Here is a 126661-nt window from a genome sequence, read left to right as displayed (position 1 = left end):
TAATGAAAATTTCCTCTGTGGCCTGAACGTGTAGAGGAGAAGCTGGATGCTCAACTGACCTTCAGCATTAAGTCCCAGCTGCTTTCCTTTCTGGAGGATTAAATTGTACAAGGGGAGATGCATATCAAATCTCTTCACAGTAGTGTTGTGCCATGAGAGGAACTGAGTTTTCAATCAGCCTCCCTTCTGCCTTGGACTTTCCTCTGCTCCTTTCTAGGAATTGCCTCCAGCAGGAAGTGGTGACCCTCTATTTCCATTCTGCTGTTGAGATTATTGATTATGGAAGTCAAATATGACAGTATTAGACAGTTTGGGCTTGAATATCAGCCCCTGGGGAATTCCTCCTGTAACTAACTGGTTTGCTTCCACCTGTTCATTGCCACCCTCTGAGCCTGAAAATCCAGCCAAGATCCTGTTCACCTTGCAGTCTTCCCAGTTTACAACTCCCCAAATTGGTTATGAGGATGTCAGAAATCATATTGAAAGTTTTTCTAAAGACATCTGCTATACAGAGAAAGTTTTACAGCAGCAAAATATATGAAAAATAGACACTTCTGGTAAAAGTGAGAATTACTGGGGTCATCTTTATGGGGTTCTATGGGTCTAGGGATCTGAGTATTTTTGTACTGGAATCAGCATAGCTTTTATTGAACCAGTCCTGCATCACAGTGGGAATGGGTTGGTGCTTCTCATATCTTAACTCTCATTAAAGGAGCTTTCTTAGGGAGCCATCTCCTTCTCTACCATTAGCTGTTCAGTTCCTCAGCTCTGCATGGCGATTGTCCCAGAGTTCTTGATGCTGTGTGAAGAAGGTTGCGGACTTCATGGTAACAGCAGTGGATTCAGTTATTCAGGCCTGCCTTCTGCAGGACTGCTTTCAGGTGCTGGAGAGGTGCAAGCCAGGGAGCCCGCCAGCCACCCCTCTGCATGCACAGCTAACACGTTGCAGTTTGACTCTGCTTTCTCTGGGTAGCTGGTTCAAGCTGTATGGAATGGCTTCTACATCTCCTCAGGGACAAGGCACACAGAAAGGTTGCTTAGCAGCAGTGGGAAGTCTTACAGACAAGTTGTCTTTAGGGAAATGTCTTTCTTACCATGAATCCTTTTTGGTTTGGATTTTTTTCCTCTTGGGTTTTGAATGTTGGGGATTTAGAGTAAAGTTGGTGTTTCTTTTTGGGCTGTGTTCATGCAGATGTGGAAATAATCTCTTGGGAAGAACTTTGTAAATAAGTATTGCTTAAACAAAAGGTGTGTCCATCTGCTAGTGACTGATGGAAGCCATGTGGATGCATGGATAGCACACTTTATCTTCAGTTGCAGATAATTCCAAGTTATGAGTGAGCTTTACCCTATGAGAGTGTCATTTGTTGGTTTGGAGAACTGGCAATGAATGATGGAAGGGCATCACTGTAAGCCTGGGATAAGTACATAAGGTTGCCTGCTTGGCTGCTGGGGCTGCAGAGAGGGCACACGCCACAGGCAGCTCTGGAGCTTGGAGGCATGGCCAGGAGAAGCTGGAACCTCCCTACCTTTCCTTGCTGCCAGCCAGCAGTGCCCATGGAGTCTGGGGATTCTGCTGTTGTGGAAGTTTGAACTGTTGGGTCAGGAACAGGGAAGAACTTGGGGATCCCAGCCTTGGCTGAGGCTCTCAATCTGTCAGTGCTTTCCCTCAGATTTGGTTCTTGAAACTTATCCACCAGGAAACTCGTAGAGGCCTGACTAAAAGTCCCACAGAGCTGTGTTTTTCAGACAGTTAAGCAGCTTTTTCCAGTAGTGGGAAGAAGGGATTTCATTATCCATTTTATTCCAAGGCTAAAGGTCGGGAGAAATAGTGATTCCTGGTTCTGTTCTGGGAGAATAAACTCTAATGGCTATTTCAGATGTGACTTCTATGCAACAGAATTGAGCTAGTTTTGTTGATAATACTATTTGTCACCTTATAGTAGTCAGTGTGTATTGGTTAAATGTGTTACAGGCTGATAGAGGAATATAAGCTGCAGTAAAATAGTTCAGATTTTTACAAAGCAGAGTGCTGTATTACCATATGTTGGGCATACCTTTTACCCTTCTGCTCATGTCAGGAGCATGCTGCCCCTTTTCCAGTCCCCCTTATCACCAGCTGGCCCTGAGAAGTAGCTGAGTATTTATGATGTATTTATTTATGAAAGCTCAGTACTAAAACATCCTCTCACTTCAGCTTGAGACCCTATAGAAGGGCATGGTGATTTCATCTTACTGAAGTTCACTGTAGGCATCACCAAGGGGGGGTGGGTGTGGGTGTGGGTGTGGGTGTGGGTGTGTGTCTGTCTGTCTCTCCAAGCAGTCTGGCCAGGACTAGGTGCTACAGAAGACAGGCTTTTGGAAATCTCTTTTTTATTCTTTGGGATTCAGCAGGACCTGTGGGACTGTGTTTTGCCTCAGTATCCTGCTTCACCCATCCTAAATCTTAAGTAAGGCTGCCTGTTGTCTTTTCCTGTTTTGGGTGCCTTGGCTGGTACATGAAGAGGAATGGCACACACCACACATTCTCCCTCTTGTTGCCAAAGCATAGGTCTGCTGCTGAGAAGGCGACTGTACCACGGCCATTTGGAGATCAGGCTTCCTGGGCTGGGTGGAAACAGCACATTTCTCAGCATCTTCCCACTTTATTGCTGTCAGTCACATCCCTTGTTATCCATACATGCTGTTCTTTAAAGGCTTGCTCAGTTACTTCTGCTGTTTCATACATGTGCATACATGTGTGTTTCTATCCATACTTCATTCATGGCAGATTTAATATTTCTTCTACAAATCTTTGTTCCACAGATAAAAACTACTTTGCATATTTTTATCTTGAGTCTTTTGCATATTTGTCTCTTCCCTCCCCCACCCCCCGCTCTTCTGCCACCTTTCCCCTTTCCTGGCATACAAACATTAAATGCCCAAATCTTACATCTTTGATGGAGAGATTTGTCAAACACTCCTCTCTTGGAGGAAAAAAGAAAAGGGAGAGTATGAGGAGTTTCGCAGTGCGCCAGGTGTAGGAGCTACGAAATGGCAAGTACTGATCTTCGTCTCCATGACAGCAATGATTAAATGTTACTTTTTCATCAGTTTGTGAATATATATTTTCACAGTCTCTTTTCAGACAGCGTGAGCTCGGAGGTGGTAAGTTTTCTAGCTTGTCCTTTGCGTGGGATCCTGGAAGGAAAGCCAGACTGGGTAGAGAGCCCTGGGCAGGGTGGGACAGCTGAGCTCAGGTTAGGGATGGTGTCAGTGCAGACCACTGCAGAATATTTCAGTGACTTATAAAACCAAAGTGTTGATTTGAAATCAACCACGTATTTGAGGAACAACGTGTGAAACGTATTTCTGTACTTGCAGTACTCTTAAGTGTGGAGGATGGTAAAGTGTGTTAATGAATAGGAGAGAAGATTACATAAAAATAACGAGGGCGAGGAGATCAGCAGTGTGTTCACTGATGTAATTCACTGGTGTCCTCTAACTACAGATGCCTGCATTAGGAAGGTGCTGTTTGTTTCCCATAAAGACAGCTCCAAGAAGCCTGTGATTTCTTGTCAGTGATTGTATCAGAGTCTTGGAATGAAGGTGCAATTTAGCACTAAATACACTAGAAGAAGAAAAATCTGCAGTAATTGCTAAGGATCTACTTAATGCTGTTGAACTAGTCAGGCATCTCATCTGTGTATAATAATTCCTTCCAGGTCAGGTTTTGGTAATTCAAAGTGCTCTAATAGCTGAAAGCTTGGAGCATGGCATGAACTCTGAAACAAAGATCTTTGTGGAGTTTTTTTCTGTATACTACTTTGTAATGCATGCTTTAAGCTCCACTCTGTCAGCTTGAACAGGATGGAGCTGAAAACAAGGAATTTTGAGGGTTTTTTTCCTAATGGAGTGGTAAATGCTCTACACTAGCAACTTGTGTCACTTGGAGCATGCAGAAGCACAGAGTGTTCAGGTGGGAGGCTGGGGGTAACTGCTTCTACTGCAAACAACATGTGTGAGACAAACATTTCTGTGTGGGCAGTATTTCAAATTGTTGGGCAGATGTGGAAGAGCAGCTATTCAGGCATTGAAACGTGTCACATTCATTTAGGACAGTAAACCCCAGACCAAACATGGTTGCTTCATTGCCCTGGAGCACAGTGAGTGCTCAGGATGGGATGCGCTGCTCCAGGCTTGGCTTCTGAGGTGCACGTACTTTCCAGGGCTGCAGCAGCAGTGGTTGTGATGAGACGAGGATGGAGTTGAATCCTCCTCTCTGAGATTTGGGATCCACCTGTAAGCCTTCACCAGTGACAGCGAGCTGGCTGTGAAGTATTTGAGGAGAGCAGCACTCCTGGTTGAGTGCCACCTTGCAAAGAGGGAGGGGACAGAAAGTTGTTTTCTCCCACTGGAATCAGGGATATGTTGTGGTAGTAATTATTTGAAATCTAGACATACCACTGCAAGTTTTTCCCTGAATAAAATGCTTCCTGAAATGCATTTGATCCATTTTTAATATTACCTAATCTCAAAAATAATCTAAAATACTCTAAAATAATAATAATAAAAGAACTTAGAGAAATGGAGAATAAATTTGAATTTTAAGTTCTAATTACATTTAACATTCTGGGGTGAAAACAAGAAATGCTTTCAGAATTTGCTTAAAATATACCAGCGACATTATAGAATCAATTTTACTTACACTCTTGATTAATTTATGTAATTAATGAAAGATTTATTCATACAAAGTTGTGAATTCACCTTGTCCTTGTTGGTATGTCCCCCCATGTTTTTTCCATTTTAAACCTTAGCCTTTTATTTGTGCTGGAGAAAACATGTGTGCAAATGGGAAAACTCACACCCATCTTTAAAAGTATTTATCTAAGGCAGAGCTGTGCCACCCTCTGGACAGGTTATTTGGGCGGCTGGGAAGGCAGGAGGTGATTTGTAAGAGGAAAACTTTGTGTTTGGGGACTGTGTGTGTCCTCAAACTGATGAACACAGCCAGAGTTACCTTCCAGCTTGGGTATCCTGACATTGCTGCCTGGCTGTGGAGCGAAGGCTATGTGCATCTCCAGCTGGGAGGGACAGCATTTCTTTGGTGCTGGTGTTAAATTCTGTATCATCACAGACTTCAAAGGGACTTCTGTGAGGTATTTTTTCAAGAACTAAACATTTTCACCCTATTATCAAGGGAGTCAATCTGGGGAATTGTGTGCCTGAGATTTAGTGCTTTGTTCTCCTCCTTTCATCACCCTCCAGCTGCAGTTGTGCCTTTCCAAGGTCCACATGCCTAAGTCTCCTCATTTCTGCTTTTGCTTGACCCTGTTTTTCCCGGGGATGTGGTGCTTGGTTGCCTGGTGCAGGGGGTGTGCATCAGTCTGGTGGCAGGCTGCAGACCTGCCCTTTGGTCCTTGTTTCACTGTGATTCCTGCACCACCCTTTGCTCTGGAGAACTTTGAGAACAAACTGTGGAAATGTACTTCCTCGTGATTTATGGACTACCCTCTTAGAAACCATCAGGCAAGAGTAGTTGTTTGTGTGTGCTTTGTGGGGAGCTGGGGGGATAGGAGGTGAGAGTCCTGCTCAGCCTTCCCTCTGTGGAGCCCTCCCAAATGTTAGAGAGGAACTACAAAAAGGGGTGTCCCCCAGGGCAGCATGCTGCAGAGACTGTGATGAAAAGTCTACAAAGCTGAGCTCCAGGCCAGGGTTTCCTCCAGCTTTCCCACCTCACAAACCTGCACTGGATCCACATTCAGAAATACCTATGGAATGACATGGGAACAGCAAATGCAGGTGCTTTGAGAGAGACGTTTTACTAGTCCACTGTTTCAGTCAGTCACTGAGCACTATAGGTCTGATATAAATCAGAAAATGTTCCACATTGGCATGACTAAAGATTTGAGATAGCTGCATTGCTGTTGCCAGAAATAAATTTGCCTAAGCCTGTGTCTTCCCCACAGGGGGCTGTTATCACATGGTTCCATTCTATTTTTCTGGCCTTATCTCTTAATTAACTAATCTCTAATAATGCTCTTTTTTTTTTTTTTTTTATAAGCATTTGTGATCCGTCCCCATTTTCCATTGATTACGCTAAGAACAGCATTGGCTTCTTGCATGAAACAAGCAAGTTGGGTGTAAATCAGTAACTGTTTTGCTGGGATCTTTTTTTCTTTATATCAGCCTTGAAAATCTTCTCAGCCCATCAGCTAGGAGGTCCGTGGTGCCTGTGAGCCCAATATAGCATTCCCATGCTCTTTGCTAAGCTGCACACTTGTATTTGTGTGGTATTACCAAATGCCCAAGCTCATGTAATGCATGGAGGCTAATCTTATAAATTGTATTAAGGCTACTTAGGAACTAATAGCTTTAAGGAAGCTGTTTATATTTCCTCCTTTAAAGCACTTTAGTCAATGTTCTGTGTCCCTTCAAATAAATGTCATCAGTAAAATAACGCACTTTTTGTCATTCTTTTAAAAGTGGTATTTCTTAAGAGTTGACACTTCGAGGCCTTGGGCTGACTCTGAGATCTGGGTACTTGGATTTAAGCTGCTAATCCATATGGAGGTACCTAAAAAGAAGTGGCCTGGTTTGCATGAATTAAGTTCACATCCTTCTGAAGTTTATTAGTTTGAAAATGAGGGCACGCTCTGGAAGTCGTCGGATTGCTGCAGGGAGATTTGACTTTGTGAGCTTTAGACTTAAATTTAAAATAAGAACAATGTGTTCTTTTGAATGTCCATTGCAAGTTAGATTTAAACAGAGGGAGAAAAAGAGGTTATAAACCCAGCTGATTGTCAAAGACCTTGAGGATGTCAGTGGTTTCACATGGTTCAGCATGATCAGAACATCATGTTCATGGCTGTGAAGATATTTTAATTCCTATGTACTACAAGAGGCTGCTATTAAAATAGAACAGCAAATTCCGTTTCTAGTAAGAGGCAGGTGATTTAGGGGTCTGCTTGCACATCCTGAGTTTAGCTGGGCACATGGAAAGAGAAAGATTTGATTTCTCTCAGAGCATTATATAGAAGTGGGAAAACCTTCCCACGTATAGGAACACATGAAACAGATCCAAAAAAATGAATTCAGAAGGAAAAAGTCAGCAGTAATGCAAATTAAAGAAATCTGTATTAAATTGTATATATTTAAACATTTTTTTTAAAGAGATCTTTACTTGCAATAACATTTTAATACCTAAATTTACATTTACAGTCAGCAGAAATATCTTTATCTAGAACAGCATTTGCGGTTTCACAAGTAAGTATGTGTAAGATTGGACACATGATATATTACATGTAATATTGTACAAAGCAGTTGTATTACAATCTTGTGGTAATCATAAGATGTCACAAAGATCTTCATCAGCCAGGAGGCTTTATTTTAGACAGCATTAGCCCATATTCTTTGTTCCCTGGTTCCAGTACTGTGCTTCATAAACCTGTCTCAGACGGTCTACCTGCCTGATACCATTGCTCTGGGAACTGGCTTCTCCAGTGTGTCATTGGAAGAATGGTTTGAAAATTTGTTCTGTTGCTTTAGCAATAATCTGATAAAAAAATAGAGACCACGAATTGGAGAGTCCTGTCTAAATTAATGGCCTAAGCCAGATTTCTAGGGCAGCAATAAACCTAGATCTCTTTGAAAAGTCAGTCTAGTCAATAACTGGTAGAGATCACAGCTCGCTGAAGCCTCTCAAGGAAAGACTGTAATTAATCCTTGTAACGCAGCTCCTATCCACATGTGACTCCTCTGAAAAGCTCTTCTCTGGTACATGTGGCCGCATCGTGTGCCATCCACAATCCTGTTCTTCTCTGAGAGGGGCAGCTGGCCCCAGTGACTTCCTCCTGAGCAGGGAGGAGCTGCTCTGGCTCGTACAGTTTTGTCCCTCAGCAGAGCAAGAGACGATAGGCTGTGGTGAGTAGCAAGTTGGCCTTTTGTCAGTGTCCTTGTCCTAGTCTTACGCACAGGAGAGTGACTTTTTAATTCATTATTGTAACTAAATTCATGATCATAACTAAAGTTGAAAGTTTTGACCAGCTTTGAGAAAGTGAAAGGACACCACAGACACCTGTCAAAATCAAACCTTATGTGTAGGTGGCCTGAAACAGCCTGGGCACTGAGATGGAAACTACAGCTTGATGTACAGACACATCCTGCTTGTCCTGCCTTGAACTGATCTGTCCATCCTAGAAAGAATTTGGACAGAGCTGAGTGCTGCTGGGGCAAGTGCACAAGTGATTAAGAACGAAAACCAGTGGGCTGTGCAATGGTGATGCAGCTGCAAACGCTGCTCCCTTTGAGGGCCAGCCACTAGCCAGGGAGAAGGGACCCACTGAGAAACCTCTCCCAGGTACGCCCCCGAGAAGCAGAGGGTAAAAATAAGTGTGGTGCCTGGCTTGCAGAGAGGGACTGAGGTGTGTGCAATCTCAGCGCAGGGGGCTGGGGCTTGCTCTCTCGGGTTTCTTTCCCTTTAGCTGAAATTATCTGGCAGCTGAAAATAAACTCAAGATAATGCTCTGTTCCCTTATTAGAGGCTGCACACCACAACAAACTCTTTCCATATTTTATTCCAACTTGAGAACAGGATCATCCAGCTATGACCCTAGCTTTGGAGAGATGCAGCATATGCAAAATGTGCCTTTCTTTTGATTTAAAAGATACGATGAGGAGTACCGCCTCACTGATACAGTAAAATTTGCACATTGGGGATTGATTTAAACTTAGTTTTCTCTGGCCTGAAAGGGTGAGGCTTGATGTACTTGTGAGCAAAGAGTATCCATTTTCTAGGCCCCTGGAAAATGTTTAAAGTGTGAATTCTAAGTGGCCTGTCTGGATTTGGGTTTGTCTTTTTCTTGTCTTAAAAATAGTTGGGCTTGAATATTCTGGAGCAAGTTATGAGATTACATACTCTGTAAAATGTCCAGAGTAACCATAACTGGCACATGCTCATAGCCTGGATTCCACCCACTAAAAGATGAATCTTCTAAGCTTCTGTGAAGAATTTAAATACAAGGTGAAGCATAAGTCTACAACACATGCATTCAAGATATATAGTCTGCAAAAAAATCCTGAGAAACAAACCCCCTGAATCTTACCTGAATGTTGTTTTTACGATGCTTGGCTGCTTCATTAAATTACAATTTTTGCTTAGTACATAAATTCTCAGCATAAGTTTGCATTTTGTTCTATGTACATCTTAAGAATACAGCAGAAAATACCATTGCTTAGCACATTAACAAAAATCACATATGAGAGGTTTGTCAAAATACCTGTATACTAAGTTATATACAATTCTGGAAATCCTTCTTTCTTTGAATTCTATCATGTTACTCTCCAGAAATTCAATCTGTTTGTCCTTAAAAGCTGAAGTACAGAAAGTATGCTGATGAAACAGCTTAAACAAAAAAATATTAACTTTTCAAATTCCACTTTCAATTTCAAAATAAGATGGACTGGATCACCATGTGATGCCAGCAATCTTTTTTTTTTTATTTTTTTATTTTTTCTTAAACTAACTGTCTCTGATAAGGGTACACGTGAATATTACAAGTCCTAGTTGGGGTCGTATTCCCAAAAGGATATGGATATAGTGTAGTCACATTGTGGATAAGTGTTTTATCCCAAGGTGCACTATGTTGTATGCTCCCATGTACAAAAGTGAACATGCGTAGAAATGTGTATTCTGGTGGTTGATACATAGCTTTTAAAATGTAGATATATTCACAATTCTCAGTTTGTGTTATTTTTCTCTGAGAAAAAGTCCACCTCAATGAGCAGCTCAACTGACTGTTGTGATGGCTGGCGTCTTCCCACCTTCCTCTCCTTCGGCCCCTTCGGCTCCTGCTTCCACCTGGTTGAACTTACCCAGCTTTTTCAAATTCTCCAGCGCAGATTTGAAAGTGTCCTTCAGGCTGTTCTCCAGGACCCACCCTTCACTTTCACATTCGGGGTCTTCAGGATTGGCAATACTTTCCAGGGAGGTGTGCAGGAGGCGCAAGCCAACCATCACCGACATCTGTGCCAGGCAACAGGAAAGGCAGAGAGCGTCAGCCAGGCCTGGACACTCCCGTCCTGTCACCCTCACTGTCCCCTGCTGTGGGCAGCCTGGGCTGCTGGTGTGAGCAGCAGCTCTGAGGGGCCCAAGGGGCCTCTTCATGTGCCCCGTCAGTGTCGGTGCCTTCCCGGGAGGTTTTAATGCATCCCCGGCTGCTGTGCACTGGGTGTCTACAAGGCAGTCTGGATGTGCAACACCGTCCTTGGCCACCACCCACTTTGTTTTAACTAAATATTTAGACTCTGCAATGACTTGAATATGTTTGGTGAGTATATTAAGCTGATCAATGGCTGATCAATGAGATATTAATGAATCAGCATCTCTGCAGAACAGAGCAGTGTTAGGATTTGAGCCATTAGTTTGTCTGCTTCAGATTTCTGATTTTGTTTTAACATTGGTATGTGCAAATAAGGAAACCAAGGCAGCAGGTGATCTCTCCCTGGTTTCATTTAAAACAAATTCGTATTTCTGATTAAATATTACCTAGTCCTAGCAGCCCTGAGACTTTTTCTGCTGTACTAACACCACTGACACTGACAACTGCCTCCAGAGAGAAAGTGGGTTTTTAGCCAGCCTCCTGCCTTCTAAGACCATTCACAACAATCTGACCTCACCCTTGTGGTGCTTATGAAGAAAAGTGATTGATGAGTGAAGAAGGACAGAAGAGCAGCTCCCAGAAGAGCCAGCCTGGTGATGTGGTAGGGCTAATGTTTGGGATGGGGCAGTAAGATTGGTTTGGTCCTTCACATGCTGGGTAAAGCTCAGCTGGAGAACACCTACTGCTGTCAGTGACCTCATAGGATTTGCTCTCTAAGGGAAGTATGATGCCTCCATCACCCTATCTAATTGCCCAAGGAACTGACTATCTTTGGTCTTCCTCCACCCTGATGGCTAAAGACACTGGCAGATTTGAGGTTGGGATTCAGCCACATGGCAAAGCCAATGACAGAATTCACCTCTGGCTTTTGGACATGTGCTTCCATGGACCATTCATCAGCCTGTCTACTGTGTCACCCTACTTGTGTTTGATCAATGTCTCCAAACTCTTGGAAGACTAAAGCTACACTTGGCTGCTCTCAAAATTTGCAGATGTTCATATTTCTCTGCCTTCACTCAAGATCAGAAAGGGAAAAACATTGGTCAAACAAACAAGTTTCATCAAATACTTCCATATCCAAAGGCAAATGTTCACGCTGCTTAACACAGGAATGTATGACTCACCATACTTTGGTCACTAAGGAAGTTTCTAGTGGCTCTGAATCTGGAAATAGTCTCATCTAGCCAATAATATGATGACTTAAATCAGTTAAAGCACTATTCTATAAAAGTCACAAGTGACAAATCCCATCACATTAGTCTTGGGATTTAAGGCCTTTGACATCTTCCCTCTGAGTTCCACTGCTGCTCTCACTCATGGGGCTGATATCTTTGAAATCAATGGCTGTTGCGATGCAGATTAACAGGTCTGGGTGCAGGAAATGGCCTCCACGTTGCTCTCTACTTGTGCTACCTTGCTGCACGTCAGCGAGGAGGAGCTTTGTTTTGTGATTGACTTGCCAAGTGCCATTCTCTGACAGCCAAAGCAGGGGGACTGGCTTCCTGGATGGCTCTAAGTCACTCAATATTATCATGCTTTTAAAAAGGAAGGTGCTTGTGCAGCATTGAGCATCTGACCTGTCCTTGGATGAGATTTTGTGACATTTTCTTTCAGTTTAAGACTTTGTTTTCTTAAAAACCTTTCTAAGCAGGATTTTGAATCCCTGAAGGTGAGATTCCTTAAAAGCAATGCAAAATGTCTGGGCTCTTGTCAGCTCCACTGACCTGAGCCTGCCTTCTCTGCCAGATGAGAATAGAGCCCAGGAAGTTTGAGACAAGTAACTGCTAAATTAATCTATCTCCTACATGATCACTGAGAGTCTAGGACCACCAGTTTAGCTGAAGTCTTGCACCAGGGAAGGCATAACCCCATGCACCACTATGTGCTGGGGGTGACTGCCTGGCAGCAGCTTGGCAGCAAAGAGCCTTGGTGCTCTGGATGACACCAAACTGTCCCTGAGTCAACAATGTGCCCTTGTGACAAAGTGGGAAAATGGTAACCTTGCCTGCATTAGATGAATAATTGCCACCAGGCTGAGGAATGTGATCCTTCTTCCCCTCTGCTGAGCCCTGGTGAGGCCACAGCTAAACCTCCAACCTTAACCAGTCTGTGAGTTGTAGATTTGAGCTTAACCACAATCCAGAACAGAAGGCTGGGGTGTCAGAGCCCCAGAGTGAGGCCAGTCTTGCTGAGGGATGATTTCCCTGTCATGGCTGTCATGGAAACTCTTGTCATTTAACAGCAGCTTTAAATTGCCGGGAAGAACACAGCCACAGTGTTTCTCCAGGGCTAGGGCTATGCAGGCTGGGCTGGTGGATGCCCTGCCCCACAACATGCTCAGCCTCTCCAGCTGGGCCAACACAGCAAACTGTGTCCATCTGGAGGGTCCTTGCTTCCTCTGGGTTCGTTTTGGAGACCACCAGAAATTCACTCCTACTGTTAAAGCATCAGAGAGTTTAGTCCAACACAGGACATGCAACATGCCTCCTGTTAATGTCTCAGTGCTCTCCTGGAGCTCAGCCCCCCTCCAGTCTGTGGCACATGTGAGGTGAATCCCAGGGTCTTGGCTGTTGTGGCAGCTGTGACCTATTGAGATCCACATGTCTGCACAAGTGGAGGACCTGGAGCATCTCAGGAACCAGCCTCAGCCCTCTATTCCTTTTGAAATGCTTTATTCAGGGCACCCTTGGACCCCTCTTTTCCTCTTTGCTGCCTGAGGCAGGTCAAGAAGACATCCAGGCTTGCTCTTCTTGACCTTCTGCAGCGAAGCCCATCTGTTGGCCAGGGTTTAGCCTGAGGCGGCTTAGCCAGAGCAGGGTGTGATCTTTTTTTGTCATCCTCATGACTGGTTGTCACACATGGGAAGCCTACAGCTTTTGTTAGGAAAAGCAGCTTCTAGATATTAGCATTCTTTTCAAATAGAAGTTTTGATGTTTCAAAATAGGTTTGTTCTTCCTTGTGCCTAGTATAAAAAGGAATGGCCTTCTCTGAGGTCCCTGCACCTGTTTGGCATGTTACCTTTTTCTTTCGCAGCTCAGAATAACAGCTGTGATTAGTATTTCCCTCCATGTTCCCTCCCCCTTCCCACACTTCAATTCCAGCAACCCAGCTGGAAGAGTTGTCCACAGCCCCCAGAAGGGCTTTGCTGGAGAAGTACCTGGTTTGAGTCCACAGTGGCTGCAGGTGTAAAGCAACCCAGGATTTTGCTTTGGCACCTTTCTGTGACTTCCCAGTCAAAGTGGAAAATGCCAAGCACAGAGCCAGCACAACCACTGCCCCTGGGCTCACCCTGCTCAGACCCATACTTACCTTGGCCAAGAGTTGGAATCTCTGCTGCCCTCCTACTCAGAATAAAATTGTTTCCTATCTTGACTGGAATATAAAGGAAGTGGTTATATTTCAAGGGAGACAAAATTAATGTCTGTTTCCTGCTTTGCATGCTCCCTTCAAAGTCTGACTTAAAAGCAAAGGGAATTTCAGACCTAAATCTGGGCCCTTTATGGTAGAATATCAGGCAAGAGATAAATATTCAGGAGGGCAAGTTATTGTAACCCAGAATAATGTTGTTTCTTTCAAGTTTTGCCCTGAAAGTCCTCTGATTGCCTGAAAAAAAGTCTCATCTACTATTTTGAAACAGGCAAAGGAAAGAAGAGAAGCTCTTATTTCTCATTATGCCACAGGTTGAAAAAAATACCCAGGTGTACTTTGAAGAGTTAGACATAAAATACTGCATTTTTATCACTGCTATTAATGTTAACATATCACAGTCATTAATCTCTTGCAAGTTAGTGGAGGTATCTTACTGGTTCCTAGTCATGATTTTTTGCAGCTGGCATTGGTATTTTTGTGCATTTTTCCCCTGAGTTTTTGAATTTCTTTGACTTTCAAATACAATTGAATTTCCCCTCTCTTTAAGAGCTCTGCACTTGAATCTGGGCTAAAATAAAGACCTTCTCTTTCTTTTCTTACCAGAATAACAGTGCAAAGAGTTAACACATTTCTCTGCAGTTCAGAGCAGTTATTTTTAAAACAATGCAACATGGAGTAACTTAATGATACTTTTTTTTTCAGTTCACAGATTTAGGTAGGTGTTTATTTTCTAAAAAGCATCTTCATTCCTGGAAGGCTGTAGGCCAGTGCTTGTATCAAAATGTAACTCATGGGTTTTTTTAATTTGCATGCATCTAAATTTTTTAAAAGGCAGCTGAATCATTTAAAATAGGCAATGCCATATGCAGCAACCATTCCAAGGATAGGAAAGGATCTGCTGCACCCCAGGGAGCTGCACCCTCCGTTTTACCAGGAGGTGCTGCCTGATCTCCACATTCAGCACCTCACGTTCCAGCCCTCGTGCCACTGCCAGCCCACACTCCCCAGGCATTAGTGTTGATTAAACACCCTGGCCAGAAAACTGGCCATCTCCCAGAGGCAGGAGGTTCATCGCATTGCATGGACACTATTTTATCAGACAAGCTGCACTTTGGGTTATGGTGCCCACACACACCTGCCCTGGGCATTGTTGGCATCTGTTTGCATTAGCGTCATGGTTTTGGGAAGCACAATAAAATAAATTTAATCCACCTGCTCCACCTAAACCACTTTTTCTGACAAATAACTTGGTGGAGCTGATGAAGGTTCACACATTGCCTTGAAATCGTTCCACTGTGTGCGGCTTAAAGCCTTATTTTGTTCTGCGTGTAAACCCTTTAACTGCGCTTTCTGTCCCACTAATTACTGTCGTATCTTTTTGATGTGCTGCTTTTTTGTATTTCTCATTCTCCACAAATGGTGACACATGTAAAATTAATGCATCTGGACAGCAGAGCCCTTGTGCTCTCTTCCCTGCTCAGCACCTTGCCTTTGACAGAAAATCACACCCTTTTTCCCCTCTTGTTCTGGAATACTGGAGGCTCTGGCCCCTGCTATGAGGAGTCTGTGATCCCACACCCTCTCCACCTCTGTTTCCAGCCTGGGACCTTTCAGCCCTTACTCAGCTATTAGATATTTTCTCGGCCAAACAATGGGAAAATTTATTTTAAATTGATTTGATTTTCACTCAGAAGCCCACGTTGAAAAGTGCCCCGCTCCCGCAGAGCTGGCACTTCAAAGTGTGAAGTGTGTCTGAGGGGAGAGGGTTACCTCAAAGAGCCAGACGAGGAGGATGACGGCGCCCATGGAGCTCATCATGCCGCTGTAGTAGTTCAGGAGCGCTTCCCGGCAGCCGCGGCGCCACAGGTTGAGCTCCTCGGTTTGGTAGTCATAGCTGTAGTGGGCAGAGTTGTTGGTGACCTGGTACTGGATGCAGGGCCTGGGGGAGCTGGGGTTGCAGCAGCTGAAGGGGACACCGTCCACCAGGTACCTCCCGTCCACGTTGCTTTTGATCCGGCTACGGGCAAGGGCAGAAGAGAGCGTGAATACACACACACAGACAGACACACAGACACACACAGAAATATCCAGGAGCAAATCTGCACGAGGAAGGAAAGCAAAGGCAAGGAGGATTTTTCACCAGCCTTTTCTCCGTGTCCCCTTGTTCACACAGTGGTGTTTATCCAGGGTGTCCTTTCTCTCCAAAATCTGTTTCTATGTCAAGGCTACACTGAATCTGTAATTAACTCCTGGTGGAAATGCACGCTCTTGGGTCACTTCTTCAAAGAAATTAATTTTTAACAAAAGCAAATGGCTGAGAGAATTCAGAAGGGGCAGTAATAAAAGGGTGATCACAGCATAGTTAGGATGGAAGGGAGGTGCTGGAGCTGACTTGAACTTGGAAAAGAACCCAGAACAACCTTGGAACCCACTATATCCAGCTAGAGCATTGATCCAGCAAACCAAATAGCTTCTTGTTGATGATAATAGCTCCAGGGAGGGGTTGTGCATTTATTCTTGGCTTGGGAAGGTAGCCAGTATTGAAAACATGAAATGTGCTTCAGCAACAGGATGTTGCAAAATTTCCAAAGTCCTTACAGGAGCTCCCCAGCTATTGTTCATCTGACACTGTGGTTGTTCTCTGTAAACAGTCATTTAGTCTGGTGTCTTAGGAGATATTTAGATGTAAGAAAATGTAGAAGGCAAATAGTTCCACTGACTCTGCAAAAAGACTATAATAAAAGGACTGCTGTTTTAAAACAGGCCATTTTGCTTAGAAAATCATAGAATGGAGGGTCCCAGTGGTGTAGAGAGGTGAAAAAAATCTGAGTGTCACTTGTAACTTTCTATATGGATATTTTAAAATTGTCATAGGGAGAGAGGTGATTCCAACAGCCTGGTGAAGGGAAATTCCGCTTTACAGTCATGACCTAAATATATCTAAACAGCAAACGCAGTTGAGGTTTTCTCTCTAAATGTAAAGTGTGCTCTGGATTTGGTCTAATTCCCATTCATGTGTAAGTGCTCCACCAGTTTCAGAGAGATTGGATATTGGATCAGGCCTTTGGTCTACAAATAATATAAAAATCCCATTGTGGGGAACAGACTCCCACCTGCCTTGGAACTAAGGAGAACTTTACTATTGGCTTCAAAGGGCCAGACTATCCCACCAGGACAGGAGCAGAGATTGTGCACCACCATACAGTACAAACCTTGAATTCACTAAAACCCATTTGTAGATTTTTAATGCCCTATTTCCTGCCTCAGTAGTACAAAGAAATTACCTTGAGTCTCACTCCCAAACAAGGCATCAGTTATTAAGGACAGTATAACCTTGTTTTCCCTCTGTGCATTGCCCTTCTACTGCTGCTGGATTAAGTTACAGCTCTCAAATCTCCATATAATGCTGGCAAGGTTTTTTCAAGTAGTTATTTATACCCACGGGCATACCTTTGCAATGGGAACACCTCCTTACTCAATAGTGAATGCATTTGTTAGAACACCCCACAGTGCAACCGATTAAATCTGTAACAGTTTTCACTAAAAAGTCCTCATTCAGAACTGCAAAAACAACCAGACCACCCAACATGTCAAAAGAACATGCAGAGAGACACACACGAGTGAAATACCATTTACACCATCAGGCAGGGATCCCACGAGATCCCAAGAGATACACAAAGCTTATTTTCCAAATTATTCAGACATTTTTAATATAGGCAGTATATTTAAAAGGCAGATTGCTTCCAGTTTACAGGACCCATTATGCAACCACAGAGCAAAAACGATAATGAATGATGTTCCCAAAGAACCCAGAATAACCATCTCTTTCCTTGGTGCTTAATTTTTAAAAAGGTTTTGGGTATTTATGCCTAATGGTATTTTTTTAATTTCAAAGGTTCATTTTGTTCTCATGTTTATTTTCTGCTTGAGCTTACTGCACCTAACCTGATTTTGGGATTACTGCCTCTTTGAGCACTGACATCAAAGCCATTAAGGTGTTTCTGGTCAACAACCTGGTCTGGCTTGTATAGAAACAATAAACTAGTGCTGTTTTCATGTGAGATTTTAAAAAAATTAGGCACAGGACAGAACTTAAATACATATGGCTACAGGGGCCACTGTATAAAGCTCGGAACATCAGTTGATGCTCAGTATTATCACAGCACAGAAACAATCCATTGAGTGAATATAAAAATAAAACTCTAAATCTCAAGGATCTAAAACACATGAGTTATTGGCAAAGAGTTACTGCCTCTATTTATTTCCATGCGGCTGATTAGCTGCCAATATCTAAGTGGAGTTTTAAAAGTGGTATCAACAGTATATCTCCTCCAGGGAATTCTTTTTTTAGGAAATTAATAAATCACATTGACATCTGCTTAAGGATTAGTAAAGTTCTGATACTTTCCTGTTGATTTTGGGAGTGTGGCTCAAGGTAATGGGTTTAATAAAGCAGTAAAAGACAGTAAAAACTATTAAGTCTGTTTACATCACACCAAGTAAGAGTGGGAACTGTAGTTTGGTGCTTATTATTTTATTTTATGCTATGGATGACTTTGGAAGAATTTGTCAGGGGAGGAAGCACTCTAGCTGGTCATTTGGGATGCTTTATTACACAGGACCCCGTTTTACACAAACCCCTTTCCAGTCAGTGCCTGTTGGCACTTGAGGAAAATATCGATCAAAGATCGATACGTGATACAAACCCCACCAAGTCACTTACTCTTTCACTTCTTTGGAGCTGAAGTCCAGATATCTGTTGCTGATCCACTGGATTTCAAACCAGTCTTTGTAGCCGTTGTTGCCACAGCACTTGAACTCAATCTGGAGCATGTCGATGGTCTTCTTCATGAAGCATCTTCCAGGGGTGTCCGTGTCCCGGTAGAACTTCATGCCATTCTTGAGCCCCTGGGCCAGGGTGCTGTCCAGGGAGCCCCGCATGAGAAAGCAAATCAGAGCAACGAAGAAAATGAGCATGTTAAAGACACAGCACAGTGCCAGGTAAGGTTTTAGCAAAGGCTTCCACTTGGCAAATTTAGCGGGATCCAGAGAATCGTAACAAATTTTTCCAGCAAAACCATTGAAGGCGCAGGATAATATACCCATCAATATCAAAGAATTGGGCACAAAGTGGCTTTCAGAATTGTCCATCACTTCGCTTCGCTTCCGGAGCTCAATTTTGAGGAACAATCCCATGCTAAAAACAAGGATTCCAGCAAACACCGAAAACCAGTTCATGAGCCATAGTCCCTGCGCTAGTTTTACCCGTTTCTTCTGATTGAATTTGACTTTCAGCAGTGCCATCTTTGTAGTGGGAGATGTTGGAAGATTTCACAGCCTGGACCCCTCTTCTCAGTGTAAGCAACTTGAGGAAGAACCATTCAGGCGTTGGAAGAGATCCCGAACGGCACATCGGGAAGTGAGCCACTGCACGGTCCTTCCATCTTGAAGTTCCCTGGTTAGGATTCAAACAAGTAAAATATTCGAAGGTCCCAGTTAACAATTTCACATTAGTGAGAATAATGGGCAATTAGCACCTACAACTATTTCTGGTGGTTTCTTCCAAGCAAAGGAGAAACACTCTCAAGGTTTCAAATGATTTGATCTGGATCTGCAAGACGTCATTCTAATACCTTTAATCATTTGATCCAATTTGGAGAAATGTCTGTCAACAGATGAGTGGAAGTAATCCCTCATTTTACTATTTAGTAGATTTGTGCTCTCCTATGATAGGCTGCTGGGTGGAATATGAAACCCCAGAGATATAAAAAGATCTTTGTTGCCAGAAGAATACAGAAACTTTGAGGAAAAGGAAGAGGGCTCTGGATTAAAAAAGGCTGCTTGTATATAAACATACACTTCCCCACTGTGATCCCGATATATTCAGATCTACAGCCAAACCCACGTTCTAGTCCTTATCCTTCTGTGTTGACTGGAGATGACATCCTGTGGCTTATGTATTCTGAAAGCAGATAAGCGTGTAGTTTACAGTGACCTAAAAAAAAGCTAAGCTTGGCATTTTCTATTTACTTCCAGGGCTTGCACCATATCTCTGAGTCTTGGCAGGAGAGCAGGAGAAAGGAAGAGTGCAGAGAAACTCAATAAATAAACCCTGGGCTGAAATCTAGAGATGCTTTAATAAAAAGCGAGCTGGCATGAGCAGCTTACTGGATAATCACCAGACCAGAGAGGCGAGCAGGGCTGCCCAAGGAGACCCACCAGGGAGTTTACACCAGGGAGGAATATTCAACTCAGCAGCTGGAGAGGGACCCTGGGGATGTTGTATTTGAGTGCAAGGGAGGCATCCCGGGAGTCCTCAGGCTCTGGTGAAGGACCTGCAGTCGGCTCTGCTTTCACACTGGAGCGGGCAGAAAGGAGGGTATGACCCCCTCCTGCAGCTGCAGCCTCCTCCTTGCAGCACCCAGCTGTGTCAGACAAGCAGAGGTGCCAGGCTTTCACTCACTCCTCTGCTCGAGGAGTTTTGCTTGCTTTGAAATATCATCTCCCAGTCGCCTCACAGGGGTTTGGAGATACTGGGAAATTCCTGCGCTGCCTCACCGCCTGTCACCACAAGTGAAATTAACCTCAGGCAACGTCCAGCAATGGAAAATATTCCTGCAGGTGTGTGAGGCTATGGGCACTAATGCTGCAGGGGAGAAAGGAGCAGCTCTAGAAGAGGAACTGGGAGGATTCTCTTTTGCCTTTCAACCAGACCTGCTGCTGCCACCACCCAAGTCCCTGGGGGCATCCTCTAGTGGCTGCCAACAGCATGGCCACTAGCCCTCCGGGACAGAGAGGGAAAGGGATCTGCTAGGAAGAGGGCAAGTGTGAAAAATAATAACGACAATAATTTAAAAGCCCAAGCACTGAAAAATAGCATTTTGTTCGTCTGCAGCTCTGTGGAACCTTGGATGCTTCTCCGTTACCATTTGAGATCCTGGAATGCTGAAGGTTCCTTCAGGAAGGACAAAGGCAACTAACTTCCTGTCCTAATAGAAGGTTTTTGTGGTGGACCTTTCCCAGCCCATCCTGCTATTGCAGTGAGCTGGAGAGCAGCCGGTAACTGGGATTTTTCTAAAGCAAGCCTGGTTGTTGCACTACTGCTGCATTTGCTGGTGAAGAGTGAGTGTATAAGACGAGAGAGGGAAGGTGATTACCCATCAGGGGCTATTCTTCCCTCCTGCCATTAAGTGGATGAGAAGTGCTGCTTCTTGAGAGAGCCTATTCATGTTTTTGTGCAATAAGTCGTGGTGCTGAAATAGTATCTCTCCTGGCAAAATATCCCACAACCAATGCAGCACATGTTTCACTGTCTCTTTCAAGGCTCAGCGTATTTATCCGACAGCCTGGAGTTAATTCTAGATAAATGAACTTGAAATAATTTCCTTTCTTGTCAGTGATGACAGTGAAACTGTAATTAAAGTGGAAAAGAATTCTGTATTAGGTCTGCAGGTCATGAGGATATACAGGGAAATACTTCCTGCCCACAGCTGATGTAAGCCTGGTACTATTCTGGACAAGGGTAATTTCGTATTCAAGAGCACAGATGAATAGATGAATCTGAATAATTGTCAGCTTAATAATTTAACATTTAGATACCCATGGTAATTCTGATGCAGCAAAATCATGTAAGTATATACACTACGGCGTTTCCTCTAATTCAGGAATCAAAGTATCGAAGTAGAACATGCAGGATGTGGTTCAGGGCTCTCTGATCCCTCCAGATTTACTCTTCTGCCTTATATAAACAAAGGAAACGGGAGAGGTGCACATTAATCACTGCTAAATAGCTAGTGTTAGCTGGGAAATGATCAGTAAAAATCCTGAAGTTCAGAAAGGGACACTCACCTACTAATTAGACCTTTGAGACTTAGGGTAGGACCTGTAAAATCATCAGTGAGAGCAATCAGCACTACCAAAACAACCTGGATTAGGAAAAGTGCTGTTTATTTAAGTAGTTCTCAATAGCTCAATACTATAGAGGGGGACATAAAGTGGAAAAAAACTACTCAACCCATCAACTTGATTCTTCATGCTTAGGAGTTTTAAAAGGGAAAAGTGGGAATGGGTGTTTCCCCATTAGCCCAGACATGGAGGTGACAAACCCTGGGAAAGCATCAGCAGGAAGATGACAGGGGATCATCGAGAAGTGTTTTGGGATGTGGACAGTTTAAAAAAGAAAACTCTTTTTGCCTGGCATCTGCTTTTCTTAAAAAACTTTTTCTTGGCTGCGATTTGTCTTTAGTTTGGCACTTACTACCGCTTTCTACTTCAAATAGAAAATGCTGAAATTGACCCATAGCAGATAAAAGCTAATTGCTGCAAGAATGTTTGAGTTAATGGTCTCCTCAGAGGTTGTCTATTAAATTCAAATGTATAATTCATATGCCAATATTGCAGAAAAAATGGTAGAATAAAATATTCAAATTATTATTGATCTCATCGTGAATCTGCTTAAATTCAAAATCTAGTTAAATATTATAATGTGTAGTATATACAATATTGATAGCTTTCCAAAAAGCTATGCTTGCTAACCTACATGTAAGCTACAAGTTCATCAGTGAAGAGAGAGGAATGTAAACAATTTAATCTGGTATTTGTTAAACAGTCTGCTGCTCAGCCCTGGACCAATCTTAATCTTTCCATCTTCAGGGATACAAGACATGAAATACATATATGCCTAAACCATGGAAGTACCCTCAGTTGGTAAAAAGAATAATTTCCTGGCCCAATCTTTCTTTGACACTGTTCTGTGATATGAGATGTGTGCCTTTCCGAGGCTTTTTTTTTTCTTTCCTTTCCCTAGGAGTGGTTGCATTTCACTGCAAGAATAATGATGTCTGGTTCTACCTTTGATGGGAAGCTATTGTGTAGAGAGGTTTGCTCATGTAGCCTCACTTACAGTTTTGCTTTCAATTGTAACTCTGTGGTGTGAAGAGGGACACTCCTGAGGAACAATGTGATAAAAATGCTGTACCTCACTGTACGATTATCAGGTGGAGAAAAGTCTGATTTATGACTTTTTTTTTTTTACCTCCTAACACTTGGTAGGCTCCTGTTTTGTGGCATGTGAGGTGATTCCAGGTTCTGAGGCTGCAAACAGAGGCGAGTTCTAAATTCACTGCTGGGATTGTTGTAAATCCTGGGAAGGGTGATTTGACCTGCTGGACTCTGTGCTTCCTGCACTTTGCTGGGGCACACTGTGGGGGTTTTGGTGTGGTTTTGCTCTGCGTAATTCCCAAAATTTCAGCCATCATTCATGTGGTGGTGTGTAACATGTTCAGAAAACACGGCTTTTTTTTTTTTTACCTCCAAGATGGTCATCATGAGTATTTGTTTGTGTTATTGTGATGCCTGGGGCATAGCATTCACTGCTGAAAAAAAAGGTAGAAATAAAAATTTATATTTGCTGAAACAGGAAAGAAATGTGTTGGAAATGAAAAGAAGCTTACGAAAAGCTCATGCTTGTCATTAATGCTGGAAAACATCTCAGCACAGTCAGTCAGATAAATCAGATCAGGATGTGAATGGAAATACTGAAATTTCCCCAAGTTGCATAGATTCTTTTTCTTGCTATTCCTTCCTTTTCTTGCTTTCCTTGTATGTGGTGAAATTGGCTGTTTAGTAAAACCTGAAGAAATTCCAGGTAAAACCACTGAGATTTGAACCTTGTCTACATGCAGCTATTGTTTAAATAAGAGACTTAGAAAAAAAAATTACAAGCTTTCAAAAATATAATGCATAAAAGTGTGTAGGAAATTGTCTTACACATGTATTTTGTACCTGTGTTTTTTCACAAAACAATTCTACTACAGCTCACATCAGAATCTATTTAAAGGAAAGAGGGCTGGATAAAGAGCGAATGCAAATAACTCCATTTTCTGTTGCTGTTACTCAGAGAAGCAGGGGCAGACAGAGGGAAATGCCTGGATGACAATGGGAACTGAGGGGGTTTATCCCTCTCAGGGTGAGGGGATGGCCCCATGGGAAGCAGCAGCAAAGCTCCTGGCTGCTTCTCTGGAGGCAAGTTTTGGTCTGTGCCATCCCTCAGTGCCTCAACAAATGGCAATGCTCAAAGCTCAAAGATGCAGAGCTCAAAGCTCTGTGTGGCCTGGAAAATGGCCTCAGTTTTCTCCCATGGACTTAGTGTTGTGTATCTTTGCATATAACTGTTTTATCTCCTCCACAGACACACACAGAAGCTTTAAAACACTGAGTAACATCGCTGTGCTGGACTAAGGAAGCTCCACTGGCTTCAAAGATTTTGGTGAGCCCACTGGCTGGAGGAGGGCTGTCCAATGAGGCTTTCAAAAATGTTTGAAGCAGGACTCCTTTCCTGACTCCCTGTGGAAAATGGTTCTGCAGCTCAGTGCCCCCCACTATTTTTATAAACTTTTTGCCTGTTAGCTTCTCTTCGGGGCAAATTTGCACAAGGCTCGTGTTGCTGATATTCTGTTATCCCATGCCTCCAGCAGACATTTGTTTTTCAGCCCCTTAATTTCTTTAATGTACATGATTTTTAAAGAAGTTCCTGGTGGAACTGGTGGCACTGTAAATGCAAACCAGAGCTAGAGCTCTTGAAGAGACTTCGTTCACTCCAGTTGCACATTATGCAGGGTGATTGCTAGCTGATTAGAAATACTTAGGGGTTTGGCTTCTCTTCCTTAGAGACCCAAAAATGTTGCAATTTCTACACTGAATAGCCCAAGAACATGCTAGCAAACCTTTACTAGTGCTTAAGTTCTCATACAACACTAACAAACTTCTGTTTCAAAATAGTCTTGAATTTCTGTTATGATTCTATATCAGGAAAGTATAATTTTAAAAAGGTGTACGGAAACATGTACAACTGTGTGTGTATATATGTATATAAAACTCTACATTTAGAACTATAAATCACATTTAGGTATTTGCCTGAACAAATTTTTCTGGATTTGCTGTTCTCGAATTTGTTTCATGCCATGCCTGAGACCAAGTGCCAGTTCTGTGTTTTGTAGTACAAAGGTAATACAAAGGTAACGCTTTAGGGCAATTGTCTGGCACCACATTCCTGAAGAGTACTACCTGCTAACTGTGGTTTGACCAAAGTTAAGTATTTGGAGGAAAGAAAACATTGGGAGCTGGGATGTCAACAACTGATTTGTGAAAAACATCCCCAAGGAAGCAATTTCAGGGAGAAGTTGAAGTTCAAACTTCCATGTTTAGACTCCTGTTCTGTTTATTCAGGCAGTACTGCATCCCATGGGCCAAGAGCTGGAACAGGATGTGGCACTTCCATGTGAAGTGTGCTGGGAAGCCTCAGTGTACCCCTGGTACCTGCCACAGCCTGGGGTCTCTCTCCCTGTCTGGATCTGCTGGGATCCAATGCCACAGGAAGGAGGTGTAAATGTTTATAGAGCTTTGGGCAAGTAGAACAAAGGCATTACTGTAGTTCTTACAGACTGGACATTTTGCAATCTCAAGGCTAGAGGATGCTAACAGGATTGATCTGTCAGTACCCGGATCTGTGGAGAACAATGAAACTACAGCAAGAACTATGAAATCAGGTTCTGTACAAAGAAGGATGTGTTAAAATTAAAATACTTGAGAGCCTCAACTGATCACATCCCTCTAACAAAGGATGTAAATTATGTACATTAAAGTAAGACTGAGGGTGTATTCTTTAAATAATTTTATGATGCTGTCAGTGCAAAGAACACAGTAGTAAGAAGTAAAGGAACAACTGAAATAATTCAAATCAAATGTATTTGAAATGCAAAATCCAATTCAGTCAAAAAATATACATTAAAAGAAGTAAACAAAACTGAAAGTTGTCAGGAATATAAAAAAAAAATTCCCTTTTGCCCCCCACCTTTAAATTAAATATGCTGAAAACAACTTACAGAAAAACATTTTCTGCTCAAAACCAGTCAAGCACCTAAGTGAAGTTTCAGGTACTTCTGGCAGTGGTGCAGTTTTTGATGGTTCATCTAGGATTTGGTGTCTGTTAGAGGCACATAGATGATGGCTGCACAATTAGAAGTTTTAAAATAAAGCTTTATGCTAAGGCAAGATAAACATTTATTGAAAAATGTCACAAGTTAAGGAGTGCTTTTGGAAACCTAAAACTGCTATGTATACCTTATATATGGACAGTGGTCATTTCAGCACCACTGTAGGGCACTGTAAAGATGCTTCATTCCACAGTGCTGCTACTTTTTTTTATTATTTAGCAGGAGTGAAGAGACTTAAATTATTCTGCACTTTATGCAAGATAACATGCAAATTTGGAATTGGAATATAGTACCTCATCTTTCAGTTTTATTGACTCTCTCCATCAACACTGCACTTAAGCAGCAGCAGAGTGCTGCAAATTAGGATCACAGCACACAAAGCCCGTTGTCTGGAAAACTAGTGGGACATCCCTGAACACCTCTCCCCTGAAGCTTCAGCTTGCAGAGGAACAGATAACCCAGTTTCATCAACCAGTGTTCATCAGCACTTGCTGGATGCCCCCGAGATTCTTACAGAAGCAGCATCCTTTCACATAGCACTTACAGACTGTGAGGCTTTAGTATTTATACAGACTCCAGAGGTCTCTTAATTTCAAGTAATCAGTATATTAGGAGAGCATGAGATGTTTATTAGAACACCTTTTTCCTTCAGCCTTATCTCACTTGAAATAAAAACCTAAAGCCAACTTACAGATTTAACCAGAATCAACAGAAACTGGCTCATCATGGTATCATAGCCTAGGATGCATCTCAGTCTGCTGCACTGTGAAGTTACAAACTCTTCCTTTAAATTAACTTTTTTCTGCCCTACTTCCTTACAGCAGTACTGCTCTGCACTCCCCCTAAGATGCACTGTGCTGCTGTCAGCAACGTAAGAGCCACAAATACATGGAAAATTTGGTATTTGATCTTTTCATTCCAGTGCAGTTTGCACTACTTGCAGCTAATTCAGTGTCTGTCCGGGTGAGTGAAAACAGCTCTAACAGAGGCCATTACACTATTGTTTGTGTATCAGTGGCCTTTGCCCCACCTTCGTAAGTTAAAACTCACAATGAGGTACTTCAGAAATTGGCAAATCCCACAGTGAGACAGATTATAGCAGCAACTTGTGCAAGAACAGTAAACTCTGTTTGACTAGTATTCTCCATTTAAGAAATCTAGCCACATATAATTCAAAATCTGAATACCGAATGGAATCATTTAATGGCATATCGGGGATTAAGTCCCACAGTTTACAATTTATCAGTGCGTTTACACGTGCATCTCTCGCACAGCAGAGCTGCCTCCGCAGTCAGTCCCAGCAAGTGATTCTTTCCTGCTCGGGGATCAGGCTCCAGTTGGGTGAAGGTCTGTCAGTCGCCAACCAGTCAAAGTCATCCACCAGGTTCCAGTTGTTACTGTTTTTGTCCAGCCCAGACGTCTCGAAATCTCGCTCGATACCAGGGTAGCTCCAGGAGTAGGGGGCGAAGGAGACCTCAGAGCAGGCCTCGATGACGGCCCGGCTGGTGACTTGCAGGTAGACCCGGCAGTCGCGGGTGCGGTGGGTGCGGAGCTGCTGGCAGGCCAGCGCCAGCAGGCAGTCGCTGCAGCCGTCCACCAGCACGGAGGTGGACACAGGCCCGCAGAGCACGGTGCAGCCGCGGCAGTCGCGCACCCGCAGCGTGTTGGGGTTGCCGCGGAGCCGCACCCGGCAGCCGCGCAGCTCCGACAGCAGCACGTCCCGCTGCAGCAGCTCCGCGGGGCCGAGCTCCAGCTCCTCGTCCTGGGCGCCGCTGAACCCACACAGCGGCGGCCCGCCCGATTCACCCTCGGCGAGACCGGGGCCGGGCGCGGCGGGGCCCGGCGGGGCGGGCTCGGCGGGGCGCGGGGCGCTGCCCGGAGCCGTTTCTTTCTTGAGGGCGCGGAAGGCGAATTTCTTCTTGGGCTGCAGCTGCTGCCGCCGCGCCGCCAGGTCCCCCTGCAGCCGCGCCACGGTCTCCTGCCCCTGCCGCACCTCGTAGGGCGCCAGGAACCGCACGCTGTCCGTCAGCAGCTTCTGCAGCGCCTGCAGGCGGGCGGCCGCCTCCTCCAGCGTCCCCGCCGCCAGCAAAGCCTCCACGGCCTCCCGCTCCCTGGCGAAGGCGGCCAGGAAGAACTCGCTCTGCTCCTCCTTCACTACCTGCGCCTCCTTCTTCTGCCGCTGCCGCTCCACACCCTGTTGCCGCTCCGCTTCCCGCCGCTGCAGCCGCCCCGGCAGCGCCACAGCGGAGGCGGCCGAGCCCACGGCCACCTCGGGCTGTGAGGGAGCCGCCATGGCCGCGGCCGCTGCCGCTGCCTCTCCCGGTGCGGCCATCTTGCTGCTCGCCTCCCCTGCGGTCACTAAGCGGCGCGCGGATTGGCTGCCCGCAGCCCTGGCTGCGTCGCTGCCGCCGATTGGCGGTCCGTGAGGCGCGCGGCGGGGGAGGGCGGGAGGAGTGGAGGGAGGGGTCTCCCGCGCTCTTAAAGGGGCCGCCGCCTCTCCGCGGGATGGGGTGAGTGCTGGCGGCAGGTGCCGTGCGGGGCGGGTTATCCCGCTTCCCAAATTAGTGCCCGGGATATAAATAAGCCCCCGCCCCGCTCCCCCGCTGTGTCCGCGTGGAGCTGTCCGCTTCTTCCTGCTGCTGTGCTTGCACCCACACCCCAGCCCACGCCGCTCTCGGGCCGCGCCCGTCGCCGCTGGCCCTGGGCGCGGGGGCTCCGCGGGCGGCGGGGCCCGGGCGGGCGAGGGAAGGGGCGGCTCGGTGCGGGGTTCGGGCGGGAGGCGGAGGGGCCGCAGCCCGGAGCTCCACTTGCCCTCCTGAGCTGATTCGGGGTCGTGCCGACCGCCCCCGTGCTCCGGAGGCGCCGGGCCGTCCCGGCCCCCTGCCCGGGTGGGGTCCCCTGCCAGCCTCGCACGGCCGGCGGCTCCGTAGGCGCCGTGTTCTAATAAACCTTCCCTGCTGTCTCCCTCTCCCGCAGTGAAGTGGCTTAGGAAAAGGCTGCTGAGCCTTGCAGGTAACTGCAAAGGTGCTGCCAGATGGATCGATTTTTTCCTCGCTGCTTATTTGGTTTCTGCAGTGTTTTGTTTCAGAAGAGAGTTCGGTTCTTGAGGGAAAAGTGGGAGCAGTGCCAGTGCATTACTGTACCCCAGAGGGAGGACTGTATGAGCAATCCACAGAGGCCTATATTGAAACATGGGAAGGAAGGCTCTTACAATTAGGAGATGTGTTTTAAGTAAATTTGCAGCAGGAACCAGAAATTAAGTACACTGTCTACAAAGTAAAAAGGTGACTATTGTTTTGCTATATTCACTTAAGAACTGTTGTTCTATTATTTGTGTTTTAATTTCTGCAAAGAAAGTTAACACTAAGCACTCTTTTAGAAATATGAAAACAAATTTAACTCCTGTCCATTTCTACAGATTCCATCTCCTTTCCCTTGTCATTCTGAAGTTACTTGTAACAACACAGAACCTAAAGCTATCCATTGAAACGTAAAGATGGCAAACCCAAAGTAGATAATCTGATTTGTCTGTCTTCTGTTTGGTAGTACCACGAATTTTTTTGTGTAATGTTCCTGTTTGGCAGTTTAGGTTGTTCTGTCCCTTAAGGTTAGCATTTAAAAGTAGCTGATATTTTCCGTTTCCTGAGAAATGTGGTTTAATTTCTGTGTTAGAAATGATACAATGTTAGATATGTATGTTAGAGTGTGTGGACTACTTGAACCTTATATGAGATAATGTCAGTCCAGTTCAGGTGACAGAGGAAAGGCAGTGGAATGCTTTTAATCCTTGCAATGTACAGAGGACTTGCACTCAAATAGAGAATATTCTTTCGTTAACAGTGTTAACATATAAACTAAGGAGATTGCAAGGCATTGTTACCGTACTTTGGAGCAGGAGCAGGTTGAATGGGCAGTGGGATGGGTGAAGTGTTTGATCCATCACAGCTCTTTATGTAGCATTATATCTGTTGCAATACTGCAGTGTTCAGAATTTTGATTCTGAAGAATTAGATTGAGTCTTAAAAATTAAAACCGCTTCCTCTGTAGAAGGAGAGTGTGTTCAGTCATGAAAAAGGAAGGATATTGAAATATTCTCACTTGATATTTTTTCCTAGCAATGTGTTTAAATGATACATTTAGTAATAAGTATTAGGTATTTTTTTCTAATAAATAGTCAAATCCATTCTTGTAGCTAGTGCACCAATGTTCTGTTAGGCAATAATATGATGCAATTAATTCTTCATAAGAAAAAAAATCCTTATTTCCATGTTGTTGAAAGATGTGGAAGTTTCATTTTAGCTAGCAAGCTCTTTTTGTCTTATGCTCACATGAGTCTAGCTAATAGAGGTGGTAACTGTGATGGAAGTGCTTGTCCCATACATGAGGATATTAACAGAAAAAGGTTTTTACTGTTTTTCATATGCACAAATATTCTTGGAGTATGGTTTTGGTATTGTTACACAGATGTGAGCCAGTAGATAAACTGCACTGGGTAAAAGACCTTCATATGTGGAACGATTGCAAGCAAACATTAGTGTGTACAGCACAGAATAAATGTTAAGTATTTTATGCTGTAGTATAATTGCTACTTATTATATCTCGGCACTTAGAATGCTAGGTATTCGGAGTTGCTTTTTCTATATGTGATTGAAGGTCTAAATTAATGAGGACCAAATACCCTTGTGAATAGGAGCTTTGAGGAGAGACTGGAATCTTTTTGCCTCGCTAATGTGCACTTTTTTTTTTTTTTTTTTTTTTGTTAAAAGCAAAAAAATACCCAGACACAAGAAGGTGAAATGTATGACAATAATGAAAAATTAAAAAGGGAGCTGTAAAATTCTTCCAACTGTTTCATCCTGATGTTCCAAAATTACTTTCCACACGTACAATTTGTGGGTTTTGTATAATTGATATTGGCATGTGCATATGCACTTTTTTTTTGTGGTCATACAAAGACTGACAATTTTCTTCCTGACTTTGCTGGCAGCAACTTATATGTTTTGAGGCCGCTTAATGTGCCAAACAGTAACCACCTGAATAAAATGTAAGCCTTCTAGATCAAGCTTGGAGTCATTTGGCTAAGCTGTAACAAGTAGGTTGGCTGTTTGAGGGTATGAGAAAAAACCAAGATACATAATCCTCCGTGTTACATTTTTTTTCCTATTTTTTTTTCCTCTTGGATGTTCTTTCCTTCCCCTCTGGTTTGAAAGTAGATAGCAGTAATTTCAGTAAGACCTTCTGCCATTGTTTGGACTGTACAGTGTCCTTTGTTTGATGTGAAGTTGCAGGTTGCACTTGTTTACTTTGACCTAGTGCTGTGAAACTTCAAAACATGAGCTTTGTGCATGCTTCCAGATTTAAATCTGTGTCCCGTGGTTATCAGTCATCAATGCTATCTACCTGAAATATTTCATACTGATTTGCTATAGCTCAAGAGCATTATCTCATAGGCTTTTAAGTGAGACATATTGTATAGTTCAGCTGAAGGTTCAAGATCCTGTCTCGTTACATCATTATTTTAAGAAGAGTGGGGAATGAAAGGGGAATCCACAGAGGCAAAGGTTCGGCCTTATAATAATGGATTCTTACACCTGAGGTTCCTGTGCTTGTAAAAGTCAGGAACCTCATAGATGTGGCATGATCTCAAGATGTAGATGCTCAGCCTCTCAAGGAGAGGAAGGAAGGAAGTGGAGTTATTCCTTATCATCAGTATGTATTCCCAACACTGACAATTTTTATTCCAAAGGACATAATGCATGTATGTTGCACTGTCACACACACAAAATGCTGTGTGTGTTTTCAAGAAAAGCAGCAGCCTCTGTGTCTTGCATGGAGCTCTTATCTGATAGATGGGATCTCTGTCTGCTAGATTGAGTTTCTGCACCAGAGATCAGCAGAGCTACGTAATTACTTCTGGCTACAAAGTAGGTGCTTCAGTGGCTTGTGCAACCAGCGTATTCTACTGATGGTTTTAGTAAGGGCTCTTTGAACTCCTCTGGCACTGTGATCAGGCATTAAAGATGTAAGCCATATTATGATTCATTTAAGATACTGTAGGCTGCACATTTTTCACGGTGCAATGGAGCTTCATTAAAAGTGAATGTTGAGTTACTGTATCTCGGTTCATTTGGAAAAAAGAAGTTCTTTGAACATTGTTTGGTATTCTGATCGGTTTTTTTTGAAAAGCTTTTGTTTGCACTAAAATGTTGTGCTTTATATATATCTGGCCATATGGAAAGCCAGGTCAATGTAAAATACATGTGTTTTTAAATCACTAATTAAACTGTCAAAGCTGAAACTATGAAACTTACTTGGTGTAACTTAATTGCTGTGAGTAATGCAAAAGCTTTGAATGTAATCCTTGGGAATGCTTAAGATACTAATTATTTTCTAACCAGTCAAGGTGCACTTGTTTTGAAACTAGTCTGAGCTGATCCCTTCTGAGAACCTGGTATTTCCAATGCCAAAGGTAGAGAAACAGATTAATTTCTACAAAAATTAGTTATCCTTCAAAACCAGGGTGAGACTTCAAAGCATAGCATTTTATGACAAGAGGTACTTCCAGATTAACAGAGCAAGGCCCAAATATGCTAAATGTAAGACCTCAAGAGCAGCAAATCACTTAGGTTTGGTCCAGGCCTAGCTGCTGACTGCTGTATAGAATCCTAACTTGCTAACTGGCTGTAGTTAAATTCTGAAGACCTAGTAAGTATTTTTTAATGCATTTCAGAAAACTGTGACTAGCCAGTTCAATGAACTGACCACCTAGGTTCAATAGCGTATCAAAATTTTCTATTTTGGAACTGTGAATCTTACTTGAAAACATATTCCATTTATCTTTCTGAGTTATTTAAATAGAATTAACTCCAAGTCATATCCAAGTTTTCCTATTAGCTCTGCTGTAGTATATTCCCTAGTGGATAAAACTATACTTGTAGTCTTTTTACCATTTATTCATCTTATGAAAAAATCTGTCATCTATCACTTTGAATGAGTGTTTCCTCATCCTATTATTAGCATTTGTTCTTCAGTCTAAATCTGAGAATAAATTCTATTCATATTGTTACACTTTCTAGTGATACTATGAAGACTTCTTTTACAGCAATCTTCATTCATATCCAAGTCTTACCCAGTTGCTTTCGTAATAGGGACTCAGAAATGTCCAAGTAAAACTGTTCTGTCTCAAAAGTTCTGACTTAGGTGGTGCTTCATTCATAATGTCCCTTCTCTTCCACCATTTTGTCTTGTCCTTATACAAATATAGCTTAGCATGTCTGTGTTTCTTTCAAGAACAGAAATGTTTTTGGTGTAATTTACTCTTTAACTGTTTCTGTATCCTTCTATCACCTTCATGTTTTAGGCCTCCTTTTTTTGCTTAAATTGCTCCTATTATTTTTATTTTATTTTATTTTTTTTTTTTAAATTTTAACATCATCCTCACCTTTTAACACCTCGGTTGTATTAGGAATGGCTATTTTGTTAGTTTCATTGCCTGGCTGCTGTGTTGAATTATTACTACATTAAAAAAACCCCAAATAACCCAAACCCTTTTATTCATTAATATATTTGTTTGAATTTCTGTATCCTTACCTGATTGTTTTCCCATTCATCTGTGCTAGCCAGATTAACTATGAATATGATAGAAGGTTGTCCCAATTTCTGCCATCCTTTTTAGTCCAAAATCTTCTATAAATTTTTGCAGTGTTAGATGTACGAGATTACTTCTCCTTTACTTCTGTAGTAAAGTTCTGTCACCAGAGGTGAGTTTTTTCTTTTTTTTTCTGATACATTTCAGTGGCTGAATATCTTAAGGTTATTCTAACTTGGAAGTGAGAGCTATTAATCTTCCAAACTTAATTCTCCTTTTTAAGGTACTCTAAGCTGAAGAATATGAGAATATATTTAAATAACCTAGAGAATGATATAGTTCTTCTTGATCTGTTCCAGTAGTAATTTTGAATTGCCATTTGTTTCAATGGGACCTCCAGTCACCATGTTTTCTTTGGCTTTACTTAATTGTCTGCTGTATGTCAGATCCCCATCTCAGAGAAGCACAGTTCTCTAAAATCTGCTCTTTAGATTCATCACAGCCTAGCCCTGTTGGCCTTCACACAATTGCCAGTCATAGAAACCTGTCTTCTGGTATTGGTGTAAATCTCTTGTTCTGAGGTTCACTCTTCATTTCCTCCCCTTACTACCTACATCCTTACCAGTCACCCCTTAAGATACCTTTGGTTAGGTAGTCCTATCTTTGGTATGATGATTGATACTGGAGTCATGCAGCTTTACAAATTACATCATGCAATTATGACCCAGGTTTTGTAAGTACTGTTTTGTGTAAGGAAGGCATGCTATCAAGCTGAACATTGTAATGCTTAGGTAGTTTTTACTGATGAGTCATCAAAATAGTGGTGGTAATTCTTCAGGATTTGGTGGTTAATATGGATATTTAACTGAATTTTTCATGTGGTATGTTACATTTATATTCCAAGTTAAAGTCCTTGTCTGCCTTCATGCTACTGTTCTTGGGTGCCCTACTTTTCAAGTGACCTCTACCTCTATTGCTTGTGCCCTTTAATGATGACCTATTTGTTTCTGTGCTTTCAAGCTTAGTTATTTACTCTTATTTAAATAATAAAACAGTATGTAGATGTATAAAATGTGTGACTGGCGATGAGTTGACATAATAAATACATTAATGAATGGAGAGAGAATACAGCATGGAAGGAAGAAGTGTCATCAATAGAGCTGATGGATTCAGTCTGAGGAAGCAAGGCTGCAGTGGAGTAAATGGAATTCTTTTCCATCCAATATATCTCTTGAAAGGATGCAGAAAATTGATATTACAAACCATCTATTCATGCAACAATCTTGGGATGGCTTTAATGCAAATCTTGGAATTCCTTTAATGCATTAGCTTAGTCCTTAAATTCTTTGTTACAAATCTACTGCTGCTTTATCTTCTTTTGGGGTACTAATTTATGATTGCACAAGAATTGGAATATATGTGATGCAGACCTGGAAAAATGGGCTGAATATCAATGAAGTGATTTGATGTAGGAGAAACCTGGAGACGGAATGAATGAGGGTGTTTTGTATCCCCTTATTTTCTCCCTCTCAATATCGAAGCATAGTTTTCAGTTCTTTACAGTCTGTCATTTCAGGGTGATGTATCAGATCACTCCAAATGTCACTTGGTGTCTTTGCACACCTATGAGAGTGGTATTTGTTAAACAGCTTGGTCACAGTTTGACAGCTGGTGTCAAAATACAGCCAAGTAGTTTGTTGTGTGATGGGTGCACATGACGTTCCCAGTAGCTGTTTTTACACCAACGTCTGTCTTCTAAAGATTTCTCTTGTTCCTTTGGTCTTGCCCTCCTTCTTGTGCTTACTTCTTCTTGCGCCTTATAAAGCTACTACAGGAAAACGTATTAATGTGATTGTGAAATCTGAAGAAAGACTGCAAGTGATTGTGCGTTGTACATGATTTGGAGAAGAGGACTCTGGTTGAAGATGACAGCTCTGAGCAGGTGACCTTGATGTAGAAGAATGCTGACATACAAGGGTCTTTTGTATTAATGCAGCAAGGCAGTGAGAAGAGGTGCCACCTCTTGGGGCAGTGACACCCAGTTCTGAAACACCACATGATGCTCTTAAAACAGCATGAGTACCTGCCAGGAAAAAGCAGTAGTTCTTTACAAACATGGTCTGGGAAATTCTGTAGTACACCTGAAAGTGATAACATTACAGCTGATGACTGCATTCAGACCTCTTAGTATTGAAGGAACCATTAAGTGCGTACTTCAATAGGACCTATAAAGTTACATCCAATCCTTAACTTTTTTTCGGTAACCTTTTCTACCTGTGAACAAATGTAGCAAATGTGTGTAGATGTGGAGAAACCTAGTAACTGCAGGGTGCTTCATTGTATAGACAGTGTTAGCTCTCCTTCTCTTTTTGTACTGTACCTGCTTAGTAATGCTATTGTCAATGCTGCCTTGAAACATCCTTCAGGGAAAGTAAGCTGTGATACCATCATGGAAAATTTATGTAGGATTCCTTGTGTTTCTTATGATAACAGAATCCATTAAAAAATAATTTGTCTTCCTTTCTCCAGTTCCTTCTCTGTATCATATTGCCTACTTCCTATTTGTGCTTTTTGTAGGACTGGGAGAGTAATAATAACATACTGATGAGATGTTTGGCCTTGTAACCTCTGAAGCAAAGTTCCTTCCTGTTAACAAAATCAGAATGCTGGTGATGTTCCTCCATACAAATTCTCACTTGGGCAATATTCTCTAAAGCCAGTGAAGCTGAATAGGTTTGAATTCAGGGCAGAGTTTGGCCTTGAAGCATTTACTGAAGTTAGAAACCTTGAAGTTGTGGCCTTTCAGCTTTTCTAATGCAGGTGTCAGGAATATTGGGCTTACAGCTCTTCCAGAGCTCTTTGGCATGTGGTGTTTCCATCCATACTGTGGCTCTTGGGGTCCTTGCTGTATTCAGGAAAACTGCAGTTAATATTCTGGCTGATGGCCAAGGTATGGCCAAGTGCATGTTCAGTCTGGGCTGCACAAAGGATCTGTTGGACCTGGGCTAAGGTTTGTTTGTTTGGACCTAACCTTTCCACTTAGGGTGTGATTTGAAACTTCAGCTCAGTTTTCTACTGTCGGTATGCATGTAAACAAGGTTTGTAGCTGAGTCTTGGCTTTGGCAAAAGTTTGGAATTTGTTGATGACTTAATATATATATATATATATATATATATAACCAGATTCTAACTGAAAAACAATACTGGTATGCTGAGACTTTTTTAAGATTAGCAGTCTGGCCAACTTCTTTGAGAAGTCCACTTAGTACACTGCCCATAATAATTTTGATATAATTGCTCAAAAAACCTATAACATTTTAAGAGTTTTATTAAGCTGTGTGAAGCGAATAAAGAAGGATATGCTACTAAATAATGTCTTCAAATCCTTGTCTCTAAGGAGTTTTAACAAAGTTACTTAGGAATAAAATAGTAAAGTCCTTGGGAATTACCATTACTAGCAGAAAAAGGGTGTTAAAGAGGTTTTTTTTTTGCTTTAAAAGCATTACCATACACATCTCTGCATGCATGTAACAGAAAAATCTGTTTTCAATCAAAACGTGTTTTTTTTTTATAAACCAGGCTTCTCTGAATTATCTGCAAAAAGAATTAATTTTTTAGATTAAATTGTTTTCAATGAATGAAGTGAATGGAGTAAGTTGGATTAGTTTTCTATAACAAAAAAGCTTTGAATAAAGTTATTAGTGCTTTTAGCTGAAGTAAATTGTAGAATAGCATCATTGAACTCTTAGTGCTATAACCTTTGACTTCAAAATAACATTTTTAGGTTACCCAAAAGTTTTTAAAGTAGTTTAAATTAATGTAATTTGTTTCCAGCAAGGCTGATAAGAACATAGCTAAAAATACTTAAAATATTGTAGCTTGTCAGGGGATCAAATCTTTTATTTTTCAAGGTGACCTTGCATTTATTTTTCTGGAGAGCCCCCCGCCCTTGCATTTATTTTTCTGGGGACCCCCTCCCACTCACAAAGCTTATAGTGGTTTACAGTTTTAATATGAAGGAAATCAACCAAATTGTTGACATAACGTTAATTTTAATAGGACAAAAACTTTTTTTACTTTCCTGTAACCCCAAACAAATCCTAACTTTTAACCTAAAGCCAGCAGCTCAGTCTAGGTCTCCAGACCTACGGGTCTCTGAAAAACACAACCCCCCGAAAAAAAAGGACCCAAAGTTTTTAAAGGGCCTGGCTTTAAACGCGGAGCGAGGATCGCGCTGGGGTTGAGGACTCATCATGCCAGGGCGGCGGTGCGTGTGCCCGGGCGCCGGTCTGCGGCGTTGTGTCCCGGCGGAGCTGCGCGGCCGCGCCGTGCCGGGCCCGGCGGTGCGGTGCCGGTGGCGGTGCGGGCGCGGAGCGGAGCCGAGCGGAGCCGCGCTCTCCTCCCGCTCGCTTTCTCTTTCCCCCTCTCTCGCTCGCTGCCTCTCCCGCTCGCTCTCCCCCCTCCCTCCCTCGCTCTCTCGCTCTCCCTCTCTCTCTCCTACACTGCCAGCCCCTGATGTGATGGCGAAGAAACCCCGTTGACAAGGCACTGCTTTTTCATGACGGTGAGTTTCCCTTTGAGTGTATTATAATTTTGTGATAAAAATTTCAAGGAAAAAAAAAACACACAACCTCCTTCCTCCCTTCCTTCGGGGAGGGAAAAGAGAGGGGGGAAATCTATCTCCAGACAGACAGAAAAGAAAGAGGAGCAAATTAACAACCAGGAGTTGCCAAAACCAGGATATTAGGTTTCAGCCCAGAGAGCTATTGGCTCTGGGGCTATGTATATAAATATATATCTAGAGAGAGAGCGAGCGAGAGGGGAGACGAGGAGGAAGAAGAGGGATATTTTGTGGGTGGCTGTTGTTTGGGCAGATGTGGATTCACATGGAAATGAACTATATATATTAATTTATTTTTTTTTTCCGCGAGGGTGGTGGTGGTGGCTGCTGAGGGCACTTAAAAAAAAAGTTGTTTCTTAAAATAAAGGCGCGGGGGGGGGTTGAAGGGAGAGATAAGGTTTCAGGTCCAGGCTGATAGCTGCAGAGAGGGGAGAGGTTTGGGGTGGGTTTTTTTTTTTTTTTTTTCTTGCTGATGCCATGCAAATTCAGGAGAGGAGGGAAGAAAAATCTCTTTTAATGACTCATTGATTGAGCCGGTTTAAAATTAGTTGTTGTTGTTGTCTTTTTTTTTTTTTTTTTTTTTATTTTCCGCCCCCTTGATGGCCATCAAGAGAGGGGATGGAAAGAGGAGAGGAGGGAGAGAGTGTGTGTGTGTGTGTATGTGTGAGTGTGAGAGAGTGAGAGGGAGAGAGGGGGATAGAGAGAGTGTGTGAGGGAGAAAGAAAAATAATCTTTTCAAATCTCCTCCCTCTTTTTTTTCCCCCCTCGTTTCTTTGCTTTTCTCTAAAGCTCTGTGGTCTGTGAAACAGTCTTTTCTTTCTCCTCGTCGGGAAAATGGAGACACTTCGTCTCTCTCCTGGCTGTGCAGCTGGGAAGGATTTTTCTTTTCTTTTTTCCTTTTTCGCTCATGGCTTGATTTTTTCCTTTCCCCAGTCCACTCGCCACCACCCTAATCTTGTCTTTTCTTTGAGCTTGTATCTCAGATTTGTACCTTCTGGGGATTTATTTTTCACTCATTTCCTCGTTTTTGGTGTCGCCACTAGATTTGATTTGATTTGTTTGGTTTTTTATTTGCAATTTCCTCCGAATCGCTCCGTGCCTCCTGCTTTTAACCGAGGAATGGAAACGGTGCCGCTTTTTGTGGGCGCGCGAAGTGCTCGGGCGGTAGGTTTGGGCTAATGCGCTTTTTTTCGCTTTTTCGGGATCAAGTTTTTCGATGTGCCTTCTAGTTTATTTATTTAATTTTTTCTTTTTCATTTGGAGAGAGAAAATATTTAATTGTAACGGCTTTTAAAACACAATAAAGCGTCTCTTTCTGGAGTGACCCCTTTGGCTTCGCTGTAGAGTGGATGTGAATCCGATCCTTTGTGCTGATGGGATTATTTTGCGTAAAAGAAGCAGTATTTTGTAAATAGATTTTTTACTTGCGGCTTAAAACACTAGTCGGTTGTGAAGGGGGTTTTTTGAAGTGGTCACATTTACTGAGGTATGGGCAGTATTCAGTATGTAAATTATATTTTGCTTTTTGGTATTAATTGCAAAATTCAGTTACAGATGATGGCGGAAAACAGGTATAGAGATGTTAAAAGCTGGGCAAAATCGAACGACGTATAGAAGGCACGTTTATATTTACTTAGAGCTGTTCCTAATCACTGTGGGGAGGAATGAGATGTGGAGGCCTGTGCCTTTCGCCATTCCCTGCTCGCCGCTCCTCTCCCTGCCCGGGCTCGGCAGCGCGGGGTGGCCGAATGACTGGAGGGGAGAGAGGAGAGCAGCTCCGGTGGCGGCCCCAGCCGTGCCCGGGCTCGGCGGGCAGGCAGTCCCGGCTGCGCGGGGGAGCGGGAAGATGGCGCTGCCTGGCTCCCTGCCAGCGTTTGTTGCGCAGTTTCACCCGCTCTCCTCCCCCACGGGCGCCATTTTAAGGTCCTTTCTGCTGTCGCCGCGCCGTGTGGGGCGGTGCCGTCGCGCCCAGCCCGGGCCTTATTTCCATGTCTTGTCTGGGAAGTGTTCCTGCCTTGGGCTTTGGGAGCCTCTCCCCGAAATTCTAAAAGCCTTGCTTCCCTCCCGTGCCCCACACTTCTTTCCTAGTCCTTGGTCACCGTCTTGAGGAGCGGTTAAACAGGCTTGGCTAACACGGGCCCGTGCTCGCAGCTTCAATTCCGTCAACGTCCTTTATAGCCTTGTTTTGTTACCTCTGAAATACGTGTTTCTTGTCACTCAGAGTATAGGAATTAAAAAGGATTTGAAAGAACGTCTGAACGATGACCAAAAAATAAAGCATGACATTAAAAAAGAAATACGCCTTTAAAAAATGATCCGGCGTAGTGCATAGGGCAAAGTATCTTTCATTGAACAAGCTTCAGTACCTTTAAAAGTGCTTGCCAAAATAAAAGCATAGGTAATTTTCCGTGGGTAGATTGCTCATTTTGTTTCTGTTCCTGTCTTCATAATTTTTTGGTGGGGGGAGGGACTAGCATATTTTCAAGTTTTTATTGCTCCCTTATGTCTTAGAGCAAGCTGTCTTTTCCAAATTACTTAATTTGGCAGCTCCACCTTAATATATTTTTAAAGTTTTATTTTGGTGCTGTTTTTAGGACGAGCACTGCAAATTTTATTTCATTTTTTTTTTTTACATTTCCATATGATCTGGTTGAAGCTCATGAGGCTTGATTTTAATACCAACATCACCTGTACCTGGGAAGAGCAAAGTGTGCTGCCAGTCCAACTTGTGCTGTGCCTGCTAAAGAGTGTGGAATGCTTGTGTAGTGCTTGGATTTGTTTTTTGACACATCAGAGGAGGGCTTCCCTATTCCCATTGCTCACTCCTGATGGAAGTGGGAGATTTTTTTAAGATTCAGAAATAATCTTAAGGCTGTTTAAATTTTTTGCCTATTGAAGGGTTTTAAACAACATTTCTGTGAAATATGCTAATTGCTTAGAATATACAAAAAGTTGTCAATATATGCTGTCTTTTTTAAGACTTTCCTGGAGACTTGTTAACATTTTAGCTTTGAAGAAAACACCACTTACTAAACTTTAATTGTTTACAAATATTGTGAATGTGGAATATAGTATTTGTTCACATATTTCAGAAATCTTACTTTATTAAAGCCACTGCTTCTTGAAGTGATTATTTTTGTGACAGGAATCTTGGGATCAAGGTAATGAATTCTTTTTTTTAATAGTAGTGTATTTTAATATAATAAAATTTCTCTATTATGCTCTAATGTCTGGAAGATTGTGTGGTTTTTTTTCATTAATTTGTGAAAATAATGAAGAAATGGGATAAAAATGACCACTTTATGTTCTCTCAGGGCCTAGTACTTGCCAAATGACTACATATAATCTGCACCTTTAATGCTACCGGCCTCCTTGCATTAAAGCACAATATATTATCCTCTTGGGTTGAGATCTTTGTTGGCTACTACTTAAATATTCCAGACCTGTTATTTTTAAATGTGCTGTTGTCTGTCTGAGCTCGAAAGTTTGTCGCTGTTGTTGTGAGTAGCGCTTTGCATTGGGTATTGCTTGTTTACATTGCTGGAGGAATGCAAAGCTCACCATGTTGATACAGTAGCTTGGTTGTGCTTCCACCTTGGCTTACTCACTGGTGTGATACTGGGATGTGTAGGTGTGTGTTTGTTTTGTTCATATTTTGAGGGCTTGCTTTGTATGTGATACCTGTGTCCTTGAGATGAAATGCTCTAGTTAAATGTGTGTACTCAGTTGAGGTCAGTGCTACAGAGATGGTTGTTCTGTAGCTAGGTATTTACATCACTTTTACATCCTGCCCCAGCTCCTTCACATGTCTTTTTTCAGTACAGTTTAATTATACTGAGAGGAAACCCCCAAAGTTGTGCTACTATAAGATGCATTTCCAATTTTCTCCAAGGTCCCTTTCAGTACCCGTGAAGTTTTCCAGCGGAGGTGAGCCCATAGTCTAGAGCTCAAGAGCTTTGCAGTCATGTATTATGCCTGGGTGTGCTGCCTGCTGTCTTTCCAGTTTCGCTGGAGTATTTGCACATGGTTTCCAGAGAAGTTGTATCTGCGTAACTGCAGTTGGTTTTACAGTGAGGCTCTAATGGTCAATGATCGTGCCTCTTCATGCTGCATTAGGCTTGTGGTAAATCTAATGACTGGTGCTTTTTAGGGTAGGATGTAGCAGTGAGCGTGAAAGTGTGTCATTCCTGTCTAAGTACTAGCTACAGAGCAGTCATAAGAGCCTCTTTGATAATGTAGTCACTGTTCAGAGAGCTGGCAGAATTCCTTACAGTGGTTCTGCTAGAATAAGCTGCATCTGTACTTGAAAGGTTTTTTATTGTCATATACCCAGTCCAGCATAGACATGGGGATTATCTACAAAAATGGGTGTGTTTTTCTTTTTTATGGCAGAGGAAAAGCAGTGACAATAATAAACTGTTCTAACATTCATTGTGACCTGCCACTGTTTCAGTTTGAAAGTCAGAGTGAGCAGTTTTGGGAAGGCCTTTGTTACACCAACATAAACGCATAAGAACCAACCTGAACTGAGTTTTTTTTTTCCAGGTCATCACATACTTAAATGAATATGTGTATCTTTATTTTCAAATGTTAATTTGTTCCTGCTTTTGTTGTTGGAGAAAACCCCAATTACTCTGTTGGTATTATTTTTGCTTTATTTGAGAATTGTTGAGGTTTTAGAAATAATAAAAATTACCATCATTAACTAGCACAGAGAGATTATCAAGTATTTTTTATTCCTTTTCTTGCACTAGTTTCAAAATGTTCTAGAGTTAAGGGAATCCTTACCAAATGAAATAGAAAGCAGGCAAAATCACTGTAAGAACATAACACCCTAAACAACCCTAACAACCTTTCTCTCACTGAAGTTATTGAGAATGGGTGGTGAAGTGAAGAGAGGGGAAGGTCTGGAGAGAAGGATTTAACTTCATTGTAAGACCTTGTTTAATTATTTTTGTAAAGTCTGATCTTATACCTTGTCTCAGGTGGAATTTGCAGTAGTTTTACTGTGAACTTGATCCAAGCATGGAATTTCAAGATCTAGTGTTGGAGCTTGAATTTATTGAGGTGAAATTATCAGAAATTTGCCCCACTGAAATAAGTGGCAGAATCTCCATTGGCATTCAGCAAGGCATTGGCTTCAAGAAGGACAGCATGGAGGATTTTCAGCTTGGATTTGGGGTGTTGATATGGACTGCACTGCTGAAGTAATTACACATCTGTCAATTCATCCTATTCAATTTTCTGTAGTTTTCCCAAACATAATAACTGAAAGGAGTGTAAGTAGCTGTTCACCTAATTATTGGCTGTTGCTAGCAGATGCTAACTCATATGAATCGTGCTTGTGGCAAGGTTTGGTATTTAACTAGTATGGACTAGAGTGACAATGAAAAGGGCACTGGTTTATTGGTATTAATTGGGCATTGGCTTATAAATCAACTGAGAAATGATCCGTTCATAAAGAAGTTATGTTCGGGGACCACAGAATATTTTTTCAGAATCTTTGAAAACTGTATGCATGGAATGAGAAGTGTGACACTTGAGTATTCTTGAGTAGAAACGAGGTCAAAACATCTGAGGGACTGATTCAACATCCCTTGAATTATTGTTTTGCACAAATAATACATGCTAACAGTCTGCACTATAACATACAGTAGTTTGTAGAAATGCTTAACAGCATCTATTATCTTTTGGGCAGGTGAATGTTTCCTTCCTACACAACTGTTGAGATCATGCCTCCTTTGCCTCTCTTGGGCTGAACATGAGACCTTTCAGAAGCTCTGTGAATATTGAAATTCCTGAGGAATTCTCTATGTGGTGGAGAAGCTTGGAAGGCAGAACCCAAAATAGGCTGTAGCATAGTGATGAGGATAGTCACTGCTGGGGGAAAAGGTCTGAGCCCAGCCTTTAGCCTGGGAAATCCCATGAGATAGGGAAGCATCCCAACCTTCAGGCTGAGGTTACTCTGGGTTTTCTTTGTGTGGTATAAAAGTCTGTTTCCCAATAAAAATTTTGTCAAGATTTTGGTTTGCCAAGATTGCCAAGAGCAGCTCTGGATGCAGTAGGAAAAAGATTGTACTGAATAAATTAGAAATTCTGTGCTGAATGTGTGTGTTTGAGGGAAATCAGATTGTAGAAAGCCTCACTGGGGGTTCACACATGTACTTGACTGTAGCTGGATTATCCTTCACTACCATACGTACTGCTAGTTGAACTGCACATTTCCCTTTTTTTTCTTAACATATTAAACACTGTAGTTTTTGGGAACTTGATAAGTTACCACATTTGATAAACTCAAATTGATATTTTTTTAGTGGCATATTAAAGGGAAATGCAGGAGTTGGATAAACAGCCTATTGTAGGCTGTCTGTTTTAGTGTGTGGTTTTTATTTGCTCTTCTGTGTGTGGAGCTGGTATTTCAAAATTGTGTAAGGATCCTGTCTGTCCTTGTTGGTGTTCATCTGTCAGATCTTAAAAACTATGAAGAGGCATAATGTTGTGCCTAGCAATTCCTGAGAGGATGCACTTTTTTCTTGTTGCTGGTTTTTTGATTCCTGAATAGTTCCTATTTTTTAGAGTAGTTTTTCCTAGAAAGGTTTTTTATCATTCTTTTGAAAATAACCATTTTTTTCTCATTCTCTGTTGCATACAGATGTCTTTGAAATATTGATTAAATTCAGTTCTACAGATTTAGATTCTTGGAATGAAAGCTTATTTTTGTACGTTTAGAAAGTTAATGCTTGTATAATGTACTGCATTACAAGATTAGAATCTCAGAATTCTTACTTTAACTCTGTTTTAGAGCACAGCTCCTGGTAGATTTCACAACAGCGTAGTAGTTGCTTTTTTTATTACTCTGGAAAAGAAAATATTCATAAGAAATAATTTCATATTGTAGACTACAAGTATAACATAGTTAGTTTATAAGTGAGTACTTAAGTCCTTGTGTTTTACAAAGTGCATTTTAAAATTAATTTTGTTTCCGTACTCGGTTGTCCTGGAATGACAATTTTTGGATAATTGTGACTTTGCAGTGAGGCTTTAGTTTGCAATGAATTTTTCAATATTTACCTCTTTTCCCATGTGTACTGTCCATTATTCTGCAGCATATCATTTTTTTTCAGTAATGAGAGGGGGAAATAGAAATACCTCATAATATCAGTTTTTGTATTCCATCCATGTAAAAATTAATTTATTGAAAACAGGGGGCTTGACATGGTGAGCAGCTCTTAAGTTAGTTATAAGATACAGTCTTGGTTACTTACAAGAATCTGAAATTCACTTTGCAAGGCACTAGATTGCTCAAAAGTAGTATTGACTTGTAATTTAAGAATAAACTGTATAGTATTTGAGTTTATACTCCTTTCTTACAATTCTGTGTTGCAGAGAATGCAAGTGAGGTCTGGTTGTTCCTGTGTAGGAGTTTCCTTCACTGAATCCAAGGCTGCCTGTTGGATAGGAACCTGAGAGAGAGCTGACAGGGTAAGGCAGGCAACCTGAAGTGCACACTGCTGAGATTATACGTTACCCAATGGATGATGAAACAGCTTGGCTTTCTTCCCCCTAGCTCAGAAGCACACTGAGCAAAATATTAGTTCTGTGGAAATTGAGAGAAATTCGTGCAAATCTGTGTGAGGGAAGGGCTTCAGTTCTGGGCATTTGACCTCTGCAGTCACTATGGAGTCACTTAATGCAGCTGCAATCCTTTTATGTAATTTAGCAAGGGATGGATTGGGTTAATAGAATTATCTTACATTTGTGCTCAGAAAGGTTGTGAGAGATGAAAATGCCACCAATTTGGTGTAGCAAACTCACTTCACAGAACTACCATTCTTTGCAGTGACTGTTACAGTAACTGATTCATTCGGGTTTTATTGTTGTAGTGATTGTTGTTCCAGTGGCAATGCGTTTCTTCAGATATTCCATAGTGAAGTTACTCTTACCGTTGGGATCATAGATTAAAATTCTGAATGGAGAATGATAGAGCAACAGAACAATTTAGAAGATTTGATAGGACAGGTTCATTATAAAGCATGAGAGAGATCTTGTCAGAATTCCTGCTGACAGGATGTGTACAAAGTTGTACTGAAGTGAGAATTGGTGGGTGTATGTCATAACTCCAACAGTAGTTGCTTCAGGTGCTGTGTATGTTACTGTGTGCAAGTTTGATTATCTCCCATTATAAAGGTTAAGCTACAGCAGTCATTACCTTGCTTTAAAGCATTGATTTCCAAAGGTCAGTGTTCACTCTCAGGAGTCATTCTGCCAGTCAGGGATTGATCCCATGTATTTGCACAAAACTTTTAAGTCTAGATTTTTCCAACAGTTTTGCAGATAAATTTATTTATGTGTGACTTACCAAGTTTTGATGTTGATTATATCACACTCTTTGGAAATCATTGTTCTAAATGCTGCTTTTCTAAGGTATCCATTAGCTTGTGCTTTTTAGAGAAAGTGAAAATAGTGTTTTATTGCTTTGTATCTGAAACTGTCTATTAAAGCTGTATGAAATGGTAAGTGACTTTGAGAAAGGAAAATAATTCTTTTGCTATATTCTTTTGAATGTAACTTGAGTAAATTTAAAACCCAGTGTTTACGTTTTTTAGAATATGGATAGTATATGAAGCATGTGTGAATAGTTGGATTGCTTCTGGGCAAATCTGGTTTTAATGGCACTACAGGTTATAGGCCTTACACATGTTGCATGATACTGTGGATTGTGTGGCATGTTGGTTAAAAATTTAGGCTGGTAAGGACCACTGGGTTACCTGGCCTGGCTCCCTGCTGTAAGCAGAACAAGCTTCACAGTTAGAACAGGTTGGTCAGGGCCCTTTGAGTTCTGAAAATTTCCAAAGTGGATGATTCTACCTTCTTGCTTGAGCATTCTTATTTGTGATTTTTTTTCCTTGCATCCAGCTGAGGATTATACGTGTTACATGTTTTGGCTCTTGCTTTGTGTCTTGCTGTATGCTGATGAGAAGAGACCTGCCTGGCTCATTTTAGTACTATTCTAGCAGGCTGCAGATAGCACCTGGGTTTGCTTTCTGTTGCCCAGGCTGAAGAAAGGCAGCTCCTTCATGTGACCACAGGATTTTACTTGTACTCTGTTGGACTCCTTCATGTTCTTTCATGTTTCTTTTAAGAGCTGTGTCTATGTGTAAAAGCCAAACAGATTTCAGCTGGGAGCTCACGAGTGCTGATAGAAAGGGAATAATCACTCCATGGGACTGCTGTCTGCACTGTGCTAATGTGAGGGTGGTGGTTGTGTTCACATGTGTGCTGCAGCCCCACATGTGGTTTAAGCTGACTGAAGCACTACTGCCATCCCCTGTGTTTGGCTACCCATCTACCTTATTCCCTCTCTTGTGCCAGCTCTAGCACTGCTGTGGCCCTTTGGCATACCAGAGCCAATGAAGAAGCTCATCCTAAGCTGAAACAGATCAATGTGTTTTATCAGATAAGTTTTTTATTCCAGATGACTCTTCAAAGCCTTGAGCTGACGTGGAGAAAGTGGACAAGAGGAGGGCAGGGCTGCTCTATTCATCTTCTATTGCTCTTTGCTCTGTAGTAGGTCAGAGTGTTGAAATGAAGGCAGAGGCTTTAAAGCCAAGTAATAAGAGTCTCCCAGAGGATTGGCTTGCATGGCTGGGATTTCCTTGTCAGTTTTATTACTTTCAACTTCTCTTATATTCTGTTTGGGAGCATGTGATAAAGGGCACTCTGGTTATTTCCCAGAAGGGATAGGCAGGGCTTCTTGCATAAGTACATGTGATACAAGTTGAAGTATGTGCTGTATTTACCAGTGTGGTAGCAGAGATATGAAACAGAATGGTAGGGGCTTTGCTAATAAAGTACAGGGAATATCTGTGCTGGGTTGTGACTAATTAGTGAGGATTGCCCTTTGTAAATTATTTGGATGCATTTGGGCTGAATTTGGCCTACTTACAAACAGATTTTTTGTAGCTTTTTTTTTTTTTTTAAAAGACACTGTAGACTAGTATTGATAATTAGATATTTGCTAGGTTATATTGTAATAGTACTCCAACAGGTTATGTGACTCTTCCCAAAGTGTATTTTCCCCAGCTGTCTCTAGTGTGGGCTCTTGGCATCAATGAATGCATTGATCGGTCCCAATGGCCCAGCCAAGCCTCACTTAGAGCCTCCGCTGACTGAAGTCTCCAAAGACTGATCCAAAATATAGAAGTGAGTCAATGTTTAAAGGTCTTGGCCAATGGTCTCCAAATATTTTTGATTGCACACCCCTATTGGTAAGATTTTTGAGTGTGCACCCCCAATATATGTATATTAATTTGCAGACACAAAAATATACGTGTATACTAAAATTTCATATACAAGTGAAGTTTTAATACTTTCTTCTTGCACACCCCACTAGATTTTCTTACACACGCCCTGTTTTGAAGGCCACTGGTCTTGGCTTCATAACTCTTTAAGTCCACTCATTGTGGCAGGTTTTATTTTCAAACTCTCATGGCTTAATATGGTTTATAGCCATTTCATTTATCACTCATTGCTTTGACCCACTGTATGTTAGAAAACAGTGAGGACAGAAAACTAGAGAAGATAGTTGGCAAGAAAAGTGACAAACTCTTCTATCATTTCTGCTGTAGAAAAGGCTTTAGGAAAATTCCTCAGGACAGGCTTGCTTTTGTTAACACACTTTAAAATGATCATCTGTGTCAAGGTCACATGTTGCTCAAATTCCTCTTTCCAAAGTAGACTGACTGCTTTTGGGTCAATTTGCTTTTGGGTGTGCAAGTACTCTGATTGTTTGCTGCTGCCTCTGTTGCTCTCCTGAAATTAACAGGGCACTAATGGTTTGGTAATCCTTGTTGAAAATAGGCATTAGTTAAAAAGATTTAAACCTGCAGTGTCCTGATTTTGGCTGGGATAGAGTTGATTTTCTTCCTAGTCGCTGGAGCAGTGCTGTGTTTTGGTAGTAGGATGAGAGTTAACTCCTACAACTCAAAACACTGATGTTTTAGAAGTAGGACTCAGTGGACATCTTAGAGGGATGGTCTGTAGATTATGGGCCTTTATGTCTGCATACATGTCAAAAGACAGGAAAGATGGTTGTGATTATGTGGGATGCATTGGAAAGCGTGGGACCTGGGCATTATGAGGTTGGTATAGACTAAAGGGTGGATATTGTCCAAGTTTTGACTTGGGTAGAGTTAATTTTCTTTCTAGTAGCTGTGTTTTGGATTTAGAATGAGAATAATGTTAACATGCTGATGTTTTAGTTGTTGCTGAGCAGTGTTTGCACCAAGTCAAGGACTTCTCAGCTTCTCGGAGCACCACTGGTGAGGAGGCTGGAGGTGTGAAAGAAGCTGGGAGGGGAAGCAGCCAGCAGGTCAAACCCAAACTGACCAAAGGGATGTCCCATACCATATGGCATCATGTGGAACAATAAAACTTCATTATCTGTGGTAAACTTGTAGGCATTTACCATATGTTGGGTAGATTTTTCTTGTATCACATTTAGCTAGTAAAGCCAGCTGTATGTTCAGTAATGGATGTGATACTGAAGATTATGTATTACCATTAGGATTTTCTCACACCAGTATTCTCATGCATTTTATTTTCCCTCTGATCATTCTATGCAAGTTTTGAAGAATTCAGTGAACTTAACAAATTTTTCTTAATTTGTGCCAGTTGTTTTAATACCTCCAGGAATATTAATTGAAGAAAATTCTGTGGTGTCACTTCAGCTAATGGTGAGCCCTTACTATCATAAAATCATGGAGAATATTTGGTTATGTAGAGCAAAGACATTTTATGGTATTTAAGTAATGCTGTCAGTATTGTCACAGACATGTGGATTGGGATATTCAAAAGCAGGTTTACAGTGTGAAAGCAAAGATGATTTTGACTTTCTATAAATTTTTGGTTAGCTGGACTTTGGGACCTTGTTCTTGAGACATGGGTATGCTTTCAGCAGTTAGAGGAAATAATAGCTTTCTGTAAGTAGTACTAGCAGTACAGTTAAAGCAGAATGTTAATTGCTTATTAATTTGTTCTTAGTAATATGCATTTACATTTAAATTTCATGACATCATACTATGTCATGCCATTTGCTTAGCGTTCAATTGCAATATCAGTGCTCAAGCTAGTGGCTCTATGCAAGAGTAGGCAGCTGAGCACTGAAGCGTGGGAGAAATTGCTTTTCTTAAGAGGCATAATCACCTCATGAATGCTGATTTTTGTCAGCATCAGCTAGAGGTAATTCTCTGTAGCTGTGCTTTGTTTTTCTGTCCTCCCTGTGAAGTGATAATGAATGGTCCTCACACTGACATGTGCTCCATTTCTGCTTCACCCTCACTGTAAACTAAAGCACAGAGACAGAAAAAATCCGAATGAGGCTGTGCAGTATAGAGGACACAGTACCCTCTGCTAGTCTACAGTAAAAGTTATTTTCAGAACCAGTGGAGTATAGAAAAAATTCAGGAAAGAGGTTACAGAATCGCAGGACAGCCAAGGTGGGAATGAATATCTGGAGATGATGTTATCCCCTATCCTGCTCAGAGCAGGCTCAATCAGAGCAGGCTGCTCATGGTCAGAGCAGGCAGGTCAAGGCTGTGGTCCAGCTGTGTCCTGTGTATCTCCAAGAATGGAGACTCCATAACTTTGCTGAAACACTTGTGCCGGTATTTGGCTACCCTCAGAGTTTTGAAAAAGGAAAGTGTTTTATTTTTTCTACACAGAATTTTTGGTTTATTGTGTTTCGATTGTGCCCCTTGCCTCTTGTTCATTCCCTGGGTACTGGGAAATGTCTGGCTCAATATTCTTAACACTGTCCCACCAGGTATTTATACAAAAGATAGATTCCCTCATGGTTTTCTGTTCCTCAGGCAGAACAGTCTTGGTGCTCTCAGTCTCTTGTATAGCAGGTGCTTCAGACCCTTCACTGTTTTAATCATTATGGGGATCAGGATGAGGAATGATTCATGTGCATCTGTGGTCAGGGAGAGTAAATTTCTATTTGGCAAGCAATAAGAGAGAGCAGAATGAATTAAAGCGAAAACTGTGTTAAAACATTTGAATAAGTACGATGGCACAATTTTTAAGGGAAGTTGAGAAAAAAACAAGCATGGAATGCAATGGTCAACTTGGCGTGAGTAGAAAATATTGTAAAGATGAAATTAGGTAATTTAAAGGAAGCCAGGAATCAATTATCAACATCAGTTGATAATTGAATGGGTGGATTAGATGGGAGGGTCCTGACAGTTACTGAAAAGGAAAGGACAAGCGGGGATGATATTCTGAGGTGAATAGGAGAGCCCAGAATGTGCAAACAGAAGCTTTGAAGGAAGCAGTTGGGGGGGAAAAGTGAGTGTGAGAGTTTTTGGTGCAGCAGTCCTTGATGGCGTAGGCAGTGTGTGATGAGTTAGCGGTTGTGACACTGTGAGGCTAAAAATGCTCTGCATTGGATGTGTGCCCTCAGGTTGGGCAGTACACATAAATTCCCTCCTTACCCATTGTTAAAAGGACTGTCAGAACTCTGTACTGTTAAACACACATTTAAGTACACTCCTGAATATTGCTGAGGAGAAACTGGAAGTGGCCACGTTGTAACTTAGTTATTGCTAAAAAAAGTTTATTAGAAAACAGTGTTTATTTTAATGCTTAGTCATGTCTTGACCATAGTTTTGGTTCTAGACTGTAGCAGCATCCTCATGACACTGACCTAAGTTTATTTACCTTTTTGGCTGCTCAGTGTTACTACCACTAATTTGTAACAGTCTTTGTTGGCTCTGTAGTGTTTGGTTATTCCCCCACTGGAATTAGCTGGGAATAAATTCCTATAGAAGCATTTTAACTGGAGTCTTAGATTGCATTAAGCGTTGATATTTTTGCTACTTTGTCATAAAAGTTCTTTTAAATCAATTTGGTTAATCATTTGTCTTTCTCTGATTTAAAATTCTAAAAACCTTCTGGATGGTAAAACATTGCATAGGATTTTGTAAATCTTTACATGTGACTGAATTTGATTTGGAGATACATATCAAATATACATCCTTTTCTTCTTTATTCTAGTTGTCATGGATGATGATGATGATGAATCCTGTCTCCTTGATCTTATTGGGTAAGTTTTCCATAAGAATTATTGCAGAAAAGTTGGGAATAATAATTTTGCAAAATCATCATCTAGAAGGTGGTTCTGTTTTATCTCTAAAGATGAGGTGACTTTCAGTGAAATGAGCAGACATGCTTCATGTCTTCCACGTGGAGCTGTGTGGATTGCAAAGCCTTCAGTCCTGATGGATGCTAGTTGACAGTCCGCTTGCTGACATTTTCCTCAGGAGAGGCTAAGGAATGTGTGTTCATGGAGAATGGATTCTCTTCTTAGATAGTGATAATACCAGATCAATGTTGATGCATGTTACTAGGGATGTTCTCACAAACTTCACTGCAAGTAGCTTTTTTTAAAATCAAAACCCCAAAAATCTCATTTTTTTTGAGTACTGGAACTGGATAATTTATTAATACTGTACTTGTATTTTAAGGGACAAGTAAAACTCTTTTCTTAATCATAAATACTTAAAGATTTAATTTCTACTAATAATACACATTTGAATCTAAGTCTTAGGAAAAAAGAATAGCTCTCTGTACTGTTGTATAGTCACAGAAAATGAGAATTTACCAGCATTCTGGTCAAAGATACTTGATTTTAATAAAATTGGGGATTTGGAATGATCATGTGGGTTGTCGGGGCTTTTTTTTTTTGCCCTGCCCCCCTCCTTATTTCCATAACAGATTTATATGGAGTTTTATAATTCTATATGGCAAAAATAATTAGGATAGCTGAAGCACAAGGAAGTTTTGTGTGGATTGTGTATATGACAAGTTGCCTTCCTTTGGCTACCATTTGTGTTAGTATTCAAGAACAGATAACATGCTATAAATGCATGTAAAACACAAGAAGAGAATTGAGCTTTCATGCCCGGTACTTTGTTCAAACTCTGCTAAAAATTAGACTAATATCAGTCTCATAGCAGCTGCAGTTCATACAAGAGTTTTTTAGTGTCTTAAGTGTATGAAATAAATAGGCTTTTTACCTTTCTCACACACCTGAAAACTTCTAGTGAAATCAGTAAGAGCTTTAACTTCAGAAAGACCAAAACAGCACCCCCACTGGCTGTTGTAGTTTGAGCGTTGCTCTGGATGCTGTAGCAAAAGAAGTGCCAGTAAAGGTTCAGTTATAGTCTGTGAAGTAAATGTTGTGCAAGGTTACTGATTGTGGCCATATGAAAACAGTTCCTTCTTGGAACATAAAGATGATCGTGGGACAATTAAGCGTTCTGTCGTGAGCATGAAGCATGAGGATCCTGCTACAAGATCACAGGTGGTCCAGAAAATGAAGTACTGTCTAACATGTCTCTTGTAAGCTCATGAACACAGTTTGTGTTTTAAAAGAAAAAAGAGGAGGTGTGCTTATCTTTTTAGAAGAGTAGTTGTGACCCTGAAAGATCTTTGACTTTATGCCACTTTATTTTCTAAGACCATCAAGGAAGGAGACGTTTTTAATTACTGCTTTTTTACATTATAGTCTCCTGTTTCTAAAAAATGTTTTATTATTAGTTGTTAATAAACATGTTTTAAAAATCAAAGAAATCCATGTCAGTTTACTCTTTATGTTAAGGGAAATGCTGTATAATTTTTGCATTAGAATAACCCTATGTAACACAGCCTTTTATTCTTTTTACTTGGTGTATATGTACATCTAAATTAATGTATTTGTTTGAATTTCTGACACTCTGTCAGACTACATTTTTAATATGAGTTTTATTTAGTGCTAATGCTAAGTTAATTAAATACACTGAAATTCTCAATATTTAGTCAGTTATTTCTATGGTTGGTTTCACTTGGAAAAGGTGCCACTTTTTGTTCATGAGGGGACTGTTACTCTGGCAATCATAAATCTTTATTAGCTTGTGTTAAAGGTGACAGAAAACCTGTCAAAGAATCAGGTTTGTAAATACCCTATTATTAGATGCTAGCTAAACTGGGCATTACAGTTTAGCTGTAGAAGAGGTGATACCTGTTTCAGTTCTCACATTATCAGGTGGTAGTATATTCCTTACATTTTGTATTGTGTGCTGTCATAAAATAACATGTTTTTCAAGAGAGTATGAGTATCACCCTCATAAAGGGAAACACAGTAGAGTGCAACTAAAATTTTGTGAGCAAGGTAGTTTATTAGCTTGAAGTGCCTTGTTACAATGGCAGCAGATATGATCAGCATCTGGAAATTGTGCTGATACAGAAACACAGATCCCCAGATGGTACAAACTTTCAGCTTTGCATTGGATTCAGTGAAAGATGTGGTTTTACTAGAAACCTGATTTATATGAGTACAGTATGTGGCTTAGTTAAATTAGCCTCATTGGTAAAAAGGACTTCCAAAAAGTGTTAACTTCTTTATTTTTTTTCCACCTTTCAGGGACCCACAAGCGCTGAATTATTTTCTACATGGACCTAGTAGTAAATCTGTAAGTAGCATTGTTGTATTTTAGACATAGATAAGCTTCATTGAGTATATTAGTTCTGAACATGATTTTTGTCTTTTACCAGAGCAATGAAGACTTGACTAATGCAGAATATTCTGTAGCCAACTCAAATTCAATTTTCGCCAACTCCAACGTAAGTTGTCGGGAGATAAATTACATTAGTATTGAGATTGCATGTTTCTGTGTGGCTTTACTTGGCTTTTATAAAATCAGATGAAATAGATGTGGGCTTCAGCTTTTTCATGTGAAAGCTCTGAATAGTAACATAGAACCTATCTTGTGCTGTTAGTATTTTGAGTATTTCAGTGGGGAATTAATTGAAAAATACTGCACTATTTGGAAGTGTTTTGTAAATATGTAAAGCAGCTTGCTGGGCAGTGAAAATGCTCTCTGGTGTAAAAGCTCTCACCAGTAAACTGCACTCACGGCTTTAGTGATTGTAGGAGTAGTTGTGTTCAAAGATAGACCTTGAAAGTTAGTAATTAATGTTTCCTGTGTATGTTAGAATGCCTTTTTGTTTCTTACTTTATATAGGCTCTGAGCTGGCAGATTTTTAAAATTGAGTGGGATTTTTTTTCTCTTTGTATTTTTTTCTTTGCACTCAGGAGATCATTTGGGATGTGTCCTTTGTGTAACTTCAGTATTAGGGAAGTCGCTTTAAATTCATTGGGTGTTGCAAGAAGTCTTCAGTGTTCCTTCTTGCCAGGAGTGTATTGCAGCCCTGGACTGTGTTTTACACAATGAGGTTGTAGATTGATTTATCACCAATCCTTGGTGATAAACTCAAGGCTGATCTGCTCTAGTGTGGGTGGTAGTCATGCTTGGAGTAGAACATTGGACTGGATGACTTAAGACATCCCTTCAGACCCACTTTTCTTTGGTTTCATTGGTGTGTTTTTTAAAACAACTGAATTTTTAATCCCACAATTAAGTTATTTGAATACATAAGATAGGATTTTCTTGGTAATTCCTCTTTCTATTGTACTGTTACCTTGATTCTTGTCTGTTTGTCCCATATTCATAAGAGGTACATGGAAACACTTATAGTTGTGTAGGGACCTTAAATAATTGATGTGAACAAATTCTGAAAAGTATTAATCTGTGTGTGGAGAAAAAGTGACTTTCCTGTAGGCACAGTAGCGTAATGGGAAGTGTTTGTCCTGTCCTTCCCCTTTCAGGATTATTATTAAATATTGTAGAAGAAACAGACAATCTGGTTGAGGTAGTGGTGAAGGAGTAGGTTGCCAAGAGTAACAGGATGCCCAGTTTTCAGCTGGTGGGGAACAGTGGTTTCAACTTGGTACCAGGCTAGCTATTAGTAGACAGCAGCTTCCTGTATGCGGCTCTGGCAGGGGTGGGGTTTGAGGACTTAGCCTAAGAAAAACCAGGTTTGGGGAAAAAAGGATGACATATGACATGCATTTGTCATAGCCTAAACTTCCTAGCTGTTCTTTGCAGACATCCTTCTGAAGAGTATGCCTTGGTAGGTAGAAGTCAGGTGTTTCTGATGTATTTTCAGAAAGTGACTTTCTTTGAGTAATTTGGAGGGGCAGTGGGAGATTCTGGACGAGGTGGATTTGTTGCCTAGGGAGTAGCGGTTGGAAGAAATAAAAATATTTGATGTAAGCCAAGAGCTTTCTGGTGTATGAGATTGGAGGTAGGTAATCTAGAAGGCAGGTGATCAGAGGAGCAGAGATTCCTAGTGTATGTTCCTAGGATGACGTACTACAGTTTAATTCTCAGCATGCCGTGTCCTCATCCTTTTATATCTTCATAAAGAAAACCAATGTCATCTTCTCTTCCCTCCTCCCTCCTGTGAGACCCCTGTGCTGACATAAGTGAAGAATGATATGATTACAAATACAGATTGTTACAGTTCATTGGGAAGGAACAAAGTGTTACCATGAACAGGTGGTTTCACAGTCCCTGCTTATAAAAAATGAGATACCTGAAAAGTTACATGCTTCTGAAGCTTTTGTCATTCAAGTTTTTCCAGATACTGAAAGTTCTGTCCTTGTATATATTCAGAATTGCTACCATGAATTAGGATTAACTGTCTTGCTGCCTGTTTCATGCCTTTTAGGGGCAGAGTTTACAAATTCAGTGTTCTGGGTTCAGTGTTTCAGCTGGTAAGCATGCTCAGCCAATACGTAACACAAGATGAAGTTCCTGCTGACTAAAGGAAAAGAAAGCACTATTCACTCTTCCCACTCTCTTACATTGCCTCCCATGCCTCATCCCTGCCTTCCCTGAGCTGATTGAGTCTGTAGCTGATTACAGGTTGATTTCTTGTGGCAGTTGTCATGAAAGGCTTCCCTAGCCATGTCACCTGGCTTGTAGTGGGTGGCTGCTTCCATTCTCCTGTTACAGTATAATAGGACAGCATAAGAGGGTAGAATATACATGGAGCCAGTGAGAATAAGACTCTTCTTGTTGGTCAGCAGGTTCATGAAGCTGCAGAGGCTTTGATTTCTTCTTGAAATTAGAATGGTATTCTGCATGGCTTTTCTGAATCTGGATAGTAGTGATTCAGATGCTAACTTGGAAGGTTCAAGTTTTTGCATATAAAATTGTTTTCTTAATGTTAGAGTAGTTCTGGGAGCAGGGAATGAAGCCTGTGATTCTCTAGTCCAGTAGGAGTGTTTTCAGCTATTGGTCTTGATTGCATGTAATACTACTTATTAGTGTTATTATTGGTAGTAGTAATAGTTGTATTGTTTGTATTAACTAGAATAGTGTTAGTGGAACTGTTTAAGTTACACAGCTGTAGAAGATTTCAGTTTGGTCATTTCCTTGGAGACAAAACTTAGAGATGCAATAGGGAATTCTCCTCAGAACTTGACACTTAAGAGTCCTAATTACGGCCTAATTAGTGATTCCTTTTTACTCTGCCCAATGGTTGCTAGGTACAATTGAGAACCTGATTTGTAGCTTTAGTTGTCCCTAAGATTCAGACACTAAGATATTTAAGTGGTGGTTTGATTCCTCTATTAATAACATAAATGTTAAAAGCTTGCTGTAGTTTAATAGTTTGAAATAGTTTAGTAATTTGAAAATATTTTATCTACTCTTAAGAAAAATCTTCTAATATTTTAAAATATGACTGAAATTTCAGAAAGTACACAGATTTTTTCAGAAACAGATTGGGGTAAAATTCTGAATAAATATGCTTGGGAAACTGAAGTTAGGGTGGGGCCATCAGTGCATGTGATAATTATGGCTTACAGCATCTTCACACTGTTACTTGAGGTGAAAACAAGCGTCTATGACCTTCAAGGAGTGAAGACTCAGAGTATGAGTGTGACTGATAAGTGCACACCCACAGTTTCCATTTATCCTGACCTAAAAAGAAACTGGTTGTTGCTTCTGAATAGTTGTGATCATGCAATTTAAAAAGGTGTACTTTGCCTAACTTAAAACTATTGCAAGTGTTATTAGTATGCATTTAAATTTCTCATTCTGTCTGCAGAAACCTACTGCTTGTGTTGTTTCTGGACAGAACTTTGTTTTAGGAAAATCTTGACAGTAGGCCAGAGTAAATAAGTTTTGATTTTCCTTATCACGGTGTTAATGGATGTAGATTTAAGGATTTTTTTCATTAAAGGTGCCACATAATATTTCTGGTAGTTCCAGTGTTTATAGTTCTCAGTAATCTTTTTATGAGCATAAATCACAGTCTGTAATACTTTTTTTCCTTACTACCCAACTCTTTAGAATTGGTTCTGTATTTTTTTTAAACAAGGAATTAGCATAATGCCGTAACATTATCAAGTGGTCACTAGTTTACACTAAGTGATTGTAGAAATGCTGGTACGATTTTTGGAGGCAGATCTTGTTTGATAGAAGTCAGTGAAAGGAAAGCTTTCTTCTGCCTTTTCTCTGCTTCTAGTGTTGCTGCTGAAGCCTTGCACCAAACTGAATTAGAGTGGAGGTGTTTTCCCTCCTCATTTCTTTTATCCTTTTGTCAGTAGAGAGCTCAGCTCAAGGAAGGGAAAATGGCACTTAGAGAGTGTTTCATGTCCTCTTGAAACAGTGCAGCTGCAGAGCTAAGTGCTGTGTATTGAGAGACTGGAGAAGGAGAAGGAGAGAAGTGTCTCCAGCAGTCTGAGGGTGTGAGCAGGATATTCATGACCTGTTTGTGCTGTCTCACTGTATGGAGTCAACATCACCCCACACATGCTATGGGAAGAGTATAATTCTGTGTTGAAAGTTTGCTTTCATGAAAAAACTGACGAGAAACAAAGCAGATACTGGAATTTCTGAAAGTGATTTATTTTTTGTTTTGCATTTCAGAACACTGATCCTAAGTCGTCTGTAAAAGGTGTAAGTGGTCAGCTTGGAGAGGGGCCTAGTGATGGACTGCAGCTGTCCAGTAGCCTTCAGTTTCTTGAAGATGAACTTGTGTCTTCTCCTTTACCTGATCTTACTGAGGATCAGCCTTTTGATATTCTTCAGAAGTCCTTGCAGGAGGCCAATATTACTGAACAGACTTTGGCGGAAGAGGCATATTTGGATGCCAGTGTAGGTTCTAGCCAACAGTTTGCACAAGCTCAGCTTCATCCTTCTTCATCAGCATCCTTTACTCAGGCTTCTAATGTTTCTAATTACTCAGGTCAGACGTTGCAACCTATAGGAGTTACTCAAGTGGTACAGCAACCTGTTGGAGCATCTTTTGCAAGCAATACAGTCGGTGTGCAACATGGCTTTATGCAACACGTTGGAATTAGTGTTCCCGGCCAGCATTTGTCTAATAGCAGCCAGATTAGTGGTTCTGGGCAGATACAACTGATTGGTTCATTTAGTAATCAACCTTCCATGATGACCATCAATAACCTCGATGGATCTCAGATAATACTGAAAGGCAATGGTCAGCAAACACCTGCAAACATGAGCAGTGGCCTCTTGGTTCATAGACAAACTCCGAATGGGAACTCGCTGTTCAGTAACTCAAATTCAAGTCCAGTAGCACAACCTGTAACTGTTCCATTTAACAGCACAAATTTTCAGACTTCGTTGCCTGTCCATAACATCATCATTCAAAGGGGTTTGGCACCAAACTCTAACAAAGTTCCTATTAATATCCAACCAAAGCCTATTCAGATGGGTCAGCAGACTGCTTACAATGTGAATAACTTGGGAATACAGCAACATCATGTACAGCAAGGGATTCCATTTGCTTCTGCAAACTCACCTCAAAGTTCAGTAGTTGGTCCTCATATGTCTGTTAATATTGTTAACCAACAGCAAAATACAAGAAAATCAGTTACGCCTCAGACAGTTAGCAATGCTGGAGGTAGTATTGTTATCCATTCCCCTATGGGACAGCCTCATGCACCTCAAAACCAGTTTCTCATACCTACTAGTTTGTCTGTTAATTCTAATTCAGTTCATCATGTCCAGACCATAAATGGACAACTTCTTCAGACTCAGCCTTCCCAGCTGGTTCCTGGCCAAGTGTCTGCTGAGCATGTAATGCTCAACAGGAACTCTACAAACATGCTAAGAGCCAACCAGTCATATTCAGGACAGATGCTGAATAATCAGAACACAGCTGTTCAGCTTGTTTCAGGCCAGACATTCACAGCCCCTGGAAACCAAGTTATAGTAAATCACGGAACTTCCCAAATTGTTGGTGGGCAGGTGCCACTGCAGCAGGCGTCACCAACGGTGTTGCATTTGTCACCCAGCCAAGCTAATGTTTCTCAAGGCAGATCAAGTTTTACCACCATGTCACCTGGGCAGTCCACAGTCTCAAATATGTCAGCTTCTAATCGATTTGCTGCTGCGAGTTCTTCTGGTTCAGTACACCCCAGCTTGGGAGCATCAGTTCAGTCTGTCGCATCGGGAGGGAACTTTGTAGGAGATCAGCTGGTCCAAAACAGAGCTCAAGTTGCCGTCAGTGCATCTCATCGTCTTCCAGCATCCTCCTCCAAGTCTGTCAGCACCTTTAATCACACGTCTGTGGGAGTAACACAACAACAGTTTGCCTTTGGTCAGGTATGAAAGCTGCTTGAGAATGTAGCCAAAGAAAGGCTTCTAAGCTGTGCTAAAATCTGGTTAATACACAGAATATTAATTTTGCTGGTTTGGATTATTAGAAATACTGTGGAACTGCTGAAAATTACTGTAACCCAGGGTCATCCTTTCACTTGGTGTTTTCTAAATCTGTCACTAACTGAAAAACTGTCACTTTGATTAATTTCAAAGATTTTGTTGGTGATTTATAATATTATTTTCAGAAGTGCTTAGCATCAGTCTATTTCTGCTCCTGTTTAAAGGAATGGGCATTGTAAGTTTATACAATTGCGAGCTCTCCTGTAAACCTTACCATAGGCTAGATGTAAAGGCTCAGGTTCATTCTTAGCACTTAAGTCTTTTGACCTCACTAAAAACTGTGCATTAAAGTTTGACTTACTGAAATTAGAGATTAAAAGGTTTCTTGGGCTTCCTTTGATTATTTATCTTATTGGTGCTTTTATTATGTGTATCTGCAGCAGTTAGAATCTTTCAAATTTGATGCAAGGACAAGAAATGTTTCTTAATCCTTAAAAATAAGTACTTTTTAAAGCAGTTTGTAAAAGCATAGCAGTAAAAAAAAACCAACAAACCTCTAAGAAGTCAAGCTAGTAATTAAAAAAAAAAAGTGAATTCACTTTTAAGGTTTGATGTGGTCTGTTTTGTCTGGTAGATATACTTGCAGTATATGTTCAACTCAAATTTTTCTGTTTTCATAAGTGAACTTAGAGTTTAAAAGAAAAAAATTCATGAAGTTCCAGAGTCAACTGCCAATTTTAACTCAGTGACTTTTCACACAATTAGCAACAAACAATTCCATTTCTGTCCTTTTTTTAACTTTTTTTTTTTTCCATTTTAAAATACTGGTCACTCTCTCTGAATGCATTTTCACTAATTAGATCTTTCTTTTTTCTTTTACTTATTTTACTTAGATTTTTCTCTTTTTTTTGAAAGCCTGATGGATTTTTTTATTAACTGAGCCCAAAATCTGCAGTGAAATAATGTCTTGGAAAATAATGTGTTTCTATAAAATCAGTATGAACATGTTGTGGAAACACATTTGTAGTCTTTGCCAGGACTTCTGGTGCAGGTTGTAACATTTTGTTTGCAGATGGGTAATTTGAGACCTGTCTGACTTCCTCTTCATGTGTCTACATCTTCCTATTTGCAGGTTATGTGCTGGGTCAGTGAGTTTCAGCAGTTACAAAAGCAGAGTATTTCTTATTGCTGTAGAAGATCATTTTGTTTTTGTGCTGAAATTTCAGAGCTGTAAATGGGAACTTAGAACAAATGCCACTATTTGCCAGAATCTTTTTAGTTTGTTTGTACTCGCGTTTTAAACATTGTACTTTGTACTAAACCATGTATCATTTAGTTGCTAAGCAATGCAGGGTTTGTTCCACTGTGGGTATTTTTTGTTGGGAGAGCAACTTCCTCATCTTGCGGTTTCGGAACTCTGAGAAGCTGAGTTTTTTGAGGGCACTTGTAGTGGGAAATCAGGGGTCTTGTAGAATGCAACTGGTATATATTTGTGCTGTTAGTGTAATTTCTGTTCCTCTCTGTTTTACTTTATAAAATTCTTGAACTTGGAGGGATTGAGATGTGAAATTTCACCACTGAGTTTGAAGTTAAAAAAGTAATTAATTAATACACAAAGATAAATTTTAGGTGCCTTTTCCTTGTTTTTTCTTAAAGCTTCCAATAATTATTTCACTGTGATTTTTTAAAAATTTGTTTCTTTATTTTATGTATGTGGCACAGAAAAAGGCTGTGAACCAGACATCACCAGTTTCTGCATCGAAGACACAGGACAATTTGAGACAGCCTCAGCTAACAAGTCTTCTGAGCAACACACTATCAGGTCAACTAAGGTCTTTTTAACATAATTTTCTTAATTTTCTCCAGCAACAGAGATTTGTTCTTCTTCAGTGTGTCAGACTTACATTGATGCTTTATGCTCATAGTGTTCTAAAGGTTGTTGGAATTTTATTTTTAGAAGAATTCAAGTTAATTTTTTTCAGTATTGAATGTATGCTTTGACTTTTCCCAGTCATGGCACTTTATTTTCTAGAGTGAAAAGTTGAATCTTCACAGTTAGAAATTATTTCTTCCCTCTGTAAAATCCAACATTGTACCTTCTTTCATTTTTCTTTTTTTTTAGGTTTTTTTTTTTTGTTTGTTTGTTTGTTTTATTTTTTTCAGCTTAGGAAAATAGACATACGTAATTTTCAAAATACAGACATCTGCTAAAATTCCATGAAACTTCTAGAATGTTGAATGTGGTACCTGCTTCAGTTACAGAGGGAAGAGAAATAGGTATTACAAGGTTATGTGCAGGCGGTCATCACTCACTTTGTTCTTGAATGTGTCACTTTCAGTTAGAATAGTTCATGCATTGTTCATGGCAAAATAGCAGCTTTTCAAGCAGCACCGTGCTACTGAAAGAACAAAACCAGTACATTCAAGACAAGCAGAAAAAAGCAGTAACCTTCCTGTTCTCTTTGTACATAAGTAACCTCTTGAATAAGGTGCTATATTCTACCTTGCTTTTTTATTCCTTGTGTACTGTTATGTATAAGCTGTCCAGGCAATTCAATACAATCTGTGCAGTATGCTGGGTGTCTTTGGAGTAAAAAACCTGATAAATTCTTGTTTTGGTTGTAATGTAGCATGACTGGTAAGATGCTGTTTGGATTATGAAGCAAGGCAGTTGGAAGAAGTCTGCCTATCTAAAAAAATCTAGGGGAAAAAATATGCTTGCTGTCTTAAGTACTTTCAGGAGCTCTAGAAAAATTTGGGTAATACACTTGAGGGAGGGTTAGTATTGAAAAGCTTGATAAAATTTACTGTATGATTTTAGGTAAATTGTTGGGACAATGAACTTACAATACTTGAATTTCTTCTTATGTTGCAGTACCATGGTGAGGTGGGATTTATATCTTAGGATTTTTGTGGTTTTCAGGACAAAATATCAATCCTATTTAAATTTTATGAGCTGGTTTCTCCACAGGGTAGTTGCACTAATGCTTTTAAGCATAAGATGTATCTTTTCTAAAAACTCAAGTAAAATTATCAGGATAGGTACACAAAATTATTCTTTTCTTGTTTAGGATGACAAGAATCTTTTTAACTTTGTTTTATAGGACAGGACTCTGGAGGAAAAATCGTACAACAGTCTCTAGCAACAGCACAGCCACAAGAAAAAGTGATAGGATCATCTGTTCAGCAGAGTATACAGGTAGAGAATACTTATATTTATGTTTCCCTGTCTGTCCTGGTTTTGGCTGGGATGGAGTTAATTTTCTTCTTAGTAGGTGGTACAGTGCTGTGTTTTGGATTTGGGATGTGAATAATATTGATAACGCACCAGTATTTTAGCTATTGAGCAGTGCTTGCTCTGCAAGTCATGGCCTTTCCAGTGCCCCATGCTGTGCCAGTGGGGTGGTGCAGAGCCTGGACAGCTGGCCCAAACTGGCCAGAGGAATATCCCATACTATGCAACATCACGTTCTTTATGTGAATGTAGGAATTGCCTATGAGCTGCTGATCACTGCTTGGGAATGGGATGGGCATTGGTCAGAGGGTGCTGAGCAATTGCATCCCTTGTTTCTCCTTGGTTTAATTCCCCCTTTTTCTCTTTTTCATTACAACTTTATTATAGCCATCATTTCTATATTATTTTATTTTGTTTCTGTTTTTAAACTGTTCTTTTCAACCCACAAGGTTTACTTTTTTCCTAATTCTCCTCTCCACTAGGGTGGGAGGAGGTAGTGAGCAAACAAGTAAGGAATAATTGTAGGTTTTTTGTAGAGTACATGAACTCCCTCAAACTTGTCAAATTCTACCTTGACATAATAAATGTTGATTATTTTGCAAATTGATACACTGAATGCTGCTTTCAGATTCAGTTCAGGAAATGGAGCCTGACTGTACTGTTCCCTGAAGATAATTTTGTATGACACAGCAATTCTTCACTGAGTTGGCCCACTCATTATTTCTTACTAACTCAGCTGTTCTCTAGCTGATTGGGAGAGAATGGTTTGTGAGAAGTAGCAGGAAAGTTCCATCTGGTCTTTGTTTTATTCTTTACTGCAGTCTTCTTTTTTTAACATCAAAAGTTCTCCCACATAACACAAGTATGTACGAAAACACTGTCCAGGATGAGTTTTTCTGGAGATGATCTGACTTCGAATTTTTGCTTGTAAATGTATTTGTGAATGCAGTAGGACAGGAATTTTTCCCATGTCTTATTGATGTACAAGTAGAGCAGAAGGAACAGTAGTGCTGAGTTAGGAGGTCAGCCTGATTGTATAATAGTTGGTCAGGTGTTCATTCTGCTTGGTGGTGACTATATTTTATGCTCTGAAGTTGGAGGCTTTTTGAGGCAAATACTATTCCAGTGTGCCTGCCATGAGTCGTTACCCTCTCAGAGAGCCTCAGTTCGTAGGAGAGTGTTGCAGGAAAAATCTTGATTTCATTAAATGTGTAAGCAGAGGAGAAAATAAGTTAGATCTCTACCTGACATAGAATTCCTAGAATGACTTTTATGACTCCCCCAGCCACTATGGCTTTTGAGAATTTAAGTGCACAGCCTTAGCCTGATTTCTTCACAGATATTCTAATCCATCAATATCAGGCAAGATGACATTTTCTGAGAAATGCAGACAGTTTGTATGAGCAGATTTATTTGTAAAAGTTTTTAGTTGTGCCTTTCCTTCTTCGCACCTGTTAAATTTGATCATCTCTTTCTTAGTGAAATATATATAATGCGCAACAGTGGAATTTGTCTACGAACATTTTTTCAGAACTTTGGTTTATGTCACTTCCCTATTTTGTGGATACAGTGTCCTGTGAAAACAGGAGATAGTTGAAAGTGTTTATACTTACGTGGTGGTTACAGTTAGTGTTGGTGATATATCTAACTGACAGAAACAAATCCTGAAACTTAGCCTTTGCAAATGAGGGGATATATTGTAATTTGTCCTTTATTTTGAACTTAGGTTGATGGTCATTTAGTTGGACAAAAAAGGCCTGCTGCTAAACAGTTAACTAAAGGAGCTTTGTAAGTAATTTTTTCATTGTAATTTTGTTGCAGAAACCTTAATTTATACTTTTTGTCAATGTAAGAACTCAGTACAGTATGTTAAATATGTATAATTAATTTTTTTTGTAGTATTCTGCAGCAGTTACAGAAGGATCAGGTACATGCTGTGACACCAGATAAAAGTCGGTTCAGATCATTAAATGATGCCGTTCAGAGACTCCTTTCATACCATGTGTGCCAGGGATCACTGCCAACAGAGGAAGATTTAAGGAAAGGTAATTTTCTTTTTAAAATTTGGCAGTAAGTTTGTAATCAGTGTATTGAGAGAATTCTTAATGCAAATTACAGCAATAAGAAAAGGAACATTTTAAAATTTGTGCAGGTTGTTGAAGAACAATATTTGAAAGTGTACTTTTTCTTTCTAGTGGACAGTGAATTTGAATCCGTAGCTACACAGCTTCTGAAGAGGACGCAGGCTATGCTGAACAAATACAGATGCTTGCTTATAGAGGATGCAATGGTAAGGTGTAGAGCCCAGGTACACTTTGTTTATGGGATGGGATTAAGTTTGTTAAAAACATACTTACAGAACAGGCACATGAACTTCTGTTCTCTGTTTCTGCTTTGCTGTTACACTGAACAGGCTGTGATGGTCAGGAGGGTGATTTCTGTGTATTTCTGTGGTTGATGGAACCTGAAATAGTGCTGTCCATTCAGAGGCCTCCAGCCATATTATAATTGGAGCCAAATCATATTGTGTTTTAGGAAATCATTGTCCTTAAAAGCTAGATCAGACTTCATCAGAAATCTAAGTGCTTTCACAATCCCAAGTATGAGGTAAAATAAAACTGGCAAAGTAACTTTAAGAATGTATTTTAGAAGGATCAGGAAATGCCATTGTGACTTCAGACATGCTGGTTTTCAAGCCTGGAAAAGTTTTGAATTTGCATACAATATATATTTAGAGACAATAATATAATATTTAAGTGTTAGAATTAATATAGTTTTAAAATTAGCAGTTTTATTGTAAAAAATTCTAGCCATTAAATATTTGCAAGTATTTGCAGGTGCAAAGAGAGGGTGGAGGTTGAGATTTGTTCTTTTAGCATCTGGTATGTTGTGTGGCAAATCCCATTTAGTAATTTTGAAAGGTTAATTTCACAAAGCATTCAGGTTTGAAACTAGTTGCCTGTGTTATGGCCTAGTGCAGTGAACGTTTTCTGTCATGACCAGATCCAGCTGACTTGGAGGCATTGTCAGCAAAATGCAGCTCTACACCAGCTAGTTACAAGGATGGGAGAGAAGTGCAGGGAAGATGATAGGGTAGTCCCAGTTCAAGATTTTTGCTGGTGAATTCCCTAAAAGAGAAGGATACTGTATGAAGTAAAAAAAATATGGTATATACAGTAGTAAGCATACTCAGTCCTGAAAAAGTACAATTCATGCAACTGGAATAGCAATTCCCTGTTTTAAAGCTTTTCCCAAATAAAAATTGAAGTACAGTATGAGTAATAGTTCATGATGGAGTTTCAGTAGTGGTTGGATCAGAGTCAAGACTGTTGAATTTTGAGTGTTCTTAACAAATACATAATAAAATTCTTTTTCTCTGAAAATTAGCTAAGCTATCAATGTTTTGGTTTGGTACCAACATATGGGTCACTAAAGAGATTGGTTGTTTTTTTCCTTTTCCTCCAGCGGATAAATCCCTCTGCAGAAATGGTTATGATTGATAGGATGTTTAACCAGGAGGAAAGAGCATCTCTTACCCGGGATAAGCGTCTTGCACTTGTGGACCCTGGTAAGTAATGCTTAATTTTTAAATTAAGTGTGGAGTGTTTAAGAATAGTTGTGGCCACAGTAAGGCACTGTTTGCTGTGGATTCCAGTTATTGAAATACTGAATAAGCATTTGCAAGATAACTTTTATAACTCCAGAATTCAACAGTCCAGAGACACTGTAGGGTCGAAGCAGTTATTTGAGGGGAAAAAAAATGTTCTACCTGTTTGGCAGAGAAATGTTTGAATTTCTTGTGACAACAGTCATGACTCCTGCAGTGTCTCCATTCTAGCAGGGAAGAATCTAGGAGTTTGCCTGCAGCCAGAAAGAGCAGCACTATTTGAAGCATGAATACTCTTGTTCATCTTAATGAAGTGTTGCTCTTAGAGTATCGTGGCCATTTAAATGGCAGCATTTTTAACTGGGATATTGTTAAACATAGCACCTGGAAACACATTATTTGTGTAAGATTTCAGCTATGATTTGTTTAAAGCTACTGCATGATCTGCATATTTTAAAAGATATTCACAGGTTGTGTTGTAGAATGTATTAATCTTCAGAGACCATATTTGCATATTTAGAATGCTGGGAAGTGCCCTTAATCTGGTTTTACAGTGCGTATACGTGAGCAGTGTGCTGATTAATGTAGTGCTAATCTCCTGTCCTGTACAAAACAGAACACTTAAGCATAAGTTAAAGACCCAGATCTGTAAACTGTGGATGTTATTTGAATTTCTGTACTCAGAAGCACTGTTGGAGTGTCAGTTATTTGGATGTGTAGCTAATTTTAATAAAATGTTGCTACTTGATTTTCAGATGGTTATCAGGCCGATTTTTGTTGTTCTGCCAAACAATTTGAGAAAACAGCTGAAGAAGCACAGTCCAGCAAAAGTGACCATCAGTCTAGCAAAACATTACCTTCTCGAAGTCAGACTACCAAAACCCAAGCCAGAGACCGACCAAAATCCAGCTCAGCAGAGTCCACAAATCACAGTAAACTTCCTCTAGTGCCTAACAACATTCTGACACCACAAGAAGGAAAAGCTTCTACTAAAAAATCCGAGAGCCTCACTAAAGCTTTAAAGTTTGAAAAAGCTAATTGTTCTTCTGAGAGCCAATACATGGCACTTTCTGAAGAAAGGATGAGTGGAAAAGATCTTGCCAAGTCCACTGAGAATTCTTCGAGTTCTGAAGACTTGTCAAAAATTGTGTCTAGAGGTAGTCATGGAACACACAATAAAATATCAAGGAACACAGTTCAACCTTTCTCAAAGGTAACGTGTAACAATTCACTTCAAGACAAAACTCTGAGGAGCTCTCCAAAGAATGAGGTTTTGCTTCCTGATAACAGGAAAGGCTCTGGTGAACCCCAGCAAGACTTACTGCTCAGTAAGAGTTTGGAAACTACATTTAAAAACATCTTGGAACTTAAAAAAGCTGGGAGACAGCCACAGAATGAAGCGGCAAGTAGTGGCTCGGTTGAATTAGAGTTCCCTAATTTTTCACCTATTGCTTCACAAGAGAACTGCCTGGAAAAATTTATTCCAGACCACAGTGAAAGTGTTGTAGAAACTGACTCTATTTTAGAAGCAGCTGTAAATAGTATCTTAGAGTGTTAATAGTTACAGTACCATGGACAAGTTATGTTTCTCTTAGCAGAAGCAAATGTGAATGACACCACAAGTACAGCCTGACATGCATTTAAGGTTAACCTTTCTAAACTAGATTCTGTTCTGTGTTTGAGAGCAATACTCATTGTGGTTACAGTGAGATATCCAAGTAAAGTTAATCCTTGTTAGAATGCAGTCTGTTAGGGCCTTACTGTTTCAAGTATTATTATGATAGTGCTTTTGATAATTGCGCAGTACTGCAACATAACAGGGTTGCAGGTTGTTAGGCCCTATATAATATGGTAATATACTGACAATCACAGTCATTTGAAAGGATATATTTATTAAGAAAGTGTTTTTAAAGAGTGATGGAAGCAACAATTCTCCCCTACCCTTCTCTTCCACAAATCATCAAATTTTTAGTTTTTCTGGAAAACCCACTGTACCTCTACTCAGAAGTGATTATTTGCTTTGTTAATGACTCTGTATTCTAGGATTCTTAAGTTGGAAGGAAATCATCAGTGTGTTTACAAGGCTTCATAATTTAAACTTTAAGTGCTTTTCTATTGCTTTCTGAGCAGAAGCTAGTACTTGATATATTTGTAGTGGGTAACTTTAGTCTGTGGGATGATATTATATGATCTTAGTCACAGTGGCATGATATGAAGTAATAAATGCTTGACTAAGGAAGGTAGAATGGAAGCCAGTAAATAGCAAAGTGTACAGGATGAGGCCATGATAGAGCCATTAATTTATATATATAATACATATATATGTTATCTCTTGAGGAAAAGATTTTGCATTTTATAATTGGATGTAGTCAGCCTTGAGTCTTTCTGAAGTGGTATAAATGTTTTTTTATTTGTTGTTTGTTTTTTTTTTTTTAGACCAAGTGTCAAAAGCACTTTTATTTGAAAACTGTATTTGTAGCTTATATTTTAAGAGGATGTTAGCCTTACTCTGATTAAATTTAAAGGCCAGTGTTTATTTTTGATTTTTTTTTGCTTTTTGCTGTCAGAGAATGTTAAATCATCCACCATAGCAGTCATAGTTAGCGAGATATGTACAGACCAAAGTTGATCAGCAATCCCATTGTTTAAACATATCAAAAAATGTGTAATTATTAATTCATATTGTAAAGCCAAGTGAAACCATTGCATGGTTTGTATTTGGCTTGCTGTCATGTTGTTAAGATAGAATCTTATTATTTTATTTATTTATTTTAATCTATGACTTTTTTTTTTTTGCTGCCCATGCTGCTTTGTTCTAGTTTACTTTGGTCATGAGTGCTTTTGTGCACATAAGCGCGCTGACGTTCGTCACGTGTGTGTAGTACATATGTCTGCTCAGGAGGATACAGCTTTTGTGGTTTCTAAGGTATGCTCATGTTCTCCCCCAGAACTTCTCCACCATTTCTCAGAAACATTACCAGCCATTTTCCAGACTTTCTGATTATGATTTTCATGATGTAAGAGGCTCATTGTGACAAGCTGTGGTTGTCAGTCAGATTGCTAGGAGAGAAACCAAAAGGTTTTGCTGGTGTGTAATTCAGTCCATCTGAATGGCACAGACGGAAGCAGAATTAGATCCTTGAGATAGTAGAACATTACAGTGCAACTCAGTATTGAGCTACAGTTCACTGTCTGACCACTAAAGGAAACCAGATCTAGAAAGCAATGAGAGAATGATGAACTTCCTTAAAATTCATTTCCCCTTCAATGTGAATGGAAGTACTGGTTTTGTATGTTACTAATTGCCATTTAAAAAAAAATTGTGCCAATTTTAAAGTATATGTTTGTAAAAACACAACATTCCCAAGTGTTGTAAGAAATATTAATAAGTATTGCCAGTTTTAAATTTTTAGTTGGGAGTCCACAGAATAGACTCTCAGGCAGTTAGTTGTTTTCTTATTGGCAAAACTGACAAGATAGTCTTCACCTATTGCCTTTTTAGGTTTAATAATATTCTCATGGCTGTGTATGCTGATGCATATTTTATTTTATCATTTTGGAAGTTTAGCCATTCTGAACTATTTAGGAAGGAGAGCATAAGTTACACAGCTGTATGTTAACTTGTTAAATTTTGCTTTCATTGAGAAAAAAGTGAAGTTGCACATTTATCAGTCCCCTTGCTTATTTTACCATCTCTAAATGGGTATGGGCTTTCCAGCCTCTCTACAGCAAATACATAACTGAAGTATCAGGTTATGTGTCTTCTATTGGGTCTCACTGGGAAGGGGGGACAATGGCATTTAAAAATGACAAATTACAAAAAGTAATCGTGGTTGATTTGGTCAGACACATTTCTCTGAACTGCTGATGGGAGGAAGCCCTTGAACAATCCTAGTTAGACTGATCTTAGATTGTTAATGTTTTGTTGTTCACTCCTTTGAATTCAGTTCTAAAGGAATTCTGGTACGTGGTGAAGCAGTAAAGGAAAGAATTGTATTTTTGTGGTGCTTAAAAAAAGTTTATTAATCATATGGGCTCAAGTCCAGCAAAGTATTGTGAATGTGCATGACTTTAAACATGTTTTCATTATTTTGCTGGATCAGCATTGTGATTTCAATGTTATTTAATACTGCCTAATATTAAAACAAATTTTAAACTGGCAATTAAGAAAACTATGTTCATTTTGAAGATTTTGGTATAATTTATCTGTTAGAGTAGGGAGGCCTTACAGACTGACTTCACTTAAAGAGGATGTGTCACTTATTGTCAGCGTGGTATGGACTTTATTTGCTTAAATACCTTCATTTGTAAAGTATGTCTCACTTGAAATTGCTTTGTATACATTTTGTAAAAATATTTATAAAATGTTTTGTAAAAAAAAAAGTATAACAAATTGCAGTTTATTTTGTTATGTTGGATAAATACTGTTAAAAGACACAAGTCAGTAAATATATTGTTAATCCATGGATAGGAAATGTTTAGTTGGAGATTACAAATTGAAACAACCATTGCAATACAGCCAAAGATTTGGGAAAAAATGTCTATCTGTGATTGTCTTGATTTAACCAAGTTGAATATTTACATTTCCAAAAGATGATTGGTCTCAGTTTTAAGTAATATGACTACAAAATATTCTTACTCCTCTCATCATGCAGGTCTGTTGTAATATATTTAGTAGGCCAACTTTCCATATTCCTTATGCATCTTTCTGAGCATACACTATTAGGCTTTGGTTCGTGTGGCATTATGACTGCATTCCATAATGTTAATATCCAAATTATGAGAGAGACAATGGTATTGTTGGTATTAGGAGTCTTGCCACAGCGAGGTTCTTGAGACATGCTCTCCTCTGGTGTATTTTTACAAGGTAGAGGAGTCATCTTCCTGGTGCCTCGTGGAGATGGAAGATGAGAGGGCTTTTGTTAGTCAAGTTTCCACTGCATCCACTCTGCAGGTTTGACTCACATCAGCTGCATTTGGTTATAGATACCTGTGTTTGGGTGTTTTGTGAGAAGATGCTGCAATTGCAGGCGGTGCAATGAATCTTCATACTTTTATTAGAGGGGTGATGAACCTTTTCTTACTGTGATTGAATTTTTCAGAGAGTATGCTGAGACTCTGATCTAGTAAAGCTCTTATACCTGGAACTTCCTTACTTTATTTTTGGAGGCTGGAAGTGGAGCATTGGTGAAGGGCACTGCCTCTCATCTTGGAGTAGGGCCTGCACGGCTGAAAGGTAGAAATCTTCATGGTTAGTATTTGTTATTTTGTCAATGAGACAAAATAAACATGTCTTTGAATGCTTCCCACATGGATTCAGACAGTAACAAAATGAATAAAATTAGTTATGTATTATTTTAATCTCTTTCTGGGTTAGGATGGCTAAGCATCTTGGGGTTAATTTTTTTTTTCCTTTTTGCCATATCTCTGTGAATGCACCAGGGAAACTTTTTGCAATGCTAAACATTTTATGTGAAGTCCACTGTGTAGGTATCTTCACCTGAGAATATCTTTGTTCTAGGAACATGGCATATTTTTTTTATTGCTTTTCAATAGCATTTTTATACTGGGGCTTGTTTATTCAACTTATGGGGCAGAATTTATGAAGATTTGGGCATATGTGTTAATGCATAGCTGATTTAAGAAATTCAAAACACCATGCATTTTGAGGATCTGAACGATGGAAAAAAAAAAAAAGCCAGAATCAGATTGGCACAAGGAAAGGTAAGTAAACAATTTTTAAAACCTAGAGGAATTGTTCTCTTCTTCAATAATTTTTTTTATAAGCCTTTGAATTTTTCCTTTCAAATCATACATACTTTTCCTTGGAGTTTTCACAAAAATGTGTTTTTCAGACAGCTTCCAGAAATTTGAGAAATTCTTTGTGACTGGCGGTCAGCTCTCACTTTGGTTAAAGAAAGTCACTGCAGAAAAGAAGCAAGGTCTGGTGAAGATCTGCTTATAGCAGCTCTGGTGCACAGATGCAATGCATGTACAGATTTCAGATGAATAGTGGTGGGTGTACTGAGTTATTTGTGATTTATGGATTAGTATTTGTAAGTGCTTCTAATCTTGCAACTGGTCATCGTATTGGACATGGAAAAAAAAGTGCATAATAATGAGTTACAAAAGGTAAACACCAAGTAAGCTTGAGGGAGCTTCCTGTACTAGGGAGGAAAACCCACAAAGGACACAGAGTGTCCAGCTGAACCAATGTTTTTTTGTGTTAAAGGAAAATCCTTTAAAACTGCCCTGCTGTGTGCTGAGGATAAACCTCATTTTATTTTTTTTCTAGTTTGTCTTAACCTTGTGGGGAAAAAGTATTCTATAAATGAGGAAACTATCTGCATCAGAATTGAAGGCTCTTCTGTATTTTATATATATATTTATATATATAAAAGATATATATTATATCTAATATATATTAGATATATATATATGTGTATGTATGTACACACACACACATATGCAGGGTGGGGTTTGACCTCTTCTCCCAGGTAGCTAGTGACAGAACAAAGACAGACTGGAGCTGTGCCAGGGGAGGGTCAGGCTGGATAGAATAGGAATTTCTTCACTGAAGGGGTTGTTCATCACTGGAATAGACGGCCCAGGGAGTGGAGTCACCATCACTGGGAACCTAGTACAGCTCATCTCACAGCGTGGCATTGCTGGGTGTATCTGTGACAAATAGCCAACAGCATAAAATGCATGGAGTTAATATTACTGAGGTTGAACAGTTCCACATTGCTTTCATGGCAAAATTAATCAGGGATTTTGGAGGCCTCTTGTTTTCAAGGGCAAATAGAATGTCTGCTGTGTTTGTGGAAGACTTGATACTGAGTGCTCAGGAATAGGGACTTGGAAATCTTGTGTCCAGAGAAGAAAATTCACATGAGGCTGAAGGAGATAAGGCTCCAGGGTTTGGAAGAGATGAGCAGGAAGGTAAGCGTGTGTGTGATGGATTTTTTTTGGGATCTGAGATTTAAACGACCTAAACTTGATTTTAACAACATAGGATGTATTGTAGACACGGGAAGTTGTACAGTATTGTATCTGTTTATGTATTAGATAACATAATTAACATAATATTAATCATACTGCTCTTTTTTCCTTTGCACCTGGGTGAAGAATGGATTTAGTGAATATTTTACTCAGATGAGGATTTGTGTCTTTAACAGTTGCAAGGATGGGCTCACACACAGTTGGAAAGCTCTTTGTGAAAGAATGTATCTAATATGCAAGGTTTGATGTTAATTTGAGCAAGAACATTGGAAAAAACTGTGAGTCAGTTTGAAAGTATGTGGAATGGCTGAGGTAGTTTCATCCTACTGAATGAGTGTCATTGACAACATAAGTCTTTACTAAGAGGTCAGGCAGGTATAGAATCTATTTGCTACTATACTGGTTTCTTTGAGGTTAAATTTCCCCCAGTGATTTAATTAATTTTGAGTTTTTAGTGAAAACAATATAAAACATATCTGTAGTAATTAGAATTCCCTTTATGAAAGTACATTGTTACTCTCATCTCTTCAGAAGGGCAGTTTTGGTCCTGTGACAACCAGTCCGAGAGTTAAATCTCACTTCCCAGGAAGTTTAGGACTGCTTTTTTTAAAATGAAATATTGACACACCTGATTTTGTTACAGCTAAAAGGGAGATACCAGCCTACTCTGATTTTGTCTTGTTTTATCCTTTGGCAATCAAATTTTAATCTCCTAACTAAGTAATAAAGTGTTCTTGGGTACTTTTAGCCTTAAGTCACTTAGATCTGTTTCTTCAGCAGTATTCTGTCAGAGACTGCATGGGTTGTTTTAGAGCCATTTTTATGAAGCAGGCTCCTAAAAAAGATTGTCATATTTTACCTGTGCTCTTATTTTCTGTAAATTTTGCATAGCTTTTGGAGGAAAATAATGTTTGTCTTAAATGGGTAAACTCTCTAGCTAAGAGACCCCCCCCTCCTCTGTTGTTGCATGCTGATGTGTTTAGCATCTACCCCAATCAGAGTGAAGGTATTTTCTTCCTTACCTGGCTGGTTTGGTAGAAATAAATACCAGGATGAGATTATTGATGGCTGGGAAAACTGGATTTATTTACTTGTTTTTATTTTTATCTGCCATGCTCTTTCAGACTTGGAGGTGTTAGTAATAGTTTTATTGCTCTGATGCCAAGGTCCAGGCATTGAAAGAATTTGAGACTGAAGATTGGAGTAAACCATGCCACAAGTGGTATGACCACGAGCCTTAAAACCTTATACTCAAACACAGACCTGTTTGTACTGCAATCCAAAAGCAAGATTTATCTTGAAATCCAGTTTTGTTGTGTGTATGGAGAGGAAGAGGAGAAGGAGTAGATATAAATTGTTAAAGGTTTGTTGTGTTTTAGAACAGAAAAAAGAATTTTCACTTGCCTCTTCCTTCCCCTCATTTACTTAAGGTGGTTGCAGGAGCTTTGACATTGTTGAGTTGACAATGTTCTGTAAAGGGTTTAAAAGTGAGAAGCAGGGTGTAAAGCAGAATATACAGCTCTATTTGTCCATTCCAGAGGTAGCTCAGTAACATCATGTTCTGTGCAGATAAACAGTAGGTTTCAATTATCTGGTGCTAATTATCACCCAAATTTGATTTGCACGCTCTTCAAAGAGACTCATATCTTTCTATTTAGTTATTTGTTTCAGTGCAATAAGTGAGTTTAATTCAAACCAAACGTGGGTCAATTTTCTACTGGAAAAAAATGCAAGGAATGTATTTATCCACAGTCATATCAGTTTAATTTTAGTTTAATGTATGTGGTGGTTCACGGCCTCAGTGGGGAGGTGAATTTGTGTCAATCTGTGAATTGGCTTTGCCTGTTTGGCAGTTTTGTAAAGGGCTTGGTCAGTTGTAGAAGGTCTTAAATGATTGTGCCAAATGGGGTGGTTCTGGTGGGCTCTGAGTAATGAGAGGAAGTTTTAACATTATACAGATGTAACCAAATCTCATTGTGAAGACTTTTTCCCCCCAAATATTATTTCCCTTACACAGCATTGGGCCAGTTAGTCTTTCACACAGACTTTTTTTGTACTGCAGTAATTGTCCTTTTAATCTTTATAGGCAGACTGTATTTATTCCTCTGTCTGTAGTGGTAAAGACAACAGTCTCTGAAGGCATTGGAACAATGGTCTCATGCCTTTCCTTCACCAAAAGCACCAACTAAAAACTATAGGCCTAGGGAAGAAATGAGGCAATTTAAGGTATTTCTGATGGAGTGATTGACTAAGACACTGAGCAGTGCCCTGGAAATCCCACAGTACTGTCTCATCATGTGGATATTGTCGTGGGAAATGGGCTCTTGGTGGCCCTGCTTGAGCAGGGGCCTTAACAAGGTGACCTCCAGTCATCCCATCCATCCTTAACAACTCTGTGCTAATAATATTCAGTTAATGTTGTGGAGAAAGGTTATTTAAGTGTGCAGTATTGGCTGGCTGCAGTTTTCAATTGAACATTATGAGATCACACAGGTCATGGTGTGTATTAAAAAATACATTAATTTTTTGCTTTTTATGACCTCGAAAGAGAACATACTGTGAGAAAGGTGTTAAAAGATTGTTACTAGTCAAATAGTATTTTACAGATAAAAAACAACTGTCAGTAAAGTAGGCATCGTCTTCAGCAGAGCTGTCTCATGAATGAATATTCACCAAATGCTAGCAGCTACTTGATGCTCTGCTGGGGAATCTCCTACTCTGTAGCTCTAGCTCCATGCAGTCATTCATAAAATGTTCACTGGATGCAGTGAATGCTCTTAATTTTAACATCTTGTCTCTTTCCAGCATTAAAAATATTCTGTGTCCATCCTCATCCACAATCTCTTTTACTTGGTTTGTTACCCACTGCTGCAGTAGCTGCCAGCTCCCCCCTCCGGTCTCAATCTCTTCTTTCAGCTCATAGTGAAAGCAATGCTGGCAGCTGCTCTCTGAGCACAGATGGCAAACTTAGTCCTTGTTCAGACACTTGAGCCTCTGGTTTTTCTTTCCCTTGAAATCAGTCTTTGTGATAAAAACCTAGTTACTTATTTAGTGCCTCTGTGGTGTAATGGATGTAGCCAGGGGGCAATCTGCCATGCAGCTGGTTAGGCATGGAACAGCCACAGCAGGGAGAAGGGTAAATCCAGCTGGGAATTGCTGCCTGTAAAGGTGGTAGTGAAAGTGTTGCTAGCCCTGGTAATTGGTAACAGCCATTTACAGGGGCAGGGAGTTTGGGTACATGTTCTTGCTAAAAGTTGTATTCAGGATTGTGCACTCCTCTTTCCTCTCCTGCATGTAGGAATGTATAGACCCCCTCCAGTTCGGGGCCCTCACAAACCAGGGACATGCAGCACAGGCTGGGTGGGGATGTTAGAGCCTGCCCTGGCTGTGGGGTGCCTGACTGCACTGAGCCTAACACAGGGCTCTGGCCTCCTTTGCCGTCATCCAGGTGAGTGGGGTTTAGGCTGAAATCACCTGGACCTCTGGATAAGGAGCTTTTAGGAGTGTGGGGTTTGTTTTGTTTTGTTGAGATTTTTTCAACTTTCTTTTTTTCCCAGGAGAAGGATGAAGGAATGGAGTGGTGGTAGACACTAGAATCTGGACAGAAGTTGAAATTTGATCTGCAGAGTATTTTTATCCTACATTTTGACTACCTTTCAGAAAAAATAGTGTAGATTCTGTAGGCAGATGGACACAACAGCACTGCAAAGTGTGAATTTCTTCCGGCTGTCTTAATGGAGTGTTGATTTTAAAACCTAATTTCATTGCTGCTTGCTATGCAGTTAGCACACAGTGCATACATTTGGTTAGTTCGGCTGTGCGATGCCATACTTTGTTTTGGGGTGGATGTCACTATTGACACTTCAATCAAAACATCTTTGTAAGGTAAGTGAGCAGTCAAAGAGCAAACAAAATTGGAGGGAAGGAAAGAAGGATTATGCCAAAAAACCTGTTAATATTCTAATTCTATCAAAATTTATTTGAATGAAGTGTTAACTGTTATACAAAAAAAAGTTAAGCCCCACCAACCCTCCCCCCCCCTCCCAATCAATCAACCAACCAACCAAAAAACCAGCAAAAATAGAATTGTGGTACAGGAAATTTTAAACCCACAGAAGCATTTTTTTTTACGGTATCAAGTAAAGTAGAACCTGACCAACGGGCTGATCAAGAGAAGATGAATGAACTGATACTGTCACATAAACTTGAAATAAATGAGAACAAGACAGCTGATGGAGAAAAAGATGAGCACCAGTGAAGTAAAGCCACTTTTATTAAGAATATAACAGTTCCAGAATAGTAGTAACCGTCACTGTCTTATGTAGTACCAGTAACATTTACTGGTACTTTTGAGCATAGTGAGATGAAGAAACCCACCCTGACTGAGGAGATTCTCCCCACTTTCTAATGATGAAGCAATTCATAAATGTTGTAACTTCACAAGTAGCTTAAGATCTGATCATTCCTTCTCAGTAGTGATCTCGAAGTTGCTTCTCTGAATCTCTTGTTTACTTAATGACGTTCTTCACTAATAAGAAATAGGGAAGTTTTTAAGCACTTACGATACATCGAATGGAAAAGGAAACTATTTCCAAAAATTCTGAAACACTTTGGGTGGTGGAAAGGAGATTTTTTTTTTTAAATTTAAATATTGTGTATTTTATAAATTTTTGGTGGCTGTGGTTTGCAGATCATTCTCACGATCCTCCACGAGGTGGAGGAAGCAGCTTGTGCTTCGTGCTGCGGTGTGGGAAGGGGCTGCGGGCGGTTGTGCAGAGCTCCCGCTGCCCTCCTTTGCCACTGTCAGCCCCCACACTCTCCCACTCCATGGAGGGAGGATGCAAGGAAGGGCTCTGAAGCGTGTCTTGCTGGTTTGCTCCTTTTAAGAACGATAATGGGGATTTCAGTATTGTGATTCATCAGGAGGTCTCTAAGGGCTGCACAGAATCACAGAATATGCTGAGTTGGAAGGGACCCACACGGATCTTTGAAATCCAACTCGTGGCCATGCACAGGGCATCCCCAGCAATCACATCGTGTGCCTGAGAGTGTTATCCAAGCATGAAGGAGGTTGAGTGATTGTGATGGGAGAAGCTTGGTCCCACAGCTGTGTGCTGCCTGTCCGTGGTCATACAGCCAGGGGCTGGTGGATAAACCTGGTTCTCTGAGATTTGGTGTGTTGCAATATATTCAGTCCTATAGTCTGTTTCACTGTAGAACTGCTGTTCTTTATGGATGAAGTACAAGTAGGGAAAATAACAGCTGGTGTCTGTAATTAAAAATTTTGTAACCTACTAGATTTCTGCTAAGGGCTCTGATTTGTGAATGGGTTTTCTGTTGACTCTGGTGAGATTTGGAAGTACTTCCCTTGCACAGTTATCCCTAAACTTGTCTGTTGTTGAGTCCTTTGTTTTCAGTCTTTGCAGCTCCTAAAAATCAAACTGCATTCAGTTTGTAATTTCCTTTCCTTGTCTGAAGCCCTCACCCAACTGATTTTTATTTTTATCTGTGATGAAGGATGTCAAGCCCAAAATAGAAAATACTAAATAAATAAATACCAAATAAATAATAAATAAATTGAATTTTAAAATTCAATTCAGTGGATTTCTGTTGGAAAAAAAATGAAAAAAAATCTGTTAATACTCTTACATGAATGACACAACACTGCTTCTGTTTTACCTGATCATCTTATGGCAGATCACTTGACTTACTTTTCAAGGCATTAAAGTGTGTTTGCAGCTGTGCTAAGGTTTTTTCAGCATTTCAGGCCGAACTCAATTTTATCCAGATAAAAGGTCACTAAGAATGTGGTGTTATCAAGGTGATTTGCAGTTAGTGAACACAAAAGCAGAACTGCAGCTTGAGATAGTGAATTGCTTGGAAAGAAGGTTGGAAAGGGGTGTTGAGGAGCCATTTCACCCTCCACACCTGATCCCCTGTGCCTGTCCTGCTCTTGGCAGAAGCCTGTTGAAGATGGCTGTTGTGAGCTTGCACAAAAAGTCGTTTTGCTTTCTTTTAGCCCAAACATTTTCTACGAGCTGATTGCCTTTGTGTTCCCACAAGCATTGTGTTGCCGTAAATGAAGCATCTGAGAGCTGCAGTGTGAGGTTAGAAAGAACTGGGATGTGAGGAAGGTGTGGTCTTCTTAGTGTTGTATCAGGGAAAATGTCCATGATGATGTTATTAAATGTAGGAAAGAGTGTATTCTATTATGTTCCGAAGTTTTTATTTTTGGGGGAAGGGCAAATTGTTGGTTGGTTTAGTTGATGCTTGGGGTGTTTCCTCTCTTCCCTTTACTATTATTTACTACTATTTATTATCCCTTTACTATTATTTGTACCACTTCCTTAAAGGAAATATTTTTATTTTTTTTTTGCCAAAATATGTGAGGACTTCTTGTGGCATAGCCTTGCCAGTTAGAGCCATAATTTCTTCTGACTGATGCACCTATGATAGTAACCTGTCTAGCTTACAGACAAGGACTTAGAAATTTCTAACAAATTTGGATATATGATCTGTACTTCAGGTGAGGTTTGGTCTCTCCTCCTTTATATATGTTACCTTGTGACAAGCTAAATAATCTTAATATAAACTTCTGAAAAAGATTTGCAGGATCAAGCTTCGCCAGCTTCTGTGACGGCTAAAAGAATGTGTTTTTTTACTGAAGACTGGTTTTAGTGGCAATCTGTTAATGTGGTAAAGCAGTCAGATGACCAGGCCCCAATTCTTCTTGAGAGGCTTAAAATTCAGGTGACCATACTTATGATTAATAGAATCTTAGCTTTAATAGAAGTAATTCTGCTTTGGTAATATGGTAGTAATAATAGTAATATGCTTTCTCTGGGTGGAGGGGTAAATGTATGGGAGCACCCTCTAAATTACTTGAAGAAAAACTACATTTATTCTGAAGTATGTGAACTTGGCCAGAGATAGCTGATCTCTGGAGCTGTGTTAAGTTATGTGAGTTATCTGTCCCCAGAGGCAAAACTTACCTCCTGAGTCCTGAAAGCATGTTGGCTTTGCTATTTTATTTTTGATACAGGACTCAAGTTGGGCAGTACCTATATGGGAAGCAGGGTGGGACAGCAGTCTTCTTAAAGCTTTACACTTAAGGTGAAGAATTTTCTCCCTGAGTGATGAGGAGAGGGACTGCCTTAAATTCTCTAGCAACAGCAAATTCAGAGCAAAAGCCAGTGAGGAGCTGCAGAGAAAGCTCTGTGGCTTCCTTACAGGGTCAGGCTGCAGCAAGGACCAGACCAAGGGGCTCTCTCTGGTGAGGGATGGCCCCTTGCTGATCCATGCTCAGGGCTGGAAACTATAGTAGAGCCTCTCAGTAGGTGCCCTTGGTGCTTCTTGAGATGACCCAGCAGCCTCCAGCATGCAGGGCCTGGGATGCTGCTTTTGCTCCCTTGCTGGTGGACCTGCACAGGAGAGAGGTTCCCTTCTCTGCCCACTCATGGCCATCTCTCCACCCCTGTTATCATGGAAATTTGTTATGAAATGAGGCAATAACAATCTACAGGAGTCAAATTTTACTATCATAGGCCTTAGCTCCTGCAGATACAAGTGAGTGTGGAATGAACACTGTCTCTTCCTTTTGGAATGAAGGGTTAAGTAACTTAAACTGGGACCAGTCTCCTGGTACAGGGAGATCTGTGTCTTGAGGATTGCAATTTTTTTCTCTGTGGAATTCATTGATCTGTTTGCTATTTCTCTTTATTGCAAAAACTCTATAATTTCTATTATTTTAAAAATCTTTATCATCCTGCTTCTATTTGGTGGTAGCTCAGGCTGACAGGAAGAAAGCAATCTATAAAACATGTGGTGAAGTGAAAAATACACCAAAATTTCACTTCAATGCTCTGGCCAAATCTGTCTTATGGGAGTTGCTACTCTAGCCTGCTCTGTGCTGGAGAGACCTTTTCCTCATCTTCACTAGTGCTGCAAAACTGTGCTTCCTCTTATGCTGAGGCCAAGTACATCCTGAGAAAAAATGGTTTGGTTTGCCAAACATGCAGCTGATGACATGTGTATTTATGCTCCCTGGCAAACTAAGTTAAACAAACAGGGACTAAGTTGGGAAGTCGTTATAGGAGGTAATACTTCATTATAACTTGACTATGAGCTGCTTCTTCTTCCCAATTATGGCATCCCTATGCATCGCTTTCCCGAGAGAGGAGTATTCTGGGGAAAAACAAAGTACAGCCTTGGAAGTGCAGTAACTATACAGGAAGGGACAGTAGCTAGAGAGAGGGGTCTGAGCACATGTAAATTTGTCTCGTTTTGTTCCAAGCATGGTTGTTTCTACCTCAGATATTAAACTGTTAAATTAATTCCTGAAAACTCAGTTGCTCGGTTCACAGTGTGCCCGAATTCAAGCCGTGTTTCAGTAACATCAGGTTCTGTGCAAATAAACAGTAGGTTTCAATTGTCTGCTGCTAATTATCACCTAAATTTGATTTGCACGCTCTTCAAAGGGACTCATATCTTTCCATTTAGTTATTTGTTTCAGTGCGATGAATCTTTAATTCAAACCAAACGTGGCTCAATTTCCAACTGGGAAAAAAAATGCAAGGAATGTGTTTATCCATGGTCATATCAGTGCCTCTCTTTAGTTTAATATATGTGGTGATTCATGGCCTCAGTGGGGAGGTGAATTTGTGTCAATCCTTGAATTGGCTTTGCCTGTTTGCCAAGTTTGTAAAATCAGTAGAAGGTCTTAAATAATTGTTCCTAATGGGATGGTTCTGGTGGGCTGTAGAATAAGGAGTGCAAACCCTGAAGTTACACAGGCACAGAAAAAATCTCATTAGACTTCAATTCCCATCCTACCTATAAAAAGCTGTCTGTGTGAAGATGAAATGGCGAGATGGGATAACAGGATCTAGACTCTTCTCTACTGCTTAGAATCTCAACTTAAAAACGTGTGTGTTATATGTTACACAGGCACTTTAGTTGTCACCTAAGTTGTCACTGTGACCCTCTGGCTTGTGCACCAAGCCAAATTTCAGTCACAGAACTGAAGGATTTCTGGACATTTTTCTTTTTAAAACAAACAGAAAGCACCAAATGCAAGCAAGAGGGCTACAGCAAGAAGAAAATCTCTTTGTAATAAATACCACATGTGATCACAATTTACGAAGCAGACAATAAAGAGTAATTTAAAAAGAGAAATCCTTCTATTCTCTTTCATGTGGCTAAAGGCAGCATAATTTCTGGCTGTCTTTACTGGAGATTTATTCAACGATTTAACACCCCCTTCTGGTTTTTTTTTTTCCTGGAAGCTCAGAGGAAGACACTTTATTAACTTGATATTCTTTAGATTCACATCTGACCTCTGATTTCTTTTAGCATGGAGATAGTTGGTAGGAGTTTTGAATTTTTTTCTTTAAAGAATACTTTTAAGATATTTCAGTAGTATGATGTTGTGTTTCCTGCAGTTTTTTTAGATTTTTTTCTAGTGACTTGAGTAAATACCAGTATTTTTGATAAGTCTATGAATGCTGAAAACACCTCAAATTCTGTATGTTGTCTTTTGATACTTTAAAGATAGGTTATCTGACACCTCTGCAAAAGAAGAACCTGTTTTGATTTGTTGCTCAAACAGTCTAAAGTGGTGACCTAATGTAAAAACATTTGCTGTTGGCAGTGGAGGAAAAATTTCAACTTTATACCAAGTATTTCTTACACTTCCCTGTTCTGGGCTTCTGTCAGTCCCAGTTAAAATCAGGGGGCTTCTGAAGTGGAACTGTAATTATAAAATGAACACGCATGTGCATTTTTTCCTGTGACTGTATCTGTAAGGTTCATCTCAACACGGTTTGATACAAGGAGTTCCTCTTTGTCAAATGAAAACTTTTCTGGTTGGGTCAGTGTTTCTGGATTTCAGTGCTGTGTGACTGGTTAATCTCTGTAGTATTTTTATGGTTTATTTCCAGTCATGCCAAATACAATCCAAACAGTTGTATATTTTCTTCCTGTAATGGAGGTAGAGTATATTCTGGTAGAATTGGTACGGCATACAAGACACACTAGAATTTACAGGGTAGAAGATTTAAATTTAGGTTTCTCAGCATTTGTTGACAAAGATGGAGGGGCTGGGTCTTATCATTTAAAAAAACCCAAAGTAAAGATAAAATCCAGAACAAGTTCTTTCTTGTCACAATAGAAGTGGGATAAATAGTAAGATAAATACGTTCAGATTCATAGATATATGTAAATTCTGTGTGTGTTTTGTAAGGTTTTGTTGTGATGCTAGTAGGTGCCTCTTGTTTCCTAATATCTGTATCTATTCTGCCTCAGTGACAAGCAGCAACATGAGAAAAGCTTTACTTTTCTATATTTGTAGGGTTTTCAGATGATGTATTAAAATTATTTGTCTCAGAGTGAAGCCCTCAAGAAATGGTTAGCTCTGTGCAGAGATTGGGAGTGGATGGTGATGGGCTTTTAAAAGTTCTTCAGTTCTTTAACGATAATTTTTATAGAGCTGGAGCTTACTTTAGTAGAATCTGAGTATTCATTTTTACAGATGATCAGTGTACAGATTTTCTGCCTGGAACAATGTTTATACCACGTGAAGCACGATACCTTTGCTAAAATATCTTTGAGTTATGCTTTATGAATTTATTGTGAATTATGCTTTATGAATTATTTTGAGGCAGTTTTTCTGTTCCCATTTTCAGTCCTCCAAAGCCTCTCAGTTTAGACTCTGGGAACTGGCTTTTTCTTAGCCATTGCGTAGTAATAACTGGTATCCTTAAGGATTTGCCTCTCTCCTGTTTCACAGTTCTCCATGTCTAGAATTTCTCTTTGAACTGAAAATGCAGAGATAACAAGGGCTTGAAAATGAGCTCCAATTCATATTGCTTTCCAGGCAAGGGAAAAATCATGGGACAGACCCCTAATCACACATTTTTCTGACATTATCTCTTTGTTGTGTATCTAGCCCTAAGTACAACCATTTCTGTGGGAACAGTTTAGGTCTTTAATTCATTCTTCCTCTTTCCAGGAGGAGGTGACCTGAAGTTCCCTTCTGCCCAGGTAGTGTAATGGCTTTTAAAGATATATTTTTGAAGATATGATAGTTTTGAAATTATTTTGAGTCAGAAACAAGTTGGTTTGTTGTTTTTTTAAAGGTATCAGAATGCTTGAATTTTCCTTAATAGTTGTTGTTCATAATGTGGAGAAGGAATCTTTCCCACTCCTTAATATTTCACTCTTTCTGTCAGTGTGTCTCCCTAGATAGCTTCTGTGACTCCTTTGTCTTAGAAAGCTTTCTAACTGAAGTGGTCTTTGGATGTCTAGTTTTTAGCCAGCTTTGTTACTTGGCCCAGGAGCCTTGTGTTGTTGACTCATCACTTATGAGGAAGATACTTAACTGTGAATACCCTGATGCATTCTTGGTAATTCAGCACAGAGCCTGTACCTATAAGGTACTGTACTAGTTCAATCATAGATGAAATGGTTATAGATCTCCAGACTGGGCAAGAAACTATTTGCTTTGCATATCTAGTAATTTTATTTCATTGACTAGTTTGCTGCAGAATAATTTGCACCCCTACTACATGTTGTTGCTCTTAAATTGGTGGCAGAAAATCTGTGTGTGACAGCGCTTTTGTCCCCAGCCTTGTGCCAGATGTTTGTGACTGGACTATCAGAGTTTCAAATTGCCTTTATGTGTGTAGGAATCTACTCAGCAGTATTTGTTTATTTCTGCTTTTGGTCCAAGTCTGTTAGAACCAAGGGAAGGATTTAGATTTTTCTCCAGTCCTAAAGTACTCTGAGTTGTTTGTGTAATTACAGTCAGAAAGCAAGCAACAAAATAAAGAGTGTGGAGAAAATCAGCTCAGCTATATATGACTTTAAATAGATTAAAAAAAAAAACACAACCAAAGAACTGGTTGGTACAGCTCAGTACTGAACTGAGAATGTGAAGAAATTAACTGACTAAACCTTCAGTGAGGCATGGCAGAAATAAGCTCTTGGAGAACAGAGACAGATACTTTATCCCCAAAAAATTTCCCAAGTATGTATATCCCAGTTAATCTTTACACCTGAGGAGGTTTGGGGCTGCTGTGGCCCCCCATGCTGCTTTCACACATAGGTAACTTCATTAATTTTGCTAGGGTGAGGTTAGGAAATTCTCAAAGCACAGACCAGGTTGATAATCAATCTTTTATAAGGGCTCCAAGATTAGTGGTGTCCAGGGCATAAAAACACTCTGAGAAAAATCTTTGACAAAATATCCATGTCTTTCTCCCCCTTATGCTACAATTAAGAAAAATGGGTCTTTTATGTCCAGTGGAGAAACTTTGTCACAGCTCTCCATGCCTTTGACACCTTGACGCTGGATTATGTTATCGCCGTGCTCTCCATATGGAGCTGTGTGCTGAGATCTGTAGAAACTGGAGCTGGTGCACAGTGTGGAGCTCCATGCCAGGAACACTTGAGATCAGTCTTGCTTGTTGTTAATAAGTTCCTGGGAAGAATTAAAGGTGTTAGTTGGAACCTATAAAGCCCGAAATGGTTACCCAGGAGGCTGATTCCCTTCCTGCAGCACAGCATTTGTATCTGGAATCAGCCAGAGACGCCCGACCTTGGCTTTGGAATTCACTTCCCACATCCACCCTCCTGCGCTGGGGTCTGTCCAAACTTAGTGTGTGCTGCAAGCTCAGCCTGTTGTGCCTGATGACCTGGTAGGGGATGGTGTGAGGTACTGGCAATTTGCTTTCTCCTGGTGGTGGTGTGTAATTTTATCTGCTGGTGAGTACTTTGTTTTGGATTTTTTTTGTTTCCTTTCTTTGTGCTAGAAAAAACAGTATACCGCTTTTTGAAATTAAACCATAGCTACAGTTTATACGTGCAAACAAATGGCTGGAAACAAGGCATTGCCAAATGCCTTTCAATTAATTGCACTTCTGGTTCCATCAAAATCAGTGGGCATATGCAACCTACATCTGATATGGTAGGATTTATTCCCCTGAGCAAAACATTTGTGGTCAGATATGAATCTATAAAGAAATTCTGTGTCAAGATGGATAAGATGAGGAAACCCTGATGATAGGGCTTCTCTTTAAGACTGAGAGCAGTGATGAGCCATTATGTAGCAGCATTTTCAGCTGGAGAATGCAAAGCAAAGACAAGCAGCAGTATAAGGAGATGCAAAATCCATGCTGGTGTTTGTTATATGTTCTGCTTTACTCTCAGCTTGTTAAATGAGGTACAGAAGAGGGGAAGCTGCAAGGGGGTGGGATGTGTTTGATTTCTGATGAAGAGAGGGAGGATGTGCAGTTTCAGCTCTGCAGTACAGAAAACACAATGTGCAAGCTTAGCTGACTCTTCCTCAGTGCAGATTCTATGAGGTGCCATGATAGGGTCTCAGAGAGCACATTAAGGAAATTAAAATGGGAAACCAAACCTGGGATATTTAGGTATCTGGGTAAATTTGCATGGCTGTGCTGTGCCCTTTGAGAAAGGGCCTGAAACAAGATTTTTGTGTCTGTAATAATGTAGTTCACAGTCAGGAAGAAATTATGACAATTTGTTTTGTTTAGCAGTATAAATAATATTGCAAATAATAACATATGCTAATAATATATAACAGTTTTAAGTGGAGAATCCAATGACTTAATGAGAGACAGATTTGTTGCTTCTCCATTTCACCAGGAACTGTCAGGAGAGGGAGGATAAAGTGTTAGAATGCAGAGAGTATATATAAATCCAGAGGCTGGAGTGTTTTATTCACCAGTGGCTCATCCCTAATATTGTTTGGCTATAGACCAAAGTTCCAATCTGACAAGACAGGATGTAAAACTTTGGGTAATCCATCCACCAAACAGCACAGGCCAGATTTTTCTGGTTTTGTGTGTGTAAACAGCTTGCCCCTGGATTTATATTCCCATTTGTTTAGACAGATCCCAAATTTAGGTGTAACACTATGTGACTATCCACAGGTGAGAGGTACTGTATCCCCAGTGAGCCCGGTGGGTGTCCCACCCACAGACTCCTGAAAGCACCAGGTCCCAGTGCAGCTCATTCCTTCATAAAAAAAATATTTCAGCTGCTTGATCAGCCCAAACTTCACCTTTTTCTGCTTTCAGCCTCCCAGCTATGGGGATATAGCTCTTTCAGGCAACCTGGAAACCTGCGTCTCCTTCTTAAAGCCCCTAAATATTTGCACAGCGAACAAGCCCCTCAAGTCTGTCATGGCAAGAGGCTTCTCTTCAGAGGTTGAGCCATCAACTACATGTAGTTGTGATTTTTCCAAACTGTTTATTCATTGCCAGTAAAGAACCTTTTTTTTTCCCCTAGGAAAATACCATGTCCCAGCTCTAGTAAGATTATTTGTAAGGCTGATTGACATATGATGGGACGAAGCTAGACTGACAGTGAGTGTTTCATTGATGTGAAATTTTACACTGTATCTGGACATAGTATATACTTGGTTTATGATCCAGCTGGGCATGCTTGTTAGTTATTGTTGAGGTCAATCAAAGTGTAATTGTAACATAGGGAAAGACGGTCCCAGGGCTACAAAGGTTTGCTTCCAACAGCTGCTATTCATTATTCATTAAACTCTACCTTCTGTTTTTGAAATTAATAACCCTTGGCTTTCTGACAAGGTATCAGACGTGCAGAATATAGACTTAAAAATCAAAGATGCACTGGTTTCATCCCCAAATGAGAGAGCACAAAGCACTTTAGCTAGCACTAGTAGTTGGCAGCAGAACATAGGGTTTCTGTTTGTGGAAAACCAGATGTGAGTTAATTAACCTGAAATTTTCAGGCACTCTACACTGCATGTGAGAGAACTGACTGGTGTATAATAAACCCCAAACTTATGGAAGTCAGGGGGAACACTTGAAACTTCAGTTAAATAAAATTTTGTAAAAAATTAGGGCAAAGTGTATCACAAGTCTGCAGTGAGTGGAATATCAGATGAAACAGAGTTCATTCAAACTGGGACTTGCACCTCCTTTAAGGCACCGATTTTCCAACATCCATTCACCAGTTTATTTGAAGTGTAGGCCAAGCTTTAGCTCAGGATGACAGTGAAAGCAGGCTCATGATGTTTCTGTCCTGTGAATGCTGTCTGACTGAGATGGCACATCTCAGGAGAACTTTGGAGGATGACTGGGGACAGGTTCATTCCCAGGCAGGTCCAGGCACATTTTTCACATTTTATCATTTGTCATCACAAAGGGGTAATACACTGTGGCAAAAAATATGTACAAGACACTGTTCTGAGGCTGAGTGTCTCAGTGCAGGCCATCTGTGGGAAATATGATTAACTATGGTGCATGATCACAAGTCCAGGAACTATGGTAGTGTATCATAAGGTTAATTAAAATTGGTCTAAGAGTGTTAACACTGCCATCTTCCTACTCTCTGAATCAGGTCTTTGACATCCTTTCTTTTCCTGTGTAAATTCCACTACTTACTCATGTGGGGTGCTTTAAACCATCACTAAATGTTACATTTATGACATGTTTCTAAGCAAACATTGGGATATCCATTGCACATGAGCATGTTTCCTCAGCTCTTCTGGCCTTGTTGGGCAGCTTATCTATTGTTCTCCCTAAGTCTGACCTTTCATGTCTAGTTACTTTAAAGACACTAGAAAACCAGCTATCTACTCAATTTCCTTGTAGCTTGGGGGTAAGGTTAAAATACCATGTAGCTACTGTGTGTTTGACATTATACAGCAACAACTGATAAGCAAATATTTTCTTTTTAAATACACCGTACATTTTGCAAGAGTACATAATGAGTACTCTCACTCTTTGTCCTGGAGAAGGCCTAATGTTAAATATAAAAAATTGCCACTGATGTTTACCTTACTAAACCTGCTCACATCAATTGGTTCTGCCTACCCCATATTTCAAAGCGAAGTGATGGGGAAAGGTCATATAGATTACCCTTCTCTTCACTTCTCAGCTTAAGGGTGTCCTGTTTGTAATTAAGGAACAATTTCTTTTAGGGTGGTAGTCAAGAAATTTTCCTTTCGCTTCCCTCTTTCTCATTTTTTCACATAATGTTTGGAAAGGCATGTGAAAGCCAGATAACGCAGTTGGAAGATTTGTCATTCCAGAGGTAATTTGTTTTTTTTTTTAAAAAATAAATCTGAAACAGCTTCTGGGTATTCGTATTCAAATTCAAGTCCCTAGACTATCAGCAGTGAGTTTGGAGGTGACAGGCTGATGGCAAAGGTTTGGATTGCAAGGCCATCTGGCATTGTTATGAGAAAAGTTCTTGAATGCTCAAAAGAAACCAAAACCACATTGCTCAGTAGGTGCTGACTCCAGTGAAATTGAACCATCCTAGTGCAGGTTTGCTGTCTGACTTGTTGGAGAGACTGTGGGAAAATCAGCTATTTCTATACTGATGAAGTGGCTGTGGCTGAGAATTGTGATTTTACAGGAAAAAATGTGAAATGGAATGTTTGGCATGTTGAAGCAAAATGTTTTAAAATTGTAACTTTTTTTTTTAGCTTCCTGCAAGAGTCATGCAAGATGTATCTTTTCAGAAGGCCAGAAAGAGATAATGAATATTTTGTTACTTCAGTCTGGTCTTATAGAAAGACCGAAGATAAAATCTGTTTACTGTCACAGAATGGTCTGAGAGTGAGCAACACAGAAATATTATTCTGGAAAATATGGAGAGTTTTACTGAGGTTGATTTCCTGAAGTCTGATTCTTAGATTTCTGTGAAACTTGATTTGTTTGCCTGCTTTTCTTAAAGTGCACGTGCTGTGTTTGCTTATAGGCCTCATTGCTTGGATGAAACCGAAGGGATTAGAGGTGGGACGTAAGGGTTTTTCCATCTAGGTCAGATTGGATTTAGCAGTGACTGAAAATGACAGCAGTTGTTCAGTATTTTGGATCAAATGTACAGTGGCCAGATTCACAGCAGGCTGGGTCATCTGAGGTCATAGTGCAGCAAAAGTTGAGAAAACTTAGCCCCAGCTGAAGCAGGGAATTTTCAGCCTGGTAAGCAGGGCAGAACAGCACCAGCTATTCCCACACAAGGTTTTATTCCCTTCCTTTTTGAGGCTGAACACTTTATTCTTAGATACCACATGTAATGCATTTATAAGCTAGGAAAGCATGCATCAGGCCAGGCATAAACCTGATACATTTTTTTTAGTTCTACCCTTTCCTTTGCTCATCAGAGAAAGGAATAGGAATGGAAAAAAGGAACTGGTTTCTGCTTTGGCACCAAGGATGTGCCTGCACTATGGTGAAAGGCAAATGCTGTTTCTCTATGTCTCCTTGGACCCAACTTCGGTTATTTGTGTCATGCCTATGGAAGAAGGGTCAAGCTGGAATGCACTGGGTGACAGCAAACAGCCCGAAATCAAAAGAATCGAGATTTAAATTTTGTTACCTGCCTTCTACATACCAAGTGTGTCTACCATGCTTGCTGCTGTCATATCTAGGAGCTACAATTTGTTTATGGCTTGCAATAGTGGAGCCCTGGTTCAAGGCCTCGGTTTTGTATGGGTGAAGCAGTTCAGCCATGCAAAAGATAGACTTCTAAGGTTTATAAATATGGCAAAGTGTGGGACCCTCTCTGTAATCAAGATCTTTCTGCCAGTGGACAGTGAGCTCCAGTGACTTTGGAGCTGCAGACATGCTGAGCTGAGTTGGAAGATTATTTCACGTTTCAGGCAGAAAAGATGTAAATCTTCATTCTCTCTGTGATGAATTGTGTGTTAATGGAAATACACCTTGCTTTGATATGAAACCAAGTTAAAAGAAGAATTCTTCTGATGAGACAAATCCAGAGATAGTGAAAACAGCAAATAAGGATACAGGAGTAATTATGGATTCTGAAGAGAAATTTTTGTGTGGACAATGTCATGTTCTGTGCAGCCATACTCAAATATTTTTAACATTTGAGTTTAAGATTTAAAGGGCACATTCACAAGCTACTAGTACAGATAATTACTGAAAAATTTGCTGCTGAGTTTTGGGCACAAGATGTATTTCACTATGAGCACACCTCCTCTGTTCGCATAAAACACAGCCTCTGTGTGTATGGAATGGTCTTGCCTTATTCTGCAAAAGCGGTCTGCAAATGAATGACTAAATGGGGGGAGGGACAGTTCACCCAAAATGCTGTCTGGAGGGTTTGCTTTGAAGCTCTGCCATATCTCATGTGCAGTGTGTCAGGAAATGAGCCCTCAAATTGGTTGATAGGTATGTCCTTGGTTTGACTCACTGCTGCATTATTCCAATTTTATATTGCTATATCACCATGGGAGTGACCTCTGAGCTTTTTATCTCTCTGTCTCATCAAGGCATTTATTAAGCATACAGTCACCTCATAAACTGAGTGCCTTTCAATCCTGGGCATAAGACTGGCAACTCTAACAGGGGCTGAGTGTGTGTTGCTACTGTATATCCTCTCCATCTTCAGGACCGAATCATTCAGAGTTTGGTGGAATATAGAAAATCTGATACTTGCAGATTGGTCACATATGTCCTAGCACAAAGGACGCTGAAATTACTGGGGACTTACTACAGCATGAAGGGTCACCTTCAATAACAATTATTCCCTTTTTACAGATCTCCTTCTGTCAACATCAGGCTGCACATTTTGGTGTTGCTTTTGTTTCTCCCACTGATAGTGAATGTTTTAAGGAAGGAAACAACTCTGGCCTTGTCTATTGTTCTGTCAGATGCTGAACATCAGACTGGTACTTGAATTATCAGTTGCATGTGGATTATGTTACCTGTCTGTGTTGTGATCTGTTTCTGTTTTCCATATGATACAGTTGGTGTAGGGTTTTTTATCATATAAAAGCTATAACCTGGAAGAACCAATGTTAATTTCCTCTAGAGCCTTATGAAAAGTATCAAGGGTGTGCCTGACTTGTGGTGACAGAGCTTTTCAGCATACCCTGAGAAAGAACTGCTTCCGGGCACACATGGCAGCCAGATATGGCTTACATGCGCAATTGCATACAGAGAGCATCAGTTCATTAACTTTCCATCTATGGATGTGCTAACCAAATACTTTAATTGCACTTTTCATGTACCATCACATATCTGGGGTCAGACACTGGTTGCACCCAGCTGCAGATCAGGCTGAGGTTCCATATCACCACAAGCAGTAGTGATAAGGTGAAAGCCTAATACCTTTAGTCTTATGAACCCTCTGCCTCAGATATTATATAAGGCATTCATGAAAGGACAGACAGAATAAATTAGTCAATGTAAAATATATCTGAAAGCCTGAGATAATCCTATAATTCCCAGTATTATCCCTAATAATATGACTAGTGAGTAGAACCAGTGGTGAAATGGAGCAAAGAGGTCATTGCATGTCAGGGTTCAGATAAGATCTTCTGTGGATTCTTTCCCGTAAGATCTAACCAAAGTTGAAAGTAATTTGAAAAGAACTCTTTAAAGTAGTCTTTACTCTGAAGGGATTAGGAGCCCACAGATGAATATGATGTTCCTCAATCTCCCTGGAAAAAAAAAAGTCTTGCTGGGACAGACTCAAATCACTGCAAAGAAATCATTAGAAATCAGAATTCTATTCCCAGGCACAATGCAGCATATATTTGGTGTGATTAAGGGATGGTAAAAGGGGACTTTAAATGGACCCTACATGGGTGGCTGATTGTGAAAAAACTTTGGGAAGGGTCCTGTATCTGGGTTAGGTTTCTGGGAGGAGAGCAGCTTTCAGGAGTTACCTGTATCTTGCTCCCAGAATTGCAGCAGAGGTGGTGAAGGTGTGCTGTGGCTCCCAGAGAGGGGATCCCAGCTTGATCCTGGAGTGTGCAGTGTGGCCTAGGGAGCCACCTGCTTGTGGCTCCTGTGTCCTCTGACCAATGTGGTGGCCTCTGTAGTGGTGGCCTCTTGATAACTGCACTATTGTTTTTATTTTTGTGTTGGGCCAGATCCCACCAGTAGGATCTGATGGATGAAAGGGGACTGAAGAAAGTGGTTGATGTGCAGGCTCAGCTGATGTTCAACGGGTCCTGTGCTCACAGCTGTGTGTTTCCTGTGGCCCTCTTGTTTTTGGAATGTTGGGATGGCTGTAACGGAGAGGCCAGCAGCTGGGACAAGAATATCAGATGGACAGGTCACCAAAAATGTGGTGGTGCATGTCCTGAAACCAAGAAAAACTTGTGTTTTCTTTATGCAGAGAGAACTGATTCCAAGGCATCTGCTTATAAATGAGTGGTGCTGGTGATGTCTGGATCTTAGTACCACAAAGTCCTCCTTGAAACCACTCGCTCTTCCGTCTTCCCAGAGGATCCCAGAAGAAAGGGTAAGGAAGACTTTCTGGTTCCTGCTGGAGAAGACTATGAATGCAGGAGGACTTTCTATGATTTTCCCTGGGAAGGAACTGTGGTTGTGTGACACAAAGGAATTGTGGACATATGGTCTTGTAATTTGGAAAAATCTTATATTTTCCAGGGTGCTTGCCATAAGTCAGGGAGAGTTTGGGCTCACAGGAAAGATGGGTGGGTGGAAAACCTTTTTTTTTTTTTTTTTCTCTTTTGGCTTGGTTTGTTGTTTTTTTTTTTTTTTTTTTCCCACTTGGTCTCTGACACACACTGTTTCACTTTGTTGTTTGAGATTTTACCACTAAAACCTTGGGAAGAAAGGAACCTTCTTCCCCATTGCAAAGCTGGTATTGTTTGGGATACCCTGCTGGGCTTCTGAAGAGAAGTGATGACAGACACCCTGTGACAGACGTAAAAGCCAGCTCTGGAATCTGAACAGCAAATCCAGCGTGTGAGCAAAAGCTTCTCTGACTTGTGTGTGTCTTCATCATCGCCTGCCAGTTTCAAACCAGGCTGTGTCAGCAGAGAACTGTAAATGCTTGGGAGAACTGGCTGCTCTGAAGAACCAAAACGGGGAACATAACTTACAGCTCTGCAGTTGTAAGGAGAAAGTTTGTGGAGAAACAATGATTGCAACACAGGGATGTGGAGATCTGAGCTGTAAAAGCCTGTAAGGCAGATAAGCCACTGGGGATTCGCTTTTACCATACTGGGAAGATTCCTAGTCCTCAGTATGGATGTGAGACATCCAAGCTCAGTGAGAAAGAGCTGAGCTCCTCAGACAATTATAATTAGGTCATTAAAGTTAAATGCCAGACTGCATCTTTATACTGCAGTAATAAAAGGATAGTGAGAACCTCCAGTAAAAGTGTCAGATGATGTGCTATTCCCAACCTGTGATTCCTATGGATTATGGCTGAAGTCACAGCCAACACACAGCTTATTTCCCATGTGAACAGATCTAGTTTCACAATCACCACTGTGAAACAGACACATGACTCTCCGACAGGCAAGCTCTAGTCCAGTTTAGTTTGACAGCAGAGACTGATTCCTGTATGGAATAATTTCCAGTGCTGTGTGTTCTGAGGGTGCCGTGTGCTGACCTCACCCCACTGAGAGCAGAAGGATGGAGATGAATGAGTAGCTGCACTCATGGCAGCAGAAAAGGGGGAGAAACAGCATAGACCTGATGTGGTTAACCAGGCTTGGTTAGCCAAGGGCTGTCTGGGGTATAGAGACAGCCTCAGGGTGGCAATAACAGCTTTCACTCTCCATAGCAAATATAGCTGTGTCTGCTGGACATACCCATCCTGAAGGAAGAGGAACCCTAGGCTAGCACACCTCTTCAGATTGAACAGCAAAATCAGTACTTGGCACACCTGAAATTGCTTGTTGAAATATTTTCTTCCTGTTTCTCTATCTTGATAATCATATATCCTTGCATACTTAAAAGTTTTACAGGGGTTAACTCATTGGGACTACCTTGGGGATAGAAATATTCGGAAGCACTGGAATTCCTGTTTCCCCGAGTGTGAGTGAATGTTATCTGTTCATGTCCAACTGTGTCTTTGATATCTTCAGATGGAAGGTGATGGTGACGCCCCATCCCCTTCATGCCAGCCATATATCACCCTTCTGGCACCACAACTCCTCTGACATCTGACCCGAGTACTATCAGTTGCAGCACATTCAGTTGCCTACAAAAGCCAGCTTTTTGCTGTGGGGAATACCATTTCCTGTAGCTCCTGGCAGACCTGAGGGGCCAGAAAAATCACTGTGCAGCATTCTCACTTGATTGAGACTGTCCAAAATGCCTTTCTTTCACTGCAGAAGAAGCCCTCTCTACCTGTACATGGCTTGCACCTTAGGGACTGCTCAGCCTTGCAGAGGGGGCATGATGGGCAGCACTCCATGAATGAACAATTATTCAGAATCTCACTTCATTATTCCATATTTTTTGCCAGCTCTTTTGGGTCCTATATGTTTCCAAAGTATCCTTTACTTATAAAGCTCTCTCTTTTTGTGGATTTCTTATGGTCCTGATTGTGAAGTTACCTGAGACTTTCATATCAATGAATTAATTTTTACTCTGCCCGTGAGGGGTGAAAATGGCCCAAACAAGTGGTAGATGGGATTTTAGACTGGAGCAGGGATGTCGAGCGTCTCCAATAATTTCAGCTAGTTTTGTGAGAGATTAGCACTGTAAACAAATCCAGTTTAGACTCTTACCTCCAGGTGAGACTCCCAGAACTGCTGACATGTGTGGGGAGCTGGCACTCCCTGAAGCTGCCCAGAACTACCTGAAAGCATTACCCTTTGCAAGAGTAAACTTGAATTGCTGAAAACAGCACTCATGTGTGGGAGCCATGAAAGTGGTTCTCCCTGTACTCACTCTTCACCTAGTGGTCTTCCCAGAAAAAGGCAGAATGAGGAAAAAAGCAACAGAGGTGTAAATAGTTGTGAATAGTAAATAGGTAGTTGATATCTGTGGGTTTTGTTTGCTGGTGTAAATCCCCCCCAGCAGTGTTGATGTTCAACAGAGATTCTATTCTGTCCCACTGATAACAGTACAAGTACTTTTTTCCCCCCAATATTTTCAGCTGCAGTTTGTCAAACCTACTGGTCAAATCCAGATAGTTTTGTGTACCAAAAAACTCCGGGTGCTCCGGTTGAGAGCCTTAATGCTCCAACTTTATTTCTAGCAACTATATGTTTTATTGTGACTCCTGGGAAGCTTTGCACAAAGCCCTTCTCCCTAAGCATTTGAATGTAAGATTCCCCTGTGATCAGTCAGTAGGTCTGAACTGCTGGAGCCAAGCACAAGCCTGACTCCTGTGAGACAATGTGCTCTATGACAAAAGATGCTACAGTCTCTATGAAAGCTTGGGGGGGACTTCCTAAGAGCACCAAACTGGGAGAAAAGCTAGTACAGGAGATTCCATCAATAGCTGTAGCTGAAAATTTCCTTTTGCCAACGGGCTTCCCAGTTAAAGGGAAACAGAGGAAGGCTTTTGACTCCTGGCTGAGGGTTAGTGGCATAGGAGAGAAGGATATTTCTTTCAATATGATCCCGACAGTAAAATCTACTAAGGCGCGCTTGGAAAGGCTCACAAAATGACCTCTGCCAGTTGATACCACCTAGACCACTGAATTTTTTCCCCCTACATTTTAAAATTAAATATTCACAGTATTTTTTTTTCTTTCTGAAGAGTGTAGAATTATTTTAATTTTGTTCATACTGAAGAATAAAAAGACATCAGGAAAAACTTTGCTTTTTTTTCCAACACCCATTATTTAGTACAGTTTTGTCCATTTGAGAACAACACTTTCTCCAAGGTCTAGTAACTGAGTTCTGACTTTGTTTTTAAGTTATATTTCATCTGATGTTGGGAAGGAGTGTGCTCCTCTGTGTTAGAGCTCAAAAAGAAGAAAGACCAAGCTTTTCTTGCTGACAGAGTACTTCGGAAATTTAAGTTTGGAGGCTTATATTTTTAATATTACCATAATATTCAAGTTAAATAGAGGATTAGGACTTTTTTTTAATCAGGAGAGGAAGTGGCAAGGAAAGATGAGAGAGAGTTTCAGATCTCAGCCTGACAACATCAGTCTCTTGAAACTGGTACTTTGGAGGGCAGTTTCAGTCTGGTGATTTGTTTGATCTATTATAAAATGCTCTCTACCAGTGTGTAGTTACCACCCACTTATATTTATTATGCAGTTTTATTTTTGCTTGGTAATATTTTTCTTGTGTTTTTAAAAGGTCTACATTTTGTGGTGACAGTCTCCCATTTTCCAAATTAACTGCTAGCAGATGTTGCTGTGTGGTGTGAAGCACACACAGCAGCTGAAACCACCAAGGTCTGGATATGGGCTTTGGAAAAAAAAATCCTTGTGTTGTTCAAGAGAATTTCAGGAGTGTCTATAAAGTGCTTTGTAGAATCTTATTCAGAAAATAAATTACTGTTGTTTTTATAGCTTTTAGCTGGTTTTAGAGTTTGGAATTACTGCTGAAACCTCACAAGTCTGTACCATGTTTTAAGAAATGAAATATCATTCAGGCAGTGTTATTTAGGAAAGGGTTAGCTGCTGATACATGATATACAGGAAAATGCAGGCAAGCATTTAGAGCTGCAGCTGCCTGGTTTTGTCCTTTCTAAAATCCCTGCTGCTGTTACATGTGTGCTAAACCCTAGCTTGTGGACCTAAAATCTTCAGTGTGAGCAGAGCATTTTGAGTAGGCTGTTTTGAAATTATTGCTAAAAATGCGAAATGAGGGGTTGTGATTTTCCTTTTGGAATGAAGTATTGCAATTTGATTGGATCATTAGTTATGCCCTTGTTCATTTGTTTTGTTGTTTGTTGCATCTCTGAAATTTCACCCAATTTTGGACAAACCACAATGCATTTGTGAGAAAGCAAGGATGTGTTTGTTGCAGAGTTGACTGGCTAGGCACGTATCTAACCTGCCTGGACATTTATATAACCTGCTACTGCAACTGCTCATCCAGATAAATAGGTAAGTTATAACTCCCTGTTCTTCATGTCTGTCATGAGTAGGACAAGAGAGGAAGGAAAGTGTCACAGTGCAGCAAGTGATTCACTGCCCAGCTGGTTGCTGGGGTGCTCAGGAGGAAGTGTGGCCCATGTAGCTATGGCTACATCACAGAAAGGTTGTAAGTTCTGTTTGTGTGAGTTTTTGTGAAGACCAAAGCAGGCATTAAAGAATCACAGAAATGATTTGTGTTGGAAGGGACCTTCAATATCATCTAGCTTCAACCTCCTGCCGGGCAGGGACACTTTCCACTAGACCAAGTTGCTCAGAGCCCCATTCAACCTGGCCTTGAACATGTCCAGGGATAGACAACCTGTTCCAGTGTCTCGCTACCCGCATAGTGATGAGCTTCTTCCTAATATCTAATCTAAACCTACCCTCTTTCAGTGTAAAGCTCCTTGACTTATCACTATCTCATGCTGTAGCTGGTTCTGCATTAAAGCAGGGAAGTGGACTAGGAAAACTTTAAAGTTTCCTTCAAAATATACCATTCTCTGTCTGAGCCTTGCTCTGTAGCCTCCTTCAAATAAATTGAAAAATTAACCGGATTCGCCCCATTAGATGTCCGACTGTAGAAGAGCTGCCCACTAGATGTCACTGATACTTCACTGAAATGAGATTTAAGCAGCCTTTTCTGGTAGGTAGCTAAAAAGAGATGAAGTACAGGTGGGCATCACCCCTGTGCTTGTACCCTTCTCTGCTCCACTCCTGTGCAAGGGCTTGTGATGCCTCTCACTCCACGGGGCATCCATCCTGTGTTGACCCAAGGAACAGAGCCATCCTGGGCTCGTGGTGTGCTGGCTAATTCCTCCCACAAGCTTAAGGCTTGAAAATAGGACAGTGTTACATGCTGAGGTTTTGAAGAGCCTGTGGATGGGTACAGGAATGCTTTTGGGATGAGCACTGTGCATGCACGTTTGAACAAATGCTTCTCTCTTTGTGAAAGTATTTCAACACTGCTCTATTCACTAGGACTGCTAAGGATTTTCTTTTCCTTATCTTTTAAAGGCAACAGCTAATGCTGCATTTGATTCCGAGGCAAAACTCCATGCTGACATGGAATCTGCAGATTTTGTCTGTAAAGAGGACCTGATTGTCCAATAATCTTGTTAAAGAAGAGTTATCACAAAGATGGCATATACACAGAAGCTGGTCTTCAACAGTATTTTTAATGCAGAAGTTGGACAAATTATATCTGCTTTATTTCACTTGACCTACTAGAGGTCCCTCCAGTTAAATCACCTGCAGTTGGCCCATAGTTGACCCTTCGTTGACTTATTTAATCATTTGCCTAGTTTTCAGAACAGGGTATGAGCATTCAGACTGAAATCAGTCCATGAAAGGGTCCTGTCACTGGGCAGTGGGCCTCATACCTGATAATCTGCCTGTCACATAATATGAGCACGGATGACAATCACTTACCTCTTTTATGTCATGATATAAGGCTAAAATTGTCTAAAATGAGGAAGAAAGCCATTATTTAATCAATGGAATTGCGTCAATTGTGTAAAATTTGTCTCTAGTGTAAACAAATGGAATGTCTTTGCGCTCTGTGAAAACAAGACTAAATTACTTGCAGATCTTGCAGATAGAAAAACATAGGAAGTGGACTTGTAGGCTGACACATTAGGGGGTTTAGTGTATGCATTTAAAATAATTATCCAGATTACTCTGGATTACTTAATATAGTTTTTGCATCATGCGTATGCACATTTAATTTTAAAGCAACAAAAGCAATATTAGGTTTTTTCTCAGTCATGTTTCATTATTTGAGATATTTATCAGAACAATGCAGGACTATTACCAATGAATGCTCTGGTTAAATACAAAAACGCCAAAACTCAGTTTTAACTTTTGCAGGTGAGTTGAAGGTGAGTCCTCAGTGTCCTCCCAGACAGAGAAAGTTTTGGGACATGTACATTTAAGGGACTTGCTGTGAGAAAATGATCTTTCATTAAAAAAAAAAAAATAAATCCAAGTGTCCCACTCTGTAGCCCCATATCTATACAGTTAATGGAACACAGTAAAGAATTTAACTTTTTGGTGATATGAATCCTTAGTTATTAGTGGTTACAGCCTGAAGACCAGCCTGAACATGGAAAATCCAGGAACCATGAGGGCTATTGGGATATCAGTCTGTGGGTATTTTATATAGCCTTAAGTTTTCCTCAGGTTCAATGGAAGAGAATGTGAGTGCGTTGAAGATGTGTGTTTCTAATCTGTAGAAATTCTTACTTGTTCAAATAAAATTTTGTCTGTGCTTTCGTAACTGGTTTGAAGTGACCAGCTGGAGTAAGATCAGTCATTTGCTTGACTTGATGCCTCTAGAATGCAAGATATTCCTATGTAACTCTTCCTTTCTGATTCAAAGGTTGGGATTGCTCTGTAGAGAAGCCTGTAGGAAGAAGCTAGTCTGGGAACCAGGTATTTAATATTTTCTTTTTTAAATCTTCTGTTGTGGCCTTTTGGAGACAATATTAGATTATTCAAAGAAACACTGTGAGAAAGGCAATAAACCATGTGTTTAGATCTTGATTCAAGAGGCTTCCAGGACAGTCCCTTTACTCAATGAATGCTTGATGAACCAAGATGAAAAGCATTTAATAATTTCAGCACTTCATAGGGTTGGTCCTTAACTGTGACAGGTGGTAGCTGGGGGGCAGAAGGTAGAGGGGTGGACAAAATTTCCACACCAAAGACCACAGAAGTGGTATATTAAATATGCAATATGTTACTCCTCCCATCCCTGTTTGAAGAGTTGTCTGGAGTTGTAGTTCTGCCAGGATTTTGAAGAGGCGTTCTTCACAGGAGGGAAAGAGCTATCAGTTGAACAAGTCTGCACCTCACTGCTGTGTCTGCCTTGCATGTCCAGGCTCTGGCTGAGGGAGCTGCTTGCCTGCTCTGACATCAGCCATGTGCAGGACGTCCCATCAGCACTGGCCAGCAGAGTGGGACTGGTCCACGCACAGGTGGCACTGTTTGTGTATTCATCATTTGTCAAGCTAGACCCCATGGAAGAGATTTGAAAGATTCTGTGCTGCATCTTTTTGTGGTTAGGGAACAGTGGTTGGGGTGGTGTTGCATTGTCAGAGTGATTTTCAGGAAGATAAATGTAGAAAGAAAAGGCACCTTTGGTGAAGCTGGAGATTTGGAGTCAGGGCTCTTGGCTCTGTCCTTGATGCTGCCAATACAGGAGTACAAATTACGAACCAAAGTTACAGAAGAAACAGAGATTCCTTGCTACCCTGATGTGCTGGGTCTGGATTTCTGACAGCACTCAGGAAGGGAGCTCAGCACCATGGGATCCTAGAGACCTCCTCTGCTCTGTAGCAGCTCTCACCCTCACTCACTGTGCCATGCAAGTTAACCCACCACAGAGGGAAATGAAATTTGAGCTCCTTTGGTATATTGGAACATAAGATATCTACAACTCTGTCATCACTACCAGGCCTAAAGTCCCAGTCTGACTGAATACCAGTCAGCAAATTTGTTGCTGCTGGGATTCCTGTACAGCATTTCCATGATGGCAACTTTAACTGGACCAGGCCTCAGGCTCCACCGGCAGCCTCTTGCAATGGGGTGTGATTCCCATTTTGTGGTGCTGGTCCTTTCTGCAGACAAATTTTATGGGAAAGGGTGTGAGTGGGAAGGCTTTGGGGAGGGAGGGTCTATAAATCCTGTAGGTTCATATTCTGTATTTTGAGAAATTAGTAGGAAGGCAACTGCCAGCTCTGGTTTCATTAGGGTGATGCTCCCTGGAATACCTTTGGCAGTTGGCTTTGTTTACAGGTCAGTGTAATGATAAAGTTCACTTCCTTTCATTGCAGGTGTTGCTTTGGATATCTGAATACATTTATTCAGAAATGCCTGACATAGCTGATAAAGAAAACACTATGCTAGACTTTAGTAAAATAGATTAATCTAATAGCCACTAAGCAGAGTAGCATCTCTGTGTGAGAACCTGATTCCTACAAGTTCTAATTTCAGGGTTTAGGGTCTTGTTTCTCTTCTTTTGTCATTTAAGAGAATTTGTTACCTTTTAACTGAATTTAAAAAAAGCTCTTTATTGTTATGCTCTGCATAGCAAAGCATATTGAAGCAGCAAGGTAGAGAAATCTGCACCTTGAGAGAGTATCATGTTGTGCTGAGACTTCTGAGAGATTAGCTTTTGAAGAACCTCTTTGTTTTTATTCTGAATATGATCCAGTCCTGGGAATTTAATTTGCTTCTCTAGATCATTATGTTTGCATGTTTTCTTATCAGAGGAGGCATAAGTTTAGGGCATGAGCCTGTAAATCTGTTTTCACATAATTTATTAAAAGTCATATAGTACTGGTGTTGTTGAAGGGAAGGATTCTGTTTATCTTTTAACTCTACAGTGACATTTATTTCTTTCAACATAGTTTTTGTTTTTAGAGGTCAGTACATATTCTACACTATGATTTTCCAGGGTTTGGTGTGTTTGTGAATAGAACTCATGTAAATTTTGTTTTCTTTCTTCTTTCTGTTTCTTTATGTTCTGTATCTCCTTACAGTGCACATCATCCAACAAAGTCAAGTTGCCTGCTGTAATGCAGGATTGGCTTTTTGCAGGATAGTCCTGGCTAGACAGAGGAGCAGAAGTTTAGCAGCATCTTTAAGTTGTATGGTTTTCTCTCATGTCAGCCAGCCTCCCATGTTCAGAGGCCAATTATGCTTTTATTCAAAAGACTGTTTTCATTCATTTTCCACAAAGAACTCTGAAGAGTTTGTTGTTTCTGTGTTGTGATCCCTTAACAGTTGATGAGGTTTGTGAGTGACTTTTCCATAGGATTTTCAGAAATGTTAGAAATACTTTGTGGGATTTGCAGAAGAAAGTTTCCAATTTCCTTCTCTTTCCTTTCATTAACGCTGAATATCCCAGGGAGCTGTGTTCAGAACCACAGCCTGTAAGAAATGATCATGTGCTGGCATGTTGTGGCAGCCAAGGGAGACTACTCATATTTAGGGCTGATCCTGTCCTTGTGGAGATGGACAAACAGCCTGATTCTCCTTGCACAAGCTGACGCCAATTTTGACTTCAAAGGAGGTGGAGGGAACACGACCAGTCAGTTTTGAAAGTGGATTTGAAAGCTGTGTCTAATTAATTTGGATGCCCTTCTGTTTTACAGCTTTTAGCCTTATGCGATGAGAAATAGAGTGATTCCTTAAGGTCTTCAACTTCCATATCCATGTCCTGTTGATATAACTTGGGAATGAGCTCATGAGATAAAACCAGTAAATGTGGCCTCTGAGGGTGAGTATAGCTGTGATTTCCTAAGCATTTATATCCTACTGGGAAACATTCAGACACAAAGACTAAAAAGCTTCCTATTGCTGAAGGTTCAAATACTGTATTTAAAAGGGGCTTCCTCCAGGTTCCTAAAGGCAGCTGATCAAAGCGTGGCTTTGTGCACAGAGCACAATACACTTCACTTGTGTCCAAACCCAGTTGCTCCCCTGTGGCAGCAGCAGCAGCATGCCTGAGTGCAGGCCGGTGCTTCTCTTCTCTGAACAAGCAGCTCTCAGATGCTCTCTGGGCAGCCTGCTTTCAGAGAAATTTAGGATTAAGAGTGGAATTGCATTATAGCTATGTAGAATGAAGTACCAAGGCTTTTTTAAGTGCTTGTAATGCTGAGTTGTAAATTAAGTTGTAGCAGGCTCCAAAGACAGAAGTTCTGACACATCAGTCCATGGGCTGGGACTCCTGTTGGACATTGTCTACAGAGCTCTGTTATAAGCATGCAAATATCTTGCTTGAAGCAAGGGGGACTTTGCTCCAATGGGAGCTTTTGGCCTGGGTCTGAAACCCAAATTTTCATAGATTTGAAGTAGCCACAGTTCCTGCTAGGATCAACAGGATATGCAGGTGCCAGTATTGTGAATAGCAAGATTTAATCCAGGTTGGATACTCTTGCTTTCAACTTTCAGTTGAAAATACTGCTTCTACTGTCTCTGAATGTCTCTTGAAGGTGTGGGATGCTGTCAGGCTTGGCTGGCTGATATTTGCCAGCATTTTCAAGACCCCTGTAGAAGTTTAAACAACTGTACATTACTATTGTTATTAACAACCATAAGGTATTTATTTTATTATGTCTTGGGCAGTATTTCATTGAGAGAAGCTCAATTTGTCTTCTAATATTTATGAGTTATGGTTTGGTTCCTTGCCAGTCAATTTTCCAAAAACTCATTGCTCTCAATCTTTGCTCAGTGAGACAGTCTGAGCTCTTCTGGCTTTGGAAGCAGTGGATGTAAACATGTGACATTTCATCTCACAAATGGCATCATGTTTACAGTGCCAAGGTCTGGTTCATCTCTGTGTTTCAGGTTATGCTGCCATAGCCCCATTTATTTCAACACAGTTGATCTGCAGTAATGCAGCCAAAAGTCAGAAAAGTTGACCAAAATGCCTGTAGGCCACTACAAATGGTTAAAAGTAATAAAGAAATCTGACTCAGCCTCTCAGATGGCAAAAATTCCTTCACTGCATTAAAGTTACGTGACTGGGATACTGGGATCCGTCTTCATTTCTTGCATATTTTTTTGTATTTAAAATGATGATTAAGAGAGAGTTGGAGAGTAAGGTAGAAAATACAGAATGCTCGAATCATTAAGAGACAGAAGAGATCCATTAAAATGTGCTTTGTAGCCCCAAACCCATTTCTTACCCATTCTGCAGAAACACAAGCTGCAGTTTATTTTAAATCCACTGCCAAGAGGACAAATGTTGCTTTCCTTCACTTTTTACCCCCACTATACTTTCACTCTCTGATTAGTCCTGTTGTTTCTTTATGAATAAACCTGACTACATATCCATCCTCAACACTTCTGGGCCTCATCCATCAAAGTGATGCTGTTTAATTCCTTCTGATTTCTTTTCCTGGTGAACCTCTTTATTACCCATATCATTAGAGACAGAATTCAGTTCAAGCTTATTTTCTGGTTTCTTTTCAAAATAGAATCAGGATGATGATTTATTACTTGGATGATGTTAGGCCTAAAAGCCCTTTCCTGGGCTCTTACTCAGTTGTTCCAGGAGCTATATAAAACCAGAACAAAGGTGATGCGTGTGCTATTGCATACTTTTAAACTGATTCTTTTAGAAAGGCAGAATTTCTCCTTAACTATGAGACAAATTCTCTTCCGTTCAACTCTCTTAGGTGTATACCAGGGTTGAAAATTCGACCATTATCATTTCATGGTAGATGTTCCTTATGCTGTCCTTGATTACTGCAATAGGGAGAAGGAATTAGAGCTTGCCTTTTGCATTTCAGAGGATAACTTGATATATAATTTTTCATGAAAAGCACACTATGTCTTAGTTATTTCCCTTGTAGGAAATCTGGGTTCATCAGAGCCTGATGTCCTACTTAGCTTAGTTCATGATTCACAGGAGATTGAAAGTCTGGGCATTAGGGTGTCACAAGAAGATTTTGCAGGGGCTTAAACAAGAGCCAATTTAGTAAATATTACTTATATTTTTGACACCTAGCTTTCTAAGGCATAATTGATTTTTAATCTAGCTGCTCTTGCTTGCGTAGAACTTTAACTCTACAATACAGTTATTGTGTATTATATACACAATATATATATATGGAGTTAACTCCACAACTCCAGTTATTTGGAAGCCTTTTCTACTGATAATCTTTTCTGTGAATATATGAAAACAAATACTAGAAGACAGCAGAGCTCCTGGAGAGCCATCTTGCTTATATAGCTGCTGCTTCCCTGGGTATCTGCCACTGCCTCCAGGGAGCAGGATGCAATGAAACTGTAGACGCTCCTTTGAGGGATTCTCACTGAGCTGTTGACAAGTTCTTCATGGGCTGTGGACAATATACCACTATGCACTTGTGTCACACCACAGGGCCTCCCATTGACGCTTATCCTTTTCGTTTGGCCTCTGACCCCCACTGCTTGCCACTTAGGGAAGCAGCAGTTCAGAAAAGAAAGCAAAAGTCAGACCAAAGTAGCTTTCATCTACCTTGAATAACCTCAGTTGTACTTCTTGCTGTTTTTCAAATTGCTTGTAATTAATGCAGATCCTGTATCTTTTTCCCCCATTCTGAAATGAAATCCATTCTTGAGTATAAATGGACAAAATAGCATTGTTTCACTGCTACCCATATGTGTGAATTTTCACCTTGACATCATTATTCTTTTTTTAATTTTTTTTTTTTTTGCATATCAGAGGTAATCCAGAGCTAACCCCAGAGAGTTAAAAAATGTACAAATGCAAATTCACAGGTTTAGTCTCTCTGCAGTGTCTGACTTTCACATGTTAGTGATCTGTGCTTGGGATTACTGAACTGAAGGCAAATTGTCATGTAAAAGTATAGTTTGGACAATCCATGCAGCAATGATTTTGAATGTGAGCTTCTCATTCATCTGGATAGTTAAAACACTCCCTTACAACTGGTCACTATATCAATGCCAATATTTAAGTCTGGACTGGAAGTTATTGTATTACTCTGGATCTGTGGCTGTAGAGTTACAGCCCCTCAAATCTTCACTCAGTGATACCAAAGAATAACTTCAGTGGCCTTCAAGTCCATTAGTTGAATTACAAGAGTGCTGAAAACCCTGTCTTTATCTGGGGTTCTGTGGTGTTGAGGCGTTGTACAAAATCAGAATGAAAATCCACCTTTTATGATGTGTGGGTTGGAAAACAACCCATGAAGCCTCCTCCATTCCTCTGCTCAATCCCCAGTAGCTGCTTTCCCCCTCCCACTGGTTCTGGAAGTGGTCATCAAATGAAAGTGCAGAGCTAGAGGGAAGGAAGAGGGTGATTTAGTCAGAGATCTAAGGGGTCATTTTTTTTCCCCCCAGCATGTAGTATTGTTGTAACTCAGCACTTATTGATGTGTAATGATTACAGACAGACAAGAAACTGGCCTACACACATTCTTCTAGACTTACGATGGCAGACACAGGACCCTTTGATTTCAAGAATGAAGAATTTACCCTCTTTTTATTACAGTTAAACTGATCTAGAGGAACAATTCAATGAAAATAAAATTTGATGACACATACAGGAAGGATAGCCTGAAAAGCAAAGCAAATCTTTAAAATTGGCAGTTATCACTTGCAAGAATGACAAAGCTTTGCTGAAAATATATCCAAGAGATTCAGGAGCATAGATTTTATCAAAAGTCAGCAGGATTTAAATTCTAAGCCCCATATAGAGCTTGGGTTATTTTCTCTGGTATTTGTACTTCAGTTTAACAAAGATAAAAATAATTTAAAATGTTTGGTTTTGAATTTTAAGATGCAGAACTTTAGGAAATGACTGATTGCATTTTAAAGATGTTTACTTGCTAAATCTTCGGTTTTGATCAGAGGTTTCACATTTTTAGCTGGTGCTGTGATCTTAAGGTGTTACTTGCAAAATTATGCTTTCATTCCTTCAAGAAAGAAAATAAGTTTCTGACCCTTAATAGGTTGAAAGAGCTCATGTTTAGAAACTATCTTGTAAATGAGAGTGAAGGGATTCATCAATGATTAATGAATAATCAACAGTTATATGAATATATTTTAATACTTGCTTTTGGCAGGAGCAATACAATAAGTGAGAATCAAACCCAAAGATTTGTAATGATGATTAAGTACAGAGACACTTGTGGTGAAAGGAAGCTACTGGATATCCTAATGACTTAAGTCACTGCAGTTACTTAAATTACCTTCTATGCTGCTTTATTTCATGAGGCTAGAAACATTGGAGTGCGGCTGAACATTTATTCTTTTTCCCTTCCCCACAATGAATTAGGAAGGTGGTCCCTGCTTAAAATAGATAGACAATTATCAGACAACTAAGGCAGCCAGTTGTAGCTTCATTCACACTGGTTCTCTGTGGATGCCAAGAGTTTGCAGGATTGAGGCCAGTATTTATAACTCCAATCTACTGCATAGCTCTTTTTCAGTTCTTGATTCTTAACAGGTGCTCTCCTCCTGCCCAGTCTCTGCTGACTGTGAAAGCAATTGAAGGTATTATGGTTAGACACTAAATATATCACGAAGATTAACTTGATAAATTATCAATTCTGGCCTCATGCTTGAAATTTAAGTCAATTGTCTGGATGAAATGTGTAAATCCCTGTATAACAGACATTTATCTCTCTCCAGACTTTTCAGTGCTCTGCACAAGATGAAAGCCAGTGAGTGGATAACTTTTTCTGGAGGTGATGCTGTATTTTTTTTCTTCCACTAGGAATAATTTCCTAGGATATGGTGTCCAGCTGTGTGCATGCATGATATACTGAAAATAAGGGACACTGCCATTTGGAGAGTGTTTCCAGTGGTGAAGCTCTGAATGGCCTGAGATCTGATAGACATCCCAGGTAGCAAATAGGATCTTGCCTTTCAGGCATTGTCCCCAGTATCCATCTGGTCACAGCCCTGTTCTTTGGGCGTGCCCCTGACAAGAGAGATGGGAGTATTTATTCTCCATAATACCCTGCAGGCATTGTGCTGCATATGCTTTAGTGGGAATATTTTCTTTTTCTCTTACCTCTTTCCCTTCCTTTCCTTCCTGATCCTGGCTTCTCCCCTTCTTTTACCTTTTCTGGATGGGCTGTACATTTTCAAAGTTTAACACTTTATTTTTTTCCTGTTATTCCCTAAGTGGCAAGGCTGAAGTGTTACAGGCCAGTCATCAAAGTGCCCTCAAAAAGGAAATTGTCAGGGACTCACATATGTTTGAACTATACGTCTTTGCATAGTGATTTTCAAGGGTTATCAGCGGAAAATATGAGTTGCTTTGACAGTGGTCCCATCACAAACTCTTATCTTCAGGAATTCAACCTCCTACTTTTACAGCCTATTCATAGTCCCTTTGGAAGTTTTAAACACAGCATGTTAGGATGTTGGTTAACAGCAAATAAACCTGTGTGCTGACCTGCCCATGTGCTAATAATAAGTCATGAGTCTGTTTTTTAAGAAACTCTGTCACAAATGGTGGTTGAAAAAATAAATGAAAGGCCAGATTCCTACAGATAAGACCATCCAGATGGAATTGCTGGGGGATAGGTTAATAAAAAAAAAAGGGGGCATGTGTTGTTCAGACAAGCCCATGGCCTCTGTTTTGCAAAGGTAAAATTTACCGTGGAGTGAAGGGCCAGCAAAAGGTGTCTCCCTTGAGCTCACATGGGATTGGAAGAACAGATAAGGTTTGTGCTGGTGGACCTCATTTTTTAAGGAGCAAACTGGCCCTTTTGGGGAGTTCCTGGAGAGTAATTGAGCCTAGGCATGAACCTTTTGTGCAGGCTTTTGATACACTCCTGGTCCTTAAGGATTTGCAAAGAGACCTGCATTTATGTGTTAGGAAGAATCATGGTTATCTTGCTCATACCTTTAACTGAGTTGCATGAAGGCTGCATGTATGGGAAATATGCCATTATTTTCTGCAAGAATTGGATGGCTTTAATTTCTAACTTTTTTGTTGTTGTTGTTGTTGTTTTTTTGTTATATCACTAGAGTAATTAGTTCCACTTTTCCATAATACTAATCAGTTCAGCATTTTCTGAAAGGACTTTTTGTATTGCAGAAATTACTTCCATTTGCATGGAATGTTGGATTTGCCTAAAGTAAGAAATTATGATTTTTGCCAGTAGACACCCCAGACATTTGGTACTTTTTTGGGGGTGTTGGGAGGTGGCTAGAGAGTAACACTAACTAAAAAAAAAAATAATATGCAGATATTATATCTTTTGCAGCAATAGGTCAGTTTTTTTGGTATGTGGTGACTATGTTGCTTTATTGTTGGACAAAAGCAGCATGGATAGCAACAACTAAACTCCTTGGTCTTGGGAGCTGCTTCCTCTTTTGGCTGATGGACAATTTGCAGAGCTAGTTCCATGATTTCTAGTGTCTCAAGAGTGCATTAGAGTTTCACAGCAGGAGATTTGTAAAAGGGAAAGGAATGGTGTACAGGGAATTAAAAGGTCTGTAAAACTAGAGGCTCACTCTCCTGTGAGGAGTGATCTTGTCTAAATCAATAAACGTCCATGGTCTGTGTTTTTCAGCTGTGATTGTTAGGATTGTGTGTTTAGTCAGTACGTGCTGAACAGAGCCAATATTGACTTAATAACACCAAAAAATGTATTTACATCTATTTGTCCAAATTCTGAATAACTGTTCCTTTTGTTCTCTGTCCTTTGCTATTCCCAAACTGTAATGCAAACAGATTTTGGCCCTGAGTCCAGTGAAGTATTTCTAAGTATGCTTAACTCCAGGCACATGACTGCTCCAGCAAACATTTGGAAGACTTTCTACAGGCTCAAAGGTAAGCACACACTTAAAGGGTTTGCTAACTGCAAGTTTTGTTTTTCTGATATTTTTTATGGCTGTGCAGTGCACAATAAAAGTGCTCTTGAATAAAGATCAGTAGTACCTCTCATTCATTTTCTATTATTCTATGTTCATCATTATCTGTGTTTCTGCTGAATTGTTTATCTAGAGTCAAATATTGCAGTAAAGGGGCACCTGTGAAAAGTAGCACTTTGATACACAAGTGATCAAAACCAATGACAGCAAAAAATGTGTCCAAGATTTCTTTTGCATAAATGATATGTAAATACATGGGATAAAGAAAAGGAAATATTGCCAATGAATAAGAAAGGAGGAGCAAAGTGGCTCTGTGTATATTTTTACTGCTAAGGGGTATCTTTTTTTACTGCAGCTTAACTGGTGCTTGCTAAGTCTTGCTCTGCAAGGTCCTACAGGCACTGCAGACACCACAGGGTAGCTGAGCAGGCTCAACTCTCTCACACAGCACTGTCTGCCTTTGCCCACTCTGATCTCTTAGAGAAACTGTAGTGCTCATCTTCTGCTAAGGGGGATAGCTAACATCTAATACTGTAAAGTTATGCAACTACCACAGCAACTACCAGAGTAGTATTGGCAGTAAATAAAAAAACTATATGCATTTATAATGATTATGAAATCATTATAGTGATTATGAAATTGGTTCTAATTCCAGGGTAGCAATTAGGGAAATGGAATTCAGAGGCATTAGGCAAAGATGCAGTCCCAGTTGAATTTTTAAGTTTTAAAAGTTAGAACATGAAACTGAAAACCAACTGTCTGGTTATGAGGAGGACATGTTATGAGGAGGACATGTTCTTTATGAGCTGTTCGCTTACATTTTCTGATGATTCATCTGCCTGTGGAAATCCTTTGCCATCCCTTACAGACTAAAATATCATTCTGAAGATAGAGGCAGGATTCAAGCAGTACCATTCTCCCCAGATATCTTCTGATGAGGTGTCAGCTTCCTTTTGGCAGAGTCTGCAGGATAGATAAGGGACTGTGGCTACAGGCACAAAGGGCTTTTATGACAAGGTGAGAAAGAGAAAGTTTCAGATTAGCAGGAATTTGTATCTTTATTGTGCTTTTAACTTCAGTTTCAAATCTTAAAACAGATTTTTGCTGGTACTTGAACTCAGTGAACAAATGTCCTATTGCATTTTAATTTCATCACTCTGAGTCTCTGACTTCAAAGCCTGCTCCAAGTCTAGAGAAAAGTTTGCAATCTGCTTGATTTGGCCATAGAAATGTGGATTTCTTGATATGGTGACAAAACAGGGGGAGCTCTTGAAATTCACCAGCCATGACTGAAAAAAGTCCACTATGTGTTTTGGAAGATCCATTGTACTTGCACCTGGATGAAGAATAATCTTACCCAGCTCTTTACTGTTGAAGAGCTTAAAAAGTACTTCTTTTTAAGGAAACAAATAGAGGAAGCTTCAGAGGTAGACTAATTGAAAATAAAGTGAAGTATAACAGTGAAACAAATATAAAAAATATGCAGGATACATTTCTTTCTTCTCCCTGCCTTTCTCCCATAGTTGTCTTATTCTATGATTTTATTCATACTAAAACTTTTTAGATTTGCAAGTCTTTCCCTGAAATTCCTGTTTTGGAGCTTTAAAATTAGGACCCGTCAGAGTTCACTCTGAGCCTGAGGAATAGATCACATTCCATAAAATTGTTAAGACTGTCCATCAGATCAGATGGAAATCTAATATCTCACCACTTAGGAATCACACTCAGCATTTTGTGTGGCCATCCTTTGAGATAAAAGTCAGTGGTGTGTGAATTCAATTATTTCACATACATAAAACTTTCCAAATCTCTCCTGAGTTCACATGTTTTAGATATACCCATATCTGTTTTGTTACTTCAGGGAGTGTCAACTGTACTTTGACTTTGTGGGAAATGAGATGAAAAAGAAATAATATTTGGTTCATTGGAAAAGGACAGTTAAAAGGAGTAGCTGGTGAAAATTAAGGAGGGTAGGTTTTAAATTCTCTAGGCTGTTGAAATAATCCATGTAGAGCAAGAAAATGGTGTTATTTCTAGCATTGCACTCTATAGAAACTGCAGAGCAGAAATCGGCAAAGGATATTAAGACCTCAGGTTGTGGCCTGAACATTTCTCAGAAGTGATAAGAAACTCAAGTCACATTCATCTTCACTAGAAACTGGATGTGTCCAAGTGTAGCACCTGATTCAGGTAATAAGCCAGGTGCAGTTAATGTTCTTGTGGTGGCCCAGCAGATCTATCAGTCCATTCTCATCTACAGTGTGGTTCTCTGTCTAGTAATCATCATTTGATATCTAGTGCTTTGGGAGAACTTTCACAACAAGGCAGGTAGTAGCCAATACTGAACTTTCCTAAACTCTGGTTCTGGATATGCATATCAATCCACAGACCCATCTCCATCAGAATTCACAAAGGTACAGCAGTAGTGTAGTGCTAAAAGTTGTCATTTTGTGGTCCAGGGGAATTGCTGGGTGCTCAAATCTTTTTCAAAGCATGACATTTAAAAACATAAAAAGAGATGCAGTACCTAACTTTAGGACCTTATCTCAAATATTCTGGTGGTCCATATTTGGGCAAAGCAAATACCAAGGTCTTTGCAGTTTTGGTGGTGTGAAGGCTGCTGGATAGGCATGTGGCTTTTTTCTCTTACTCAACAACAATTTGTTTACATCTGCTATATCTCACCGTACTGTCATTCAATGGCAGATGAGTATATAAACAATCCTAGGTCGCTCTAAACCAACAGCATCTATCAAGAGTCTGGCCCCGTCTGCTTACTGGTACTATCTGAATTTCTCTAACTTTTCCTTTTCTGTGTACTACATGAAGTCTCTTCTCATATCTGTGGAAGCAGATTTATTTGGCAGTTAAAATGTCTACTTAAATTGAAAGTTCAGTTATTTACTTTCTAGAAGTAATAGTCTTCAATAAATCAGTCTTTCTTTCTCTTTCCTATAATTATTTATTGTTTACATCTCTGTAACAGACATATCTCCTGTAAAGCCCTTCAGCTTTAATCCACCAAAGCAGGGAAAATATGATGTTGAAGTGCAGCCGTAGCAAAGGAGCAGCCAGACTTCTGAATCTTATTCCCGACTGATGGATGAGGAGCTGCTCCTGTATTATGTCATGTATCAGAAAAAAGTGGTTTTCACTTGCTTTTTGAGGCAAGAATTATTGTCTCTTTCAAGAGGTTCTGAGGGCTTCAGAGAGGACAAGGGTCTCTGAGAGGGATGTGTGGCTACTGCTACTGAGGGACTGGGACAAAGTAGGCAGTGTGCTGCAGTAAAAATGCTGCATAAACCTTCTACACAATTAGGAATATCTAGAGCAAAAACCCAAATGCCCAACTGTAACCCAGATACCTTTGCATTTTTAAAACGTGAAGTATCTTCTGGGAGGAAGATTTAGGTCCTTGGCCACAGCTGAACATCCTGTCACTCGGAGTGCTCTGTCATGGTGTGGGGGATGATGAATCATGAACTCAGGGAGGATTTTTTGCCCTCAGGTAGAATGTAGATTGAATTTATTTTGTATGATTTCTGATTTGTACATTGGAGGTAGTAATTCTGTGGCAATATAGGCCATATACATGTGATTAAAGTGCCTTCTTATTTACAGTGCCCTGTTGATATCTTGGGTGACTTCATCCCTTCTGTAGATGTTTCACCTCTTTGTCTGCACTTATTTACTACTTCTCCTGCTGAGAATCATTCAAGTGCACCACTGACTGAAAGTGCCTGACTAAACATTTTCTAAAGAAAAGCAGGATAAGTCTGTAAAGTTGGTTGCGAAATGTACTTATCAGTGTGTTCTGTGGTATGGCAAGTACTCTGTGTCACGTGTGGCAAGAATCCCTGCTCTGCCCCTGCAGATCTTCTTTATGCTGAAATTGCTCTCAACTCTGATGTTATTTCTAGCTTTACTTTTGACAGCAGGGTTGGGAAGTTTAAATTTTGAGAGTTGGGGAATGAGAGAGCAACAAAACTGATTCATGAAGGGGTTAGAAAAGACAGGCAAGCTGGAAGCAGGCAGGACTGCTCGTGGGGCAGAGGAAGGTGAAACCCTACATGGAGCCCAGATGTCCCTCCCCCACACTTTCATCTCCCCCACCCTATAAGCTCCGTGTCAAAGCCGACCTCTTCCTGCTGGAGGACGACTGACTGCGATTCCTTTCAGGGGCTGTCAGCGCTTCTCCCATAACTGCCCTGTGGAGATGCTGTTGAGTGACGCAAAACACTTTTTCTCCTGACAGGATTAGCAAGCCATCTCTCCACACTGCCCAGATTCCCCCTCTGCCTCCACCAGCTCTCTCTATGTGGCCAAAGAGGTATGCTTGTGTCTTGGATAACAAAATAGCATTGGGTCACTTCTCCCATGTTTGGTACTGACAGAAGAACTTAGAGAAAACTTTCACTCTTCACAAAGCTCCATTTTTGGAACAAGAACAGGAACTGTTAGTCTATGTGCATTTCTTTTATGTTTCTCCATTTCTATCTTGTGGAAGCATAGGAATTGTCCAATGTTACGCATAGCCTGTGGCCCTTCCAGGTGCATTCCTGCTCTGTCCACTGTCTTCTCATCAGGTGTTCTGTAGGAGTGAAAAAATGATCATGATGGTTAGCCCATCCCAGTGAAAATACCATGACTGATCTCTGATAATTTGAAAATTTCCTTTTTTTCTGGGAAGATTTGTGGTAAAGCTTTGCCAATGGAACTTACAGAATAAGGATTTTTATCCTGGATGTTCATTTTGAGTCCCCATGTAACAATGTAAGACAGCCAGGGAGCCTTTTTTCAGGCATTTCAGTGGTGATCAGTCTCACCATTTGCTGAGAGGGAAGCAAGAACTTGTAGTAACTTGGTTGTAACTTACCTCTCCCAGGCTGATGCTTGGTGGTTATCCTGTCCCTTTCTTCATCGTTGCCTGACTGGTTTGTCTATGTTGGGTGACTCAAGCAGATATTCTCTTTGATTTGACTGCTTTCCCCTCATCAAAAAGCTTACTGTGTACCTCTTTTGGAATGACTGTGCTGTTGTTAACTCACATTAACTAAAGCATGCCAGCCAGCTCTTCTTAACAGTTAATCTCGCCCTGCATTTGAATGTATACTTTCCTTATTGTAAAAATATAGATACAAATATGTATGAAAAAATACATTTCCCCCCCCAATCGCATATAATACAGAGGAAAAAGGAGCACAGTTTTTCTTCATTCCATGTGTAGTGCTGTTAGTATGTATTCAGCTAAGTATGTATTCAAATAATTCATTCAGATTGCAGTAAGCATGTGTGTTGAAATCAGTGTTGGGTCTCCTTATGGGTTGAATCTTGTTCCCCAAATTTACTACATTATATTACTACATTACAATATGCTGTCATGTTCAAACCTTTGAATTTATTAAGCAGGATGTAATGTGTCAGCTCTTTACAAATTTTTCAGTGTTTTGATACTGGTTGTTGGCAGTATTATCATTAGCATAGCAAGCCAAATGACCCTTGCACTAGATTTTCCAAGCAGATGTCAATACAAGAAACTAATCCCTGTTTATCTCAAATTATTCTCCTTTCAGATGGTTATTCAATCTGTGAAGTATGGGACAATCCATATTCACATTATCCCAAGGGAAGCTCTTTGAAAGAATTGTGACCTCTTTGCACTTGAAGGTTAGAAGGAAAGCATTTTCTTTGAGCTCTTTACAACTCCACTTCCATATGTTGCCAACTCTACTAATCTTTTTGCCAAGGAAAAACAGTCCTTTTACTTTCTCTCCTATTCCACCTCTAATTTGTCTTGTTCAGGGTTGTTTCTAGGGAAGAGGACTTGTTTCTTCTCTAAAGCAATCTTTCATTGCAACAGCCACTCAAGTATTATGGTCTTACCATGACTTGATCCTTTTGGAAACACTGAAATGTGAAAAGGGGCACATGGATCCACAGTGATGAGCAGGCTTAAAAACACTTAGGTAGATCAAAAAGACTGAGTTGCTGAGATTTGTGGCTTCTGTTTGGATTTTTTATTTCATTTAACCTGCAGTGTCAACAGAGCCAAAACTCTGAAAAGCATCCCAGTCAGGAAAAGCCAGCGGGGAAGCAACCTGAAACTGCTTTTGCACTGTTCTTTAAAAGGAAGCCTCTTTATTGTCTGCAAGGCAGTGGCTACAGACATCTATAGCTGTGTTGTTAGCTGGTGCACTGCTGAGGATTCCTACTGTATAGTGACATTTCATGTAAAACTGGAAAATCCCAGAAAACTCTCATTTCAGACTTGAAGTTTTTTTTTTTCCTATGGCAGGATTTTTTCTCTGTTTGATTTTGAAGCCAAAGAAAAACAGGGACTTTTCATCAGACACTTGAAATCAATTATGAGGCATGCTGAAAGGACTTTGAGCTCTTCAAAGAATCTTGATTATTTTCCTGATACAAGCTTCCTATATTTTCTAACCAGCATCACTAAGAAAGATGGAATGTTTGTCTGCTATGCAACAATAATGCCATAAAAAGGAAAAAAAAAAAAGAATGAGAAATGCGAAAGCATTATAAGCCTACAAAGAAAACCAAAAATAGAATGACCTCTCTTGATATTTTATATCAAGGCACCAAGTATTGTGTTTTAATGTCCAAATCTAGCTAAATTTAATCTATATACTGTCTACCATATTCCCTCTCAGGAATGCAATGCCAAATGAGCATGCAGTGCTCTCATAGCAAAATTTTCCCTCAGCATCACTGTGGGTTGTGCTGGATATTATGTCAGGCAGCCTCTTTGCTACCTTAGCCTGAAAAAGAGACCGAAGTTCAAGAGGAAAGTAAAAGCAAACCAAGTATTTTCATTGATGTCTATGTTTCATTGATTGTCAAGACATCCAACTTGCTTGCTTGTCTCTTTCTTTTTCCCCTTCCCCCCTTTTCCCTTTCTAAGTATAAAGGGATTATGGAATTTCAATATCAGAAATGAAGGTACTTAAATATTTCCATACTCAATTTTTTGCTTCAAACTTATTTTCCTTCATTAGTTTATCTGATAGTATAAGCCCTTTATTGGATTGTGATTCTTTATCCACTGAAATTTTACTGATTTTCTTTTCCTAGTAGTCACTGAACAAAGACTGTGTTTCAGGAATGCTGGCTGCTTTGCAGAGCCCTGGCTGTACGAGATAGCTCCTTCTCTCTCAGAAAATGCTACCTCACGTAGCACAGAGCAATTAAACTGTTGGGAAATCTGAGAAACCCTGTGGTCACAGGAGATGCAATCCTACATCGACTGCAAAACTCCCTGCCAGATGGAATAAAAATAGCTATTAATTTCACCCTGTTACGAGCTAGGAGCACATACGGGAGCCAAGCTCCAAAGCCATCCCTTTGTATGGGCTTTCCCTGAAATGTAAATGCAGTCATGCTGTCAAATAAAAACAGAGGCAATGATATTAATACTAGACACTGCTGCCACACTTGTAAAATCTGGAAAAAATGCTTCGTCTGAGGCTGATGTGTGCGAGTTTGAGAACCCCTCTGGAAACTCAGGGATCACATTCGCTGTGCTAACTCATAGCTCACCCTTACAAATGCACACAAGTTACAGCATTGAGGCCAAAGAGATGAAAGAAGGGCTGGACTACAAGTATGGAGGAGAGCAATAGATTACCTTGGTTAACTTGGTAGTTCAGGAGTTCATGAGAAGTTTGTGACTGCTGTTCTTTGTTTTTCTTCTGCAGAGCAATTTCCCCTGTCCTCTTCCGCCTCTTTCATGTTATTTATTTTCTAGTAACACCGACCTTCTGCACTGAAAAATAAAAAGAGGGAAGGACTCTTGTACACAAAAGGATTTTTCTTGAGTTCACATTTTGTAAATATATTTTCTTGCTGGTTTTTCTGGCTTGTCCATAAAACTGAGTACATGACATTCTTTAAAAGTACATGACTTGAAAACCTACATTCCCTGCTTTTCTTTAAGATCTGAATTAGTCTCCGAAGTCAGATTCAAAAACAAAGCTCAGCCTCTTAAGTCACTTAGGTGCTCTTCAGACTTACTTTTAGGGTAAATCCTGATAGCAATTTTTTTCCCTGTGTATTGTTTACAATGATAACCTAATGTTTAGCCAATGCTTGGCTGTGGAACAACAGAAAGTTGTGAGATGACCAAGCTCATTTCCTGAGCTGCATCTTTTTGTTTTTATGAGAACTCTTTATTTAACATTTCATTTAATAAGCCTTGTGGACTGTCTCTTGATTAGATTCTGTGTGTTTCCTGCCACTTGCTTGAACTGAGAAATGTAACCTTAAAGCCAGAGCCAATATAAATATTTTTTCATGGAGTGATGTAACAACCAGCTTTCTGTTTCATGAAATTCAGACTTGTTAGGAACTCTGAAACTTTCCTCCAGTTTTGGTCTGTCCTGAAAAATAATTTCAGTTGTTTGACCATCTCAATGAAGAAGCTGGGGATTTAGCATTGTAGAAAACTACTGCAGAGACACTATCAGAAATAATGTGGTTATATTTTCTGATGGAAGATGAGGATATTGGTGTTCTTATCATTATATTAAAAAGTGGCCTAGGAAAACCTGTGTACACTTCACTGAACTGTCTGTAAGGTGAGAGTCTTCTTGTATTATTTGTTCACTCTTTTGTATATTCACTTTTAGGAAGACAAGTCATAAAAACCTTCATCTAATCTTGCAGTCAAGATCAACTAAAACTTTTCCCTCCTTGAATAATTTTTGGATTTAATTGCCTATTTGCAGGGCTAACTTTGTAGGCCTGTAATCTGCTCTTAGGCTTCAGAGTGGAAACCTGGACTGACTTCAGCTGAGTGAGGTTACTCTGCAGATGTCCTAGTGTGAGACCAGCAGCTAGTCCAGAAGAAGAGTGTCATAATAGGTATTTCTGGTGAATAGGAGTAAGAAATTGTGGCTCGTGGTAACATCTAGACCAAGAGAATATGGAAATTTGTGCTATAGGCATAGTTTTGGGGAAGAGGCCAGCTGAGATAGTCAAGACTAACGATTGTCACCATGGGATATGCCCCTGAGAGGTTCAGCCAAAGGACTTGAATGTTGGAAGTTTTTCAGGTTTTGTTTTTTTTTTCCCCCTCAACCAGTGTAAGATTAATTTATAGTATTTGGGTACGGGGAAAGTTAGGAGATGGGGTCAAATTGATGGCAAGCTGCCAAAATCTGCTTAACTTCTTTATCAAAAGAAAAATAAACCTTAATCTGCTTTTTTGATGTCTTTGAGTGTGAAAATGGGTGTGTTGCAAAATGAACGTATAAGCTGCTCTGTAGCAATGAATTTGAAATTCTCAAAGTTTATGGGACATTATTAAACCTGTAGTTATGGTGGTATGTTAACAATTGCCAAGTTTTACTAGCTTTGCTTGAGTTCACTTCAAAAAAAGAAAAAATCTCAGAGACTTGCTGCTGCTCTTAGTTTCCAATGGTCAATGTTCAAATGCTGCTTGGATTTCTTTGCTGATTGTTTTGATTTGCTTCTCAAAGGCCACCATGTAATTCACTCAGTGTGGTTCCCTAGTCTGGTTATGATTTTTATAGTGCCATCTCCTTGTCTCAGTCTTTATGGATTTTTTGATTGGTGTAGGGCCATTGCAGCTTGGTTTTCTCTTGTGAACTTTCAGCGAGATGTGCCAGGTCTGTGGGATGGTAATACTTTTCTCCCCTTCTGTCTGATTGTTATGTTGTGTTATTCAAGTATGCCAAAGCTCCCAAAATATCCTAATTTACTCTTTGGTATCCCAATTAATCATGGTCCTTATAAATTCCCCAGTTACTGAATTTGCCTGTCTCTTCTCCCCATTTTCATAAAACTATTTTTATAACACACTGTTAAATAAGACCCACTTTTTAATCACTTTGGCCAGACTTTAAATGGTAGCTTTAAATTTTGTCAGGTGTCTGCATCAAGCAGAATATGTTTGCTTGGACAAAAAATACAGCACCATATTCTAGCATTTTTCAGAGTAATGAAAAGGAAAAAATATACCATGTTTAATTTATATTTTAATTCTTAAGTATTAATAGAAGTATTTATAGCCACATGCTTTGAATCAGATACCTGACAAAGCGAGACACTTGAGCATTTGGGTCAGGAATTTGGCTTTTGACATCCCTCTTGAAGAATCTTACCTTATTTAATGAAATTATCACCTTTTAAAGAAATCTGGATTGGATTTTTTTAAAAAATGTTTTAGCTTATGAAGTGTCAATTATATGAAGCATTGACATTTTCTGGGTGCTGAAAATGTGTTTTGCTCAGCTGTTACCAAGGTAATGTCTTTGATTCTATGTGGTAAAATCGTTTTGGATATCATAATTTGAAGCTACTAGCACCACTGAAAATACTAAGAAGTCAACTCCCAATTCTAATATCTGAATGATTTTAAGTAAGGGTGTTAAAATAGAAAAAAGTTAAAAAAAAAAAAAAAAAGCCCTGTGTCACATGAAGCCACTGTCTCTTCATTTGTGGTTAAATTCTTGTGGTGGATGTGGCAGGGTCCAGTGGTGAAAGATGCCAGCAGCCGTGCAGTTGATGGTCCTGTCGTGTAAAAAGTGCACTAGAAAGGCTGAATGAAAACACTGGAATAGGACAGATAAGGATTTTCCTAAATGTTAAGTTTGTCATGGGTAAAACAGCTTGACATGGGGAATTTTGGTTATATTAATTTATTGCAAATTAACACAAAATTTTAATTACTGGTTCAATTACGGAGCTCTACCAATAACCTTCAGTTCTGAGGAGCTCAACAGTGATGCTGGAGTAAGCAGGACCTTGTGATGACCAGCCCTAGACCGCCTTCACACAGTCCCTGCATTCCCCAGCTACCCACACCTGCCATTTAGGTCCAGTAGAAATTTAGGAGTATTTCCTAACTCTCAGTGTAGGTGAACATAGCCTGAAATCTGAGACTTGCAGAACTGATTCAGATTTGGTTCGTTGGGTTGAGAGCTGACTCTTGTGTTTTGCTGCTCCAGGGAATTTTACTTTGCTGAATTTTTAATGCTTTTCTGCAAAAGCTACAATTAAAGTTTGGAGGAGGAAAAGAGACATCAGATATATTTTCCAATATTTTCTGGTTCTGGGACTGAAAAGCTGCTGCAGCTAATTTATCCCTCTGAACATTAGGTACTGCTATTGAAAACATGAAGAGAGAAGTGGAATGGAAGTGTCCAATAAAACCATGAGTTTAATGGAAGATTTAAGAATACAAAACTTGTGGAAACAATGTTGAACATTATAATGTTTTCATCCTACAACATTGTTATGTTCATTTTTAAATGCAGTTCCAATGAAAATAGTATCCCAGCTTACGGCTGAACTGCAGTCAGCTTCCTTTGTGCAAAACACCAATTGATATGGATGAGTTATGCCAGCAAGAAATAAAGATAGAATATGTTATTTGAAAACCATGCTTGTCAGATAAAAGGGGGAATAAATTATTATGTACCTTTGAAAAAAAATACATTGAAGATACAAACAGTGAAGAGAAAAGCATTGGGCGAAGAAATACAGTTAAAAGAGCACATCTGTTTCAAATTCTTATTTGGGGCAAAAGATCCCCACATATGTTTTTATTTTAAATTTGCATGTGTGTTGTTATCCTTGTGTTAACTATTAGGTAAATAAACGTATTGAGAATCCATTTTTCAGTGAAGTTTGGTTAGGAATATTTGTACACACTGTATGAGAGATAATTTGAAAGCTAATTGAAGCTTTGTGAGGAGCCAATTTCCCACATGTCCCTTAACTTTTAATACCTGCCTTTCATGTATTAGTACTGATCAAAGGCATTCATTTATTTTGGAAATGAAATAATTTTCCTCTTTTTTTTTGACATGCCTTACTAGAGAACAGCATAACACAGAACCACATAACACCTACAGCTGTAACAAGAGCTGAAATATAGAGGAAACTCATTTGGTTTTGGTTAATGAGAATCATGTATTCAGCTGGGATTGGCTTAGAGAGTGAGTTTAGATACACTAAAAGGGAAGTTAATAAGTGTTCTACTAAATAGATAAGGGGGTCTTGTGCTAATAAACTGAGCTATTTGGGCATAAGTGGGAGAAATTCCTGTGCCACTGAAATCTTTGGTAAAATCTCTTACTTTCCTTCTGTGGAATTTGAGTTTTATCTTGCAGCACTTGTACAAGTCTCTCAGTCTCAGTCTGCACCTTTATAAAGATTTGTGGTGAAAAGGTATTTGCTTTATTTTGCAAGGTCCATGTCATTAGAAAAACCACTGCGCACATCCTCTCCTGCTTTTGTCGCCAAATCAAAGCACCTAACTTAGGAGAGCCTTAACCCTTTCCAAGGCCAGTGAAGAGAGAGGGTGCAATTTATGCCTCCTGGGACTCAATTTATCCTCTGGATGTGATTTGGGAGGGAGCTGCCTTGTACTTTCCCAGGTGGGAGAAGCTGGGCTGTGGAGCTGCCCATTAATGCTGTGATTCCCTGGAGAGCGTGAGATCCTTGGGTGGTCCAGGGAGCACTGATAGGCTCTGTCGCAGGCATTGAGGAACAACTGCAGGAATTTCACAAAATAGAAGTCGAGGGGACATTTCAAGTTACTCCTCAGGTATCTGGGCAATATGCGTTCCCCTTCTGAAGTTGACATGGGGGGAGCACATAGGTGAGAAAGAATTTTTACTTTGTTTTGTGGGAACTAGAAATGTATTTGCTCTTTGAATGAAAATGACTTCATGGACTAATTATACTCTCTTCTTCACTGCAGAAAAGTTAGTGGTTCAATATCATTGGCTCTGCCACTTTATTGCTCCAAGAAATAGTCATAAAAAGTAGAAATAGAGTCATTACAGAATTCTATTAAAACCGTCACTGTGCCTCTAACTGCTGCAAGTAAAGAAAAAGGCTTCTGGGCCAAAGTTTTCTATCCAAGATTTTTGCCCTCTGTAGAGACGAATGAGACTAAAAAAGAAATCCCTGTCTGTAGTTCTTGCCAAATAGGCATAGCTTCAGTGTTTGGAGAGTCCCTCTTGGGAGATCAGGAATGGTTCGATGTAGAGAGATTTACAGAGACTTAAAACTTATAATGAAACTATTATCTTTGTTCTCTCTCCTCTTTCTAAATCATATAAAATCAGGTGGCATGTTCTCACAGTAGTATTAGTAACTGTCAAGTCAAATGTAAAGCAAAAAAACCCATTCCTGACTTGGGTAAAAGTTAGAGGTGAGGACGAAAACTGTCAGTGGAGAAATGACGAGGAGCAACACTTTACTTACTCAGTAGTAAGTAAGGTGTTGCTCTTGCACATCATTCTCTATAGGATGATCTAGTGCCAAGTCTCATTAATTTCAGCAGGAGCTTCGTGAGAGCCTGGGGATTCTGCCTTTCAGAGCAATTTATGTGACTGAGGTGAGATGGAGAAAGAGCTTTGTGTGCTGGAGGACAAGGTGGGGAGCTGCTGGCAGGGGGAATGAAGCAGGGAGGGAGCAAGGGGTGGAGCTAGGAAGGTAGTAATGCCATTACAATCAGAAGAGTTTTCTTGAGTTAAAGTCCAGCTGAAATACATTCCTTGTTCTGCTTAAAAAAAATACAGCTCTAATAATCCTGGATTGCCAGGGATCAATCCTGCCTCCACTGGGAGCACTGAAGTCTGCTGGTTGGTTTTACAAGCCTGGAGTTTCAGCCCCTGTCAGATCATTCACAGACGTACATTTCTGACTTGCACAAGGTTGCCAGAGCACTGCAGGGTTGGTTTATACCCTCCCTAATTCTCATGCTAAGATGGAAATATTTTGAAACCCAACCCAGGGAAAGTAAAATTCTCAAAGAAAACACAGAAGTCCCTGTTAAATACTCTGGAGCTCATCTAGCATTATAAAATTCTCCAAAGCTGGCTTGATAAACATGGGATATTGAGGATGCAATGCCCTGTCTCTTTTTAAACTTTCCTCCCCTTTAGCCATCAAAAAATTGCTGCTGTGATAATCACTGTAGCTGATGCACTTAGGAGGAGAAACTCAGATTGCCAGACTGAAGCATGCAGAGAAAGAAAGTGAGAATATACATTGAAATACACATTTTTCCTTTTTGTGATGTATTTTCCTGTAGAGGAAAATTTTTTCTTGGAATTTTGTTTGGTTTTTATTTTTTTTTTCTTACCCTATTTAAGACTCTCAATTAAAAAGTTTATTTTCTCACTGTAGGAACTGACCTGTTAACCTCCTCCCCAGGCCAATCCTACCTTTTGTATCACAGAGATCAGCACTATACATACCAGACAAAGTTCTGGGAGTCATTGAGATATGTGTTGCTGAAAATCCTGTCTTTATGGTAAGTTTCTCCCTTCCTCTCACCCTCTTTAATAAAAGTTTTGCTGTTGTGGTGAAGTCTGAGCACTTATTAATAATAATTAAAATATAATGTCTACATGTTTGGAAAGACTGAAAACAGGACTACATGTGATTTTTGTGCATTCAGAGTTAATAGCTAATCTATTTGTGCTGTGTTAATATGAATTTGTTTCAAATAACTTTTTTACATTCAGAAACTTGCTGTTTAAGCTTTTTTCCCAAGTATTGAAACATTTTTAACCTTTTCTAAATCTTATTCCATGGTCCATATGTATGAGATCTCATTTTGAACACTTATTTTTAATTTTTATGATTGGTGTAAAAGAGAAGCATGGAATCCAGGTCACTTGGATTGAATCCATGGGAAAATGCCCCTAAAAATTAATTTATGATAGATGAGATTGATGCTGAAAAGGCTGACTTAATTTGCTTCATTATGTTTGGAAAAGGAAGCTGAAGGCTTGACAGCAGCAACCTGAGGTGGGCACAGTAAAGCCCATTTCTTGGCAATCTTCACTTGTAGCTTTGTCCATGCATCTCTTTAATGATAAGTAATGTGCTGATCTTTGGCAGCTCCTGAACAAAATCCTGAATTAATTTTGTGCCCTGGGGGGAGTACAAATCATCAGTGTGATGTTATTCATGGTGTTTATTTCTCAGAAATTTCAGTGGTGCAAAAAAATGGTTCTGAAGCAGAGACTGGTGAAGGGAGGAGCAGGAGAAATAGGGTAGTCAGAGAAGGAAAAGAGGCTATTTCCTACCACTGTGTTAAAAAATAAATAAAATGGAAATGGAGGCTTGAAGACTGGGTACTGCTTAACCTATGGAAATCACAGGTCCTTAGCAGGGATTTGTACTTCCCCTTACACCGTAAGTGTCCAGTGCTTTGTGAGCAATGGTTTGCTGGAGACAAAAGGATGTCACACATTAACTTCTGTTTGGGAACACAACCATCTTAAAGCTTCTGAGATGACAGCGTTTCTCTTCTCTGCCCTTATTGA

At 40.2% G+C, this 126661-nt stretch overlaps 3 protein-coding genes and 2 long non-coding RNA genes across 9 annotated transcripts; 2 read left to right on the top strand and 3 right to left on the bottom strand.

The window, feature by feature from the left end:
- Nucleotides 1-7178: 7178 nt before the first annotated feature.
- PRPH2 (peripherin 2) lies at nt 7179-19260 on the bottom strand. Its single transcript, XM_058835211.1, has 3 exons — nt 18232-19260; nt 15279-15525; nt 7179-10003 (listed from the first exon to the last, which is right to left on the bottom strand). Exons 1-3 carry the CDS (start codon nt 18810-18812, stop codon nt 9767-9769), a joined length of 1065 nt encoding a protein of 354 aa, XP_058691194.1. The 5' UTR covers nt 18813-19260; the 3' UTR covers nt 7179-9766.
- Nucleotides 19261-25236: 5976 nt separating this feature from the next.
- On the bottom strand, nt 25237-27913 carry TBCC (tubulin folding cofactor C). Its single transcript, XM_058835212.1, has one exon. The coding sequence runs from the start codon at nt 27831-27833 to the stop codon at nt 26793-26795; it is 1041 nt and encodes a 346-aa protein (XP_058691195.1). The 5' UTR covers nt 27834-27913; the 3' UTR covers nt 25237-26792.
- Nucleotides 27914-27980: 67 nt separating this feature from the next.
- BICRAL (BICRA like chromatin remodeling complex associated protein) lies at nt 27981-72209 on the top strand. Of its 5 annotated transcripts, none has more exons than XM_058835210.1 (13): nt 36690-37653; nt 45097-45192; nt 51766-51814; nt 54173-54221; nt 54304-54372; nt 58533-60236; nt 62016-62115; nt 63398-63492; nt 65255-65316; nt 65428-65573; nt 65724-65818; nt 66994-67096; nt 67891-72209. In XM_058835210.1, the coding sequence occupies exons 3-13, from the start codon at nt 51771-51773 to the stop codon at nt 68691-68693; spliced, it is 3270 nt and encodes a 1089-aa protein (XP_058691193.1). In that variant the 5' UTR covers nt 36690-37653; nt 45097-45192; nt 51766-51770; the 3' UTR covers nt 68694-72209. The 5 variants fall into 5 exon arrangements, with proteins under 5 accessions (XP_058691191.1, XP_058691193.1, XP_058691192.1 ...); XM_058835209.1 differs by lacking the exon at nt 45097-45192 and adding an exon at nt 40367-40871 and having other exon boundaries at nt 36690-38874; XM_058835208.1 differs by lacking the exons at nt 36690-37653; nt 45097-45192 and adding an exon at nt 27981-28011.
- On the bottom strand, nt 28020-38834 carry LOC131577392 (uncharacterized). Its single transcript, XR_009277202.1, has 3 exons — nt 38702-38834; nt 33092-35172; nt 28020-28680 (listed from the first exon to the last, which is right to left on the bottom strand). It is a non-coding gene; the product is annotated as an uncharacterized LOC131577392 (long non-coding RNA).
- A 1387-nt stretch (nt 72210-73596) lies between the features above and the next one.
- On the top strand, nt 73597-116986 carry LOC131577391 (uncharacterized). Its single transcript, XR_009277201.1, has 8 exons — nt 73597-74077; nt 77436-77585; nt 77695-78022; nt 94295-94420; nt 104141-104265; nt 111190-111288; nt 115585-115659; nt 116903-116986. It is a non-coding gene; the product is annotated as an uncharacterized LOC131577391 (long non-coding RNA).
- Nucleotides 116987-126661: the final 9675 nt, after the last annotated feature.

This window comes from Poecile atricapillus, chromosome 3 (assembly GCF_030490865.1).
Source record: "Poecile atricapillus isolate bPoeAtr1 chromosome 3, bPoeAtr1.hap1, whole genome shotgun sequence".
Classification (NCBI taxonomy): Eukaryota; Metazoa; Chordata; class Aves; order Passeriformes; family Paridae; genus Poecile; species Poecile atricapillus.
The sequence above is the reverse complement of the archived record's forward strand: the minus strand, read 5'-3'. Positions and strand labels throughout refer to the sequence as shown.

What these genes read in the sequence shown, in the direction of transcription:
- TBCC (XM_058835212.1), bottom strand. Translation starts at nt 27,833, where the DNA reads ATGGCCGCACCGGGAGAGGCAGCGGCAGCGGCCGCGGCCATGGCGGCT.
- PRPH2 (XM_058835211.1), bottom strand. Translation starts at nt 18,812, where the DNA reads ATGGCACTGCTGAAAGTCAAATTCAATCAGAAGAAACGGGTAAAACTA. An exon ending in AGCTCCAAAGAAGTGAAAGA is followed by an intron (nt 15,526 to 18,231) that starts GTAAGTGACTTG and finishes CCTTGCCCGTAG; the next exon opens with CCGGATCAAAAGCAACGTGG. An exon ending in TCCTCGTCTGGCTCTTTGAG is followed by an intron (nt 10,004 to 15,278) that starts GTAACCCTCTCC and finishes TGCCTGGCACAG; the next exon opens with ATGTCGGTGATGGTTGGCTT.
- BICRAL (XM_058835208.1), top strand. Translation starts at nt 51,771, where the DNA reads ATGGATGATGATGATGATGAATCCTGTCTCCTTGATCTTATTGG. An exon ending in CAATTTTCGCCAACTCCAAC is followed by an intron (nt 54,373 to 58,532) that starts GTAAGTTGTCGG and finishes TTTGCATTTCAG; the next exon opens with AACACTGATCCTAAGTCGTC. An exon ending in CTGTTCAGCAGAGTATACAG is followed by an intron (nt 63,493 to 65,254) that starts GTAGAGAATACT and finishes TTTTGAACTTAG; the next exon opens with GTTGATGGTCATTTAGTTGG.